This window comes from Dermochelys coriacea, chromosome 11 (assembly GCF_009764565.3).
Source record: "Dermochelys coriacea isolate rDerCor1 chromosome 11, rDerCor1.pri.v4, whole genome shotgun sequence".
In the NCBI taxonomy this organism is placed as follows: domain Eukaryota; kingdom Metazoa; phylum Chordata; order Testudines; family Dermochelyidae; genus Dermochelys; species Dermochelys coriacea.
The window spans coordinates 578,639-719,054 of NC_050078.2; the positions used below are offsets into that span (position 1 = coordinate 578,639).

General features: G+C 59.4%; 1 protein-coding gene and 1 long non-coding RNA gene across 2 annotated transcripts; one reads left to right on the forward strand and one right to left on the reverse strand.

Moving 5' to 3' along the window:
- The first annotated feature begins 2,116 nt into the window (after window positions 1-2,116).
- LOC122458042 lies at window positions 2,117-13,116 on the forward strand. The gene is made up of 3 exons (XR_006277857.1): window positions 2,117-2,364; window positions 9,022-9,025; window positions 13,107-13,116. It is a non-coding gene; the product is annotated as an uncharacterized LOC122458042 (long non-coding RNA).
- A 16,330-nt stretch (window positions 13,117-29,446) lies between these two features.
- On the reverse strand, window positions 29,447-116,588 carry ASIC4 (acid sensing ion channel subunit family member 4). The gene is made up of 10 exons (XM_038422840.2): window positions 115,097-116,588; window positions 50,020-50,164; window positions 49,739-49,866; window positions 48,785-48,944; window positions 38,000-38,056; window positions 37,410-37,563; window positions 35,614-35,705; window positions 34,204-34,283; window positions 33,579-33,683; window positions 29,447-31,783 (listed from the first exon to the last, which is right to left on the reverse strand). Exons 1-10 carry the CDS (start codon window positions 115,670-115,672, stop codon window positions 31,676-31,678), a joined length of 1,605 nt encoding a protein of 534 aa, XP_038278768.1. The 5' UTR covers window positions 115,673-116,588; the 3' UTR covers window positions 29,447-31,675.
- Between the last annotated feature and the right edge of the window lie 23,828 nt (window positions 116,589-140,416).

Sequence of the window (140,416 nt, forward strand, 5' to 3'; positions counted from 1 at the left end):
CATCCTTCTTGTAGTGTGGGGCCCAAAACTGGACACAGTACTCCAGATGAGGCCTCACCAGTGTCGAATAGAGGGGAACGATCACGTCCCTCGATCTGCTCGCTATGCCCCTACTTATACATCCCAAAATGCCATTGGCCTTCTTGGCAACAAGGGCACACTGCTGACTCATATCCAGCTTCTCATCCACTGTCACCCCTAGGTCCTTTTCCGCAGAACTGCTGCCGAGCCATTCGGTCCCTAGTCTGTAGCGGTGCATTGGATTCTTCCAAATGACCAAGAATTTTAAATGCAGGAAGCTGGAAGGTTCCGATTGAAGGTGACAGTGAACATCCAAATGGCCCAGCTGGCAGGGAGGAGGGCATTTTCACCCTGCCTAGTAACACACAGGAAGAGCGGCTAAGGTCAACATCCCTGCCTCTCTGTAACCAGACCTCTGGATCTCAGTGGGACATGGGGAGACAGGACTCACGTTGGCTGTGATGCTATGACCCAAGCTGTGAGTTCACTGTCTACCCTTGCTGGGGGGCAGAGCTGAGCATGGTTGTAGCTGAGGCCCCAGCCACATGTGGAGAGACACGGGCAGGGCAGGACAGCTGCCAAACATGTTTGTTCTTGCAGCACCCCTCCAGCTGCTTCCTCCTTCCCTGTGCCTTTTCCAGGGATGAGAGAGGTCAGAGACACCTGGTCAGAGTGTGGCCATGGTCATGGTGAGTTCTTTTAACCAAGAGAGCCCAAATCACAGCGTTCCAGAAAGGGGGTCAAGAGACGACCTAGTCCTGAGGGTGAGGGCAACAAGTTGACTCCAAGAGGAGAGCTGGGCTCCTGGCATATGCACAGCCCTGGGGTTGGGACACAACTCCAGAAAGGGTCTGCCAATGTGCAGGGGCACCTCATCTCATGCCAGCCTCACCAAACCCTGGGACACCAGAGCCCCTGAGGTACCAGTGTTCAAGGGCTCACTTCCTAGCCCAACCTAGGAGTCAGGACACCCTAGACTGTAGCCACAATGACTGACTCATGGAGGAATGTGGGCTCACTGCCCTACTCACTCCCTGGCAGATGCAGGGGAGGCAGTGGCAGGCCCACAGCCTGGTTTCAAACCCAAAGGTTTTGGGGTCACAAAAGGGCTGGGAGGCTACATGACAGCTCCTCATGTGTGCCCTGCAAGTGCCATCAAACTGACCAGACCTAAGAGAGGATGTGAAACTGTTCTGAACTGTGCATTGTAAACTGTAAGTGTGATAGACTAGCAAGGGCGCTAAAGGAATCTTGAAAGTGCCTGGTAGAACAACTGCCAAGGAAATGGGAAAGATGCTGTGGCATCTATGGGTAACATTGATGGGTTTGAACTTTCCCAGGTCACTGGCTCAGTTGGGCCTCAGAGGGAAGAGATGTGACGGACCAGGAATTTCATAATATTTTGACAGGTTTCAGAGTAGCAGCCGTGTTAGTCTGTATTCACAAAAAGAACGAGTACTTGTGGCACCTTAGAGACTAACAAATTTATTTGAGCATAAGCTTTCGTGAGCTACAGCTCACTTCATCGGATGCATTTGGTGGATTTCCAAATAAATAAATAAATGCTCAAATAAATTTGTTAGTCTCTAAGGTGCCACAAGTACTCCTTTTCTTTTTGCATAATATTTTGAATGACTATTTTGTGTGCCTCAGTTTCTCCATGTGGTGCATGCTTAATCAGGTGGGGGAAAGGTTGTTTACTCTTTGCAGAGACCCAGAGATAAAAGGCGTGACTGATGTCTGGCTGCTTGGGGCCCATGGAGAGTCCCAGAAGACAATGGCCCCTCCAATTGCCTGGACATTTGGCACCTAGTAACAAATGACCATGGATGGCTCACCCTCCTTAGGAGGCCAGCCGGGTGTGACCAGCTGGAAAACAAAGAACTGGGGTAAGATTGTTAAGTGTGAGCAAGAGAGAAGCTTCTGAACTTGGGACTAAAGAGGTCAGGGATCTGGGTCTGACCCAGATGGACTTTGCTGTAACTTTCTGTTCTCTGTTAACTAAGGACTTTCTACGATGTGTTCCGGACATCTAATAAATCCTTCTGCAGTCACAGTGCTGTCGGAGGGTCACTGCAGTGTCAGGAAACCAGGGGTGCAGTGCTCCCTCTAGGTGGGCAAGTCTCCTGCAGGTGTCCAACTCAGGTGGACTCACTGAGGGGAGCTCACACCATGACCCAGGGGTACTGAAGGCTCTGAGGTTTGGGCCCAGGAGGTGGTGAAGCCAGATGGCTTACCCCAGTGAGAGAGTGTGACCCTAAGGGGGCTGACACACTGAGGGGTCCTCCCAGGGACTCTTCCAGAGCGGTGCGAGAGCACTGGACCTGTGGATCTGTGACACCTGTACTCGTTTCTAGATATACGATCATGCATTTGGCTGTGTTAAGATGCATGTTGTTCAAATGAGTCCATTTTACCAAGTGATCCGGATCAGTCTGTTTAACTGACCTATATTTTCTTCCAGACCACTGGGAAAGAGACTGAATAGTACTGGGCCAAGAAGAGATCTCTGTGGAATGGGAATATTTGATGGTCTTCCAGCTGGGCAATGACTCCCCTTTGACAGGTCCACAAACACAGAAAACAAACGGGCATGTCCTAAAATGCCACTTGTGACATTCAAGGCATTAGGTTCACAAGGGAAGGGGCAGTGAGGGAACCTACATGCAAGAGAGCTCACTGGAAATAAAAGTTGCTTACCTTTCACTGAAAGAGTTACTGAAAAATTCAGCAGGTACAGCTCTCTCACAAACTGAATTCCTCGCTATTTCTCCACAACATGAATATTGTCCATTCTCATATTTTCCTTTGTGATTTAGGGTAAGTTCAAACTCGTATTCAATGTTAGCATTTAATACTACTCCTGAAAGTGGAACAAAGTTTGCACTATCCAGACTCATTGAATTAGTTGTTACCATCAGCCCTCTGCAGTCAACAGGGACATCCTCACAGGTAATATCATCTGTACCCAGGAAGTGAGATGCTTCATGGATTAGCATTCCCGGCTGGGAATCTTTTGCAAGATGTTTAAAAGCCTCCCAGAATTGTGGGCCCAAATAAATGGTTTTGTCTTCAGATTTTGCATAAACTCTTGCAAAAATATTCTCTCCAGAAAGGTCCTCCATAAACGTCACTGCCTCAAGCACTGAGATGAGGTCTCTAACCAACTTGGCTGTCAGCATCCAGAACTTGGGATCTCCATTGTCACGGAGAAGCCACTCCGTGGGCTTTTCCACAAGGACTTGATTCTTCTTGAGGGCATCTCTCAGGATCTCCAGTGCACTCTGCAGTTCTTCTCTTTTCCTTTGTTGGCTCTAAGAACAACAGTGGATATCTATATTTTGTATGACTGCAGCACGTTTTTTCATTTGCTGCATTGCTGCACACTATTTCCAGGAAACTCATCTTTGCACAGATGTAGGACGTACACTTCAGTCACAAGCGACTTCCCACATGAGATCCCTGTTAAAACACAGAACATTTGCTTTGATTACACTGCCACTCCCAGCCAGAGCCTCCAACGCATTTTGATTAAGCCTAATCTTGGCAAGTCTTTTGTAAGAAAGATACTGTAATGGACTTCCCCTCCCTGACTGGTTGGGCTGCAGGTGGGTGTAGTTTTGAGGGTCTGGGAGGGTAGAATGAAAACCAAGTATTATAAGCGTGACATGTATTTTTTGTTTCTAGATATATGATAGTGCATTTGGCTGTGTTTAAAACGCATGTTGTTCAAATAAGTCCATTTTACCAAGTGATCCAGTCAGACAGTATAACTGACCTGTCCCCATCATTGGTTACCATGCCACCAATTTTGTGTTAACTGCCTGCAGATTTTGCCAGGAATTATATTTCTTCCAGACCACTGGAAGCATTAGAAAGTTCCCAGTAGTTCTGTTCACTGGCTTCCAGAGTAGGTCCTGGCAGATCAAGGTGAAAGAGTCTGCCTGTGTAAAGACCATCTTTCCCTCAGGTCAGGGGTTGTGGCAGGTTGCTAATAATGCTGTCTGGATTGTGTAATGTACCAGCTATATTTCAGCGGCTAATGGAGCACGTCTTGGGGAATCTGCCATCTGTTGAATGTCAAGTGTACTTATGCGACATCCTGGTCCATGTGCTGGAGCTGCTTTAACGAGCAAACCTACAACTCTTCCCTGAAAAGTGCAAGCTCTTCCAAAGGGAAAATCTTCCCTCCCCCTCAAATAACTTGTTCCAGGGACAATCTCCACTGACTCCAAAAAAGTGGCTGCAATAGCAGAATGGCCAGGATCCCAGGATGCGCCCCAATGACAGATGTTCATGATGATTGCCTCTTGCCTACCAGAGGTATGTACAGGGGTTTGCTGATTGCTGGCCCGCTGCATGGAGGAACAGAGAAGGATCAGCATTCAGATGGACAGCCACATGCAACCAGGCATCCCAAGAGATGAAAGGAGCTGTCACCATTGCACCAGTGTTACCATACTGCCCACCAGGATTCCCACTTGTGCTGGATAAGGATGCTGCTGTGAACAGGGTCTGAGTGCACTCTCTCATGACAGCTAGTGATAAACTGGGGGAAAAGACCTCACGAGCAAACTATTTGCATAGACACACCTACTCTGAGTAGGGGATCAGCGGAGAGACCTGCGTTGCCAAAGTGATCAATTTGCACTAGGCAGGACTAAGTATTATCTACTCCCTAACAGGTGTTTGTCTAATCTGCTCTTAAAAACTCCAGAGACAGAGATTCCACAATCCTTCTAGGTAATTTGTTCCAGTGCTTAACTACCCTGACAGTTAGGAAGGTTTATTTCCTAATGTCTGGCCTAAATCTTCCTTGCTGCAATTTAAACCCATTACTTCTTGTCTTGTCCTGTCCTCAATGGATAAGGAGAACAATTTATCACCCCTCTCTTTATAACACTCTTTTACATATTTGAAGACTGTTAGCATGCCTCCCCCCAAGTCTTCTCTTCTCCAGACAAAACAAACCCAAATTTTTAAATCTTCCCTCACAGGTCATGTTTCTAGATATTTAATAATATTTGTTGCCCTTCTCTGGACTTTCTCCAGTTTGTCCACATCTTTCTTGAAATGTGGTGCCCAGAACTGGACACAATACTCCACTTGAGGCCTAATCAGCGCAGAGTAGAGCGGAAGAATTACGGCCCGAGTCTTGCTTACAACACTCCTGCTAATACATCCCAGAATGATGGTTTTTTTTTTTTTTTTTTTTTTTTTTTTTTGCAACAGAGTTACATTGTTGACTCGTATTTATTTTGTGATCCACTATAACTCCAGATCCTTTTCTGCCATACTCCTTCCTAAGCAGTCATTTCCCATTTTGTATGTGTGCAACTGATTGTTCTTTCCTATGTGGAGTACTTTGTATTTGTCCTCATTGAATTTCATCCTATTTACTTCAGAGCATTTCTCCAGTTTGTCCACATCATTTGGAATTCTAATCCTGTCCTCAAAGCGCTTGTACTCCTCCCAGCTTGGTATCATCTGCAAACTTTATAAGTGTACTCTCTATGCCATTATCTAAATCATTGATGAAGACGTTGAACAGACTCGGACCCAGAACAGATTCCTGATATGCCCTTCCAGCATGACTGTGAACCATTGATAACTACTCTCCGAGTATGCTTTTCCAACCAGTTGTGCACCCACCTTTATAATAGGTTTGTCTAGGCTCTGTTTCTAGTTTGCTTATGAGCAGGTCATGTGAGACAGTATCAAAAATCTTAGTAAAGTCCAGATATACCACATCTACTGCCTCCCCATTATCCACAAGGCTTGTTACCCTGTCAAAGAAGGATATTAGGTTGGTTTGACATGGTTTGTTCTTGACAAATCCATGCTGACTGTTACATATCATTTTATTATGGTGGTGCTTACAAATTGATGATTTGCTTGTTTGATTATTTTGGCTGTTTCAGATTAAATTTCACTTTAGCATTGAATGCAGAGGTAATGGAATGTTGTTATCCCGATTGTACGAGTAAAGGGCACGGGCTTATACTTAGCCTGCCCTGATTGAGGGGGTAACCCTAACTTTAACTTCACTCGCTAGGCAGGGATAGTTATGCCAAATCCAAAGAAGAGTCAGAGGGGGGTGGGGACAGGAAGCCATATTCCCTCCAGTATTTAAAGACAGAACTGACTAGACTCCTTTGCAGTCCTGGTTCTCTCAGTGATTATTAGAGTTGAACTAGCTGAGAAGCTGATCGAAGGGGGTACGGAGACAGGGCTGCAGTGAAATAGACAATGCAGAGGAGGCAACAGCAAGGATGTTGGCCAGTGAAATCACTAAAGAGCTGAAATCACTGAGGGCTGGGTTACGTGGGGGAACCTCGAAACACAGAATTGCAGTGAGAAGCAGCAGTGGCGGTGACTGCTGTGAGCAGGACAGTGATGGCTGCTGTGAGCAGCATGCTCTGGGGCACCTGGCATTGGCCACTGTCGGCAGACAGGATACCGGGCTGGATGGACTTTTGGTCTGACCCGGTCTGGCCGTTCTTATGTTTTTATGACAGTGGAAAGAGCAGAGGCAGAGACCACAACAGCCCACAGCAGTAAGAATGGCAGAGACGGCAAAGACACTGATGAGCAGAGGTGGAAGCATCATTCAACCACCTTCTCTGCTCAGGGGCACAACGGGAACCAACCCAACAGCATCCCTGAACTCTGTTGTCAGAGGTCAGCAACGTCTCCTAACTGAGTGGGATGCGGCGGAGCGAAAAGGGGCATGACACATCAGAGACATTGGTCCCTTGGACTTTCACACCTCAAGGTGGGAAACCAAGAGAAAGGGCACTGTCCAAGATATGTGGGCCGGGTGTTTTATTTATTGGTTGCGTCCTTTCCAAGTCCTAGTTGCAGTGTTTTTCCAAATTCCCTCAGGCAGTAGGGGAGTGAGGCAGGCTGGTTTGGAAGGAAGGCAGCGGCTGCCATGTAAGCAGCTTGGGCGAACGGAGGCAGCAGCACCAGGTGCCCTTAGGAGATAGGAGCTGAGACAAGCAGCAGCCCCGCCACCCCCCAGGGGAAGAGAGAATGGTTCAGGTGGGCTGTTTTGTCTGGCCTGTCCCAGCAGCTGCAAGAGCAGTCATGAGCCCTTTGTCAATGGGATCCTCTTCTGCAAGGGGTGGCTGATTAGTGTAACCAGATCGCAAGAGTAAAATATCAGGACACATTGGGAGGGGGGGGTCACAGGCGCACAACCCCGACTGCAACCATTGGGGAGTGGGCACGCACAACCCTAGAAAGCTGCAAGGGGGGCATACGGCCCCTGCTGCAGTTCCTGCCACTAGCTGAGGAGCAGCGGCTCATGGCCCTGGCTCCAGCCCCTGGCTGAAGTCACGGGGTAGGGGTACATGATCCCAGTTACAACTCCTGTCACAAGCCATGGGACGGGCATAGGAGCCTGGTTGCAGCCCCAGCTGCAGGGCAGGGGAGCAAAGGGTCCTGGCTCCAGCCCCAGCTGCAGTCGGGGCCCACAGTCCTGCCTTCAGCCCTGGGCTCAGCTGCTGACAGCAAACTAAGTCAGGGAGATCTGGAATCAGTGACGGCCATGCCCTCCCTGACTAAATCGTAGACTTAGTTGTAGTCCCTAGTGGCATGTAGGGAGCAGAGGGCTGGTTACCCGGAGCCTCTGGATTAAGTTGGAACAGAAGGTTGCATTTTTCATGCAGCTGCCTTAATTTCCTGCTCCCTATAAACTCTTGCTGGTTCCAGTACCACACAGAAATGCCCACTGCCTTGTAAGTCACTGCCCTGTAGTCTCATCCCATCAGCTGGTTTCAGGATTAGTTTTTTTTCCCCAGGGACAATGGTGACATCCTCGTGAAAACAAGATCTAGCCATATTTACACCTCCCAATGGTCTGAAACAACCCAAGATTTTGGGAGGTATCTGAACCGGAGATGGAAATTTGGGGCCTGGTTCTGACCTTGAATCAAGATCACAGGCCTAGTGTGGAGCTGGCTCGTCACTCTAGCTCACCCCCAAATATTTTGTTTGCGGATGAGGAGCAGGATCCCAGGTCTGCCCTAGCCCTAATTAATACATCCATACTTGCAAACTGGCCTGGCTGGTTGCACTGCTCCCAAGGGGCCAGAGTGATTCCCTGTCCCGGGACTGAGACCGGGACCAGCCCCAGCCATGCTGCTGGCTCAGCCTAGCAGACAGTCACCTCGCCCGTCAGCACAGCTGGTGAGTGCGGCCAGGGGAGGGCAGGGCTGGTCTTGCCGTGAGGCGAACTGAGGCAGTCACCGAGGGTGACAGATTGTGTCGGGGGGGGGGCACTAGGACCCAGAGCGTAGAAAATTGTCTGCTGCTGGCGCATCTGTATTCTCTCTGTGCTAGATGCCCAGAGAGGGTGCGATGCTGTGCTGCAGGAAGGAGGGCACAAGAGACAGAACAGACAGGCAGGAGAAAAGGGGAGAGGGAATAACAGAAAGCAGCAGGAGCTGCAGGGAGAGAGAGGAGGAGCAGCCTCTTATGTCCCTCGCTAGCAACCCCAGGGCCTGGACTGATTAACCCCAGCTTCTCGGGGAACTTCCTGTGTCCTGCTGCTTCCCTGAACCCACTTGAGGAGAGCAGGCAGACAGCTGAAGGAGTCAGTTGAGCCCTTAAGACGCTGATCTCTTCCCTCACTCAGGCCCTGCTACCAGCCTGCTTATTTGTCCCCTTCACCTGAGTGTTGAGAGCCACTATAGCTAGCAAAACAGCAGCCATGAGTGAAAGAACAAAACACCCCTCTGGGGCAGCATTAAGAAAAAGCAAGCAAGCAAAGGAAGCTTTTCTATCTAAGCAGGAAGGAGCTCTCCTGAGATACATAGACACAAATGTTCACGGTGAGCCTTTCGGCTCCAGTGAGGATGTGAGTGGTGAGGAGATGCCTGATCTTCCAGTTAGTCAGAGTGCAGGTGACCTGGTAGCTACTGCAGCTTCCGTATCTCCATCTCAAGTGGATGTAACCATGCACGTTCCTGAAGAAAAGTGTAGCTCAGAGAAGAGTGTGGTGGAGGTGCAAGAAACATACTGTTTGAAATAATCTGAGTTTAGTTGCTTAAGTCTAGATGATCCAGGACTGTGGACCCACTTGAACAGTGGCCTGAGGGACTTCCTTATACTGCATGGGCCACAGCAAGCGGAAAAACTTCATGTTCCCCAAAGACAATGAAAATAGAAGTTTCCATGCAACACATTACTGGCGTGAAATCCCCAATGGTGACAAAGTGGAGAGGCCATGGCTTATGTACTTAAAAACCCAGAATGCTGCATACTGTTTTTGTTGAAAAAGCTCTTCCAGTCTAATGTTCCAGCCACAATGGGTTCTACAGGAAGAAAGGACTGTAAAAATCGGGCTAGAAATCTGGCACGCCATGAGAAGGCAGCAAATCACCAGAGAGCATTCCACAGGTGGAAAGAGCTTGAGATGAGACGAAGGTTAAAGGCCACCATAGATGATCAGCATCAAGAGAAGATTGCATCAGAGAACCTAGTGAAAATGTCCCTGCAATGGTGACTGTCAAAGAGCATTTTCTAGAATTTATTGACATTGATGGTACTACAGGAACTGGTATGACAAATGTGCTTCTTAAAAAGCTGGAAGATATGGGAATTGCAATAGCTGACATGAGAGGTCAGGGCTACGATAATGGTGCCAACATGAGAGGAAAGAACAGAGGAGTGCAGACACGGATCCGAGAGTTAAATGCTCGAGCTTTTTTTGTCCCGTGCAGTTCTCATTCATTGAACTTGGTATTCAGTAATGCAGTATCAGCTTCTAGTGAGCCTGCTGACTTTTTTAATGTAATTCAAAGCATCTATGTATTTTTCTCTGCATCAACTCATTGACGGCAAATTTTGAAGCAACATCTGGGAACATCCTCTCTGACACTGAAACCCCTGAGTGCCACACAATGGGAAAGTCAAGTGGAGGTGATAAAGCCTATCAAATGCCAAATTGGGAAGATCGATGATGCTATAGTTGTCATTATGGAGGATAATGCTATGACAGGAATTGTTGATGGGAGAACAGTGGCAGAGGGAAATGGAATCACCAGAAACATACATAACTTCAAATTTCTGTGTGGCTTAGTGTTGTGGCATGACATACTGTTGTAAGCAAGAGACTCCAAGGTGTTGAGCTTGATATATCTGGAGCAATGGAACAACTGGACAAAGCAAAGTCATACCTACAGTCTTACCGGTCAGATGAGGGATTTCAAAACATTCTGAAGAGTGCACAAAAGTTGGCAGGGGATCTTCACACTGAAGCTATTTTCCCACCCATTCAAGAGTACAAGAGTCACCAAAGAAGAAGACATTTTGATTACAAAGCATTGGATAATCTCATAAGAGACCCCAAACAACAATTCAAAGTTGAATTCTTTAACCAGGTGCTAGATTGTGCAATACACAATCATGTTTCATGTAGCTCAAGGAACACAGCAGTACATTTGGGATGTTGTATGATATTCCCAAACTCCTCACTATACCTGAAGAAGACCTACAGTAGCAATGCAGGGCACTAGGGACGGTGTTGACACATGATGACGTGCGCGATATTGATGAGAGTGAGTTAGGTGATGAACTGAAAGCCCTTTCAAGATATGTTTCAGCAAGATCAACTCCAAAGGCTGTTCTGGAATATATATGCGCAAATAAGATGACCACCCTCTTTCCAAATGCTTTTGTTGTTCTCCGCATACTTCTCATAGAATCATAGAATATCAGGGTTGGAAGGGACCTCAGGAGGTCATCTAGTCCAACCCCCTGCTTATAGCAGGACCAATCCCCAACTAAATCATCCCAGACAAGGCTTTGTGAAGCCTGACCTTAAAAACTTCTAAGGAAGGAGATTCCACCACCTTCCTAGGTGACGCATTCCAGTATTTCACCACACTCCTAGTGAAAAAGTTTTTCCTAATATCCAAATTAAACCTCCGCCACTGCAACTTGAAACCATTACTCCGTGTTCTCTCATCTGCTACCACTGAGAACAGTCTCTAGATCCATCCTCTTTCGAACCCCTTTCAGGTAGTTGAAAGGAGCTATCAAATCCCCCCTCATTCTTCTCTTCTGCAGACTAAACAATCCCAGTTCCCTCAGCCTCTCCTCCTAAGTCATGTGTTCCAGTCCCCTAATCATTTTTGTTGCCCTCCGCTGGATGTTTTCCAATTTTTCCACAACTTTCTTGTAGTGTGGGGCCCAAAACTGGACACAGTACTCCAGATGAGGCCTCACCAATGTCGAATAGAGGGGAACAATCACGTCCCTCGATCTGCTGGCAATGCCCCTACTTATACAGCCCAAAATGCCATTGGCCTTCTTGGCAACAAGGACATACTGTTGACTCGTATCCAGCTTCTCATCCACTGTAACCCCTAGGTCCTCTTCTGCAGAACTGCTGCCGAGCCATTCGGTCCCTAGTCTGTAGCGGTGCATGGGATTCTTCCGTCCTAAGTGCAGGACTCTTGCCCTTGTTGAACCTCCTCAGATTTCTTTTGGCCCAATCCTCTAATTTGTCTAGGTCCCTCTGTATCCTATCCCTACCCTCCAGCGTATCTACCACTCCTCCCAGTTTAGTGTCATCTGCAAACTTGCTGAGGGTGCAATCCACACCATCCTCCAGATCATTAATGAAGATATTGAACAAATCCGGCCCAAGGACCGACCGTTGGGGCACTCCACTTGCTACCAGCTGCCAACTAGACAATGAGCCATTGATCACTACCCATTGAGCCTGACAATCTAGCCAACTTTCTATCCACCTTACAGTCCATTCATCCAGCCCATACTTCTTTAACTTGCTGGTAAGAATACTGTGGGAGACCGTGTCAAAAGCTTTGCTAAAATCAAGGAACAACACGTCCACTGCTTTCCCCTCATCCACAGAGCCAGTTATCTCATCATAGAAGGCAATTAGATTAGTCAGACATGACTTGCCCTTGGTGAATCCATGCCGACTGTTCCTAATCACTTTCCTCTCCTCTAAGTGCTTCAGAATTGATTCTAACACCTCCACTGGCAACTGTTACAGGAAAACGCAGCTTCTCCAAGCTGAAGTTGTTAAAAACACATCTATGCTCCACAATGAGACAGGAGAGGCTGGTTGGCCTTGCAACCATCTCAACAGAGCATGAGCTGGCCCAGATTGTGGACCTTCAGCAGGAAGCAGTTCAAATCTTTGCAACCAAGAAGGCATGGAAAGCACCACTTTGATTAAACTGCCACACAGATAAAACTGCCAGTGTTTACTATGCAGACAAGAAAAGTTAACTTTCAAACACCTGAACAGCAAATGTAAGTGTTACTTACAATTTGTGAACAAGGCATTTTAAGTTGTTAGTTCTCCTTTACTGGGGTAGGTAGCAGAGCAGGACCATGAGAGGAGTAGAACAGGAAGAAGGCAGAATTGAGACCTTTCAAAGTTTTGGTCCAAGCGAGGGGGCATGGGGGCGTCACTTGAGCTCCCCGCCTCAGGCTGGCCCTGGGGGAGGGGCAGGGTGTGGGGGAGTGGGTGTCTGGGAGGTCTGTGGGGGGTGTGACATAATAGACATGAACTATGACTATATAGATCATTGTTACAACCAAGGTCCTGCAGTTGCACCAAATCTTATATGAAGGAGGTCAAGTAAAGTGTCTATGAAAAGGTTATGATTTGCTGGTTAAGATTATGCTGTCTGTTTGGATGTATCATTTTTGTATTTAAAGTTATAAGTATTGGCTCTATACCTGCAAAAAGAAAAGGAGGACTTGTGGCACCTTAGAGACTAACAAATTTATTTGAGCATAAGCTTTTGTGAGCTACAGCTCACTTCATCGGATGCATCTTTTTTCAGATACAGACTAACACAGCTGCTACTCTGAAACTGGGCACTATACCTGGTTCAAATGTTGGCTTCTGGGGTAGTGCCCACGAAGTAATCAGCCAGATATGCCATGTAAGATATCTGCAAAAATGTCATAACTTGCCAGATATGATGATCTAGTTTATATGTTTGTGTGGCCTTTGTATTATGAGTTTTAGATATGTATTTATGTTTGTATGTATGTATTTCAAACTTGTACTATGCTTCTGGGTGACACTTCAGACAAGTTGGGCATCAGCACTGCCTAGCTTCTTGATGGCCCATTAAGGACCATCAGCTATACAACTGACCCATTGAGAGAAGGCAGATACACCTTATGACTCAGCAAGACATGCAGGAATATGCCTATGGAGAGAACTCTAAGGCTTTCAGTCCATGTGCTAGGCAGCTTGTTTTTGGAACAAAGGAAGCACAGGCTGCATGGCAAGAGACTATAAAAGGCAGCTGCAGCTCCTCCATCTTGTCTTCAATCCTGCTTCTGACCTCTGGAGGGATTTTGCTACCAACTGAAGCTCTGAATAAAGGACTGAATGATCCATCCAAGCTGTGGATGTTCTCCAGACACTTGACTTTAAACCAGCAGTTTATTCCATCACTGCTACAAGCCTGAACCAAGAACTTTGCCATTGCTGTATGTAATTAATTCCATTTAATCAATTTTAACTCTCCTTTATATTTCTTTCTTTTTATGAATAAACCTTTAGATTTTAGATTCTAAAGGATTGGCAACAGCATGATTTGTGGGTAAGATCTAACTGGTATATTGACCTGGGTCTGGGGCTTGGCCCTTTGGGATCAGGAGAACCTTTGTTCTTTTACTGGGAGTATTGGTTTTCATAACCATTCATCCCCATAACGAGTAGTGCTGGTGATGATACTGGGAAACTGGAGTGTCTGAGGGAATTGCTTGTGTGACTTTTGTGTGACTTCTGGTTAGCCAGTGGGTGAAACCAAAGTCCTCTCTGTCTGGCTGGTTTGGTGCCTTAGTAGTAAAGGGCCCTCAACCTTGGCCTGTGGCTGCCCTGCTCCAAGCAATTTGTCCTAAACTGATGCTCTCAGTAGTGTCCCGCCAAAGCCCGCTTTGTTACACCTCCTCATTCTTCTCTTCTGCAGACAAAATAGGCCCAGTTCCCTCAGCCTCTCCTCATAAGTCATATGCCCTGGCTCCCTAATCCTTTTTGTTGCCCTCCGCTGGACTTAGATTTGCAAGACTGGGGTTTTCTTCTCAGTTTCAAGGTCTTTCCATTAACTTCCGGGACCCCCGTTGCCTCTTCCTGGCTGGACAATGGATGGGACTTGATGCTAGTTTTGTCTAAACAACTAGCCTGGGGGAGCCCCTCCCTGCTGGAAGGTGCACTTGGAATGGTGGTACAGGCCAGGAGTGTAGCATTCTCTGTACAGGGTGTGACAGACCCAGATCAGTGGGGTGCAGGAGTCTGGTCGAAGGCAAATATACTGTTCCCTAGGTGACCAGAGCAGGGGCTGCCCAAGAGCAATCGGGAACCTGCCAGAACCAGTTAAGACGGGCAAGCTAATTAAGACACTTGGAGCCAATTAAGAACATACTAGAATCAATTATGGCAGGCAGACTAATCAGGACACCTGATTTAAAAAGGACCTCCCATCAGTTAGGGCAGGGCGTGCAAGGAACAGGAAGTGAGAAGGCGTGCTGCTGGAGGAGTGAGGAGTACAAGAGTGATCAGGCTTCAGGAGAAAGATCCTGGGGTGAGGATAAAGAAGGTATTGGGAGGAGGCCATGGGGAAGTAGCCCAGGGAGTTGCAGCTGTCATGCAGCTGGTCCAGGAGGCACTCTAGACAGCTGCATTTCACAGGGCCCTGGGCTGGAACCCGGAGAAGAGGGCAGGCCCGGGTTCCCCCATCCCCCTCAACTCCCTATTTGATACAACAGGAAGTGACCTGGACTGTGGGTCCCACCAGGGGAGAAGGTCCCTGGCCTACGCCCTGACCTACTAGGTGGGTCAGCAGAGACTGCGGGGATTGTTCTCCTCCCTTTCCCCAGGCTGGCCAGTGCTGAGGTTAGCTGAGTGAGCGGCAGGTTTGAGCCACTAGCAAAAGTGGCCAAGCTGAGGGCGGCTGTGAACCTCTGAGGCGAGCAAATCCGCCAATAGGTGCAGGACCCACCAAGGTAGAGGAGGAACTTTGTCACAAGGGACACACAGACTCAGCACCACTGTCTGTACAGAGCTCTTAATGACCACCCAGCTCAGAACATTACAAGCTTTCATAACAGACCTCACCTGAAATATTTTTATACCCGCTAACATTGCAGACATCAGTTGGGTCAATTGCTCCCTCCTGGGGGTTCAGACCCCGCCCTGTTCTCCTCTTGGGGTGGCTGGACCCTGTGTGTCACAGCGGGAGCACTGGAAATCTTGGGGCTCAGCCTTGGGTTTGGAAAAGTGTATTTCCTGTCATTCAGCCATGAACATATCAGCAGCCCCAGTGGGGCACAAGCCAGCTGTGGTGATGAGTGGCACTTGTGGTGGCTTCCTCATGGTGAGAACAAAATAACCCCCCCACTGTGACTTACAGGAACCCCAAGTGCAAGGGCTTTGCAAAGTGAGGTTACTTAGTTCAGGTCTGAAGTCTGCCTAGCAACAGGACTCAGTTTGTCCCGTGCTGGTCATGGTTACAAGTTGGTGCATGTGCTTAGGTTCTTCTTTTAGTTTACTTAGGGGTCTGACGCACACGTCCAGAAAGCATTAAGCAGCTTGCAGGCTAAATGACCCGGATTCATCCTGTAGAGACAAGTTAGAAAAGTATGTAAATGGTAATTAGGCTAGAAATTTGAAATGCAAACCTGTATTGTTAGAGAATTGGAGGTGATACTAATTGTGTGTGTTTACTTCTATCTTGTTAGCGGTTAGCCATGTAAACAGACAGTTCCTGTCTATCACGATAGCTATTGATTCAGAGATCAAAAGGGAATATTAACATTTAGATGAATCTTGGGTGAAGTAATGTCATTATCTATATGTCTCTTTAAAGTTTGTGGGTAAATTACCTTATGTTAATCCATGGAGTTAATTACCGGTGAGGTTTGGGAAACAGAAGGTTACATCAAAGGCTTATTGTTCATCAAAGGGAAGGGACTAAGCTGCAAGATGGAGATCTCCAGTCTCCTCTAGATCACTCTGGGTATGAAACATTGGTCTGAATCTTTGGACTAATTCTAAGAACTCCTGGAACTGCAAAGCTCACCATCTCTACTATGAAACTGATCTCAGAACTGTACTCATGTCTGTGTGTATACAGATCTTTTAACCAATATCCTCTCTTTTTTCTTTTCTTTTTCTTTGTTTAAAAATACATTTTAGTTTAGTTAATAAGGATTGGCTGTAAGTGTGTATTTGGGTAAGATCTGAAATATTCCTTAACCTGGGAGGTAATGTGTCTGATCCTTTGGGATTGGTAGAACGTTCTTATGATAAGATTTTCAGTATCCTCCTCATATTTCACTGGGTTGTCTGGGTGGAAGCCCAAAGGCTGGGTTGCTTTAAGGGAACTGTGTTTTGGCTTCTGTGTAACCAGTAAGGTATTGTGGAAGCTGTTCTGTTGTTAGCTGGGTGGATCTCAGTATTAGAATATCCACCAGCTTTCGGGAATGTCTGCCCCATTCTTTGCAGTTTGCCTTAATTGAGTAACCTCAGTGTGGTCCCCCTGGCACCCCAGTCACAGAGTCTAAAGGGAAAGGGCGCAAAGAAAGAGAGTTAATTCCAGTTAGTTCCATAGTTAGCTACATGCACCAACTGAGTCATAGAACCGTAGGACTGGAACAGACCTTCAGAGGTCGTCTAGTCCAGACCTCTGTACTCGTGGCTGGACTATGGATTATCTAGACCATCCCTGACAGGTGTTTGTCAGGAAAGGAAAGGAACGCCCTAGTTCTGCAGTTTAGAGGGCCCCAGAGTCGGGAATCAACTAGGCAGAAGGATAAACTGTTTATCTTGCTGTTAAGTAGAATCGCACGGCCAGTCTGTCAGTAAGACTCCTGGTGCTCTGAAGGAACGGGTTTCCTAGTCCCTCAGCTACATAACTTCCATCTCGGCCTTAAGCCATTTTTGGCAACAGTGGGATAGGAAAAGCAAAACCTTCCTGCCCAGAAGTCAGCTGGTTTATTCGAAAGGGTGGGTCTGCCTGGCAGGGATGGACTCAGGTCATGGTCCATGTTTCTCTGCTGTTCATGGCACCTGGAACCAAACACAGAAGGCTTATAATTAACAAACAAATCTTTACGTGCAGGTTGGCAAATCACATGACCACTGTGTATTAGTTCGTGCTGCGGTGGCATCCGTGGAGGCCCAGTGAGCCTCTTGCCGTGTGTTGCACAGACCCCGGGAGACCCTCTGGGAGAGGGATGCGATCATTCCCCTCTATTTGACATTGGTGAGGCCTCATCTGGAGTACTCTGTCCAGTTTTGGGCCCCACACTACAAGAAGGATGTTGAAAAATTGGAAAACATCCAGCGGAGGGCAACAAAAATGATTAGGGGACCTGAACACATGACTTGTGAGGAGAGGCTGAGGGATGTGGGATTGTTTAGTTTTCAGAAGAGAAGAATGAGGGGGGATTTGATAGCTGCTTTCAACTACCTGAAAGGGGGTTGCAAAGAGGATGGATCTAGACTGTTCTCAGTGGTACCAGATGACAGAACAAGGAGTAATGGTCTCAAGTTGCAGTGGGAGAGGTTTAGGTTGGATATTAGGAAACACTATTTCACTAGGAGGGTGGTGCAGCACTGGAATGGGTTACCTAGGGAGGTGGTGGAATCTCCTTCCTTAGAGGTTTTTAAGGTCAGGCTTGACAAAGCCCTGGCTAGGATGATTTAGTTGGGGTTGGTCCTGCTTTGAGCAGAGGTTTGGACTAGATGACCTCGTGAGGTCTCTTCCAACTCTAATCTTCTATGGGAGACCCCTCCATTTTGTCTTCAGCTGGCTCAAGAGATAGCCTCTCCACCCCCAAAGGATACCTGAAAGAAACTGGGACAAAGGACAGTAACCACAGGGGTGTGAGTGATTGCTGGACCCAGACTAGAAGGAGGCTAGTCTGTAAAAGAAGCTTACTGGAACATCTCTGAGGATGAGATTTCATCTGTACTCCTTTTCTTACTGTATTAAGCCTAGACTTACGTGTTTTATTTTATTTTTCCTGGTAATTCACTTTGTTCTGACTGTTATTACTTGGAACCACTTAAATTCTACTTTTTGTATTTAATAAAATCACTTTTTACTTATTAATTAACCCAGAGTATGTATTAATACCGGGGGTGGGGGGGAGGGGGCAAACAGCTGTGCATATCTCTCTATCAGTGTTTATAGAGGGCGGACAATTTATGAGTTTACCCTGCATAAGGTTTATACAGGGTTGTCATAAATATAAAGGGAAGGGTAAGCAAAAGCATCATACAGACAGACAGATGCTTTGTTTCCCCCCCCCCTCCAGATTTGAAAGTATCTTGTCTCCTCATTGGTCATTTTGGTCAGGTGCCAGCGAGGTTACCTTAGCTTCTTAACCCTATACAGGTGAAAGGGTTTTGCCTCTGGCCGGGCGGGTTTTGCCTCTGGGAGGGATTTTATAGTTCTGTATACAGAAAGGTGGTTACCCTTCCCTTTATATTTATAACAAGGGTAAAACAGATTTATTTGGGCTTTGGACCCCATTGGGAGTTGGGCATCTGAGTATCGGAGACAGGAACACTTCTTAAACTATTTTCAGTTAAGCCTGCGGCGTTTAGGAGACGTGGTACCGACCTGCTTCGGTGTTTGCAGCAGGCTGGTGTGTCTGGCTCAAACCAGACAGGGCACTGAAGTCCCAAGCTGCCAGGGGAAACAGGCTCAGGGGTAGTCTCAACACATCAGGTGGAAGTTCCCCAAGGGGGTTTCTGTGATCCAACCCGTCACACAGGCTTGTAGCAGTAATGGAATAAACTGCTGGCGTGTTAAGTCTCTGGTTGCTTCCAAATCACTGGAAGGACCTCAGTCCCTTGGTTAGATGCTCCCATTAGTAGAAGTTCATAGTCCAGAGGTTTGAGCAGGAAAGAGGCTGGAACAGGATAGAGGCACAGTGAAAATGTTTCCAAGCCTTTTATATCTTCTACCATGTGGAGGGAAACCAATTGTTTTAAACAAAGCCCTCAGCACAGCTAGTGGAAAATCACAGGTGAAAGATGGGAGTTTAAAGTCACATGGGCAAGTTGCATGTCCATGCCCGATTTCACTTAGTCATTGCAGGAAGCCATTACCTACACTCCAGACAGCATGTTTACAGGATAATCCACTCAGTGTAGATGGGCGTCTCCCATGGTCCATTGTGAGTTGTGTCCTTTCAATGGGCCACTCAGTTTGAACAGTCCCAGTCCCTCCAAGGTGTGGCTAATTACTTCACGGGCGTTACCCCAGGAGCAAACATTTGAAATCCAGGGATAGAGCCAACACTTATAACTTCAGAAACAAAAATGATACACACATACAGATAGCATAATCATAACCAGCAGATCATAACCTTGTCATAGAGATCTTACATGCGACATCTTAAGATTTGTTGCAAATATATAACAGTGGTTGCAACAATGATCTATATGGTCATATTTTAATCAGATAACATCAAATGGACGTCTTGTGCCAGCACACAGGCAAGCCCTGCCTGGGCCCCAGGTGGCAGCTGTTTCATGTAGCAAACCCTGGGTGCAGTGCACAGCTCACTCACAGATAGGGTGACCCTGGCAGATGAAGTGCCAGCTCTTGTCAAGGCTTTAGGCCTCTGCTGAGCACTGACAAAGTCATTGCCGGAAACCAGCCTGTGTGTTAGCACGGTTCTATGGGTATGGACTTTCTAACAATGTGTTTAGTGCTTATAAAATGCTTGTATGTGGGTGCCGGTGTCAATCTCCCGGAGAATAGCTGTATCACAGGTTGTCAGGGAAGAGTTAAGGTTTGTTTTATGACTGTCATTAATATCTGCTTTGAAACTGGGAACCCAGTCAGGAGGGATAGTCTCCGGCCCAAAGCTCAATGGGCTGTTGTGGGATAGCAGGAGGCAACGACTTTGTTAATTGTCCCTTTGCACCTGTAAGCCGCAAGGAGATTACCTAGATTCCTGGGGTCTGTCTGCTGGCAGCTCTAGGGGAGCCAAGGCAGACTCCGAGTCTGCCCGGCAATCACTAGGGAGTGAGAGGCCCTCCCAGGGAGCTCAGGAAAGGGGAGAAGCCATTTTTGAGTCAGTCTGGAGCCAGGCAGGGCAGCGGCAGCCTGGCTGTGTGGGGAGCCCCAGGCCTGCATGCAGGGTTCCCCCTGAGAACTGGCCTCTAGGGACCTGACAGCAGATCCCTCCTCTGGGCTTTTCCTTCCCCACTGATGACTCCCAGTTTGTAGAGTTTTGCTGGGAAATTTCCCCAGCCAGGCTGAGTTTGCCCCCAGCTCCCTAGGGGAGACCAGTCACCACATGGGCAGCTCTGCTCTGGCTACCAGTCCAGGGCTGGCCTGCGGGGAGTGTGTCTGGATGCTGGGCTAGGAGACGACAGTTTGGACGACAGTTCTGTAATCGGCACCTTGAGCCCTGCACCCCGTGTGGTGAGGGGAAATCCTGGGCCCGACACCGCCTGATTCCTGCCCAAAGAGGCTCCCTGCCAGCAGAGATCAGCCCCTCTGCCATGACCAAGGGGTCCAGAGTCATCTCTGAACCTGAGGATCATTCATGGAGTTTGTGAGTGCACCATCTTTTAGTCGATCAGTCCGGGAATTTGTTTTGGGGACCCCCTACTCCCTGAACTGTGTCCTCAAGCCAGGGAGGAAGGGTTTGGGGATTTTATAACCTGCTTCGTATTAAACCTGTGGAGGGATTTACCACCTTCTCCCTCTTGTGAGTCCTTTGGGCTGTACTGAGCACAGTCAGCCATCCTGCTAAACCACTGCAGAGAAGAATTTTGTGGTCATAGGTCATCAAGGGCCCCAGCAAAGTACGCGTACCAACAGGATACTAATCTTATATTTGCTACCTCAAGTCACATGCCTGGGGAAAGTCACAGGTATTAGCAGCATGGGCACTGGTGATCCTAAAAATCATGTTTTACCCTGTTATGTGTATTTGTCCCCTGTTTAATATAATTATTGTGTTGAATACATTGTGTGTGTTTGTGTTATTTCTTGGAAGTCTCCAACTATCTGGCAAGTAAGTGGGGATTACCCTGTGGTTAGAGTTTTCCTCCCAAACTGCCCTGGTGACCCTTCCAGGAAGGAGCAAGGGGGGTGGAGGCATTGCCAGATAAATTCATAGGGAAGAATAAAGAAGATACACCCTGCTGAGTGGGTGGCGGGATCCAGAAGAACCCAGACATCTCCATCAAAACCTGTCAGCAGATTAAAGAAGGTGGAGAGGGGGCGCTACACACCTTTGACGAGGCTGCATGAAAAGGCTCCTTCCACAGCTTGAATTCTGGAGGAAGGAAATAAAAACAGCTGACAAGAAAATGTTTCCTCTCTCTTCTGCCCTTTGGACTCTCACAGAGCGGAGCTACCAAACCGAAGCAGAGATCCCTGGGGTCAGCCTGGGTTAGCCCTAAAGGACAGTCAGCGCTGACTGAGTGTCACCTTTTCGACCCACAGACTGTCACTCATTTGTGTGTAGAGTCGCCCTGCTTTGACCTGTAACAAACTTTCTCATTTCTTTTTCCTAGTTAGTAAATCCTTGGTCAGTTTCTACAGGGCTTGCTACAGGCCCTGTCTCTGGTGTGTGATCTAAGGTACAAATCATCCTGGGGCAAGTGACTGATCTCTGAGACAGGGAGTGTGACGAAGCAGGACTGTTCTTAATGTTTCCTCTGAATATTTTGGGGGTGCCTCAGTTTCCCCTATGCAGTTCTTAAGTATCTAGGTGGGGGATAAGGGTGTATGGTCGTTGCAGAGCCCTAGAGGGCAGGTGTGGGCAGGGGTCTGGACACAGAGAATGGCCGACACTCTGTCTCCTGGCCACTGATGGCCTGGGCCTTCCCCCTGCAAGGTGAGAGCTAAAGGATTGGAGAACAAAGGAATCCGATGACCTCCTGGCCTGGGAAAGGGACAAAGCCCAGAGGAGGAGGGGTGGAGACAATTTCAGTTTGGGGGGCTGGCTGGGGACGAGGAGTGAAGTGCAGACGTGGTTGTCTGGCTCACTGCCCCCCAAAATGGACCCAGCTGAGGGGTCCTGTTCTCTGCATCTACTAGCTCTGTGTTAGACCATGTTCCTGTCATCTAATAAACCTTCTGTTTTACTGGCTGGCTGAGAGTCCCGTCTGACTGCGGAGTTGGGGGGCAGGACCCTCTGGCCCCCCCAGGACCCTGCCTGGGCGGACTGGCTGTGGGAAGCACACGGAGGGGCAGAGGATGCTGGATGCTCCGACGTCAGACCCAGGAAGGGGGGAGCCGGGTGAGCTGTGTCCTGCAAGACAGGCTGCGCCCAGAGAGGAGACTCCCCCAGAGTCCTGCCTGGCTTCGTAGGGAGCAGCTCCTGAGCATCGCCCGGGGACGCCGTGACAACGGAGTAACCGGAATCTTTTGTGATCTTCAGTGCATGACAACCAGCGATCCCGAAGTCAGCTTGCTGGGTGTCAGCTGGACGGAGAGCCCACGGGGACTGTCTGTGACGCTGGTCTGACTGTTGCAGGGCTTCGAGTGTTCACACCTGTTACTGGGCAGGTGAAATCTGTGATAACACACCCCAGTTCGGGGCGTCTGCCCTGCTTCTTGACGCTCTGCTCTGTGGCTGGCACTCACGGTCCTGCGCCCCTCCAGACAGGTGACAGTGGGCTCCCCCCGCAGCCCATCCAGTGCCTTGCAGGTGTGTGTGTGAGTGGGGATGGGGCAGAATTGTGATCAGGGATGTCGGGGCTTCCCCTAGTCAAGGCCGCGTGCGTGGGGGTGGGGTGTGTGACGGCAGCATGTTCACGTGGCGGGAGGGCAATGGGGCTCACTCCTCCCTGCACGCGCTCGGGGCCCACACTGAGCTCAGCACAAGGAGGGGCCCTGACACCTTCCCCCCCCCCATTCCTTTGTCCAGGTGAACCTGGCCTGGCAGCATGGGGTCCATCGAGGCACCACCCAGGAGCCTGACACCCACCCACACGCCCCAGGCTGGGCAGGGGCTGCTCTCCCAGTGTGTGTGTGTGTGGGGGGGCTCTCTCCCACACAGCTGGAGCCAGCTGCCCAGGGGTGGAGCGTGGGGCAGGGAATGGGCAGGGAGCTGCTGGCTCTGGGTGGGAGTGGTTGCAGCAGAAGGCGGCCGGCACATGGAGCAGGGCCCTGATGGGTGCTGGGACATTGGTCTCCCCCTCGCCCCATGCTCTGCGGGTGCCTGGATCACATCCCGGTGCCATCAAGGCATGGCCCTGGCGGCTGGCCCAGCTCTGTGGCAGGACACCATTCAGCATGCCAGGCTCAAGATCTATTTGTGCCTCTTTATTACAGAGCCATTTGTACATTTATAAAACAGGGACTCATGTCTCTCACATTCAGCAGAACAATGGGGTGACTGCACCCCTCCCCCAGGACATCACCCCTCGCAGGCTTCAGGGTTGTGTGCATCTGTCTGTCCATCTGCCTCAGTGACAGCATGGCCGTGTGCATCTGTCTGTCCATCCCCACGGACTGCGTGACTCTGTGTGTGTGTCTGTCCGTCCATCTGCCCCAGGGACCGCATGGCCGTGTGCATCTGTCTGTCCATCCCCCCCCAGGGACCGTCTGGTTGTGTACATATGTCTGTCCATCCCCAGGGACCACATGGCTGTGTGCTTCTGTCTGTCCATCCCCCTCCCCTGGGACCACCATCTTTCTGTCTGTTTGTCCCCCAGGGGCTGCATGCCTGTTGGCATCTGTCTGTCCATCCCCAAGGACTGCGTGGCTGTGTGAGTCTGTCTGTCCATCCCTAGGGACTGCATGGCTGTGGTGTTTAGATGTTGCTTGTAATTATTAGAATTGGGAGCACTGGCTGTTGGGAGACTGAAAGGACAGGAAACAGGAAGAATTGGGGAGGAGTTGAGAGGCTGAGAGAGAGCTACAGAGGTGCAGCAGCAGCTTGGTAAAGAGGTTTCCACTTTGAAAATAAAGTCCTGTTGAAGCTTGTTAGTACCTTGCCTGGTTGATACAACATTTTGGTGATGAGGATGGATCTACTGCCTCTGAACCCACCTGCACCCTTTCTGCAAAGCCCAGGTGAGCCTCCAATTGTTTTGACTACCTTGATCCATCTGTTTGAGACTTATCTGCTTGCAATCAGTGCTACAGAGATTTCTGAAGTAAGAAAGCGTGCTCTGCTAATCTACTGCCTTGGAGCAGAAGGGCAGTGTATATTTTACACTTTCTCCCTTGCAGATGATAAAAATGAGACTGCTCACTGCATTAAAGAATTTTTTGGTGCCAAAAGTGAATGTAGTAGCTAATCACTACAGATTTCACCAGCGTGAGCAGAAACCAGGGGAAACTATAATGCAGTATATTGCTTCCCTGAGGAGTCTGATTGTAACTTGTGACTTTGGGAATATGGCAGATGAGATGATTAGAGACCAGCTCATTGAGAAAACAACCATGCTTCATGTAAGAGAACGCTTACTTCTAGAACCACAACTTACACTAGAAAAAGCAATAACTATTGCTACCCAGACTGAGTCAGCTACAGCTGAAGCCAAAATAATGAGCTTGGATACCGGAGGCACAGTCCAGGCTGTGACTCCTTTGCAGAAAAGTTCACTATCGCTGCAGACACACGATTGCAAGAGGAAAACTAATGAAAAACTACCAAATCAGCAAATTCAAAAGACAGTAAAAGCATGTTTTCGCTGTGGATCCCCACATCACCTTGCAAGGTACACAGGATGTCCGGCAAAAGTAGCTCAGTGCAATCATTGCCAAAAGGTTGGGCATTTTGCTAAAGTATGTCACAGCAGCTAGTTCAATCAACAGGTGCATGCAGTTACAATACCAGATGTTACTGTGCTGAGCGTGGACAAAATCACTACTGCACATATTCCAGACCAAATAAAGTGCACGGTAAACAATTCCGCCATACCCTCAGGCAAACCACACTCTATTAAGCTAATGTTGGACACTAGCTCAGCAGTATCTATACTACCTGATTCCATCTATCTGCATTACTTTAAAGATGTGCCTCTTACTGAACCCAAACTTCACTTGGTGTGCTATTTGAAAAAAACATATTCCAGTATATGGCTGCCTGCTAGTAATAGTTACTTTTGGTGATTGCTGTATAACTGTAGAGTTCTACATTGTCCACAAAGGCACTGCTATCCTTGGCAGAGATTTATTGGCTGCTTTAAATCTCAGGGTAGTTAATGGATGAATTGATCTTCCTCAGCAAAGCACTCTTGCGGAACACACACCAGTTTCAGCTGGGACCCAACACCAGGTTGAGGAGAAACTTGGTTGTGCTTATGGGTTTCTGCATAAAGTTAAAATGCGGAGTAATATGAGACTGTATGACAGAAGTTACGGCACTTACCATTTTCAGTCAGGGAAGGTGTTTCAGAGGAACTGAGAAAATTTGTTCAAAAGGACATTATTGAGGAGATTGGCTCCACGGAATGGGTTTCACCTATAGTAGTGATGCAGAAGAAGGGTGGAGGCATTCGTCTTTGTGTGGATTTAAGGGAGCCAAATAAAGCTATTGTGATTGACAGCCATCCTCTTCCTCACATAGAAGAAATATTTGCAGAACTCCGTGGAGCAAAGATGTTTACTACTCTTGATTTGCAGAGCGCATACCACCAAGTCATGTTGCATGAAGATAGCAGAGACCTCACGGCATTTATTACACATGAAGGACTATTTCATTTTAAACGTGTTTCATATGGTCTCGCTCAAGTGCCTTCCAAAAAATGATGTCATTGATTCTGAAGAATCAACATTGAGTTCAGTGCTGTCTAGATGATATTATTGTGTTTGGAAATACTTCCGAGGAGCATGACGATAACCTGCAGTCTGTACTAAACTGCATCAGCAAAGCAGGCCTCCAGCTCAATAGGTCCAAATGCAAATTTAGACAAACTGAACTCTCCTTTCTGGGGCATACAACGTCACAGGCTGGACTAAAACCTGATCCAGATCATATCCTGGCAATTTCAAATGCTCCTCCTCCAACAGTTTTGCAAACCTTACTTTCCTTCTTGGGCCTTACCTCCTGGTATGTAAAATTCATTCCCAATTATGCTTCTGTCATTGAACCGTTACGGGAATTACTATGGAGAAGTTCAACCTGAGTGTGGACAACGGATGCACAAGCTAGTTTTGAAAAGGTGAAAGACTTGATTGTACATAGTCCAGTACTTGCCCTATTCAGTCCTGCATTGCCCACAATTGTAACTACTGATGCTTCTGGTTATGGACTTGGGGCTGTTCTCACAAAACTGCGTGAGGACAACACAGAGAGAACTGTTGCATTTGCTTCAAGGACACTAAGTAATGCTGAGAGAAAATATTCTACAGTCGAAAAAGAAGCACTTGCTTGTGTCTGGGCTACTGAAAAATGGAGAACTTACCCGTGGGGCCGCACGTTCAAGTTGCGCACAGACCACAGCCCTTTGACAACGTTGCTCACAACGAAAGGACTGGGAAGAGCAGGATACCGTATTGCTCGATGGTCGGCAAGAATACTCTCTTTCAATTATGAACTGGAATATAAGTCTGGAAACCAAAATGTGGTTACTGATTGCCTTTCTCGCCTGCCTTTGCATTCACCAGATGGTCCACTGGAGGATGAGGATGTAGTGGTTGCACTTATTACAAGCACTCTCACTGCAGTTACAAGAGAACAATTTCAAGCTGCTTGTTCAGCGTGTCTAATTCAACAAAAACTATGGGAATTTCTGACAGAGAGGGCCCAGTCACCCTAAAAACCTTGACCCAGTTTTGCTGCCTTATTTTAGAGTTCTGAATGAACTTTCTTTGTTTTGATGGCTGTGTGCTATGAGGTACACACCGGCTCCTTGTGCCAGAAGAATTACAGTCAAAACTCATACACTGGCACATGATACTCATCAAGGAATTGTCCGAACCAAACACCGACTACGGGATCTGTATTGGTGGCCAGGGATGGACTCTCAAACTGAAGCACTCATAAAATCCTGTGTCACTTGCCAAATGCATGATAAAACAGCAGTGACATGTACCCCTCCATTACAGCCTGTTCCTCTTCCTGAACCTGCATGGGAAAAAGTGGCGATTGATATTATAGGACCCTTTGATACTGCTCCAATTGACTGCCGTTATGCCATCACTTTAATAGACTGTTTCAGTAAATGGCCTGAGGTAGTGTTTACATCACAAATCTCTTCTGCTTCAGTAATTAAGTTCCTCTCTTCAGTTTTTAGCAGGGAAGGTAACCCCAAAGAACTGGTTTCAGATAATGGTAGTCAATTTACTTCTCTGGAGTTTGAAACTGTTCTAGCACAGAGGAACATTTTACACAGAAGGACATCCCTATATTACCCTCGAGCCAATGGGGAAATTGAACGGTTCAACAGAAGTTTGAAGGAGAGTTTGCAAATGGCTAAACTGGAAAGGCGATTGTGGATACCCTTCACTACTGATTTCTTGCAAGCATACTGGCTACATGACATGCCACAATGCAAAGATCGCCCGCAGAGTTACTGCATGGGAAACAGATGAATACTACACTGAACATTGCTGGATTGTTAAAGGCACGACCCGGTGCCCCAAACGAGGATGATGTGAGAAAAGCAGTTGAACAGAACCAAGCAAAGTCTAAGGCTTTCACAGACAAGCAGAGGGGTGCTAAGGAACCAAAGGTTGAGTGTGGTTTCTTCATTAGAATATGAAAACCTGGAATTTTACACAAAGGGAACCATAAATTCACAGCTCCTCTTAAAACCATAGAGAAGGGACCTAACACCTATCACTTTCTAATAGGGCAGGTACAGAATGCTTTTTATCTTGCACCTGCCTTTGCACCAAGAGGAGATTATGCCAACACCCAGTCTGCATTGGATGACTTCACCGTAGTATCATTAGAATAAGACATTGCACTGGAACCAGGGCTTGAGAGACGGCCTGTCAGACCCAGACGACCACCTGTCTGGACTATGTGATATCTACAGTGTTTTCAGTGTAATATTTCTGCCGACAGTATAGTGTCTTGTTTCATATTTGTTCCTGTGGTTAGAACAATAATGTTTATTGTAATTGGGAGAGTTTCTTAAGAGAGGAGGGAATGTGGTGTTTAGATGCTGTTTGTAATTATTAGAATTGGGCGCACTGGCTGTTGGGAGTCTGAAAGGACAGGAAACAGGAAGAATTGGGGAGGATTTGAGAGGCTGGGAGAGAGCTACAGAGGGTGCAGCAGCAGCTTGGTAAAGAGGTTTCCACTTTGAAAATAAAGTCCTGTTGAAGCTTGTTAATACCTTGCCTGGTTGATACAACAATGGCTGTGTGTATCTGTCTGTCCATCGCCAGGGACCGCGTGGCTATGTGTGTGGTGGGGGACATGTGGTTGTGCACACACCGGGGCGGTAGCATGGGGGTGTTCGGATGCTCCTGGGTGCTCAGACTCCTGCCCTGCTTGCAGACTTGTTGTTCCTATGCAGGGCGGTCTTTTCCCCTGTACCCAGACACCCCCTTGCCAGGCCCGTGCTGACAGCTCAGCTCTGACACAGCCAAATGTGTGAGCCCTGAGACTGTGCCATGCGCAGGTTCATGGCACCGTGGGCCCCCGAATCCAGGCCTCATGCAGGTCTGTCAGCGTGGCCCTGTGCACAGCCGGGTGCACTGCGCAACTCTCACAGATCTTGGGAGACAGGCCAGTCCTTGCTTACAGACAGCCCCCCAACCTGAAGCAAATACTTACCAGCAACCACACACCACACAACAGAACCACTAATCTAGGAACCTATCCTTGCAACAAAGCCCATTGCCAACTCTGTCTACTTATCTACTCAGGGGACACCATCATAGGGTCTAATCACATCATCCACGCTATCAGAGGCTCGTTCACCTGCGCATCTACCAATGTGATATATGCCATCACGTGCCAGCAATGCCCCTCTGCCATGTACATTGGCCAAACTGGACAGTCTCTACCTAAAAGAATGAATGGACACAAATCAGACGTCAAGAATTATAACATTCAAAAACCAGTTGGAAAACACTTCAATCTCTCTGGTCACTCGATTACAGATCTGAGGGTGGCTATCCTTCAACAAAAACACTTCAAAAACAGACTCCAACGAGAGACTGCTGAATTGGAATTAATTTGCAAACTGGATACAATTAACTTAGGCTTGAATAGAGACTGGGAATGGATGAGTCATTACACAAAGTAAAACTATTTCCCCATGTTATTTCTCCCCCCCACCCCACCCCCCACTGTTCCTCAGACGTTCTTGTTAACTGCTGGAAATAGCCTACCTTGCTTGTCGCCATGAAAGGTTTTCCTCCTTTCCCCCCCTGCTGCTGGGGATGGCTCATCTTAAGTGATCACTCTCCTTACAGTGTATGATAAAACCCATTGTTTCATGTTCTCTGTGTGTGTATATAAATCTCCCCTCTGTTTTTTCCACCAAATGCATCCGATGAAGTGAGCTGTAGCTCACGAAAGCTTATGCTCAAATAAATTTGTTAGTCTCTAAGGTGCCACAAGTCCTCCTTTTCTTTTTAGCGCTATGTGTGTGCGTCCCGGGGTGCCTGTCATCCCGTGTCTGTCTGTCCAGCCCCCCACATAGTACGTGGCCTTGTGTGTCTGTCTGTCCAGACCCCCAGGGATGCTCCCAGGAGCTCAGTCTGTGCCCAGCCTGTTGGCTGCTCTGAGCCACGGGGGCGTGGTGGGGGGGTGAAGGAGGAGTCTACTCAAGGGGGGGGCCTTCCCCCATCACGCCTCTCCCCTCCCCACTCTGTGCAGCTGGGGGTGGGGAAGGGAGCACAGGGCCCCAAGGCCAATGGCTGTGCCCGGGGCTGAAAGTGAAGGGGCCGGAGGACTAAGAGTCCCTGCAGGGGTAGGAAGGGAGCGTCCCTCCCTTGCCCAATGTTCACACAGTGACACCCCCGCCCCCTCTCCCCTGAAGCCACATCCTGGTGCCGGCCCATTACCCCGGGAGCAGAGGCTGTGACTACAGCGCAAGGTGCTGCCCGCCCCCGTCCCCGGCCAGGGCCCTGCTGCCACGGTGACCCCTCGGGGCTGGGTTCTGCCCCCCCCACACACCTGGTGCCCCCAAGGGGCTGTGCCCTGCCTCACCCCACCCACCCAGCAGCACCCCAGGGCCCCGCCCGGCTGGCCCAGGGCAGTGGGAGTTCCCTGGGGAGCAGGGCTGGCGGGAACCGGCGTGGGGTGGGGGGGGTTCTGGGATGACACAGGCAGCGGCTGGCAGTGCAGACCTGAGCGATGGGAGGGGTGTGCTGGGCAGGGTGCAGGGCTCGGGGCACAAACACCAGGGATGGGGTGGGGTGGGGGGGATGGGGTGGAAGGGGTGCAGGGCTTGGGGCAAGGCCCAGGTCTTGGGGCACAAACACCCAGGGATGGGGTGGGGGGGAATGGGCTGCGAGGGGCGCAGGGCTCAGGGCACAAACACACAGTGTGGGGGGGGGGACAGCGGGCGCTCAGCACCCAGGGATGGGGTGGGGTGGGAGATGGGCCGGGAGGGGCTGGGGGGAGCTCTGGGGGGGGGGGCTGTGCCCACAGGTGGTGGCAGTGTCCAGCGAAGGGAAAAGGGGAAGTAGGTCAGGCTGGGCTCTGACCACCCCCCACTATGGGCACTGGACAGGGCCTGAGACCCAGCTTGCCCCCCGCCCCCAGGGCTCAAGGTATTTTGGGCCCTCTTCCCAGACAGCATCAGAGCCTCTGATGGGGACCGGCCCGTGACTCCCCTGCATGCCGGTGGGCGCTGCAGGAGCCAGGTGGCCTGGGGTGGCCACAGGCCCAGGAGATGTGTGTTACGGGCAGCCCTGGTAGGGGCAGGTGCAGAGGGGCTGGGCAAGACACACCGATCCCCGGGGGGGGCTAAGGGGGGCGCAGCAAGGAATGGAGATGGGGGGCAGGTCTGCACTGGGGGGACAGAAGTGGGGTCTGTGCGTGGTTGGGGCTGCATTGGGGTGGGGGTGTGGGGAGCTCGGGAGGGTTCACTGGGGTGGGGGTGCAGGACAGGGCATGCGCGGGGGTAGTTGGCGCGGGGGGGTCATGCAGCTGGCTGGTGCAGCCACAGGGGGTGCTTGTTGGGCGGGAGGCTCTAGGGCAGCCCAAGACTGTTCTGAGCAAGGCCCCTTCCCCGTGGGGTGGGAGCCACTGGGCTGCAGCCCCTCCCGGGGGTGTGTGGGGGGAAGTGTTCACTCACACTGGGTGTGGGGGGTTCACCTCCACAGCCAAATGCAGCATTTACACGTGGTCCCTGCCCCGTCCCCCAGTCCCCGTGCTGGGCCCGATCCTCGGGCCGGGCTGTTTTCCGGCCAGTGCCACGTCTGTCCCGGCTGGCTGCTCCTGGGGCAGGGCTGCGTGGCTCTGTTCTGCGCCGGGTGCTTCGTGCTGGGCCAACCCCGGCGCTGGCTGGGCGTGGGGCTGCCGTGCTGGGCCCGTCCTGGGGCCAAGGGGGAGGGGATCGGGCAAGGGTGAGGGGTCCAAAGCATCTACTGCCTCTCCGGGAGGCGCCAGGCGTGCTGACGGGCTGGGGCGGGGGAGCAGCTGGGGAGGGGATGGGCCCGGTGCCCGCCGTGCCAGGCGCTGGTGCCGTTCTCCGTGCAGCCCGTGGGGCTGGGGGGCCCTTCGCACCCGCAGTGCTGAGCCCGGTCTAGCAGGCGAAGTCCTCGAAGACGCCCTGGTGGGCGTAGCGGTGGTTGGGCAGGATGCTGGTGCTGTAGGCGCCCTCGGCGTGTCGGCCCAGCGTCCCGCAGGGGCTCTGCAAGGGAAGGCACTGTCAGCACCACTGCCGGGCTCCCCCTGCTCCCCAGGGAGCTAGGCCTGGTGCCCCCACCCATGAGACCCCTCCCCGCCGCGAGGCCCATGGGGCAGCTCTGCTGGGCCTTATGTTTCCCCTCCCCCAGCCGACACCCCCCAGGTGTTTCTGCGACGCCTGCTGGCGAGGCCCTGCCCACCTCTGAGAGCTCAGGGCAGGGCGAGGAGCCCGGTGCCATCCAGCTGCGGTACGGGCCCCAGGTGGCTGTCTCCAGCCCTGCCTTCGCCACACTGGCCACGTGTGTGTGGGGACGTGGTTACAGCCCAAGGCAGGGTCTGGCCAGGCCCCATCAATGAGACAGGCCCCATCGATGCAGGGGACAAACACACCTCGCCGTTAGCCTGGGCCTGGCTCCCCCCTCACTCTGCCGGCTGGAGATTAAATGACCTCCCCAGGGTCCCTGGCTGCAGCCGGGCACCGGGGCACTGGACACATCAGCCCCATACAGAGCGACTCAGCTGGAGTTGTTTGTATTGGCCATTAGCACCCAGGGCGGGGACCCTCACCCTGGCACCAGCCCCCAGGGCCGGGAGCCCTCTCCCCAGCCCCCAACCCCCAGCCCCCTCCATCTCCCCTCGCTCGGGGGAACCAGTGACGCTGTAATGCCCGTCCCAGAGCAATCGCAGCGGGATCACGATGCGGGCACGACAAAGACACTTGCCCAACACCAGCCCTACTTGCCCAGCAGGGGGCAGCGTGGCCTGGCCAACGTGGTCCTGCGGTGATGGGGCAGCCACGGGCGTCCCCCAGAGACAGTCGGCACCGGGCCCGGCACGTGCCACTCACTAGGGGCCAGGTTCTGGTCTCCCCCACTCCCTGGGGACCTGGCGTCACTCCGCGGCCGTGCACAGAGCTACCCGACTGACCCCAGAGCGGCAGCACCGCCGGCCCCAGACCCGCCCGTCCTGTAGCTCGGGCTGGGGGGTGCCGGACGAGTCGATCGCCAGCTACGGCCTCCAGCCCCTGCAGCCAGCAGAGCCCCAGGCCCCTGGGCAGGTTTCCCTGGGGCCCGGGAGGGGTCCCTGTTCCCGGCTGCTGGTCGCACAGTGCAAGCAATGAGCCTTTCCAAGGAGTTTTAATGACTTCGATTTTTGCACTAGGAGGAAATTAAACTAAATCCAGCCTGTGCTGACAGCCACAGCGGCCGAGTTCGCGACACTGGGCAAGCGATTACCAGCGTCATTGCCACAGTGGTTCATGCCGCGCTCATGGCGCGGCCCCGGGTCCCGGGCTCCAGCCTAGCGCCGCTAACGCACCCGAAATACAGCGGTGGGGACCGACGCCGTGGACCAGTTTCGGGGCCACAGGGCCCCCTTGTAACAAGCAGAGACCTCGGCCAGCACTAGTGGGCACCTGCCCAGACAGCCGGGGCGACGGGCAGCAGCAAAGGGCAGCCGATGGAGCCCCGGACCCGGGAGGTTCTTAGGAACGGGTGGGCCAAGGCCCTGGCGGGGTCAGGCTGGGGTTACTTGGTCCCGGCCCAGCGCAGGGGCAGGACTAGCTGGGCCTTTCCAGCCCGAAATCTCTATGGTCTGAGACAGGATAAAACCCAGCGTGTCTGGGGAGCGGGACAAAATCCCCCCCTTTGTGCTTAGACTCCTTCCCCCACCCCGCCCCCGGGGCGTCTCACTGGCCAGGCCCCTTCTCCCCCTCCTCAGCACCCCCCCCGCCTCACCCACCCTCCTCCCGCCCAGGTATCACTGGCTGGGCCCATTCACCACCCCTGGGGGCCGCGTACCTGATCATTGTGCTCCTCCAGCCCCAGCGTGGCGATGCTGCCCGACGGCTTCCTCAGGGGCGGCTTGGAGCGGCCCAGAGCCCGGCTCACCTTGTCCCGGATCACCTGGGCGGGCAAGAACGTGGAGGGGGCTGCTCAGCGCACACGTGTACAGACATGCCCAGAGACACGTGTACTGACCGCTCATACAGACATGCCCAGACTCACGTGTACAGACCGCCCAGACACATACGCCCAGTCACATGTGTGTACACACCCAGACACGTGTGTACAGACATGCCTGTTCGCACATGCCCAGACACGTGTACAGACGTGCCCAGACACGCACATTCACACATACTCACTCAGGGTGGTGGGTTGGCCCCTCCTTTGCCCATCTCGGAGCGCCCCCCCGCCCTGGCCACCTGCTCCTTCGCCGGGCGTGACGGGGCAGGGGGGATGTGAGCCATGGGGAGATCAGTCCCCCCCATCCCGGCTCACAGAACTCCAGGGGCCTGCAGGGGCCGGTGTGGAGCTGACACCCCAGGCTGAGCCGTTCGGCCCCACTGGTGCCCAGGGCGGACACTCAGCCCCAAACTGCAATGGGAGGCGAGAGATGGGTGCCCAGGCCCGCGCTGGTGCTCACCTCATAGATGTAGTCCAGGATCTCCAGGATGGTCAGGATACTGGCGCCGATGAACAGCCCCATCTGCCCCCCGATGTCCCCTGGCAGCAGAGAGGGAGCTGATCACGGGGGATTGGGGGGCATGGGGTGAAGGGGCTGCCAGAGCCAGCCCGGCTCAGCCCTCTGCGCCCTTCAGCCGGGTCAGGACCTGGGGGCAGGGCACTGCCAGGGCGGGCACCTGACTGACTCCCCAGAGCCACTGGTGCCGGGGGAGGAGGGGAGAGCCATGGGGAGTGGGAGGCGTGGGGCGGTTAGTGAGAGTGGAGGATGGGGCAGGAGGAGTGGGCAGTGGGGGGACATGAGGAGGAGGGGGGAGCCATGGTGTTGGGGAGGAGTGTCGGGGAGGAGGGAGCTGTGGGGCGGGCTAGTGAGAGTGGGAGGGGCAGGAGGAGGGGGCAGTGGGAGGGTGTTGGCGAGCAGTGGGGAGGCGGGGGGAGCTGTGGGAGGGGGCTAGTGAGGGTGGGGGAGAGAGCAGGAGGGGAAGGAGGGGACAGTGGGGGCGTGGGAGAGGAGTGGGGTGGGGGGTTATTACAGCCAGTCAAATGCTGCCCCATGTCCCTGCCTGGCGTCTGCCCCACCCAGGGCACCCCAGGGACAAGCGCCCCCGTCCCTCCGTTACCGGCCATGGGGACCCGCATGGCTGGGTGTCTGCGGGTATGTGCGGGGAACGGGACCCGTCAGCGCCTGCCCAGCGGGGAGGTGAGAGGTTCCCTCGGGCTGTGTCCTGGGGTGGCCGGGGGTAGGGGTGAGGGGATGGCGTGTGGGCACCACAGACTGGGCGGGACGGCCCAGGGGGTGCCCAGGGACAGGGGCACGAGGGGTGGGGGGATGGGGTGGGGGGCACCCCAGAAAGGCAGGGTGGTGCAGGGGGAGCCCAGGGACGGGGGCACATGGGGTTGAGGCACCCCAGATGGGTGGGGTGGAACAGGGGGTGCCCAGGGATGGGGGCATGAGGGATGGGGCGGGGGCACCCCGGATGGGTGGGGTGGCACAGGGGGTGCCCAGGGACAGGGGCATGGGCGGTGGGGGGTTGGGTGAAGCGGCACAGGGTGTGCCCAGGGATGGGGGTGTGAGGGGTGGGGGGATGGGGCAGGGGCACTCTGGGTGGGCAGGGTGGCGCAGGGAGTGCCCAGGGACCAGGGCACGAGGGGAGGGGGGACGGGGCGGGGGCACCCCGGATGGGTGGGACGGTGCAGGGGGTGCCCAGGGACGGGGGCGCATGGGACGGGGGCACCCTGGATAGGCAGAGTGGCGCAGGGGGTGTCCCGGGACGGGGCGCAGGGGATGGGGGGATGGGGCAGGGGCACCCCGGGTGGGCCGGACGGCGCAGGGGGTGACCAGGGACGGGGCACGGGGGCTCCAGCGACTCACCCAGCAGCCCCGCCAGCTCGTAGGCTTTCTTCTGCTCGATGGCCTCGTAGTTCAGCGCCTCGAAGAAAATGTCCAACACCAGGAAGTTCTCTCTGGGGGCGGGACAAACGGGAACAGGGGCTCGGCGCGGGCACAGCCTGGGGGGGCTCAGCACGGGCACAGTGGGTGCTGGGGGGCAGGAGGGGCGCTGGGGGGCAGGGTCAAGGGGGCGCTGGGAGCAGTGGGCACTGGGGGGCTCTGGCAGGGGGGTGCTGTGGTGTAGCAGGTGCTGGGGCGGGGGTAGGGGCAAGGAGGGGCGCTGGGGACAGTGGGCTCTGGAGGGTAGGGGAAAGAGGGTGCTATAGGGCAGGGGAACAAGGGGCAGGTGGGCAGTGGGCGCTGGGGGCAGAGGTAGCGGGGGCTGGGGAGGGGGGCGCTGTGGGGCAGGAAGGCGCTCACCGGATGTAGGTCTCATTGCAGTGGTACTTGAGGGCGAGGTAGCGGGGGTCTGGGCAGGGGGGCACTGTGGGTCAGGGGGCGCTCACTGGATGTAGGTCTCGTTGCAGTGGTACTTGAGGGTGAGGTAACGGGGGGCTGGGCAGGGGGGCGCTGTGGGGAGGGGGGCGCTGTGGGGCAGGGGGCACTCACCGGATGTAGGTCTCACTGCGGTGGTACTTGTGGGCGAGGTAACGGGGGGCTGGGCAGGGGGGCGCTGTGGGGCAGGGGGGCGCTGTGCGGAGGGGGCGCTCACCGGATGTAGGTCTCATTGCGGAGGTACTTGCGGGCGAGGTAGCGGGGGGCTGGGCAGGGGGGCGCTGTGGGTAGGGGGTCGCTGTGGGGCAGGGGGCGCTCACCGGATGTAGGTCTCGTTGCGGAGGTACTTGCGGGCGAGGTAGCGGGGTCTGGGCAGGGGGATGCTGGGGGCAGGGGGGCGCTGTGGGTCAGGGGGCGCTCACCGGATGTAGGTCTCGTTGCAGTGGTACTTGAGGGCGAGGTAATGGGGGGCTGGGCAGGGGGGGCGCTGTGGGGAGGGGGGCGCTGTGGGGCAGGGGGCGCTCACTGGATGTAGGTCTCGTTGCGGAGGTACTTGAGGGCGAGGTAGCGGGGGTCTGGGCAGGGGGGCGCTGGGGGCAGGGGGGCGCTGTGGGGAGGGGGGTGCTGTGGGGCAGGGGGTGCTCACCGGATGTAGGTCTCGTTGCGGAGGTACTTGCGGGCGAGGTAGCGGGGGGCTGGGCAGGGGGGCGCTGTGGGTCAGGGGGCGCTCACTGGATGTAGGTCTCGTTGCAGTGGTACTTGAGGGTGAGGTAACGGGGGGCTGGGCAGGGGGGCGCTGTGGGGAGGGGGGTGCTGTGGGGCAGGGGGTGCTCACCGGATGTAGGTCTCATTGCGGTGGTACTTGTGGGCGAGGTAACGGGGGGCTGGGCAGGGGGGCGCTGTGGGGCAGGGGGGCGCTGTGCGGAGGGGGGCGCTGTGGGGCAGGGGGCGCTCACCGGATGTAGGTCTCGTTGCGGAGGTACTTGCGGGCGAGGTAGCGGGGTCTGGGCAGGGGGATGCTGGGGGCAGGGGGGCGCTGTGGGGCAGGGGGCGCTCACTGGATGTAGGTCTCGTTGCAGTGGTACTTGAGGGCGAGGTAATGGGGGGCTGGGCAGGGGGGGGCGCTGTGGGGAGGGGGGCGCTGTGGGGCAGGGGGCGCTCACTGGATGTAGGTCTCGTTGCGGAGGTACTTGAGGGCGAGGTAGCGGGGGTCTGGGCAGGGGGGCGCTGGGGGCAGGGGGGTGCTGTGGGGAGGGGGGTGCTGTGGGGCAGGGGGTGCTCACCGGATGTAGGTCTCGTTGCGGTGGTACTTGCGGGCGAGGTAGCGGGCTGAGCCCTTGTTGGGGATGCGCACCATGGAGATCTCCTTGCCGTAGCGGGTCAGGTTGCAGGGCGTGGGGCAGCTACAGCGCTCCTGGGGGTCCTCCAGTGCCGCGTCTGCCCGCACACAGCAGGGCATGGGCATCGGGCCGCACGCCCCGCCTGGCCCTGCTGCACCCCCAAAGCCCACAGCACGCTGGGCAGGGTGGGCCCCACGGCCCCACGCGGGGGATGTTCTCCCCACCCGCCCCTCCCTCCCTCTCCCTGGAGCCCTGGGTGCCAGCTGCCCCCCCTGCAGTGCCAGCTGCTCCTCCCCCACCCACGGTGCCTGCTACCTGTCTCCCCTCCCTGTGGTGCCAGCTGCCCCTCCCCCTGCCTGTGGTGCCAGCCACTCCCTCCTCCTCCCCTTGGTGCCAGCTGCCCTCCCCCTGCCTGTGGTGCCAGCCCCTCCCTCCTCCTCCCCTTGGTGCCAGCTGCCCCTCCCCACGGCGCCTGCCATTCCCTGCTGACCCTGGTGGTCCCTGGGGGAGGCGCGATGCTGGGCGGTACCTACCGAGCGTCTGGTCGGCGCATTCGATGTAGACGTTGGGCGAGCAGATGGACTCGTTCCCTGGGAGAAGGAACCTGGTTAGAGATGCCCGCGGATCCCTGCCCGCCCCGGCCTGTCCCAGAGCTGCTGCCAACCTTGGGTGCTTGGCTGCCCTCCCTACAGGGCACCCTCCTTGGCCCCCCGGGCATCTGTTGGCCCCACAGCATCCCCTCCCCCCAGGGTGCCTCCCTTGATCCCATGGTGTCCCCTCCCCTTGGGGTGCCCTGCTCAGCCTTGGGGTGCCCTGTCCCTGGGATGCCCCCCCTCAGCCCTGCAGCTCCTCCTCCTGCCAGGGCAAAAACCCCTCTTCTCCCCAGCACCCTCCACAGTCTCCCGTCCATGGGACATGGCTGTCACAGACCCAGAGGATGGGGGTCATGGCCCCAGCGCGGGGACAGGCTCTGGGAGGCCCTGTCAGTGGGTCAGGCCCCAGAGGGGTCTCACTCCTCGGGGGGAAGCCCCAAGAGAGAGGGGCCCCCCAAGGACTGCACAGATCTGAGAGAGAGCATGAGTCCCGGGAGTCCCTGACACTGATTCCACAGCTGGAGGAGGGTGACCAGACCTAGAAGCAAATTCCAGGCCCAAGTGAAGCTCCAAGATTGTCCGAGAGTTACAGGGGCAGCAGCAGGGCTGTGACGAAGTGGGAATGTTCTTCATGTCTTCTCTGAATACTGTGCATGCCTCAGTTTCCCCCATGTGCTACTCAAGTATTTAAGTGGTGGGATAAGGGGTGTGGTCGTTGCAGAGACCCTAGATGGCAGGTGTGGCTGCGACTGGCTGCCAGGGCACAAAGACCGGCCGACACGCTGTAGCCTGGCAACTGATGGCCGGAGCCCGTCCCCTGCAAGGAGCCAGCCAGAGGTGCTGGAGAACATGCCTCACAATCAACTAGAATCCTTGGGGGGGCAGGGGGGGTTAACAAGCATGTGGACAGGGGGGACCCAGTGGATATAGCGCACTTGGATTTTCAGAAAGCCTTTGACAAGGTCCCTCACCAAAGGACCTTAAGCAAAGTAAGCTGTCATGGGGTAAGAGGGAAAGTTCTCTCATGGGTCAGTAACTGGTTAAAAGATAGGAAACAAAGGGGAGGAATAAATGGTCCATTTTCAGCATGGAGAGAGGTAAATAGTGGTGTCCCCCAAGGGGTCTGTACTGGGCCCAGTCCTATTCAAGGTATTCATAACTGATCTGGAAAAAGCGGTGTGACGAAACGGGACTGTTCTTAATGTTTCCTCTGAATAGTGTGGGGGTGCCTCATTTTCCACTAGGCATTTCTTAAGTCTCTAGGGGGTGGGATAAGGGGCTGTAATTGTTGCAGAGCAAAGGGCCAGGTACATAAATGGCGACACTCTGTCTCCTGGCCACTGATGGCCTGGGCCGTGTCCCCCCTGCAAAGTGAGAGCTAAAGGGTTGGAGAACAAAGGAATCCAGTGCCCTCCTGGCCCTGGAAAGGGACAAAGCCCAGAGGAGGGGGGGCTGGTGTGGGAGGCAGTTTGGGGCTGGCTGGGGACGAGGAGTGAAGTGCAGATGTGGTTGTCTGGCTCACTGCCCCCCAAAATGGACCCAGCTGAGGGGTCCTGTTCTCTGCACCGACAAGCTCTGGTTTAGACCATGTTCCTGTCGTCTAATAAACCTTCTGTTTTACTGGCTGGCTGAGAGTCACGTCTGACTGCAGAGTTGGGGGGCAGGGCCCTCTGGCCCCCCCAGGACCCCGCCTGGGCGGACTCGCTGTGGGAAGAGCACAGAGGGCAGAGGATGCTGAATGCTCCAAGGTCAGACCCAGGAAGGGGGGAGCCGGGGGAGCTGTGTGTCCTGGGGACAGGCTGCTCCCCGAGAGGAGACTCTCCCAGAGTCCTGCCTGGCTTCGTAGGGAGCAGCTCCCGAGCATCGCCCGGGGACGCTGTGACAAGGGGTAAACAGTGAGGTGGCAAAATTTGCAGATGATACAAAACTACTCAAGATAGTTAAGTCCCAGGCAGACTGTGAAGAGCTACAAAGGGATCCCACAAAACTGGGTGACGGGGCAACACAATGGCAGAATGCAAAATGCAAAATGCATCCGATGAAGTGAGCTGTAGCTCACGAAAGCTTATGCTCTAATAAATTTGTTAGTCTCTAAGGTGCCACAAGTACTCCTTTTCTTTTTACAATGGCAGATGAAATTCAATGCTGACAAATGCAAAATGATGCCCATTGGAAAACAGAATCCCAACTAGACATATACAATGATGGGTCTAAATTAGCTGTTACCACTCAAGAAAAGAGATCTCAGAGTCACTGTGGACAGTTCTCTGAAAACATCCATTCAATGTGCAGCGGCCGTCAAAAAAGCGAACAGAATGTTGGAAATCATTAGGAAAGGGAGAGATAAGAAGACAGAAAATATCCTGTTGCCTCTATATAAATCCATGGTACGCCCACACCTTGAACACTGTGTGCAGATATGGTCGCCCCATCTCAAACAAGGTATGTCAGAATTGGAAAAGGTTCAGAGAAGGGCAAAAAAATGATGAGGGGTGTGGAACAGCTTCGGTAGGAGGAGAGATTAATAAAATTGGGACTTTTCAGACTGGGAAAGAGACAGCTCAGGGGAGGATATGAGGGAGGTCTATAAAATCTTGACTGGTGTGGAGAGAGTGAAGAGGGAAGTGTTATTTGCTCCTTCCCATAACACAAGAACTAGGGTCACCCAATGAAATGAACAGGCAGCAGGTTTAAAACAAATAAAAGGAAGTGCTTCTTCACACAACTCACAGTCAGATGTTGTGAAGGCCAAGACCATAACAGGGTTCAAAAAAGAACTAGAGAAGTTCCTGGAGGACAGGTCCATCAGTGGCTATTAGCCAGGATAGGCAGGGATGGTGTCCCTAGCCCCTGTTTGCCAGGAGCTGGGAATGGGTGACAGGGGATGGATGGCTTGACGATTCCCCGTTCTGTTCATTCCCTTTGGGGCACCTGGCCCTGGCCACTGTCAGAGGACAGGACACTGGGCTGGATGGACCTTTGGGCTGACCCAGTCTGGCCGCTCTGAAGTAAGGAAGTGGCCAGGTGCCCTGTTTGCCTGGGAAAGAGACAAAGGACGGAGGAGGGGCAACAGGGGTGACTGGGGGTTGGCTGCTGAAAGTTGGTGTCTCCTGGTTGGGGACTGGGGAGGGGGAAAACCCCGGGCTGTGGATCCCACCCAAGATGGACTTTGGGGGTTTGTGAGGCTCCCCAGGGGTCCCGTCCAGGGGGATTCGCTGCGGGGAGCTCCTGGGGGGGCAGGGGGCTGAGCGCTCCGAGATCAGACACAGGAGGGGCTGAAGCCGGGCAGGCTCCTGGCCATCGTGAGTGGCCATGAGGGGAGACGCTGCCCCAGAGCCCTGACTGGCATCACTCCGCGGGTGCCCGGCCCCCAGCCTGCGACTCCGGGACAGCTGGGCGCAGCCGTGGGATGAATGGTGATGGCGGAGCTGAGAGGCAGAGGGACCTGTCCAGGAGTGAGTGGGTATGGACCCCAGGGTGCCAGTTCCGCAGGGAACCTCAACACTAGATTGCTGCCCCAGGTTCAGGAGCGGGGAGATATAGAGGCCTGTCTTGTGGCCGTTGGGAAGGCTGGCGACTGGAACCAGGCTGGCCCTGCGGAAAGGCTCCCATCTCTAGCCCCCTTCCTGGGTCCCAAGGCCATAGAGCTGTTTAGCCAGATGGGTGTGGAGGGGGACAGGCTCCCACTCCTGACCCCAACCTGTATGTCTGTGCGCAGTTTCCCGGGGTCAGGCCCCTCGGACCCCCAGTGGGAGCGGAAGGTGGTGGTCAGTGGGGAGACATTCCTGGGGTGGCGAGACCCTGGGACAGAGAGACCTGTGGTCAGGCCCCGGGGGGTGCAGCCCCACCAGCTGCTGCAGGGCTGTGACCTGGGGGAAGGGCCCAGGGCAGTGGCACTGGAACAGCTTTTACAGTGGGGGTGCTGAAAGCCAATGGTCCCTCCCCACCCCAAACTTTTTACCCCACCACCCCTTACTCCTGTCCATGCTCCCCCACCTCAGAGGGCCCCAGAGCTGGGGCCGGGAGCGGGACCGTGGCTCTGGCGCGGGGGGACATGAACGCGGTAAGGGGGCAAGTCTGGGACCCCACGTGCGGGGCTGGCTCTCTCTGTAGGAATGTGCTACTTGCCTGTACTGAGCATGCTCAGTAACATCTGTTGAAGCCACTGCCCTGCACCCTGCCCTAACTTGGCCTCAGATTCTGGGGACGGCTTGTTACAGGGGTTACAAAAGGGCAGATCGGAGGGGAGGGTGGCCAGGGTCTGAACAGGGGGCAAAAATGACCGATCGGGGGGTCAAGCAGCACCGGCAGCAGCTGGGACCCCGCACGGGGCCGGGAACAGAGCCCCAGATATGGGTCCTGCAGCTGGGAGTTGGGACCCCAGGCACCGGGCCGACAGCGCCGGGACCCTGGGCACGGGGTGGCGGGCGGGACCTCGCACAAAAACTGAGGGTGCTACAGCACCCCCCGCACTGCCAGTTCCCGCACCTATGGCCCAGGCGTGAAGCCCCTTGCCCTGCCTATGGCCCAGATCCCTGTGCAGACCCAGGAGGGGTGGGGCTGGCTGGTCGTTGGGGTTCTCCAGGATACCAGCTGCGAGACCCTGTTGGGGGGTGACTGTGTCTCTTTGGGACAGGATCCAGGCCCTGATCCTGTAACGGCCGAGGGTTTGAATTTGAATCCAGGGAACCAATCGGGGGAGAGGGAAATGGTCTGTGAAAATGCAGATGACCTGGCTGGCAGCGGGGAGGAGCTGCTAGGCTCAGGATACCTGCCTGCCTGTAACCAGACCCCTGGGGCTGGGTGGGACAGAGAGATGCTCCCTGCCCCCTTGCACACCGGAGAGGGGGCTCACACTGGCTCTGATGCAGTGAGGAGAGCAGCGAGCTCGCTGCCTACCCCCACTGGGACAGCAGGGGTGAAGCTAAGCACGGATGGGGGGTGGGGGAAATCAGAGCCCCCAGATGAGCGTGGGCAGACACAGGCAGGGCAGGACGGCTGCCAACCAGGGCTACCTTGTCCAGAGGTGCAAGAGGCCCTAGGGATGGGGGAAGCAGCTGGAAGGGCACCGCTGGTGACAGAGACGCCTGGTCAGAAGGTGGCCATGGACATAGCAGGGCCCCTCAGCAAAGCAACCTGGGCAGGGAAGAAATACATCCTGGTGGGGGTAGATTTTGCCACCCATTACCCAGAGGCGGTGGCTCTGTCCTCCATCAAGGCAGACATGGTAGACGTGCTGCTGACCATTTTCAGCAGAGTGGGGTTCCCCAAGGAGGTCTTACAGACCAGGGCTCCAATTTCATGTCAGCCCTGCTCCGGTGCTTGTGGAGAAGTGTGGGGGCCTGGGGTACTTCTGGGCCTTGGTGTACCACCCTCAGTCCAACGGGCTGGGGGAGAGATTCAATGGGACCCTAAAGATGATGCTGAAGACTTTCATGGACCAGCATCTGCAGGACGGGGACAAGTATTTACCCCACCTGCTGCTCGCGTTCATGGAAGTGACCCAGAAGCCCATGTGGTTCTTCCCGTTCGAGTTGCTGTATGGGAGGAGAGTGAGGGGACCCCTGGACTTGATGAGGGCCGAGTGGGAGGGGAAGGCCTCTCCCGATGGAGAATCAGTGGTGGAGCATGTCCTGGGTTTCCAGGAAAAGCTCGGGGAGCTCATGGGCTGGGCCAGGGGAACCTAGCCAGGGCCCAAGGGAAGCAGAAGGTCTGGTACGACCGCTCAGCACGTGCCCGCTCCTATGCCACCGGGGACCAGGGAATGCTCCTCATCCCCGTGAGGAAGAACAAGCTGCAAGCTGCCTGGGACAGGCCCTTCAAGGTCATCACCCAGCTGAAATAGGCGAACTATGTAGTGGAACCGTCCAGCCAGGCTCACAGCTGCCGAGGGGACCAGGTCAACATGATGGAGCCATATTGAGACGGGAGAAGCTGGTCCTGGCCCTGGGTGGGCAGTGGGAGGAGAAGGGGGAAGTTCCCCTGGTGGATCTATTCCCCCCGAGACAGGGGCTGACCTGCTGGAATCAATCCCCCTCTCTGCCCAGCTAACCCCTGCGACAGCAGAGATCAGACAGATGCTGCGTTCCTATCAGCCTGTGTTTTCCAACCGGCCTGGGCTCACTAACTGAGCCGTCCACTGGGTGGAGATGGGAGCCGACCCCCCTATCAGGTGTTCCCCATTCAGAGTCACTGGAACACAGCCCAGGCACTGGAGAGAGAGCTCAGAGACCTGCTGGCTTTAGGGGTGATCCAGCTGCCCACCAACCTTTGGGACTCGCCCGTGGTGCTGGTCCCCCCGATCAGACCCAGTGTGGACTATCGGAAGCTCAATGCCATCACCATGTCCGATTCCTACCCCATGCCTAGGCCTGACGAGATCCTAGGTAAGTTGGGGGTGGGGGGGAGGCTCATTACATTACTACCATGGTGCCTTTGGGTCCAGAAGCCAGGTAAAAATCTGCCTTCACCACCCCTTTGGGGCTATATGAATTCCTGGTCCCATCGTTCGGCCTCAAGGAGGCACTGGTCACCTGCCAATGCCAGGAGGATCAGCTATGAGGGGAATGGAAAATTGTACCCCTGCGGACATTGATGGTATTTGTGTTGTAAGCCAGACCTGGGAGGACCACGTGTCCCATGTGAAGAGGGGGCTGGGTTGCCTCCAGGATGCAGGGCTGATTGTTAAAGCAGGCAAGTGCAAGGTGGGGATGGCAGAGGTGTCATACCTGGGCCACAAGGTGGGGAGAGGCTGCCTAAAGCCAGAGCCAGCCAAGGTGGGGGCGATCAGAGACTGGCCTGTTCCCCAGACTAAGAAACAGGCCCAGGCCTTTATTGGGATGGCAGGGCACTACCGGAGGTTTGTGCCCCACTTTAGCTCTGTGTCAGCTCCCATCACTGAGCTATGCAAGAAGGAGTACTTGTGGCACCTTAGAGAGGTTCAAGAATTATAACATTCAAAAACCAGTCGGAGAACACGTCAATCTCTCTGGTCACTCGATTACAGATCTAGAAGTGGCAATTCTTCAACAAAAAAACTTCAAAAACAGACTCCAATAAGAGACTGCTGAATTGGAATTAATTTGCAAACTGGATACAATTAACTTAGGCTTGAATAGAGACTGGGAGTGGATGTGTCATTACACAAAGTAAAACTAGTTCCCCATGTTTATTTCCCCCCACCCACCACTGTTCCTCACAAGTTCTTGTCAACTCCTGGAAATGGCCCACCTTGATTATCACTACAAAAGGTTTTGGTTTTGTTTTTTTCTCTCCTGCTGGTAAGAGCTCATTTTACCTGATCACTCTCCTTACAGTGTGTATGGTAACACCCATTGTTTCATGTTCTCTGTGTATATAGGTTTCAAAGTAGCAGCCCTGTTAGTCTGTATCTGCAATAAGAAAAGGAGGACTTGTGGCACCTTAGAGACTAACAAATTTATTTGAGCATAAGCTTTTGTGAGCTACAGCTCACTTCATCGGATGCATCCTTTTCTTTCTGTGTATATAAAATCTCCCCACTGTATTTTCCATCGAATGCATCCGATGAAGTGAGCTGTAGCTCACGGAAGCTTATGCTCAAATAAATTTGTTTGTCTCTAAGGTGCCACAAGTCCTCCTTTTCTTATTGCAGATACAGACTAACACGGCTGCTACTTTGAAACCTATGCAAGAAGGGTAAGCCAGACAAGCTGGTCTGGACCGGGCAGTGCCAGAGAGCTCTCTGCACACTGAAGGAGGATCTGGTCAAGGATCAAGTGCTGGGAAACCCAGACTTTGACAAGCCCTTTATGGTGTTCACCGATGCCTCAGACACAGGGCTGGGCGTGGTGCCAATGCACACTGATGCAAAGGGGGAGAAACACCCCATCATGTACCTGAGCAGGAAGCTGTTGCCCCGGAAGCAGGGCTATGCAGCCATTGAGAAGGAGTGTCTAGCCCTGGGGTGGGCCTTTAAAAGGCGGCAGCCAGATCTATTTGGATGGTGCTTTACTGTGTGCACTGACCACTCACCCTGACGTGGCTGCACCGGATGAGAGGGGCCAAGTCCAAGCCCTGAGGTGGAGTCTGTCCTGCAGGATTATGATATGGAGGTGGTCCAGGTTAAGGGGATGTTATAGTCAATGCTTTGTCACGCAGAGGGGGGTTTGAACTTCCCCAGGTCACAGGCTGAGTGACCCTGCTCAGTTCAGACTCAAAGGTGGGAGAGATGTGATGAAGTGGGGATGTTCTTAATGTTTTCTCTGAATAGTGTGTGTGCCTCAGTTTCCCCTGTGTGCTACTCAAGTATCTGGGTGTGTGATTGTTGTAGGGACCCCCAGAGGGCAGGTGTGACACGACTGGCTAATGGGGCACAGACAATAGCAGACACTCTGTAGCCCGGCAACTGACAGCCGGGCCCCTCCTCTGCCAGAGCCAGCCGGCCGTGCTGGAGAACAGAGACCAGGGGACCTGTTTGCCCAGGAAGGAGACAAAGGCCGCAGGGGGGCAGCTGGGGGTGACGGAGGCTGGGCTGCTGGAAGTGAGTCAGTCGCCTGGTTTGGGACTTGGGGGGAGGGGACACCCGGAGCTTTGGATCCCCCCAAGCTGGACTTTGCGGCAGGTCCCTGATTTCTGTGCTCACAAGCTCTGTCCTACGCTGGGGTCCCCACGACTAATAACCTGTCTGTGTCCTACACTGGCTGGCAGTCACGGCTGGCTGGGAGTGGGGGGCAGGGCCCTTTGGGAGGGAGGCTCCCCAGGGGTCCCATCCAGGGGCACTCGCTGTGGGGAGCTCCCGGGGGGAGCAGGGGGCTGAGCGCTCCGAGGTCAGACCCAGGAGGGGCTGAAGCTGGGCAGGCTCCTGGCCCTGGTGAGTGGCCCTGAGGGGAGACGCTCCAAGGATCCTGCCTGGGTTTGACTGAGCTGTTCAGAGCCCCGAGCCTGTGTACCTGTCGCACTGTGTGTGGATTTTACCTGCTGGGACCTCTCAGTAACACATTTCTAATAACCCTTTGGTTAGTTTAGTACAGAATTGGCTGCCAGCGTTGTCTTTGGTGTCGGATCTAGGGCATCAATTGATCTGGGGTAAGTGGCTGGTCCCTTGGGACTGGGAGCAGCCTGATGTGGTGTGATTTTGGGTGTAAGTGACCTGTTGTCACACAGTCCGGTTTGGCTGGGTGACAAGACAGACTGGGAGTCCGAGGGGTTGGTCTGTGTGTGACTCCAGGGTGAGACTGCTACAGTGACCCAGGACTTCCCATTTCTCACTGCCTGGGTGAGATCTAGAGACCACACCACTGCTGTGCTGCTGCCCTGTGTGTGATATTGCCCTGGGGACGGCACTCGGGCCTGAGCCCCTCCAGACAGCAGGATGGGGAGAGGCCTGTCGCTCTCTGGGCAGGCTAACACAGCTGAGAAGGGCTCCCAGCTGCCTGGGTGAGATCTAATTAGAGACCACACCACTGCTGTGCTGCTGCCCTGTGTGTGATATTGCCCTGGGGACGGCACTCGGGCCTGAGCCCCTCCAGACAGCAGGATGGGGAGAGGCCTGTCGCTCTCTGGGCAGGCTAACACAGCTGAGAAGGGCTCCCTGGGGCCTTAGGTCCCATATCAGTGGAGCTCTGAGAAGACAATGGCAAATCCAGCTGCCAGACCCGAATGCCCAGCAACCAAGGACCCAGAGAGATCTGCACGCCGCGCCACTGGGCAGGGGGCTGAGCCGCGTCCCCTGGCTCGGCTCGGGAACAAAGGGCTGGGGTGGGGCGGGGCGGGAGGAGGTTGAGGGCTGGCTGCTGAGGGCTCTGGGCGCACCTGGCCTGGGACAAAGGGAGGTCAGAGGGACGGGGCTCTGGGCTGACTAGGATGGTCTCGGCTGTAACTTTCTGTTCTCTGTGCTGGGTCCAGGTGACTAATAACCTGCCTGTCGGCTCACGCTGGCTGCGTGTCCCTGCAGATGCTGGCGGAGGGGGTGCTGCCCCCCAAGATGGTACACGTCTCCATCAGGGCCTGTCTCAGGGGGACTCGCTGCCTGGAGCTCACAGGGGCGAGTGGGGCAGGGGGGCTGCAGGCCCAGAGGTCCAGCCCCAGGAGCAGTGAAGCCGCTTGGCTTCCCCTGGAGGAGTGAGACCCCTCAGGGGCCTGGCCCTCTAATGGGGCCCCCAGAGCCTATCTCACGCTGGGGCCGTGGCCCCGATCCTGGGGGTCTGAGACAGGCTCACCCAGACTGCCAGGAAACAGGGCACTAGGCACAGAGGTGAGTGCGACAGGCAAATGCCCAGGGGTAGAGAGACTCTCCTGGCACAGGATGGGGGCTGGGAGGACAGGAGGTCACACCAGGCACAGGACAGAGATGGGGTTGGGGGGTCTCACCTGGCACAGGATGGGGGCAGGGTAGGGGGTCTTACCTGGTGCAGGGCAGGGGATGGGGTGGGGAGGGTCTCACCTGGCACAGGACAGGGATGGGGTGGGGGGTCTCACCTGGCACAGGACGGGGGGCAGGGTGTGTGGGGAGGTCTCACCTGGCACAAGATAGGGATGGGGTGGGGAGTCTCACCTGGCACAGGATGGGGGGCAGGGTAGAGGGGTCTCACCTGGCACAGGACGGGGGGCAGGGTGTGTGTGTGGGTCTCACGTGGCACAGGACAGAGATGGGGTGGGGGGTCTCACCTGGCACAGGACCGGGGGCAAGGTGTGTGTGGGGGTCTCACCTGGCACAGGACAGGGGGCAGGGTGGGGGGGTCTCACCTGGCATGTGCACCATGCGGCACTGGCAGCTGCTCACCACGGCCTCCTTCTCGCACTGCAGGCGGCAGGCGGCGATGCTGTAGCCCTCGTAGCCCGGCAGGATCTGCTCTCCGGGCACGCTGGCCCGGCAGTTCCCCCAGGGCTGGGGCAGGTAGGTGAGCTGCGGGCCGGAGAGGGGCGGTGAGGGCAGGGGGCAGCGCAGCAGGGCAGGCCCCCCCCCGGAGAGACCCACACGGGGCTGGGTGCAGGGACGCTCCTGGTGCCGCCTGCGCCCCGGGACGGGGCCGCGCTAGGCTGGAGGGACCAGGGCCCATCGCCGGGCTCATGCCAGGAGTGCCAGAGCCGCAGGGGGAGGGTACAGCCCGCCCCAGGGAGGGGAACTGCCCACCACCTTGGCCCACCACAGCCTCGTAGCCACCTGGGCCCCACCTCGGCCCCCCAGCCAGCTCTGCCCCCTCTCGGCCTCACCCAGCCAGCTCTGCCCAGTGCCCCATAGCCCCCACGGCCAGCTCTGCCCACTGCCCCTCAGTCCCCCCAGCCAGCTCTGCCCCCTCTCGGCTTTACCCAGCCAGCTCTGCCCAATGCCCCATAGCCCACCCGGCCAGCTCCCCCCTACAGCCCCCCCTGCCAGCTCCCCCTCTCAGCCCCCTAAGCCAGTTTTGCCCAGTGCCCCACATAACCCCACCTGCCAGCTCTGTCTTCCTCAGCCCCCCCGCCCCTCCAGCCAGCTTTATCCACTGTCCCACAGCCCCCACAACCCCTCTCGACCCCACCGGCCAGCTCCGCCCTCCCCTCCAGCCCATCTGATCAACTCTGTCCCCCTCAGCCCCACCTGGCCAGCTCTGCCCCGCAGAGCCTCACGTAGCTCTACCTTCCTCTGACCCCCCCAGCCTGCCCCACCCAGTGCCCCGATGCCCTCGCTAACAATGAGCTCAGGGACCGGCCCAGCCTCACCCTCTGCTCCTGGCAGGACACAAAGGTCTGGAAGCCGGGGGAGACCCCGAAGCCCAGCTGGTGGATGTAGGGCGGCTCCTCCTGGCTGTGGATCTGCACCCGGATCCCAGCCTCGAACGACGTCTCATCTGTGGGAGGCAGGGAAAGGCTGGAGGGTCGGTGCTGCAGATGGCAGCCCCGGCTCCTCGCCCCCAGCCCGGGACAGGCCCCCCTGGACCTCTGTCCAGCCCTCCCAGCTCCCACCCCCCAGGTGCTGCGGGAGCCCCGCCCCCCGGGCTCACTGGTCTCTCTCCAGATGGGCAGGTACTCTTCCTGCTGGATGTCCAGCATCAGCTCCAGCCCGTTGCCCATGCCGCCCTGGCGGGTCACGCGCGGGCTCCTCCTGTCGGCGTTGAAGGTGTAGCACTTGCCATAACGGGTGTAGACCTGGGTAGGAGGGAGACAGGGCGGGGTTAGAGCCACTTGGGGGAGCTCAGCCTGCGGCCCTGGGGCTGGGCTGTTACCACGTCCCCACACTCGGGATCGGGGAGACGTGGGGCTTTACAGACCACTTTGCGCTCCCCTGTCTGAGGCTGTGCCTGGCCCTGCCTGACCCAGTGTCTGCTAGAGCAGCCTCAGCACTGCACTGACCTACGCTCTGCCCCATGGGCCCTGATCTGTCCCCCTGTGGGCCCTGGGAGACAGAATAGCCACAGTGCAGAGCATCCTGGCCATGCCCCTGAACTGCTCCCATCAGCCCTGAGGGGCAGAGAATAGCTACTTCAGAACCCCTCAACTCCAACCTGCAGCCCCCCACTAGCTCAGCCCTGGGCTCCCCCCGACACACAGCTCTGCCGGGGCCCTTCGATCCTGACCTGGATACACCCTGTGACATTATTGACATAATCTGGAACCATATAGATCATTGTTGCAACCAAGGTCCTGTAGTGGCACCAAATCTTGTATAAAGGGGGTCAAATAAGGTGTCTAAGACAAGGTTATGGTTGGCTGGTTGTGATTATGCTGTCTGTTTGCATGTATCATTTTTGTATTTAAAGATACAAGTATTGGCTCTGTACTGTCTGTAGTTCAAACTTGTGCTGTGCTTCTAGGGGACACCCCAGACAAACTGGTGTCAGCTCTGCCTAGCCTGCTGGATGGCCCATTAAGGACCATCAGCTACACAACTGACCCCTTGGGAGAAGGCAGATACACCTGGGGACTCAGCCAGGTGTGCAGGGACCCGCCCATGCACAGAACTCTGAGGTGTTTCCAGGCCACGTGATGGGCAACTTGTCTTAGGGATAAAGAAAGGCCACATGGCAAGATTTCAGAGTAGCAGCCGTGTTAGTCTGTATTCACAAAAAGAAAAGGAGGACTTGTGGCACCTTAGAGACTAACACATTTATTTGAGCAGCTCACGAAAGCTGAAGTGAGCTGTAGCTCATGAAAGCTTATGCTCAAATAAATTTGTTAGTCTCTAAGGTGCCACAAGTCCTCCTTTTCTTTTTGCACATGGCAAGAGTCTTTCAAAAGCTGCTGCAGCTCCTCCATCTTCTCTTCAATCCTGCTTCTTACCTCTGGAGGGACTTGGCTACAAACTGAAGCTTTGAACCAAGGACTGAAGGACCCATCCCAGCTGGGGATGTTCTCCAGAGACTTGATTTGAACCTGCAGTTTATTCTGTCACTGCTGCAAGCCTGAACCAAGAACTTGGCCATTACTGTATGTCATTGATTCCATTGAACCAATTCTAGCTCTCCTCTGTATCTTTTGCCTTTTATGAATAAACCTTTACATTTTAGATTCTAAAGGATTGGCAACAGCGTGATTTGTGGGTAAGATCTGACTTGTACATTGACCTGGGTCTGGGGCTTGGTTCTTTGGGATCAAGAGAACCTTTGTTCTTTTCCTGGGGTATTGGTTTTCATAACCATTTGTTCCCATAATGAGTGGTGCTGGTGGAGATACTGGGAAACTGGAGTGTCTGAGGGAATTGCTTGTGTGATTTGTGGTTAGCCAGTGGGGTGAGATCGAAGTCCTCTCTGGCTGGCTGGTTGGGTTTGCCTTAGAGGTGGAAAAACGCCAGCCTTGGGCTGTAACTGCCCTGCTTGAAGCAGTTTGTCCTGAATTGGCACTCTCCGTTGGGTCCCGCCAGAACCAGCATCATTACACCCCCCAAGGCACCGGGCTGCAGCCAGGATCCTCCCTCCAGCTGCTGATGCGGGGAACGGGGAGTCCTGCACTTGGTGCCCAGCCAGCCAGCGGCACGTCAGCCCCACGCGCCTCGAGTGCAGAGCCGGAGCTCACGGACCCCCGCGTTGGAGCACGGGAGCCTTGGGGGGTCTTAGCCTGGTGCCCCCATGGAGTGCGCCCCCTGCTGACCCACAGCAGCACTGCTGCTCCTGCTGCCGGCTGGCCAGGGGCTCACACCCAGGTCCAGGGGGCCGTGCTGGGCCGTGTCCCCAGGCACCTGCTGGATCTGCGAGGGGGTGTGGGAGGGTCCCCGGGACACACTGGGGGGCGGCGCCGCCCTGAAGCTGTCGCTTTTGTCTGCCCTGCACCAGGCAGGTTGGTTAAGGTCCAGCCCCCCCCGCATCACAGCCCCGCCCTCCACGTGAGCCTGCGCCCAGCCACACGGCCTCTCCCCAACCCCCCAGCCTTCACCCCATGCCCCCCCAGTCCACCCTCCCACCTCCCTGCATCACAGCCCCCCCATGTGACCCTGCACCCAGTCACACGGCCCCTCCCCCACCCCCCAGCCTTCACCCCCCCCAGTTCACTCTCCCATCTCCCTGCATCACAGCTCCCCCATGTGAGCCTGCCCCCAGCCACATGTCCCCCCACATGATCCTGCCCCAGCCACTCGGCCCCTCCCTGGCCCACCTCACCCCCCCATCAAAGTAACACATGGCCTGATCCCCAACCCCCCAGCCACACGGCCCCCTCCCCAACCCCCCAGCCTTCAGTACACATCTCCACAGCCACATGGCCCCTCCCCAACCCCCCCAGCCTTCACCACACACGCCACCAGCCACACAGCCCCTTCTTGGCCCACCTCACTCCCCAATCACAGTAACACATGGACCCCTCCCCAACCCACCCAGCCACACGGCCCCTCCCTGGACCACCACACCCCCCACCCCACTGGCAAAGTAACACAAGGCCCCTCCCTGGCATTTGGGTGTGGCGGGCATCTCTGAGATGGCGGGGGGGGGTTGGGGAGAGACCCCAAGGCAGCAAGGTCCCACGGGTCCCACCTGACTGTGGGGAAGAGCAGGGCGGGGATCTGGGAGGGGGCCCCTGTCCCTCCTGTTCTCTACAGCCCCCATCACTGCCATCTGTGAGCCACTCAAACGCCCGCAGAGTGCCCCCCCACCCCCGCATCTCAACACGCAGAGCCAGCAACCTGCCTCGGGCCATGGCCAGTCCCACCCCGAGCCCCCCAGCCCCGCCTGTGCCCCTCCCGCCCCCACCCCAACACGCAGAGCCAGCGACCTGCATCGGGCCATGGCCAGCCACCCTCCGAGCCCCCCAGACCCGCCTGTGCTCATCCCACCCCCCCCCAACACGCAGAGCCAGCGACCTGCCTCGGGCCATGGCCAGCCACCGCCCGAGCCCCCCAGACCCGCCTGTGCTCATCCAACCCCCCCAACACGCAGAGCCAGCGACCTGCATCGGGCCATGGCCAGCCACCCCCCGAGCCCCCCAGCCCCGCCTGTGCTCATCCCGGCCCCCCCCAACACGCAGAGCCAGCGACTTGCCTCGGGCCATGGCCAGTCCCACCCCGAGCCCCCCAGACCCGCCTGTGCTCATCCCACCCCCCCCAACACGCAGAGCCAGCGACCTGCCTTGGGCCATGGCCAGCCACCCCCCGAGCCCCCCAGACCCGCCTGTGCTCATCCCACCCCCCCAACACGCAGAGCCAGTGACCTGCCTCGGGCCATGGCCAGCCACCCCCCGAGCCCCCCAGCCCCGCCTGCACTCATCCCGCCCCCCCCAACACGCAGAGCCAGCGACCTGCCTCGGGCCATGGCCAGTCCCACCCCGAGCCCCCCAGCCCCGCCTGTGCTCATCCCACCCCCCCCAACACGCAGAGCCAGCGACCTGCCTCGGGCCATGGCCAGTCCCACCCCGAGCCCCCCAGCCCCGCCTGCGCTCATCCCGCCCCCCCAACACGCAGAGCCAGCGACTTGCCTCGGGCCATGGCCAGTCCCACCCCGAGCCCCCCAGACCCGCCTGTGCTCATCCCACCCCCCCCAACACGCAGAGCCAGCGACCTGCCTCGGGCCATGGCCAGCCACCCCCCGAGCCCCCCAGACCCGCCTGTGCTCATCCCACCCCCCCAACACGCAGAGCCAGCGACCTGCCTCGGGCCATGGCCAGTCCCACCCCGAGTCCCCCAGCCCCGCCTGCGCTCATCCCGCCCCCCCCAACATGCAGAGCCAGCGACTTGCCTCAGGCCATGGCCAGTCCCACCCCGAGCCCCCCAGCCCCGCCTGTGCTCATCCCACCCTCCCCAACACGCAGAGCCAGCGACCTGCCTCGGGCCATGGCCAGCCGCCCCCTCGAGCCCCCCAGCCCCACCTGAGCCCCTCCCGCCCCCACTCCAACACGCAGAGCCAGCGACCGGCCTCGGGCAATGGCCAGCCACCCCCCGAGCCCCCCAGCCCCGCCTGCGCCCGCCCCGCCTGGGGCTCTCACGGGGGTGAAGTGCTGGGGGCCGCAGGGCTCCCCCCGGAAGCGGCAGACCAGCAGCATGTCCTCGATCTGGTGGCCCAGGCGGTGGAAGAGGCTGCGCATGGTGCCCTCGGAGCGGCGCGGCGGCAGGAAGCGCGAGTAGTTGGCCAGGCGGCTGAGCCAGCGGCGCTGGGCGTCGGGCAGCCCCTCCAGCAGCCCGGGCAGCAGGGAGTGGTTCTCCCCGGCCAGGCCCAGCCACTGCCCCGCCGAGTAGAGGTCAGGCTTGGTGAGCTGCTGGAAGCGCACGGGGTTGTGGTTGCAGAGGGTGACGGCCGGGAAGCGCAGACGCGCCGCCCACTCCATGCGCACCCGGCTCTGCACCGGGCAGGACAGCAGGTAGCGCACGCGGTTGCCGGACCAGGTGCCCAGGAGGCTGAGCGAGAGCAGGAAGGCCAGGCCCCAGAGCAGGCACCGCGGGCGCGACAGTCGGTGTGAGCCCATGTGGTGCAGACCGTGGATCTTGGTGACGCGCAGGAACCGGGCGGTGATCTGTGTGAAGGAGCCGCCTGGGGCTGGGGCCAGGGGCGCCCCCCTGGGGCAGCAGGAATGGGGCCGGGGCATCGCCACCGGCTGGGCCTGGGGTCCTCAGGCTTCAGCCAGGGGTCGGTTTGCCCTGGGAGGCGCCTGGCCCCACAGCCTGCCCCGGATCTGCCACAGAGGCACCCGGCCCTGCAGCCTGCCCTGGAACTGCCCCAGATCTGCCCTGGAGGCGCCCGGCCCTGCAGCCTGCCCTAGTTTCCCTCCAGGTAGGTTCCTCTCTCCTGAGCCTTTCGTGCAGCTCCCGGTATCCAGCGCCCTGTGCGAGCCGAGCATGGCAGGCGTCTCCGGAGCTGCTCCAGTGACGAGTGAGGCGAGGGGTGGGGGCTGGTGCAGACAGACGCCCTCCCCACAAGCTCTAGGCAGGAACAGAAAATTCCTGGAGCTCCCCTGGCACCGGGCTGGGTGGGTGGCGTCGTGCTGGCCCAGGTACCAGGGCGAGGGAGGCCTGGCAGGACCTGGGTGCCCAGCGGGGCAGCGACCCCAGGGGATGCGTGTCCCAGCCCTCACAAAGCCTGCAGCAGCTGGTGGCTCCGGTGCATGACCCAGCAGGGCTGTGTGGTCACATCGGCTGGGAGCTGTGCCCCAGGAGCCCCGGCTTCTGCCCGTCCTCGGCCCCGTCACCCCATTCCCCAGATGCAGGGTCTTGCCCGCTGCTCCTCTGAGGGGCCCTGAAACATCTGTGACCCTCAGACGGTGCCTGGGTCCTGCTTCCTGGGCCCTGCCTCCAGTCAGGGGGCTCCCTCGGGGGGAACCCAGCGTGGGGAGCGACAGGAGGGGCAGGGCTGGGGCAGGGGCTGCCAGGCTGGGGGAGGCTCCCCCACCCAGACTGAGCCATTCACAGGCAGCAGCCACCCATTGCTCTGAATGCTGCGGGAACCATCCTGGCATTGCCCCTCCAGTTCCTGCCCCCCAACCCCAGGCCCCAACCACACCCCAGCCCCGGCAGCGGGGTCCCACCACGCCAGGGGCTGGGCTGGGAGCGCCTGAGCCTGGCATGCTGAGGTGGGAGCTGGTCGGCTCTTTGAAGCGGCGGGTGAGACGGTGATCAGAGCCCGGGGCCCAGTGCCACGGGCGGGGGGGGGGGCTGTGCTCCCCCCGTCAGCTGTTCAAAGGGAGATGCTGTCAGCACGGCTCCGACACCCAGACAGCTCGTCAGGGCGGCTTCAAAGCCGCGTCTCTGTGTTCTCGGTGCCGCCTGGCAGCCTCTGATCAGCTCCGGAAGCCCCGGCCCCATGCGCGGTGAGACAGCTGGCAGCAGAGGGGCACCCTGGCGGGGGAAGTGCCCGGGCTGCAGACCCTGCGATGCCTACTTGAAACCGGCCCTGGCACGGTGCCTGGCCATGCAGCTCCCGCAGGGCAGCATCAGGATCTGGGGCCTGGTGTCTCCACGGGTTGCCCCTTCCTAAGAGCCAAGGGGCTGCCATGGCCACCATTTGAATGGGCGGTGCCCCTCCAGCCACGGCCAAGCACCCCCTGCCACCCGGGGGCAGGACATGTGCAGCCCTGGGCACGCCCCAGCCCTCAGAAGAAGCTGCCAGCAGCCAAATTTCCAGGAGCCTGGGATCCCAAGATGGCGTGACGAGGGGTGTCCACAGTGATGAGGGCCCTGCTGGTACCCAGCATCCACCTCTGTACCTGCCTCCGATGGGGCAGTGCAAAGCCTGACTGTCTCCTCTCCTTCGACCCCGCAGAATCCTCCCACTCTGTACACCCCCTGTTCCTGTACATACCCCATGCACTGCATCCCTGGCCCCCTGTGCACCACAATCCCCAGTGCCTGTGCACCCCTAACCCCAGGCACACCCACCCCTGTGTACACCCATGCACTGCATCCCCTGCCCCCTGTGCACCCTCTGCCGCCTATGCACCCCCAATCCCCTGTGCCCTCCCCCACTGTCTATACTTCCCCAAGTAGTCCTGTGCTCTGTTCTGCCCCACTCCCCCTAGGGACAGCACCGTGTTCCCCCCAACTCCCCCTGCAGAGATTGGGCAGCAGAAGGGTGCCAGCTCCTTAGTTGTCTCTGTGTGACGGCAGCAGGGAAGGGGGAGTGTTGACCGGGGAATGTGGCAGGGGGGTTTCACTGGGGATGGGAGACCTGAGAGCCTGTCACCGGAGCCAGGAGGGGGAAGGAGAGGTAGCACCTCTGCCCTGGGAAGGTGGACAAAGGCTGGAGGAGGGAGCCTGCTGGGGGGGTTTAGTTTCAGGCGGTGCTGGGTGGTGGAACGCAGCTCCCTGGGGTCTAAGCTCCCTGCCCCCCAGAAGGACTAGACTGAGGGGTCCTGGATGTACCCCAAGCTCTGGTTTAGACTGTGTTGCTATTGTTCAATAAACCTTCCCTTTTACTGGCTGGCTGAGAGTCCCGGTGAATCCCAGGAGAGGGCTGCAGGCCCTGACTCCCCCACACTCCGTGACACCCTGAGCCAGTGGGACAGACCAGGATGCTCGGGGGCAGGCCAGCCGGCTCCGAGCGCTTGGCATGGGGTGGGGAGAAGTGCCTTGCACAGCTGTGGCCCCCCAGACCCAGTGCAGCCCTTCCCCACCCCCACACCAGCACCGGGAGCCCAGTCCTGCCAGGGCAGGACTGCCCCAGGGTGCACACGTGTCCATTGGTGTCTGTGTGTCTCACGCACGGCTGGGCCAGTGTGTGCCCACGCCTGTCTGCATGGTGCGTGTGCATGCACTGTGTGTGTTTGTGTGTGTGTGTGTACCCCCATGCCAGTGTCTGCATGATGTGTGCACGCACTGGGTGTGTGTCTGTTTGTGTATCTGAGCACTGTGTATTGTGTGGCCGAGTCCATGTGTGTACATGGTGTGTGTACGGGCGAGGGCAGAGCTGTCCTTAGGCATAGGTAGGTCACCCGAAAATTTGGGGCACCTCTGGGTCCACTCTTCCATCTCTTCCTCTTCCTGTTCTGACCCTTCCCGCAGGCTCCCACCACAGCTGGGTGCTGCAGCCTGGTGAGGCTTCCTCCGGAGGGGATCTAGGACTTAACGCCTCCAGCCTGCCAGGCCTATTAGCACAACATTGAAACTGTTGAAGAGCCAGTCAAGGGGTAATGAAGCCCTTTAGCAGGCATTGCCAACGCCTGGGATATACTGTCAGTGTCTGAATTTACTGACAAAACCAGTTGTGCATTACTGGCATGTTTACTCAGTCTGCAGGACCTTAGTTTAAAATTTGCTTTAAAAATATTTCATTAGTGTGTTGCTGAAGATTATGAAATCACATCTCTAAAAAACCCTTGCGTCGATTTTTAGATGCACAGTCATCTTTAACCTTAAATGCTTGGATCTTCAAACATACCGTTTTTTAAATAAATCCTTCAAAAGTCCCCCCGATCTAAAATACATATGCAAGCTCGGGCTGCCGTGGGGCACAGGGGCACCAGTTTAATAATACTGTATAGGGCCCCATAAATTCCAAGGATGCTCTGTGGGAGTGTGTGCCTGTGTGCTCTGTGTGTGTGTGTGTGTGCGCAGTGTGCACGCCTGTGTCTGTGTGCTGTGTGTGTGCAGTGTGTGTGTCTGTGCCTGGGTCTGTGTGTGCGAGCAGTGTGTGTCTGTGTCTGCATGCTGTGTGTGTGTCTGTGTGCTGTGTGTACGCTGTGTGTGTGCAGTGTGTGTTCCGATCTGTGTGCTGTGTGTGCACCTGTGTGTGTGAGCTGTGTGTGTGCAGTGTGTGTGTCTGTGCCTGTGTTTGTGTGTGCGCTCTGTGTGTGCCTGTGTCTGTGGGCTGTCTGCATGCAGTGTGTGTGCTGTGTGTCTGTGTGTATGCCTGTGTCTGCATGCCTTGTGTGTGTGTGTGTGTGTGTGTGTACACGCACTGACAGTTGCGATTACCCTACGAGCTCTGGGGACTCTGGCCAAGCTGGGAGGAGCTGGTCTGAGGTCCCGGGCAGAGGCTGGTGTGTTTGGAGCTGGGGCTGCCCTGGGGGTGCTGGCTGGGGGCAGAGCATGGGGTTCAGGGGCAGGGTCACCAGGCAGCCGGAGCTCTGTGATCACATGGGAAGCTGAGGTTGACGTCAATTAGCGTTTTGCTCTCTGGTCGGGGGGAGTCCCCCCCACTCTGCTCTCTCATTTGTTCCCCAGGTTGCGCTGCACTCGGGGCTCCCCACTCATCTCAGGTCGTTACCTTCCTGCCCTGCCCCTGAGCTGGGCCCTGCCACTTGTCACGGCGTCCCTGGGTGATGCTCTGGAGCTGCTCCCTACGAAGCCAGGAAGGACTCTGGGGAGTCTCCTCTCTGGGAGCAGCCTGTCTGCAGGACACACAGCTCACCCGGCTCCCCCCTTCCTGGGTCTGACCTCGGAGCATCCAGCATCCTCTGCCCCTCCGTGCGCTTCCCACAGCGAGTCCGCCGAGGTGGGGTCCTGGGGAAGCCAGAGGGTCCTGTGTGACGAAGCGAGACTGTTCTTAATGTTTCCTCTGAATATTGTGGGGGTGCCTCAGTTTCCCCTAGACAGTTCTTAAGTATCTAGGGGGTGGGATAAGGGTGTATGATCGTTGCAGATCCCTAGAGGCAGGTGTGGGCAGGGGTCTGGACACAGAGAATGGCCAACACCCTGTTTCCTGGCAGCTGATGGCCTGGGCCCTTCCCCCCTGCAAGGTGAGAGCTAAAGGGCTGGAGAACAAAGAAATCCGGTGCCCTCCTGGACCGGGAAAGGGACAAAGCCCAGAGGAGGGGGGCTGGAGAGAGTTTCAGTTTGGGGCTGGCTGGGGACATGGAGTGAAGTGCAGACGTGGTTGTCTGGCTCACTGCCCCCCAAGATGGACCCAACTGAGGGGTCCTGTTATCTGCACCTACAAGCTCTGTGTTAGACCATGTTCCTGTCGTCTAATAAACCTTCTGTTTTACTGGTTGGCTGAGAGTCCTGTCTGACTGCAGAGTTGGGGGGCAGGACCCTCTGGCCCCCCAGGACCCCGCCTGGGCGGACTGGCTGTGGGAAGCGCACGGTGGGGCAGAGGATGTTGGATGCTCCGAGGTCAGACCCAGGAAGGGGGGAGCCGGGTGAGCTGTGTCCCCTGCAGACAGGCTGCTCCCAGAGAGGAGACTCCCCCAGAGTCCTGCCTGGCTTCGTAGGGAGCAGCTCCCGAGCATCGCCCAGGGACTCCATGATATCCTGCCCCCCAACTCCACAGTCAGACGTGACTCATTTTGGGGGACAGTGAGCCAGACAACGACGTCTGCACTTCACTCCATGTCCCCAGCCAGCCCCAAACTGAAACTCTCTCCAGCCCCCCTCCCCCCTCTGGGCTTTGTCCCTTTCCCAGGCCAGGAGGGCACCTGATTCCTTTGTTCTCCAACCCTTTAGCTCTCACCTTGCAGGGGGAAGGGCCCAGGCCATCAGGTGCCAGGAGACAGGGTGTCACCATTTATGTACCTGGCCCTTTGCTCTGCAACAATTACACCCCCTTATCTCACCCCCTAGAGACTTAAGAAATGCCTAGGGGAAACTGAGGCACCCCTACAGTATTCAGAGGAAACATTAAGAACAGTCCCACTTTGTCACATGGTGAGGTGCATTAGTCCCTGAAGAATGGACAAGTCTCCCTCAGGGTCTGTCGCCGTGGGTCTCACTGCCCAGAGCTCACGGGGTCCAGTCTAAGGGAGCCTGGCCCATTGAAGGGGCCTCCCCAGAGACCGTTCCAAATGTGGGGTCATGGCCCTGATCCTGTGGCTCTGTGTCACCCCCATTTCATCCAGTTCCTTAACAACACTATTAATCCTACCCAGACAGGGCAGCGAGCCACTCACCTTTCTCCTGAGCAAATGTACCCCTTTCCCCACACTTGGCAGCCGTGCAACGTCTCGGGGCCCTGGGGTGCACACAGGGTTCCTAAGCATCCTATAGAAAGTTCCCACATCATCCCAATTGGTCTCTGCATTTCCCGTCCGCACGAGAGAGCTGGCACAACCCCTGTTCTTACAGCTGCAGCTTCACAGCCCGCTGAGCTCACGCTGTGCCCACAGAGCCACTGGAGTGCCCCTGACATGGGGGCAACTGCTCCTTCCCTCCCCCCGACCTTCCCAGCATTGTCCGGAACGGCCATGTCACCGGCCACCCGTGTCACAGCTGCCCCGCTGGCTCTCTCCTCCGGACAAGGGCAATCGAACAGCCTGGAACTTTGTTTTATCCCAGTTAACAACCAGACCAACATGCCCACTTCCCTACGACCTGTCGGCGACGTGCCTGCTTCCCGCCGACCCGCCCACGACATGCCTGCTTCCCACCGACCTGTCCGCGACGTGCCCACTTCCCCACAAACTGCCGGTGACATGCCAGCTTCCTCCGCGACCCACTGGCGATGCACCCGCTTCCTGCCGACATGCCCACAACATGCCTGCTTCCTTCCCGACCCACTGGCGACACTCCTGCTTCCTGCTGACCAGTCGGTGATGTGCCCATTTCCCCACAACCCGCCGGCGACGTGCCCGCTTCCTCCCCGACCCGCCCGCGACGTGCCCACTTCCCGCTGACCTGCCCGCAACATGCCTGCTTCCTTCCCGACCCACTGGCGACACTCCTGCTTCCCGCTGACCTGCCTGTAACATGCCCGCTTCCTGCCAACCTGCCCGCAATATGCCTGCTTCCCCACAACCTGCCAGTGAGGTGCCCGCTTCCCACCGACCTGCTGGTGACGTGCCCGCTTCCTCCCCAAGTCGCCAGCAATGGGCCCGCTTCCTCCCCGAACTACTGGCGATGTGCCCGCTTCCCGCCAACCTGCCTGCAACATGCCCGCTTCCCCACAACCCGCCGGCGAACTGCCCGCTTCCCCACAACCCGCCAGCGACGCGCCCGCTTCCTGCCAATCTGCCCGCAATATGCCTGCTTCCTTCCCGACCCTCCGGCAACGTGCCTGCTTCCTGCCAACCTGCCCGCAACATGCCCACTTCCACCTCAACCCATTGGTGACATGCCCGCTTCCTCCCCGACCCGCTGGCAACGGCCCACTTCCTGCCAACCTACCCGTGACATGCCTGCTTCCCCACAACCCGCCGGCGACGCACCCGCTTCATGCCGACCTCCCCACAACATGTCTGCTTCCTTCCCGACCCTCCGGCAACGCGCCCGCTTCCTGCCAACCTGCCCGCAACATGCCCATTTCCACCCTGACCCACTGGCGACACGCCCGCTTCCTCCCCGACCCGCTGGCAACGTGCCCGCTTCCTGCTGACCCACCCACGACGTGCCCGCTTCCTCCCTGACCCGCCGGTGACGTGCCTGCTTCCTGCCAACCTGCCTGCAACATGCCCGCTTTCTCCCTGACCCACTGGCGACATGCCCGCTTCCTGCCGACCTGCCGGTGACACATCTGCTTCCTGCCTGACCCGCCGGTGACATGCCCACTTTATGCCAACCTGCCCGCAACATGCCCGCTTTCTCCCCGACCCTCTGGCGACACGCCTGCTTCCCACCATCCCGCCAGTGACATGCCCACTTCCTCCCCGACCTGCTGGCGACGCGCCCCCTTCCCACCGACCTGCCTGTGACGTGCCTGCTTCCCACCATCCCACAGGTGACTTGCCCGCTTCCTCCCAGACCCGCCTGCGACGTGCCCGCTTCCTCCCCAACTCACTGTGATGCGCCCGCTTCCCCACAACCCGCCGGCGACGCGCCCGCTTCCTCCCCGACCCCGCTGGCGACGTGCCCGCTTCCTCCCTGACCTTCCAGCGACACACCCGCTTCCTCCCTGACCCGCTGGCTACGTGCCTGCTTCCCGCCAACCTGCCCGCAACATGCCCGCTTACCCACATCCCGCCGGCGACACGCCTGCTTCCTCCCCGACCCTTCGGTGATGTGCCCGCTTCCCCATAACTCGCCGGCGACGTGCCTGCTTCCTCCCCGACCCACTGGCGACGCGTCCGCTTCCTCCCTGACCCACTGGTGACGTGGCCACTTCCCCACAGCCCGCCGGCGATGCACCCGTTTCCCACTGATCTGCCCACAACATGCCCACTTCCTCCCTGACCCACTGGCGATGCGCCCTCTTTCTGCTGAGTCACCGGCGACGTGCTCGCTTCCCACCGACCCGCCCGTGATGTGCCTGCTTCCCCACAACCCGCCGGCAACGTGCCCACTTCAGACCGACCCGCCGTGATGTGCCTGCTTCCCCACAACCCACCGGCGACATGCCCACTTCCTCCCCGACCCACTGGTGACGCGTCCGCTTCCTCCCCGACCCGCCGGCGATGTGCCTGCTTCCCGCCAACCCACTGGCGATGTGCCTGCTTCCCGCCAACCTGCCCGCAACATGCCCGCTTCTCCCCGACCCGCCCGCGATGCTCCAGCCTCAGCCAAGAAGCCAGCGTCATCCGGAAGCAGAACGGCGTTCCACGCTACGCTGCCCACAGCCACTTAGCCCCAGCCAGTGAGTGCCACAGGGCCCGGGCCCAGCTCTGCCACCCTCCTGTGCAGGCAGGAGACCGGCAGTGGCGCTGGGACTCGTTACGTGGTGGCTGAAAGCCTGCTAACGAAACGCCCTGTGAAAAGGGGCAATTCCCGCGCACACCACATGGCCCTGCACAGCTCCAGGGTTCACCAGAATCATGAAATATGCAGCTTCATTCTAACAGTACCAGCCAACTTCTCACAGTGAAACCTGGGGGTGCTGCACCCCTCGTTCCCGCGCTGATGGAAATGGGGCCATGTATCGTAAGAGCGTCTGGGCCATTACTGAGCTCATCTGTGCATGACGCCATCATCCAGGGATACCGAGACACCTCATCAGAGCCCCAAACTCGCGTGCTGCAACTCACAGGCCTGAGGCCATGTAGGGAAAGTGCCGCGCACGGCTCATTGCGTTCAGCCATCGTCTCCTAAAACATCTCAAGCTAAAGCCCCAGGCGACAGTGGACTGACCCGCTCGAAGCTGCCCTGAGTGTCCTGCTTGAACACAGACGTGAAGCCTTTTCTTGGGACCAACAGCAGAGTTGTGCCTCTTGGGTTGCTACGTTCAGCTGGATCACTCTTTCCGAACAGCAACCGAATAATCCCTTCGTTTGGTCAGCTCAGGGAATAAAGTGCACCGGGATGGCCTGGATGAGTCCGTGCAGCCTGGATACATGTGACGGAGTGGGAATTTTTCATAATATTTTAGATGAATATTGTGCGTACCTCAGTTTCCCCATAGGTGGTGCATGGGTAACTAGATGGGGGGTATTTTATTTATGCAGAGACTCAGAGATACAAGATACTTTCCTACCCAGAAGACAGTGGCCAGTCCAATAGCCCGGACATTTGGCACCTAGCAACAAACGCCCATGGTTGCCCCCCGTTCTGTAGGAAGCCAACGGGGTGTGACCAGCGTGGGAACAAAGGGCTGGGGAGGGGCCAGGTGGGTTGTGAAGTGGGAGAGATGCTGCTGGACGGGGACTACAGAGGGTCAGAGGGCTCTGGACAGATCCAGCTGGATTTTGCTGTAACTTTCCCTTCTCTGTGGTCACTAAAGACTCTCGATGCTGCGTCCAGACTCTGAGTAACCCCCGGCTGTTACACGGTGGGCTGAGTCACTCCAGTTTAAGGAAGGTGGGTGTGCAGTGCTCCCTCTGGGTGCACACGTCTCCCTCAGGTGCCCAACCCACGTGGAGTCACAGAGGGGAGCTCACGGCATGACCCAGAGGTGCTGTGGGCTTGGCAGGTCGGTCCCAGGAGGTGGGGAAGCCAGGTGGCTCACCCCAGTGAGAGTGTGACCCTGAGGGCGGCTGACCCACTGAGGGGTCCTCCCAGCGACTCTCCCAGAGCTGTGTGAGAGCACCAGGCTGGTGGATCTGTGACAGCACAATAGTTTTGCCTGTCGTCAGCAGATGAGGGACAAAGCTCCGGTGCCGTCCCAGAGGTCGGTGCAGGGACTGGGCTCCAGTCTCTGCCGGGCTGGAGGAAGGGGACTTCCCCAGAACGTCCTGCCCTCTCCAGGGGCTGCTGGCGATGAACACTGAATGGCTTGAAATGATCCCAGCAATGGAGCTGGTCCTGCCAGCGCTGCCCCGACCCCACAATGGGGGGCACAGAGACTGGGCTAAACCGGCTGCTGGCGGCGCCCCCGGGATTCCCGCTCGTTCTCCCATGGAGCCTTCGCTGCTGCTCTCGACGGACGCACCTTCCCGCCTTCACCTTCCTCGTTGTCCTCCCCAGCTGCAGCGAGCGGCTCCACTGGCCCTGGCCAAGGCCCGAAGCGACGCCGGTCCCCCGGACTGACACCAGTCTCTGGCGCATTGCGGGCCGCACGCTTTCGGCACTGAAAGCTGTAGTACAGCCAGGCCGGGGAGGAGCTTGTGGTTGAATTGGGCTGATTTGGGCCCATTATTCAGCCGACGCTGACAGACAGTGCCAAGTTCAGCACCTCGGCAAACCCTGCCCCCATCACTGCCAACTACCCCGTCCGGGAACCGGGACATGCCCAGTAACAGCCTTGGTGGAACCGTCCAAGCCATGACAAAGCCGGGGGGGGGGTTCTTAATATTTTCCATGAACTGTACTGGTTTGCATGAACACCATGTGTGCGCCTCAATTTCCCGTGTGTTACACATATGCCCCGGTGGTGGACAAGGGGGTGTGATTTTTGCTGAGACCCTAGTGTGACGAAGTGGAACTGTTAATGTTTTCTCTGAATATTGTGGGGGTGCCTCAGTTTCCCCTATGCAGTTCTTAAGTATTGTGACAAAGTTCCTGCTCTATCTTGGTGGGTCTTGCGCTTCTTGGTGGATTTTCTCACCTTGGAGCTTCAGGGTGGCCCTCAACTTGGCTGTTTTTCTGAATTCCCAGTCCAGTTCAACTCCTCCTCTGTCTGACCAGGAGTCGGGAGGTTTTGGGGAACCTGGGCCCGCCCTCTACTCCAGGTTCCAGCCCAGGGCCCTGTGGACTGCAGCTGTCTAGAGAGCCTCCTGGACCAGCTGTGCAACAGCTACAACTCCCTGGGCTACTTCCCCATGGCCTCCTCCCAACCCCTTCTTTATCCTCACCCCAGGACCTTCCTCCTGGTGTCTGATAATGCTTGTACTCCTCAGTCCTCCAACAGTCCATGTTCTCACTGCCAGCTCCGCACACGCACACCACAAACTGAAGTGAGCTCCTTTTTAAAACCCAGGTACCCTGATTAGCCTGCCTTAATTGATTCTAGCAGCTTCTTGATTGGCTGAGGTGTTCTAATCAGCCTGTCTTAATTGTCTCCAGAAGGTTCCTGATTGTTCTGGAACCTTCCCTGTTACCATACCCACGGAAAAGGGACCTACTTAGTCTGGGGCTAATATGTCTGCGTTCTATTACTCTCCTGTAGCCATCTGGCCTGACCCTGTCACAGTATCTAGGGGGTGGGATGAGGGTGTATGATCCTTGCAGAGCCCTAGAGGGCAGGTGTGTGCAGGGGTCTGGACATAGAGAATGGCCGACACCCTATTTCCTGGCACCTGATGGCCTGGGCCTTCCCCCCTGCAAGGTGAGAGCTAAAGGGTTGGAGAACAAAGGAATCAGGTGCCCTCCTGGCCTGGGAAAGGGACAAAGCCCAGAGGAGGGGGGCTGGGGAGAGTTTCAGTTTGGGGCTGGCTGGGGACATGGAGTGAAGGGCAGACGTGGTTGTCTGGTTCACTGCCCCCCAAAATGGACCCAGCTGAGGGGTCCTGTTCTCTGCATCTACAAGTTCTGTGTTAGACCATGTTCCTGTCGTCTAATAAAACTTCTGTTTTACTGGTTGGCTGAGAGTCATGTCTGACTGCAGAGTTGGGGGGCAGGACCCTCTGGCCCCCCAGGACCCTGCTTGGGCGGACTCGCTGTGGGAAGCACACGGAGGGGCAGATGATGCTGAATGCTCCGAGGTCAGACCCAGGAAGAGGGGAGCCGGGTGAGCTGTGTCCCCTGCAGACAGGCTGCTCCCAGAGAGGAGACTTCCACAGAGTCCTGCCTGGCTTCGTAGGGAGCAGCTCCAGAGCATCGCCCAGGGACTCCGTGACAACTGGTGGCAGAGGTGGGATGTACTGCACCCCGCAGATGGTACTTCCTGCAGTAAGTGACTGGGGAGCAGTAAAACAAAGGGGGGCTAACGAGGAACATGCACACTGAAGGCTCAGAGAGGAGCGGTTTCAGGGGGTGGTTAACCCTGGGAATGTGTGACCAGCAAGAAGGACTGGGCAGTAATGGGGTCCCCCTGGGGACTGCAGTGAGCAGTCTCAGGGGCGGAGGAGCCTGCGGCTTGGCCCTGGGAGAGAGAAGGACTTTTGCAGTAACAGGGTTCCCCTGGGGATTGCAGCGAGTGGTCCAAGGGGCGGAGAAGTCTGCAGCTCGACTCTGGCAAAGAGGTGGTGACCTCGAGAAGGGCTGGCACACTAGGGGTTCTTCCTGGAAACTGTGGGGAGCTGAGAGCCCACAGGCCTGTGGTCCACAGCAACTTGGGAAGAGCAGAGTGAGGGACTGTCACCATCTCCTTAAGAAGGACATTGTAGCCCTGTGCAGAAAGAGAGGGTTGCGCATTGGAAAGTTCACGAACGCCCAGTTAATTGTGCAGCTGGAGGAGAATGACCGCTCTAAGGAACAGATTCCTGACCCCAAATAGAAAAGGAGTACTTTTGCAACCGATGAAGTGAGCTGTAGCTCACGAAAGCTTATGCTCAAATAAATTTGTTAGTCTCTAAGGTGCCACAAGTCCTCCTTTTCTTTTTGCGAATACAGACTAACACGGCTGCTACTCTGAAACCTGACCCCAAATGGGGCTATAGCAGGATCTGGGAGCAGCTGGAGTGGTAGCCAGGCATCCCCAAGACTCCTGTCCCCGACCAGACAGGGATCTTCACGATCGGGTTCCCCATCGGGGGATTGGAGACGGGGGGGATTGGAGCTGAGTCCCAGAGACCAAGAGGACTGTGAGAGACAGCGAGAGCCCGAGAAAGAGCTGCAGATACATGAACTGGTGATGGTGGAGCGGAGAGGCAGAGGGGACCTCCCAAGGGTGAGTGGGGATAGACCCTGGGGTGCCAGTTCCACAGGGAACCTCGAGACTAAATTGCTGCCCCTGGTTAAGGAGAGGAGATGCGGATGCCACCTCACTGCCTTTGAGCAGGCTGGAGATTTGAACCAGGGGGACCCTGCGGAAAAGCCCCCATGTCTAGCTCCCTTGCTGGGTCTAAGGCCATAGACTCCGTCAGCCAGATGGGTGGGGAGGGGGACAGGCTCCCACTCCTGACCCCAACCTATATGTCTGTGTGGAGTTTCCTGGGCTCAGGCCCCTCGGACCCCCAGTGGGAGCAGAAGTTGATGGTCAATGGGGAAACGTTCCTGGGGTGGCGAGATCCTGGGACAGAGAGAACTGTTGTCAGGCCCCTGCTGGTGCAGCCTCAGATGCTGAGGGGCTGTGTGAGCTGGGTGAGGATCCCAGGGATGAAGCCCCTCGCCCTGCCTATGGCCCAGATCCCTGTGCAGACCCAGGAGGGGTGGGGCTGGCTGGTCGTTGGGGTTCTCCAGGATACCAGCTGCGAGACCCTGTTGGGGGGTGACTGTGTCTCTTTGGGACAGGATCCAGGTCCTGCTCCTGTAACGGCCGAGGGTTTGAACTTGAATCCAGGGAACCAATCGGCGGAGAGGGAAATGGTCAGTGAAAATGCAGCTGACCTGGCTGGCAGCGGGGAGGAGCTGCTAGGCTCAGGATACCTGCCTGCCTGTAACCAGACCCCTGGGGCTGGGTGGGACAGAGAGATGCTCCCTGCCCCCTTGCACACTGGAGAGGGGGCTCACGCTGGCTCTGATGCAGTGAGGAAAGCAGAGAGCTCATTGCCTACCCCCACTGGGACAGCAAGGGCAGCGCTGAGCAAGGGGGGAGCTGAGACCCCAGCTGAGTTGGGGGACCCACAGCTTTGTCTTGTCCAGAGGTGCTGCTGGGAAGTGATCCCACGGCAGGGAGGGAGCGACTAGGGACAGGGCTCAGTGGGGCTGTGACCCCAGGCCCAGCCAGCGAGAGGGGAGACTGGGTAGCTGAGTCTGCAGAGCAGAACAGCTGGGTAGTTAATCTCTGGAGAATGCAGGGGATGGCAGGTCTACTCTCATCTCTAGACACTTTGGATAGGACTTGTCGTCTCTCAGTGAATTTAACATCTAGTTCCTTGTGGAAGCAGAGGTGGGTAAGGGAAGGAAAACAGAGCTTGGAGAGCACAGCTTGTAAAAGGGAACCTGAGAAGGGTAACTGTGATTTGCTGGAAGTAGCTTAGGTTAGTGAGAAGAGCAGCAGGTTATCTGTGGGGAGTGGCAAGGTGCTTGGTAAGAAAAGTCTGGATGAGCCTAGGCAGCCTTATGAGCTGATGGCTTTGTCTAGTCAGCAGGGTGGGAAGGCGAGGAGAGCGGCAGATGAGTGTCCCTGCACCTTACCTGTTAGCTGGATGGAGAATTGGGACAGGTAAGGAAACGTGCTTGTGTCTGTCAGGGGTATTGACTTGCCTATGGAGGGAGCTACCCCGGTCTCCAAGCCGTTGTCTGTGAACAGCCCTGTGTGCTGGGACCAGGGGAATGAGATCCCGAGCTGGGTGTCAGGGAAAGGAGAGAGTGGAGCAGACAGAAGGGGCCTTTCAGCCTGTGATGGTTGAGAATAGTGCAGTTGTCTCAGAGTTGGTTCTGGAGTCAGCTAAAGCCCAGGAAGGGAATGGTCCTAAGTTTGTGTCTGCTCGGGAGACTGGCCCTGTAACTAGCTCGCATCCAGTTAGTGTCTGTGCAAAATCCCAGAGCCCAGACAATTCTGGTGCTTGTATTTTGCCTGTTGCTAGTGTGTGGCTGGGAAAGGCTGTAGCAACTCTGTCTAATCAGGGTGAGATCCTAGCCAGGGCACAAGGAGAGCAGAAAGGTGATTTGATTGTGTTACCTACTGAGGGTGTGGAAACCTGTAGCAAGAAGAAAAGGAGTACTTGTGGCACCTTAGAGACTAACAAATTTATTAGAGCATAAGCTTTCGTGAGCTACAGCTCACTTCATCGGATGAAGTGAGCTGTAGCTCACGAAAGCTTATGCTCTAATAAATTTGTTAGTCTCTAAGGTGCCACAAGTACTCCTTTTCTTTTTGCGAATACATACTAACACGGCTGCTACTCTGAAACCTGTAGCAAGAAGGAAAAGATTCCTGAACTTGTGTGTGGCAAAGGGAAGGAGAAGGCTTCCAACGTTTTATCTAGGAAGTCTGTGAGTTTGCCTGAAAGGGGATTGAGTAGGAATCCGCCTGATGGGCCAGAGGTGATTCTGGATGTAAGTGAAACCCAGAAAGAGTCTGTTGTTGCTCAGGAAAGTGTTCCTCTAGAGCAAGCCCTATGTGAAGACGGTAAGGGCAGAATTTCTGTGAAGGGTGAATTGTTGCATAGAAAAGCCCCTAGGGAAAGGAATCCTCACAGAATCATCATAGAGTCATAGAATATCAGGGTTGGAAGGGACCTCAGGAGGTATCTAGTCCAACCCCCTGCTCAAAGCAGGGCCAATCCCCAACTAAATCATCCCAGCCAGGGCTTTGTCGAGCCTGACCTTAAAAACTTCTAAGGAAGGAAATGCCACCACCTCCCTAGGTAACACTTTTCAGTGTTTCACCACCTGCCTAGTGAAAAAGTTTTTCCTAATATCCAACCTAAACCTCCCCACTGCAACTTGAGACCATTACTCCTCGTTCTGTCATCTGCTACCACTGAGAACAGTCTAGACCCATCCTCTTTGGAACCCACTTTCAGGTAGTTGAAAGTAGCTATCAAATCCCCCCTCATTCTTCTCTTCCGCAGACTAAACACTCCCAGTTCCCTCAGCCTCTCCTCCTAAGTCATGTGTTCCAGTCCCCTCATCATTTTTGTTCCCCTCTGCTGGACTCTTTCCAATTTTTCCACATCTTTCTTGTAGTGTGGGGCCCAAAACTGGACACAGGACTCCAGATGAGGCCTCACCAATGTCGAATAGAGGGGAACGATCACGTCCCTCGATCTGCTGGCAATGCCCCTACTTATACATCCCAAAATGCCATTGGCCTTCTTGGCAACAACGGCACACTGTTGACTCATATCCAGCTTCTCTTCCACTGTCACCCCTAGGTCCTTTTCTGGAGAACTGCTGCCGAGTCAGATTTCTTTTGGCCCAATCCTCTAATTTGTCTAGGTCCCTCTGTATCCTATCCTTACCCTCCAGTGTATCTACCACTCCTCCCAGTTTAGTGTCATCTGCAAACTTGCTGAGGGTGCAATCCACGCCATCCTCCAGATTATTTATGAAGATATTGAACAAAACCGGCCCGAGAACCGACCCCTGGGGCACGCCACTTCATACCGGCTGCCAGCTAGACATGGAGCCATTGATCACTACCCACTGAGCCCGACAATCTTTCTATCCACCTTATGGTCCATTCATCCAGCCCATACTTCTTTAATTGCTGGCAAGAATACTGTGGGAGACCGTGTCAAAAGCTTTGCTAAAGTCAAGAAACAACATGTCCATGGCTTTCCCCTCATCCACAGAGCCAGTTATCTCATCAGAGAAGGCAATTAGATTAGTCAGGCATGACTTGCCCTTGGTGAATCCATGCTGACTGTTCCTGATCACTTTCCTCTCCTCTAAGTGCTTCAGAATTGATTCCTTGAGGACCTGCTCCATGATTTTTCCAGGGACTGAGATGAGGCTGACTGGCCTGTAGTTCCCCGGATCCTCCTTCTTCCCTTTTTTAAAGATGAGAACTATGTTAGCCTTTTCCAGTCCTCATGGAGTCTTTGCAAGCAGTTTATTGCAACTGAAGGGTGTGAAAGTGATTTAATCAAGAAATTTTCAGTTCCTAACAGCCAGAAATTTTCTGTTGTGAATGGATCCACTGACTTTCCTGTTGAAGGATCCAGTGTGGATAGCTCTGAGAAGGTCTCAGATGGAGTGAAAGCTGTTAAGAAAGTTAAACAGTCCTATAACCAAGTGGCTGTGTTTGGCCAGCTTGTTGGGGAGACAAGATTGTTGAGAAAGGGATGTCTCCATGCTGGTTCTGTAAGTGAACAGTCTGTGGCCCAGGTGAAGAGGGTGCTGGGCTGCCTCAAGGAGGTAGGACTGATGGTAAAAGCTGAAAAGTGTAAGATGGAGATAATCAGAGTGTGGCCTGTTCCCTAGACCAAGAAACAGGTCCAGGCCTCTATTGGGATGGCGGGGTACTACTGGAGGTTTGTACCCCACTGGAGCTCCCTAGCTGCCCCCATCACTGAGCTATGTAAGAAGGGGAAGCCAGTCGAGCTGGTCTGGACCAAGCAGTGCCAGAGGGCTCTCTGTGTGTTGAAGGAGGCTCTAATCCAGGGCCTGGTAAATCTGGTAAACCCAGACTTTGCCAAGGCCTTTATAGTGTTCATCGACGCCTCAGACCCAGAGCTGGGTGCGGGGCTGATGCAAGCCAATGCTAAGGAAAGGGAGAGATGAATCCATGGAAACATTGGTGGGGTCGAACTTCCCCAGGTCACCGGCTAAAGTGACCTCACTCAGTTCGGTCTCGAAGGGGGGAGAGATGTGACGAAGCGGGACTGTTCTTAAAGATTCCTCTGGATAGTGTGGAGGTGCCTCGGTTTCCCGTAGGCAGTTCTTAAGCATCTAGGTGGTGGGATAAGGGTGTATGATCGTTGCAGAGCCCTAGAGGGCAGGTGTGTGCAGGGGTCTGGACACAGAGAATGGCCGACACCTGATGGCCTGGGCCCTTCCCCCCTGCAAGGTGAGAGCTAAAGGGTTGGAGAACAAAGGAATCAGGTGCCCTCCTGGCCCGGGAAAGGGAAAAAGCCCAGAGGAGGGGGGCTGGAGAGAGTTTCAGTTTGGGGCTGGCTGGGGACAGGGAGTGAAGGGCAGACGTGGTTGTCTGGTTCACTGTCCCCCAAAATGGACCCAGCTAAGGGGTCCTGTTCTCTGCACCTACAAGCTCTGTGTTAGACCATGTTCCTGTCATCTAATAAACCTTCTGTTTTACTGGCTGGCTGAGAGTCACGTCTGACTGCGGAGTTGGGGGGCAGGACCCTCTGGCCCCCCCAGGACCCTGCCTGGGTGGACTCGCTGTGGGAAGCGCAGGGAGGGGCAGAGGATGCTGGATGCTCCGAGGTCAGACCCAGGAAGGGGGGAGCCGGGTGAGCTGTGTCCTGCAGACAGGCTGCTCTCAGAGAGGAGACTCCCCAGAGTCCTGCCTGGCTTCGTAGGGAGCAGCTCCCGAGCATCGCCCGGGGACCCCGGGACACCTAGTATGCAGGGGGGGCGTGAGGGGCTGCCTCTAGCTGCCAGCCGCAGATAATGGCCGAAGGCTCGGTAACCTGGCTACCAGGAGAGAGGTGGAGACCAGGTGATCCTTGCCCAAGAAACAAAAGGACGGAGGAGGGGCACAGGGCAGGGTCAGCAGATGGGTGGGGAGGGAGACAGGCTCCCACTCCCGACCCCAACCTATACGTCTGTGTGGAGTTTCCTGGGGCCAGGCCCCTCGGACCCCCGGTGGGAGCAGAAGGTGATGGTCAATGGGGAGACATTCCTGGGGTGGCGAGATCCTGGAGGGAGGTCTCTGGGCCCTGGATCCCCCCAAGCTGGACTTTGCGGCAGGTCCCTGATTTCTGTGCTCACAAGCTCTGTCCTACGCTGGGGTCCCCACGACTAATAACCCATCTGTGTCCCACGCTGGCTGGGAGTCACAGCTGGCTGGGAGTGGGGGGCAGGGCCCTTGGGGGGGGAGGCTCCCCATAGGTCCCATCCAGGGGGACTCGCTGTGGGGAGCTCCCGGGGGGAGCAGGGGCTGAGTGCTCCGAGGTGAGAGTGTGCCCTGGGCGGGAGCAAGCCGGGCGGTCACGTCCATGTAAACGTTCTAGTTATGCTGGGCAGGTCCAGGTCTCGGCTGTCACATCTGTGTAAATGCTCCGACCACACTAGGTGTGCACAGGCCAGGGTGTCACGTCCTTGTAAACGCTGTCATGGCACTGGTCATGCAGCAATGAGGCTGGGCTGGCTGAAGTGCAGGGACCCCAAACAGCACCACTGTCTCCGGCTAGGGGGCACCTGCAGCGGCCCCCGGGCTAGCTCAGGGCAACAGCAGCCCCTAGTGGGCTGCCCCCCATAATCCCGGCCCTGCCCCGGCTTGCTGCGAGGTGCAGGGATCTCTGCCGGGGCTCCCAGCCGATCCCCCCACACAGGGGGTCCAGCCCAGGCTAGCCAGACACCCAGTGCCAGTGAAGTGAGCTGTAACTTGTGCTCTAATAAATTTGTTAGTCTCTAAGGTGCCACAAGTCCTCCTTTTCTTAGTGCCAGGAGCATCTCACCCAGCAATGCTCGGTCTGCCCGGCAGGTGGCAGCCCACGCACACAGATCGGCTCCGGCTTCGTCACCCACGGCGGGCGCTGAGCCTGGACCCCAACCGTGTCCAATCCATCGCCCAGCTTGGTGCAGTCTGGGGTCACCCCACAGCCGTCTTAGGATCACCGGACACAGGCCCTGGGGTCGCCTCCCCCCGTACACCTGCTGTTACCAGACACACGCACCTCCTAGGGTTTTGCCCCCCACATCTGTCCTAGGGTTACCCCCCCACACACACGCACACACTGGCCCTAGGGGTTACCGGACGGACATGTGGGTATTTGACCAGCCTGGCTGGGTTTCATGGATTTCCCAGTTACCAGAAAAATAATGCAACCTGCCGGGTTGTTTTACGGGGCTCAAACGATTTGCATCAAATGTTTCTGTGCCCAGCTCCAGATGCTGCCGTGTCCCCCACCGCAGGGCCAGACAGACGCTGAGGTTCTCAGTCTTAGGGCTCTGTGCTCTGACACTGTGCGTGGTTGGGGGAGGGGAGGTTGTGGAGTTGCCTTGGGGTGGGGGCGGGGGAGGTGTCCGTTTTTTGCATTTCAGAGGTGGTGACACTAGTGCAGCTAGACCCAGAGCCCCACACATCAGCTGCAGCCACCCCATGCAGGGCCCAGCCTCTCAAACCCATAGCCCCCTGCACAGCCCCATTGCATGGCCTGGTCGCAGCATCCCCCCCCCGCCCCCCCCCAGGGCAGTAACTGGAGCGGGGCGGGGGGGGGAACAGGGCCCATCCAGCAGGCAGGGCCCCAGGGCAGTTTCAGGGCTGTACACTCAGGGCGCAGCAGTCCCTGGGCGCTCAGTGGCCTGGTTTCCACAGGTGCAAGCCCCCCAGGGGAGGTGATGGGGGTGGGAAGCATGGTGCCCCCCAGGGGAGGTGGATGGGGGAGGGGTGCAGCGCCCCCCAGGGGAGGTGGATGGGGGAGGGACGCACGGTGCCCCCCAGGGGAGGTGGATGGGGGTGGGACGCAGAGTGCCCCCCGGGGAGGTGAATGGGGGGAGGGACGCACGGTTCCCCCCAGGGGAGGTGAATGGGGGGAGGGACGCACGGTGCCCCCCAGGGGAGGTGGATGGGGGAGGGGTGCAGAGTGCCCCCCAGGAGAGGTGGATGGGGGAGGGGTGCAGCGCCCCCCAGGGGAGATGGATGGGGGGAGGGGTGCACGGTGCCCCCCAGGGGAGGTGGATGGGGGGAGGGGTGCAGCGCCCCCCAGGGGAGGTGGATGGGGGAGGGGTGCAGCAGCCCCCAGGAGAGGTGGATGGGGGAGGGACGCACGGTGCCCCCCGGGGAGGTGGATGGGGGAGGGGCGCACGGTGCCCCCCCAGGGGAGATGGATGGGGGAGGGGCGCACGGTGCCCCCCCAGGGGAGATGGATGGGGGGAGGGGTGCACGGTGCCCCCCCAGGGGAGATGGATGGGGGGAGGGGTGCACGGTGCCCCCCGGGGAGGTGAATGGGGGGAGGGATGCACGGTGCCCCCCAGGGGAGATGGATGGGGGGAGGGATGCAGCGCCCCCCAGGGGAGATGGATGGGGGAGGGGCGCACGGTGCCCCCCCAGGGGAGGTGGATGGGGGAGGGACGCACGGTGCCCCCCGGGGAGGTGAATGGGGGGAGGGGTGCAGCGCCCCCCAGGGGAGGTGAATGGGGGGAGGGGTGCAGCACCTCCCAGGGGAGGTGAATGGGGGGAGGGGTGCAGCACCTCCCAGGGGAGATGGATGGGGGGAGGGACGCACGGTTCCCCCCAGGGGAGATGGATGGGGGGAGGGACGCACGGTGCCCCCCAGGGGAGATGGATGGGGGAGGGGTGCAGCACCCCCCCGGGGAGGTGGATGGGGGAGGGACGCACGGTGCCCCCCAGGGGAGATGGATGGGGGAGGGGCGCACGGTGCCCCCCCAGGGGAGATGGATGGGGGAGGGGCGCACGGTGCCCCCCAGGGGAGATGGATGGGGGGAGGGGTGCAGCAGCCCCCAGGAGAGGTGGATGGGGGAGGGACGCACGGTGCCCCCCGGGGAGGTGAATGGGGGGAGGGGTGCAGCGCCCCCCAGGGGAGGTGAATGGGGGGAGGGGTGCATGGTGCCCCCCAGGGGAGATGGATGGGGGGAGGGGTGCAGCACCTCCCAGGGGAGATGGATGGGGGGAGGGGTGCAGCGCCCCCCAGGGGAGATGGATGGGGGGAGGGGTGCATGGTGCCCCCCAGGGGAGATGGATGGGGGGAGGGGTGCAGCGCCCCCCAGGGGAGATGGATGGGGGGAGGGACGCACGGTTCCCCCCAGGGGAGATGGATGGGGGAGGGGTGCAGCACCCCCCGGGGAGGTGGATGGGGGGAGGGACGCACGGTGCCCCCCGGGGAGGTGGATGGGGGGATGCCCCATGCCCCATGGTACTGGCTGGGAGCTGCCCGCGCTCTCAGTCCATCACTGGTCACTGGTGCCGATTCGCCCGCTCAATGGGCCCGTTGTCAGCTGCAGGGGAGTTTGGTGTCCCACTTCGCAGCCTGTGACGGGTCACCTAAGTCACATGGGCTTGCTCCTGCTCTCTGATTGGACGGCACAAGGGTATTTAAAAGGACAGTGTCTAGGGCGCCCCCAGCTGGCGCTGGCTGGGGATGTGGCACAGGGCAGAGAGCCTCGGCGGCGTGGGCGAGCCCTGGGGAGACCCCTTCCTGCCATGGCCCCCAGCTCTGGGGCTGCCCCCATGGCCTTGGCAGTCCCCCCCGCCCCCGGGCCGAGCAGAGCCCCAGGTGACCCCGTGGGGCTGGCTCCCTTCCCCGCTGGCACAGGGCAGAGGGGTCGTGTGCTGGCGACGCAGCTGGGCAAGGCCTGCAGCCGTGCAGAGGCAGGCGCTAGGGTGGCCAACTTTCTGATTGCGGAAAACCAAACACCCCTGCCCCACCCCTTCCACAAGGCCCCGCCCCGGCCCCCCCTTCTCCGAGGCCCCTCACTCACTCCATCCCCCTTCCCTCAGTCGCTTGCTCTCCCCCACCCTCGCTCATTCGCTCATTTTCACCGGGCAGGGGATTGGGGTGTGGGGGTGTGGTGAGGGCTCCAGCTGGGGCTGCATGCTCTGGGATGGGGCTGGAGATGAAGGGTTTGGGGTGTAGAAGGGGGCTCAGGGCTGGGGCAGGGGGTTGGGGGCCTTGTGGAAGGGGAGAAGGTTTGGGATGTGGGCTCTAGGCGGGAGTTTAGGTGCGGGAAGGGGCTCAGGGCTGGAACAGGAGGTTGGGGTGTGGGATGCAGGCTCCAGGCAGCACTTACCTCGGGTGGCTCCTGGATGCGGCCAGCATGTCCAGCCCCCAGCTCCTAGGCTCAGGGGCGGCCAGGGGGCTCCGTGCGCTGCCCCTGCCTGCGGGCACCACCCCCAGAGCTCCCACTGGCCGCGGTTCCCAGCCAATGGGAGCAGCCGAGCCGGCGCTCGGGGGGGGCAGCGTGTTGGGGCCCCTGGCTGCTGAGGGACATGCTGGCTGCTTCCGGGATGGGTGCATGGGATTGGGCGCGCGGAGCCAGGGCAGGCAGGCAACCTGCCTTAGTCCGTCTGTGCCGCCAACCAGACTTTTAACAACCCGGTTCGCGGTGCTGACTGGAGCTGCCCGGGTTCCTTTTCGACTGGGCGTTCTGTCAAAAACCGGATGCCTGGCATCCCTAGCAGCTGCTGGCTTTATAGTTCCTGCAATGGGCTAGTGGGTCAGGGCTGCCTGTTGCCCCTACACACCCCATGGCCTCCACCCGTACTTGTGCCAGTGTGAACCAGACATAGGTGGGATAGCGGGGGCTGGGCCAGGAGGGATGAGGGTGACTCCCCCAGGTTTGGCCCAGCAGCATCCAGAAGACCCCACTGAATGGCACAGCCCCCGCAGGGCTCTGGTGCCCCCGCTGGGCCCTAATGCCCCCCTTGACCACGTGTGCCCTGCAGCAGCAATGGTTGCCGGTTCAGTGGTGCGCACCCTCTAGCAGTGGCCTGTCCCTCTCAGACCGGGTCACCCTGCGAGCGCCAGGCCCGCGTGACAGCCGGCAGTCGTGGGCGCTGCAGGCCCTCACTGGCGCGGGGGCGGGGAGGGCTCTGAGCCACTGCTTGCGAGGTCCGTTGCGGTGCTAAGCGCCGGCAGCCTGATAGCATCAGCCCCTTTCACACAAGGGCAGCTTTCGATTAGTTTCCTTTCAGCAGCGGCTGAGCTTCCCAGGGTGCTGGGCGAACGGAAATGGCATTTCAGAAATAGCAGGGCAGCACTGACTGCAATCAACTGGGGTGGGGGGCCAGGCCCCCCACCAGCCATTCGCCCCTCCTCCCAAGGCCAGCCACAATGGGGAGTGAGGGGGAGACCACACAGACCTGGGTCACATGTGTGACGAAGCAGGACTGTTCTTAATGTTTCCTCTGAATAGTGTGGGGGTGCCTCAGTTTCCCCTAGGCAGTTCTTAAGTATCTAGGGTGGTGGGATAAGAGCGTATGATCCTTGCAGAGCCCTAGAGGGCAGGTGTGGGCAGGGGTCTGGACACAGAGAATGGCCGACACCCTGTTTCCTGGCACCTGATGGCCTGGGCCCTTCCCCCCTGCAAGGTGAGAGCTAAAGGGTTGGAGAACAAAGGAATCAGGTGCCCTCCTGGCCCGGGAAAGGGACAAAGCCCAGAGGAGGGGGGGAGCTGGAGAGAGTTTCAGTTTGGGGCTGGCTGGGGACATGGAGTGAAGTGCAGACGGGGTTGTCTGGCTCACTGCCCCCCAAAATGGACCCGGCTGAGGGGTCCTGGTCTCTGCACCTACAAGCTCTGTGTTAGACCATGTTCCTGTCGTCTAATAAACCTTCTGTTTTACTGGCTGGCTGAGAGTCACGTCTGACTGCGGAGTTGGGGGGCAGGACCCTCTGGCTTCCCCAGGACCCCACCTGGGTGGACTCGCTGTGGGAAGCGCAGGGAGGGGCAGAGGATGCTGGATGCTCCGAGGTCAGACCCAGGAAGGGGGGAGCCGGGTGAGCTGTGTGTCCTGGGGACAGGCTGTGCCCAGAGAGGAGACTCCCCCAGAGTCCTGCCTGGCTTCGTAGGGAGCAGCTCCTGAGCATCACGGGGACACCGTGACACTCCCCACCTGCAGCCAAAAGAGGCAGGGGGGTCCCTACTCAATCAGCCAAAGAGAGCAAGCAGGGATCCCTCCACCCCGACCCAGCCAGAGAGAGCAAGTGGGGACCCCGCTTCCCCCTGGAGCCAGAGAGAGTGAGCAGGGGACCCCTCCCCTCCCAGCCTAGCCAAAGAGAGCGAGTGGGGGCTGCGCCAGGCGGAAGTGGCTCAGCAATTGCCAGCTGCATCCTAAGTGAGAGCCTGGCCCGGGAGTCACACACGCCTGTTGCCAGGGGAGAGGGCCCCGCAGCCGGCCCGGACGCAGCGCAGACGAGCAAAGTGACGCGGGCAGAGCCAGAGCACGGCCTGGCCGGTGAGGGCAGAGCTGGGGGGGAGAGGCCCCATCATCCCTCCCCCCCGGTCACTCCCCATCCCCCACGGCTCATCACCCCCTGCCCAACACCCACATCAGCCCTGTCCCCCGTCACCCCCCAGGGCTCATCACCCTCTGCCCAACCCCCACATCAGCCCTGTCCCCCCGTCACCCCCCATCCCCCAGGGCTCATCACCCCCTGCCCAACCCCCAGATCTACACTGGCCCCATCAGCCCCCCAGCCCCTGAGGCTCATCATCCCTGGCCCCTGTGACAGAGTGGGAATTTTTCATAATATTTTGGATGACTGCTGTGTGCCTCAGTTTCCCCTATGAGGTGCAGGGGTAACGAGGGCGGGGGGAAGAGGTTGTTTGCTCTTTGCAGAGACCCAGTGATCCATGCCAGGCTGTCTGGGGCGGGGGCCCCATGCCCAGGGAGAGTCCCACAAGACACTGGCTACTGAGCAGCTAATGCCCAACCTGGGGATGAACCACCCAGGGCAGGAAGCCAGAGGGCTGGGGAGGGGCCAGGTGGGGCTGTTTGGGGGAGGCTGCTGGAAGCAAGAGGAGCTTCGGGCCTGGGACCACAAGGGGTCAGGGGGCTCTGGCCTGACCCAGCTGGACTTTGCTGTAACTTTGTGGTCTCTGTGCTAAGGACTCTACGCTGGGTCCACACGCCAGTAACCCGCTTGCTGTTACCCCACTGGCTGAGTCCCTGCAGAGATGGGGGGCTTTGCTCCCTCTGGAGGTACAACTCTCCCTCTGGAGTCCCATCCTGGTGGACTCACTGGGGGGCTCACGGTGTGGCCCGGGGTGCTGGCAGCTCCCAGGGTCGGGCCCAGAGGCAGAAAGCTGAGGGGCTGACCCCCCAAGAGTGTAACCCTAAGGAGGCGGGTGCACTGCAGGGCTCCCCGCAGGGCCCGACCCAGAGCCAGGCGAGAGCACCAGGCCGGTGTATCCGGGAACACCAAGCATGGCGCAGGACAGCCCCCCACGGGCGTCTGGCTTGCCTGGGCGTGCTGCAGGGAACCACACAGAGCAGGGGGGCCATCGGTCTGCCTCATGGGGGGGCCGTGGGGTCTGGCGCATTGATGGGGTGATTCCATCGAGACTGGGGACAGCAGGGCATTGCCCAGACCCAGTGGATCTGACACCCCATCACCGCCCAGCCCCCGCTACTCCCCTGGGGCTCATCCCCTCCCCCACCTGCCTGTCCCCCTCAGCTCCTGAACTAGCCCAACCCCCATCAGTCCTACCCCAGTAGCTCTGGGCTCGGGCACCCGCGGAGTGACGCCAGCCAGGGCTCTGGGGCAGCGTCTCCCCTCAGGGCCACTCACCAGGGCCAGGAGCCTGCCCGGCTTCAGCCCCTCCTGGGTCTGACCTCAGATCGCTCAGCCCCCTGCTCCACCCGGGAGCTCCCCACAGCGAGTGCCCCTGGACGGGACCCCTGGGGAGCCTCCCCTCAAAGGGCCCTGCCCCCCACTCCCAGCCAGCCGTGACTGCCAGTCGGCGTGGGACACAGACGGGTTATTAGTCGTGGGGACCCCAGCGTAGGACAGAGCTTGTGAGCACAGAAATCAGGGACATGCAGCAAAGTCCAGCTTGGGGGGACCCAGAGCTCCGGGTGTCCCCTCCCCCCAAGTCCCAAACCAGGCAACTGACTCACTTCCAGCAGCCCAGCCTCCGTCACCCCCAGCTGCCCCCCTGCGGCCTTTGTCTCCTTCCTGGGCAAACAGGTCCCCTGGTCTCTGTTCTCCAGCACGGCCGGCTGGCTCTGGCAGAGGAGGGGCCCGGCTGTCAGCTGCCGGGATTCAGGGTGTCCGGCTGTTCTCTGTGCCCCGTTAGCCAGTCGGCGTCACACCTGCCCTCTGGGGGTCTCTACAATGATCACACACCCAGATACTTGAGTAGCTGTGGAAACTGAGGCACACCCACTATTCAGAGAAAACATTAAGAACATCCCCACTTCATCACAGGAGGTCAGGGTTGCCCTGAGCTGCTGGGGTCTCTGTGCTCCCCCTCCCAGGAGAACAGACTATCTGCTGAGGGTGTGGGGGGGAGGCTGGGCAGGGCACAGCAGCCAATCAGAGGGGTTTCCCCCCCCAGACTGCACCCCACAGGGACACTTCTCTAGCCTGGAGACCCCAGCTGACAGCCAGGGCTGCTGCTGTGGGAAAGACCCTCCAGCCCACCTGAGCCACCTCTACTCCCCAGTACCTCTACTCTGCCGGTGCCCCTCACTCCCGACCCGCAGCCCCCGTTATCCCGAAGCGCAGTCACTGACATTCACTGCCTGGGATATTAGATCCGTTTGGATTCAGCAATTTCGACTCATTTCAAGCCTGATTCCGCAGTAATTTTCTGACCCAGTGGAATGTTTTTGCTTCTGACATTATGCCCCCGCCTTCCCCTCCGGCTCTGGAGTCACACCCCAGGCAGGAGCCGTGGCCACTCGGGCACCTCGGCTTGGCCTGGGAGCTTAGCTCCTGCTTTGACACCAGCTCCCACCTGCACCTGCAAACCAGCATGCAGCCCCCATCCACACCAGCCCTCACACGAAAGCCCCACCGTCCGCACGAGTCCTGGCCAAGGAGAGCAAGCAGCTACCGCCCACAGGGGCGAGCAGGGGCCACGAGGCCGTTCCCCGTGGTGGGGGCTGCAGAGGAGAAGGCTCGTGCCAAGCAGGGCTGCCCCCTCAGTACAGACGGATACGCCCCAGGGCACGTCTGCTTTACTGGGAATAGCCGAGCTCTGCCGCGAGGCCAATGACCAAACCTGACGGGTAGGTGAAGTGAGAGCCGGCCCTGCCAGCCCCCTGCGCTGGGCCCTGGCGCCAGGGATGGGCAGAGCAGCTGGGCCCTGCACGGCTTGAGTGCTGCACCCAGGCCAGCTCACGCCGCTCTGCAGTCCCGGCCAGAGGCCCTGGGAGACGGGTCCCTCTGTCCATCCTGCCTGCACCACCTGCTCACTCAGGTCCCATACGGGAGCTGGGGGCAGGATTTCCTGGGGCAGGATTCAATAGGGCTCCCGCTCCTCGGGTCAGTGGAACTCTCTGCCACAAAAGCAGCTCATCTGGGTGGGAAACGCAGCCTCCTTGAAAGGACAAACTCCCCCCGGGACTATCCCAGGCCCCCTCCCCATGCCAGGCACCCGGCTCCACCCAGCCCCTCGGACACAACCAAAGCCTTGCACATGCGTCTCCTCTGGGGAGAGGCCGACCCACGGGTGCAGGGATTAGCCATGGCACTTACTGGCCGACTGGGCAATGCCCAGGGCTGCAGTGAGGAGCGCGGGAAAGAAACCTCGACAGAACAGAGGAGAATGGAGGGGTCCCGCCAGATGCCCCCAGGGGGGACAGAGCCATGGGGACCACTTCAGGGAGTGACACTAGTACCTAGGAAAGACTCCTGGCCTCCCCGGTCCCAGCTGGGCCATGGGGACAGAGGGCTCCCCCATCCCAGCTGTGTCAGGCTCCCCCATCCTGCCGGCCCCAGTGGCTGCTCTTGGTGGGACCAGTCCACTGTGTTTCCAATGGGTCCGGTGGGTCTGCTCGTCACAACAGGGAGGGGAGGGGCTGGGGATGGGGGGAGCATGAGCCAAGGACACCCCAGATGTGGTCATGTCCCAGAGGTACGTCACCCAGCAGGCGCTGGGCACATCCGTGGGCTTGGCAGCATCAAGGCTGCAGTACGGCTCCCCTGCCGGATACAGTAACGGCAAATCACAGCTCGCCGTCCGCCAGGTTCACCCTTAGGAGACACGGAGCCAGCGCTGCCTGGCCGGGAACAAGCGCGGGGATGTGCTGACATGGAAAGTCGGGCGAATTCCCGTCAGGGCTAACGCACCTTGCAAGGCGAGCGCGGCTGCACAGCTGCCGGCTCTGGCTGCCTGGCTCTGGGTGAGTCACCAAGTTAGGGGCTGCATGCGGGAGAGGCCAGGACAGTCCCAAGCGCGCCCGCGAGGGAATCGCTGCAGCGTGAGAGGAACCAAGAGCCACAAGCCAGCAGCTCCCAGCAGCCGGCCGGCCGGAGTTACTGGGCAGGCCAAGGACCCGGGCTGGGCTATTGCGGTGAGGGGCAGCCATTGATCGTCACCCAGCATCCCCTGCGAACGGCTGGAGAGGTGGCCGTGACGCTCGGGAGGAAGCAGAAGCCCGGCCCCCCCGGCGATGCGGGACACGCACCCCGGTGAGCCAAGGCAGAGACAACGCCCCCTGCAGCCGGACGCGCCCCGCGAGGGCTGAGCCCCGTGGGGCTGAGCGGGGGTGGCTGGCGGAGAGTCACGGCACAGATCTCTCTGGGGTTGCTGGGGCTGGCACCGAACACAGAGCAAAAACCTGCTATCAGAACCTAGCGACCCCGACGGCCACTCCCGGTCCAGCCCAGCGGGCACCAAGACGTCTTCCCCCAGCAGGGATGGGAACGCAGAGCGGCCTGGGGTGACAAGAATGTGGGGAAATTCACTTCCGCTCATCTGTGACCAGCACACCCCTCCGGGGAGCGGCTCGGAACAGCGCTGCGGGGCCCGGGGGAGAAACCGACAGGCCACAGAGCCGCGAAGACACCGCACGCCTCGTGAAACCTTCCAGCCACGCCAAGCCGGCTGCCTCAGCCGCAGGAGCATCGCGGGAGGGCCAGGCCCCAGGCAGGACATGCAGGCTGCAACCACGGCATGGAGGGTCCCAAACAGGGCGGAAATGAACTGCCCAGCCTGGAAAGCAGCCACTGGCCACCGAGCCCGGCCACCTTCTGTCCCACCAGAACCTGAGCAGTGCACGGCGCCGGCATCCCCACCACTACGTCCAAAGAAAACCACCTTGGTTGCACAGTCAAACATTCAAGAATCGGGAAATGCCAGGTGGGGAAACTGAGTCACAGATTTGCCTGAGGTTATACAGAGACTCAGAGGTCAAGACAGAGTGAAAACTCTGGACTCCTGACTCCCAGCCCCCTGCTCGTTCATGCTGCACGGGAGAGGCTGGGGCCGGTGCCCTGGGAAGGGCTCGGCAGAGCCCAACTCCCGGCAGGCCCATTAACATGTGGCTGCTGCTTGCTGGGGGCACGTTGGGGACTGAGCAACTGATTTTGGGGTTTGGGGGCCTGAGGCAAAATCTGAACCCAAGTCCCCCCCCGCCAAACAATGACCCTGGAGATGAAAGAGTTCGGGGGGCCCTTACCTGTGCGGTGCCTCTTCGTGGGGGGCTTTGCCTCCCACCCTTCTGGTGGCCACTTCAGCTGCGATGGCCAGTCCCAGCCAGTCCCTTCTCCAGTCGGCCCCCCCCAGGCCCCGCGGCTTGGCCTCCGCACAGCCAGGCCTCTCCTGGGGCCAGCGCCCAGCAAAACGGGCCTTCACCCCCCTGGGCTTCTTCCCCAGCCGGGCCCCCAGACCCTGGCTCAGGGCTCCCCCACTCTAGAGGCCCCCCCAGTGTCAAGCCTGCTCCTGCAGCTCTGCACCCTGGCCACACACAGCCCCCAAGCCCTGCCCCTGGGCCTGCCCCCTGGCCACAGGTCCCCAGACCTCCCCTCAGCCCTGGCAGTCGGCAGTCCCCAGGCCCCAGTCCCCTGGCCCTGGCCCTGGCCCTGGCCCTGCGCGGCCCTGGCCCCTAGCCAGAGCCCCCCAGGTCCCCAGGCCTTCCTGAAGCCCTGCCCAGCTGGACCCAGTTCTGCTTTCGCTGGCCCAAGGCAATAAATCAATCACCTCCCAGGTGCGGCTCTAATTAGCTGCTTTCCCTCAGCTCACAGGGGCCATGGGCTTGTGGGCTCCCTGCCCTCCCAGTGCGGGGCTTTGCCGTGTGTACAGCTGCGGGAGCCGCTCTGGATCCCCCTCTCCCTGAGCTGTGGCCCCATGGCCAGTGGGAGTGGCACCCTGACCCCACTGAGCTGGCAGGTCGCCTCGGGCCCAGTGACCGGCTTCCCGCGCTGTCAATGCTGGGGTCAGCCCTGAGCAGAACTGCAGCCCCATGTGCCAGGGCACAACCCCCCTCCCCAAAACCGGCCTGGCTGCCCCTCCATCATCCGGGGGGCCCTGGACAAACTGCCCCACCACGGCCCTGTACAGAGCCCCTGCAGCCATCGACCTCTGCAGCCGTGGGTGCACCCGACAGTCCTGCCTGGTCCCTCACGTGGGGCTTGCAGACGGTGGCAGCACCACGCCCAGCGTCACATGGGAACTGAGCTCTCCTGGGCAGTAATTATCTGCCTCCCCCCGGACCAGCTTCCCCCACATCCCTGCAGCCCCTGCCTCATTCACCGCAGCCTGCCAATGTCTAGCACACGGGAGGCAGGAGTCCTACAGAGCCTCCACCCCAGAGCCTGAGGCACCCCTGAGCCCTGTGCCCCCCGAGGCAGCCTGTCCTGTAGTAGTGCAGACACCCGTGGGGCTGAGGCAGGGCTGCATATTCAGGGCTTGGCTTTGCCCCCGGAACGTTCTTAGGGTGTTGTCTGGCCTCTCCCCCCAGCACCCCATTCCTGACCCCAGAGCCGTCCCCTGCCGAGCAGCGGGGGAGGCCAGCGCTTGGCCCATCGGCTCCCCCGGGAGCAGAGATTAGGGAGGTGGAGTGTGGGGCCGTTCAGCGCCTGACACACGCGTCCAGTCCCGGAACAGAGGTGATCGCAAACGGCGCAGCTGCCCCAGCCCCGCCCTGCGGGGAAAGGAGGGTGACGGTGTCGGTGGCTCCTGGCCGCTGACCTGAGCCCTGTTTGACGCACGATTCCACGTCTGGGTGCCAATGGTCACAGCGTAGCCGTCTGCACGGTGCTCAGCTTGGGACTGCAGCAGACACGCTAACAGCAGCAGATGCACTTAGCACATGGCACGGGCTGGGCCAGCTGCCCCAGACCTGTGCCCCACACGCCCCTGCCCAGGTCCCCGGCCTGCCCTCAGGGTGCCGCAGGGACGTGCTGGGAGACAGCTGGGCTGTGCCAAGGGCTCGAGATCCCACTACGCAGATTCCCCTTGTCTCTCGTTCCTCTGGCCCTGGGAGCCGCCTGCCAGGCCCCTGCGTCTGTCGTGCGCGTTACGTGATCGTGACATGCCTGAGCCAGCCGCACGCCCCAGCCCGGCGCTGCTCTGCCCCATCGATTCAGCATCTCAGCACGCGAGCCGGGAACGGGCCGTTGCAGCCAGTGCGGGCCTGGGCTCTCCAGGCCACCCGCCTGCCCGCCGAGGGTCAGAAGTCCCCAGGGCCAAGTTCTCCCTGGATCCAGCACCAGCCCAGAGACGGCAGCAGACGGCAGGGCCAATGGGGCAGGTTTCCTCCCAGTCCAGGGTGCTGCAGGGCCCCCAGGCTCTGGGCAGGGCAGGCGGGTGTCAATATATATTAAAGGAGGGGGGTGGAGGGCCCAAGCAGGTGGGGAGGGCAGGGACTCCAGCCAGGCATGTGAGGTCTAAGAAACTGAGAGTTGCATCCTCACGTTCCCTCTAAATGACACCGAACAGTGTAATGCCGGCTGTTACGGAGGCTCCTGTCCTGATAGCCCCCCGCTGCCCGCACTGCCACTGCCACCCCCAGAGAGAGAAACGGAGCTGAAGAGGGTTACAGAAAACGCTGATGATTGCGTCTGGCTAGGAACCACTTAGCACCAGTGTGATGCGAAATCTCCAGTGGGATTGTTCTGCCTTTACCCTCCCCACTTCTCTGTGGGTCTCGGGGGCCCTGGCTGGTTCTTTGATTGTTTCTGTCTGTTGCATAATTAATTTTACAAGATTTAAATCAATGACGGTGCTGGCCTGTGATTGGGTGAAGACTTGTTTCACCCGCAGTTCCGATTGGTCGAAGAATTGTTCGGTAAGACTCTGGGGAAATGCCTGGCTCCGGTGCAGCGAAGCAGGTCCCACGTTTCACTGGATAAACTGGGGTCCGCAAGGAAGTTCTTGGGAACCAGCTCCAGGACACAGCCCGAGATCAGCACTGCCAGACCTCAAGCCCTGCCAACGACACCGGGCAGAAACTGGAGCCCCGGACGACCTGATCCTGACGGGCCGGCAGGGGAAGTTTGTCTGCCGTATTGGGAGTGGTGGGCACTGTATGCTCAGCATGTGTTAATAACTAGAGATTAAGGATTTATTGTGTAAGGCCCTTCACTGGGAAAAGACCCATAAACCCGCCGAAGGTTACACCCGGAGCCGTAGGAACTGGGTAAGGGGGAGGTTCCCAGATTAACCAGGTTACACCTTGAGCCCATGGAAGGGTGAAGGTGGGTGCCCTGGCATGTGCAGGAGGGGGCAGAGTGGCTACGCTTGCCTAGAGGAGGCAAATGAGGGGCCCTGCTCACACGCTGGAAGGCGAATGGAGCGCTCTTGGCTAGCTCCCGCAGCACACAGCCTGTGGAACTCACTGCTACAAGATTTCATTATCCCAAGGGCTTGATGGGACTCACAGGGGGGTAAGGTGTTCCCATGGCCAACGAGGCTGTCCCCGATTGTGTCACAGGCTGTCTCGGCTCGGGGGTGGGTACAAAGCCTGTCACCTCAAGGGCACTGTCTGGCAGTGATGGGACATCATTCCCATCTGATGCTGCTGGTCAAAGGGGCTGGTGGCTCTGGGGCCAGGTCCCTCGTGCCAGCCCCGCCCTCCTGGGCCCTGCCGTGGGGAATGGGGCCCACTGCAGGCAGGTTTGCAAGGGCGGGGGGCGGCACGGCCAGGGCACTGCTGCCAGGCAGTTTGCAGCGTTGCAATCCCTGGGACGGCCCTGGCTGGCTGGCGCGGGGGCGGCTGTCAGGGCAGAGCTGCCCCTGCACACAGAGGGCCTGAGTCACCGTTACTGGCAGGCAGCGGCATGGGGAGGGCTCTGGCACCCGGCCCGGAGGAGCCTGCGCTCGCCCCCAAAGGGTTAACAAGCAATTTCCTCTGCTGACAGCTCTGAGAAGGTCCCTGCCGGGGATGGAGGCAGAAGCAGCGAGATAAAAAGGCAGCAGAGTTGGCACCGCCTGCTTAATCCCAGCCTTTAATCTGCCAGGCGCGGGCGCCTTATCTCCCCGTCCTTCTGCTGCATCCAGCTCATTCCCGCTCCCAGCACCGCGCGGCCCACTGAGCCCGCCAGTGCTGGGCCGGCTCCCCCTCGCCGCCTGGCACACGCAGGGCAGGGCTCGGCCCCTCCCGCAGGGGGCAATGCACGCGCACACACGCATGCACACACACACACATGCAGGGCTTGGCCCCTCCCACAGGGGGCAATGCACACGCACACACACATGCGCGCACACACACACACACACACATGCAGGGCTCGGCCCCTCCCGCAAGGGGCAATGCACCTGCACGCGCACACACACACACAAAGTGGGTGGGTAGCAGGCAGGGGCAGGGTGGGCACGGCGGATGGGGCAGTGCGGGGAGGGCAGCATGGGAGCCGTGAGGGCAGCAGCCAGGAACTGCTGCCCTGGCACCGGGAGCAGCCGCGCCTGTGGCCCTGGCAGCCCCTCTGGGCCATTGGCGCAGTGGCTGGTGGCAGCTCCCATCTGCACGGGGAGAGATTCGCTGACAGCGCGTTGGCAGCTCGGCTCCCGTCACAGCCTGGCGGGTTTATGGGGCGCCCTGTGGGGAGGGGACCTGTGCTGAGAGCGGCTCCACGCCAGGACGGGGGGAGCATCCCAGTGCCCCAGGGCTCGTTAATAACTGGGCCGTAGCGAGCCGCGCCGTGGATCTCTGATTGCCAGGGTGCATGTCGAAGGGCTGGACCGGGGGCTCTCTGACGGCGAATGGGTTTGTGCCGAGTGCTGGGCGTGCGGCACCGGAACCAGGGAAAGACACGAGGGCTGGAGTCCCCAGGCCTCTGCCCCCATGGGCTGCTCGGGGCACCGGCCTCAGGGGTGGGCGAGGGGCAGAGGCAGCCCGAGGGCAGCACGCTCCCCCCTCGCTTGTCCTACCCCCCTTGGGAGGGAGCCTCTTGCTGCACAGCCATGGGCGGGAGCTGGGAATCCAGGACTCCTGGGTTCTCTGCACCAGCTGCCCCATGTGACCTGGCTGTTGTCACCTTCCGAGGAGGATCCTGACCTGTTCCCGAGGCACGGGGCTGACCCCAGGGAGTCTGCTGGCTACAGATGGGGGGAGAGGGGGAAGCTGTCTGGAACCCGCAGTGACCTCCCACCCTGCCCCCCCCGGAGTCTGGGGCTGGCATGTGGTGGGATCCTTAGTTCCCCACACCGTGACACACAGACCAGCCAGCGTGCTGCCTGCATCACTTGGAGTGCCCTGCGGGAGTGCCCTGGTGTGCACACGCAGGACACGCACACACAGGCGTGCATACACCATGCACACTGTGCACACACACACGCATGGCACGCACACACAGGCGTGCACACACCACCCACACTGTGCACACACATGCACGGTATGTACACTCAGGCATGCACACACCACGCACACTGTGCACACACACACGCACGGCACGCACACACAGGCATGCACACACCACACACACTGTGCACACACATGTACAGCATGCACACATATACACACTCACACTGCGCACCGCCCCCCCCCCATGCCTGTGCACCGGGTCCCTGCTCCTCCTCAGACCAGATCCGTCTCCAACCCGACTGTAGCGCATGGGGCGGGGGGGGTTCCCTGCCCGGGGATGCTGGCTGAGGGGCCCTGGCATTTCCCAGGCCCCCTGATATTCTCAGGGGCTGCCAGTGGGGCTCTGCCAGATCAGACCAGCAGCTCCTTGGGACCCAGCCCCACCACAGCTCTCTGTGGGGAGGGGGCTAGGCAGCCACAGCCAGCCCCATGGGGAGGAGGAGGGGGAGGGGAAGGGGGAGCGGGAGGCAGGCACAGCCAGCCCCACGGGCCCGTGGATCATCTCTCCACGGCCAATATATGCCAGGCATGGGAGCTGGGGAGGCTGCGAAAGTGGCTGGTGGGGGGAGGGGTGGCTGGCTTTTCCCCTGCCCTGGCTGCGGGGCTTGGGGGGTGGGAGGCTCCCTGCATGGGCGAAGGCAGGGCCCGTGCTTGACCGAGAGGTGGAACCGGGCCGGGGAGCCCGTCTCACTCAGCCCAGCCCCCCGCACCCAGGGCGTCTCTGACCAGACTCTGCCCCACGGCCCCAGCGCTGCCTGCGCTGGAGACGTGCCTGGGTCCCTGCTCGTGAACGTGCCCCACAGCAAGACCTCCCCCGAGGGGAAAGCAAATCCCCCAGGCCCCGCCCCAGGGCTGCGAGATCTCCCCCACCGGGCAGAGAGCCCCCGAGCGGGGGGCATGGCCAGGGCCGTGTGGTGAGCGCTGGCACGGGCCAGCGGAGACCGGCGCTGCCGGTGGGCAGCCAGACGCAGGCCTTGTGAGACGGGATCCCCCATGGACTGACCAGCACATGTGTGTCTGCTCACACCCACACAGACACGCCCAGCAAGCACACGTGTGGCTGCCTGTCACCTACACACAAGCAGAGACAATCGCACACCAATATTCCCGCCTCCCCCAGCGACAACACCCCCCCATGCCACATGGCCAGCGACCCCCTTTCCCCCCCGCATCCAGCCCCACCTGCCCTGTGCACGTCCCCCCCAGCTGGGTTGGGGTAGGTGAGGTCCTTCCCTTATTGCGCTCTTCCATCTAGCCCCCCCCACGCTGGCCCCTGCTGTGGGTACCGCTCCTGGAGAAACACCCCCGGCTGTCGGTACCGCCCCAATCTCCCCAGCTGTACGTACTGCCCCAAACCACCCCCCCACAGCTGTCGGTACCACCCCGAACCTCCCCAGCTGTTGGTACCACCCCAAACCACCCACCCCCCAACTGTCGGTACCGCCCCAATCTCCCCCCGGCTGTCAGTACCACCCTGATCCCCCCTGGCTGTTGGTACCACCCCAAACCACCCACCCCCCTGGCTGTCGGTACTGTCCCAAATCATCCACCCCCCCCCGGCTGTCGGTACCGTCCCGATCCCAGTCTCTGTGGCAGGTTTCTCCCTGAGCCAGGGCTCTGGCAGGAGCCGGCGCGTTATCAGGCTGGGGAGTTAATTAAGGCCGTGTCAGGCGATAAGGAACCGATGTCGGGGGAGCGGCGCGGCGGGCGGAGGGGGGAGGCGCGGGGGCCTGAAAACACCCTGTGAAGAGCATCGCACCGCGGTGCACCCAGCTAGGTGGGCAGGGCTGGAGCAGCTGCTGGGGTGCGGCTGGGTCAGGGCATTTCTGCGCAGCCCCCCAAGGCTGGGCCAAGCCGCCCCTTCCACACGGGCATGGGGGGCGCCGAGCTGGGGCTCCCCACCTTGCGTTCAGGCCCCGACAGGAGGGTCACAGCCAAGCCCTGCTCCGACCTGCCGCGTGGCCAAGGAGCGCTGCCCCGGGAGCGTGGACGGAGTGTTAGCCCTTGCCCGACGGCCCTGCTCCACCCAGCCCAGCCATGGGTGCAGGGGGCTGTGAGCGAAGGGCCGAAGGGGTGAAGCAGAGGATGCCCCACGCCCCAGAGCCCGTTGTGCCGCCAGCCCGGGCACTGCCACGTCTCCGACGCGCCTTCCCTGAGGCGCCTCCCCGCGCTGGTGCCCAGCCCCGGCACCGACAGGCGGCAATGGGCCCAGATGGGCCTGGCCAGAACAGCCAATAACTCTCCCTGTCCCCTGTGGCACGGCACGGCATGGCGGGGGGTGGTGTCGCTCTGAGAACAATCAGGCTTGCGAGACAAAGTAATTAGCTCGTAATTAGCGCGTATCATTGTGGCCAATCTCTGATTAACGGAGAGGGACCCGAGCGCCACCACAAACAGCCACTCACTGGTCTAGCCAGAGATCCGGCGTCTCCTTCCCCGCCAGCTCCTGCAGCACCCTGGCCACTCGCCGGCCCAGCACCGGGGCCCAGAAGGAACGAGCAGCGTGGCTGGGGGCAGGGTGTCTGGGGGGCAGTAGAGCAGCGTGGCTGGGGGCAGGGTGTCGGGGGTGTGTGTGATGAAGCAGGGATGGAGGAGTGTTAATCTGGGAATGTGGCAGGGGGGTTTCACTGGGGATGGGAGACCTGAGAGCCTGTCACCGGAGCCAGGAGGGGGAGGGGGAGGTAGCACCTCTGCCCTGGGAAGGTGGACAAAGGCTGCAGGAGGGAGCCTGCTGGGGGGGTTTGGTTTCTGGGTGGTGGAACGCAGGGAACCCCAGGGCTGGGGTCTAAGCTCCCTGCCCCCCAGAAGGACTTGACTGAGGGGTCCTGGTTGTACCCACAAGCTCAGTTTTAGACTGTGTTCCTCTTGTCCAATAAACCTTCCACTTTACTGGCTGGCTGAGAGTCACGGTAAATACCAGGAAGAGGGGTGCAGGGCCCGGACTCCCCCACACTCTATGACAACTGGTGGTAGCAGTGGGATGTACTGCACCCTGTGAATGGCGCTTCCTGCAGTAAGTGACTGGGGAGCAGTAAAACGAAGGGGGATTGACGAGGACCAGGCGCGCTGAAGGCTCAGAGAGGAGCAGTTTTGGGGGGCGGTTAACCCCTGGGAGTGTGTGACCAGAGAGAAGGACTGTGCAGTAATGGGGTCCCCCGGGGACTGCGGTGAGCAGTCTCAGGGGCAGAAGAGCCTGCAGCTTGGCCCTGGGAGAGAGAAGGACTTTTGCAGTAACAGGGTCCCTCGGGGGATTGCAGCGAGCGGTCCCGGGGCGGAGGAGTCTGCAGCTCGACCCTGGCAAAGAGGTGGTGACTTCAAGAAGGGCTGGCACCCTCGGGGTTTTCCCTGGAAACCGTGGAAAGCTGCCCAGGCCTGCGAGTGGCCAGCAGGGAGATGTTTGCTAAACACCTTAAGAGCGACCTGGTGGAGCTGTGCAGGCCAAGGGGGCTGCGCACTGGGAGGTCCACCAAGGAACAGCTGATTGCCAGTTGGAGGAGAGGGATCGCTTGGATGACCCGATCCCTGTCCCTGACGGAAGCCGCCCGGTAGACGTAGCGTGGGCCCTGGGGCCTAACCGGGCTTGGAGGGTCAGACTGCTGCCGAGGACATCCCAAGACCCTTCCTACCTATGCCTAGGAGAGGGGTTGGGGGAAGCCCAGTGAATACCGAGGGCATCCTGACCCCAGCAGCCAGCAGGGGATCCTCCCGGCGGAACTCCCCATCCCTGGAGCGGAGGCGGCTGGAATGGGAGAGGGAAATAAAAATGAGGGAGCTGGAGGATCATGAAAAGCAGCATCAGCATGAGGAGAAGCAACGTCAGCATGAGCAGGAGGAGAAGGAGAAACTGAGGCAGCATGAAGAGAAGCAGTGACAGGATGAACTGGAGCTGGCCAGGCTGAGGAGCAGTGGGGCCCCAGCTGCAGTGAGTGAGGGGGGACCCAAGACTTTGATAAGTGCTTCCTGGCCCATCGTAAGGAGGGGGAGGACATAGATAGCTTCCTGACAGCCTTTGAGAATGCCGGGAAGATGCACCAGGTTGACCCTGCAGACAGGCTCCAGTTTCTCACCCCTTTACTGGACCCCAAAGCTGTGGAGGTGTACAGCTGAATGAAAGGGGCGGAGGCAGAAGACTACGAACTGTTCAAAAAGGCCCTGCTCCGTGAGTTTGGGCTGACCCCCGAGATGTACCGGAAAAGGTTTCGGAGTCAGCGTAAAACCCCTGAGGTCACATACCTACAACTGGTCAACCGAATGCAGGGATATGCCCGCAAGTGGACAGCTGGGGCCCAAGCTAAAGAGGACCTGCTTGACCTAATTGTACTGGAGCAACTGTATGAACAGTGCCCTTCCGACCGGAGGCTATGGTTGGTGGACAAAAAGCTAGAGAACCCACAGCAGGCAGGGCAGCTGGCCGACGGGTTTGTGAACAGTCGGTCGGGGGGTAGCAGGGAGGAGTCCCAAAAGAACAGGCCCCCCACGATGCAGGGAGAGAGTCACCATGGGACCTCCTAGCGGGGAAATATGGAGAACCCCCTCCCAAGGGGAACACCTGGCATCAGGACCCTCTGACCATTCGAGGGGACCAACGTGACCTGAGCTGCTATCACTGTGGCCAGAGAGGCCACGTACGGACCCAGTGCCTCAGCACAGACTGAGCAGACCCAACCTACCCAGGGTTAACTGGGTAGGGACCCAGCTGGACGAGGGGCAGACGGCCCAGGCAAGGGGTGCTGCCAACTTACCACCTGCTCAGGAGGGAAGAGTACCCCAGGCCAGCTCCGCCAGAGGGCTGGAGGCTCTGGACTCAGGGTGCTCGGTTTACAGGGTGGGCGCGGGGCTGTCTCTCCGGAGAGAGGGCCTTTTTCCCCTGGAGGTGGATGGGAGAAAGGTCGATGGATACTGGGATATGGGCGCGGAGGTGATGCTGGCCCGGCCCGAGGTGGTGGCCCCAGATCGGGTGGTGCCCAACACCTACCTTACCCTGACGGGGGTGGGCGGGACCCCATTCAAGGTGCCAGTGGCAAGTGTACAACTGAAATGGGGGTCCAAGGAGGGCCCAGGGAAGTGGGGGTGCACCACCATTTGCCCACTGAGGTTTTGATGGGGGGGACCTAGAGTACTGGCCAAGCAACCCCCAGACTGCCCTGGTTGTGACCCGTAGCCAGAGCCGGCGAGGGGCACTGCGCCCCGACCTTGGGGAGGGCACCACACCGGAGGTACAGGACCCTACCCTGATGGGGAGGGAGCGCCGAGGGGCACGGCTCAGAGAGGCTGTGGCCTCAGACCCGGCCAATGAGAGGGAACCGGGCCCCATCCCCTCCCCAGCCACTGAGCTCCAGGCCGAGTTGCAGAAAAATCCCTCCTTGCGGAAGCTCAGGGACCTGGCCGACCTCAGTGTGGTACGGACCATGAGGAGAGGTTTCCAGGAGAGGTGCCTGTGGGAGGAGGGGTTCCTGTACCCAGAATGGGCTCCCCCAGGGGAAGTGGAGTCCTGTGGGGTCAGGAGGTAGCTGGTGGTACCCCAGAAGTATCGCCGCAAGCTCCTGTACCTGGCCCATGACATCCCCCTCTCAGGGCACCAGGGAATCCGGTGCACCCGGCAGAGGCTGCTACAGAACTTTTACTGGCCTGGGGTCTTTACCACTGTCCGGCAGTATTGCCGATCCTGCGACCCCTGTCAGAGGGTGGGGAAGGCCCGGGACAAGGGGAAAGCGGCTTTGAGACCTTTGCCCATCGTAGAGGAACCTTTCCAGAAGGTGGCCATGGACATAGTGGGACCTCTCAGCAAGACGACCCGGTCGGGGAAGAAATACATTCTGGTGGTGGTAGATTTTGCCACCCACTACCCCGAGGCAGTGCCCTGAGCTTCCACTGAAGCAGACACCGTGGCAGATGCGCTGCTGACCATTTTCAGCCGCATGAGGTTCCCCAAGGAAGTCTTGACAGACCAAGGGTCCAATTTCATGTCGGCCCTGTTCCGGTGCTTGTGGGAGAAATGTGGGGTCCGGCACAACTGGGCCTCAGCGTATCACCCCCAGTCCAATGGGCTGGTGGAGAGGTTCAATGGGACACTAAAGATGATGCTGAAAACCTTTATGAACCAGCACCTGCAGGACTGGGACAAGTACTTACCTCACCTGCTGTTCGCGTACAGGGAGGTACCCCAGGAGTCTACCGGGTTCTCGCCTTTCGAACTGTTATATGGCAGGAGGGTGAGGGGCCCCCTGGACCTGATGAGAGATGAATGGGAGGGGAAGGCCACTCCCGATGGAGAGTCAGTGGTGGAGTATGTCCTGATCTTCCGAGAGAGACTTGCTGAACTCATGGGCCTGACCAGGGAGAATCTGGCCAGAGCCCAGAAGAAGCAGAAGGTCTGGTATGACCGCACAGCGCGGGCCCACACCTACACCACCGGGGATCTGGTGATGGTTCTCATCCCCGTGAGAAAGAACAAACTACAGGCCGCCTGGGAGGGCCCTTTCAAGGTTGTCAAGCAGCTAAATGAGGTAAACTATGTGGTGGAGCTGTCGAACCGGGCCCACCACCGCCGGGTGTACCATGTGAATATGATGAAGCCATATTATGCCAGGGGGAATGTGGTGTTGGCTGTGTGTGGACATTGGGAGGAGCAGGGAGATGACCCTTTAGTAGATCTATTCCCTGGGTCCAGAGCTGGTTCCCCCCTGGAAACAATTCCCCTCTCGGATCAGCTCACCCCTGCCCAGCAAGCTGAGATCGGGGGGATGCTGCATCCGTACCGACAGCTGTTTTCCAACCAGCCTGGACGCACTAATCTGACTGTCCACCGGGGGTGCAGACAGGGTCGCACCCGCCGATAAGATGCTCCCCCTTCCGAGTCACAGGGAAAACGGGTCAGGACCTGGAAAGAGAGGTCAGGGACATGCTGGCTTTGGGGGTGATCCAGCCATCTGCCAGCCCTTGGGCCTCGCCGGTGGTGCTGGTCCCCAAAAAGGACGGGTCGATCCGGTTCTTGTGGACTATCGGAAGCTCAAGGCCATCACTGTATCTGATGCCAACCCCATGCCCAGGCCTGACGAGCTCCTAGACAAACTGGGAGGAGCTCAGTACCTTACCACCATGGACCTTACAAAGGGCTACTGGCAAGTGCCGCTGGATGCAGATGCCCGGCTGAAATCGGCCTTTATCACCCCTCTGGGGCTCTATGAGTTCCTGACCCTGCCATTTGGTCTTAAGGGAGAGCCAGCCACCTTCCAGCGCCTGGTGGATCAGCTACTGAGGGGGATGGAGAGTTTTGCCGTGGCGTATATTGATGACATCTGTGTCTTTAGCCAGACCTGGGAGGACCACGTGTCCCAGGTTAGACAAGTGCTGGACCGACTCCAGGAGGCTGGGCTGACCGTAAAAGTGGAGAAGTGCAAGGTGGGGATGGCTGAAGGATCTTACCTGCGCCATCGGGTGGGGAGCAGCCGCCTAAAGCCGGAACCAGCCAAAATGGAGCGAACCAGCTAAGCAGCAAACAGCAGAGAGGCTAAAGGAGGGAGTTCGCCTTGGGAGAGCCCACTGAGGCTTACATCTTGCCGGCTTCTCTGAGTAGTTACTACAACTCCTGAGAGGTTTCAGAGTAGCAGCCGTGTTAGTCTGTATTCGCAAAAAGAAAAGGAGTACTTGTGGCACCTTAGAGACTAACAAATTTATTAGAGCATAAGCTTTCATGAGCTACAGCTCACTTCATCGGATGAAGTGAGCTGTAGCTCATGAAAGCTTATGCTCTAATAAATTTGTTAGTCTCTAAGGTGCCACAAGTACTCCTTTTCTTTTTACAACTCCTGAGGAAGCTCGTAGAAGGAAGGCAATATGGATGGGGAGTGTTCAGCTGTTGTGACCTGCACTGGATGTGCCATGTTTGTCTTTCTTCCACAGGATAGAAGCGACTTTGTCTGTACAAAGTGCAAGCTGGTCTCCATATTGGAAGAGAAGGTTCAAGGTCTGTAGCAACAGGTATCGACCCTGCGTTGCATAAGAGAAACTGAAGATTTCCTGGACAGACGTCAGGATATGCTTCTACGGACACAATGTTCTGAAGATTCAGAGCAGGCTGCACTGCGGGGACAGGAGGACGGTGAAGAAATTTGGCAGCATGTGACCTCCAGAAGAAGAAAGAGGAGCATCCATGTACTAGCAATGCAGATACAGGTAAGTAACCGTTTTTATGTTCTCTCCAAAGGTACTAATGTGGAGAGTGGACTAGATGATACATCTAGGGAAGGGAACAGAAGGAGACTCCGCCGATTGGGAGGCATGAGATGCACTGTGCTAGGGATGGGGGTTCCATGACCACCGCTCCCAAGAGAAGGAGGTGGGTGGTGGTGGTTGGGGACTCTCTCCTCAGGGGGACTGAGTCATCTATTTGCCGCCCCAACCGGGAAAACCGAGAAGTCTGCTGCTTGCCAGGAGCTAGGATTCACGATGTGACGGAGAGACTGCCCTCGGATCGCTACCCCTTCCTGCTTCTCCACATGGGCACCAATGATACTGCCAAGAATGACCTTGAGCGGATCACTGCAGACTACATGGCTCTGGGAAGAAGGATAAAGGAGTTTGAGGCTCAAGTGGTGTTCTCGCCCATCCTCCCTATGGAAGGAAAAGGCCCAGGTAGAGACCGTCGAATCGTAGAAGTCAACGAATGGGTACGCAGGTGGTGTCGGAGAGAAGGCTTTGGATTCTTTGACCATGGGATGGTGTTCCAAGAAGGAGGCGTGCTAGGCAGAGACGGGCTCCACCTAATGAAGAGAGGGAAGAGCATCTTCGCAAGCAGGCTGGCTAACCTAGTGAAGAGGGCTTTAAACTAGGTTCATTGGGGGAAGGAGACCAAAGCCCTGAGTGGGGAAGTGGGATACCGGGAGGAAGCACGAGCAGGAGCGCGCGAGAGGGGAGGGCTCCTGCCTCATACTGAGAAAGGGGGACGACCAGCGAGTTATCTCAAATGCCTATACAGAAATGCAAGAAGCCTGGGAAACAAGCAGGGAGAACTGGAAGTCCTGGCACAGTCAAGGAATTATGATGTGATTGGAATAACAGAGACTTGGTGGGATAACTCACATGACTGGAGTACTGTCGTGGATGGATATAAACTGTTCAGAAAGGACAGGCAGGGCAGAAAAGGTGGCGGAGTTGCATTGTATAAGGGAGCAGTATGACTGCTCAGAGCTCAAGTATGAAACTGCAGAAAAACCTGAGAGTCTCTGGATTAAGTTTATAAGTGTGAGCAACAAGGGTGATGTTGTGGTGGGAGTCTGCTATAGACCACTGGACCAGGGGGATGAGGTGGAAGAGGCTTTCTTCTAGCAATTCACGGAAGTTACTAGATCGCAGGCCCTGGTTCTCATGGGAGACTTCGATCACCCTGATATCTGCTGGGAGAGCAATACAGCGGGGCACTGACAATCCAGGAAGCATAGGGGACAATTTCCTGGTGCCAAGTGCTGGAGGAACCAATTAGGGACAGAGCTCTTCTCGACCTGCTGCTCACAAACTGGGAAGAATTAGTAGGGGAAGCAAAAGTGGATGGGAACCTGGGAGGCAGTGACCATGAGATGGTCGAGTTCAGGATCCTGACACAGGGAAGAAAGGAGAGCAGCAGAATACGGACCCTGGACTTCAGAAAAGCAGACTTTGACTCCCTCAGGGAACTGATGGGCAGGATCCCCTGGGAGAATAACATGAGGGGGGAAAGGAGTCCAGGACAGCTGGTTGTATTTTAAAGAATCCTTATTGAGGTTACAGGGACAAACCATCCCGATGTGTAGAAAGAATAGTAAATATTGCAGGCGACCAGCTTCGCTTAACAGTGAAATCCTTACTGATCTTAAAACACAAAAAAGAAGCTTACAAGAAGTGGAAGATTGGACAAATAACCAGAGAAGAGTATAAAAATATTGCTCAGGCAGGAGCAAAATCAGGAAGTCCAAATCACACCTGGAGTTGCAGCTAGCAAGAGATGTTAAGAGTAACAAAAAGGGTTTCTTCAGGTCTGTTAGCAACAAGAAGAAAGTCAAGGAAAGTGTGGGCCCCTTACTGAATGAGGGAGGCAACCTAGTGACAGAGGATGTGGAAAAAGCTGAAGTACTTAATGCTTTTTTTGCCCCAGTCTTCACAGACAAGGTCAGCTCCCAGACTACTGCACTGGGCAGCACAGCATGGGGAGGAGGTGACCAGCCCTCTGTGGAGAAAGAAGTGGTTTGGGACTATTTAGAAAAGCTGAACAAGTACAAGTCCATGGGGCCAGATGCGCTGCATCCGAGAGTGCTAAAGGAGTTGGCGGATGTGATTGCAGAGCCATTGGCCATTATCTTTGAAAACTCGTGGCAATCGGGGAGGTCCCGGACGACTGGAAAAAGGCTAATGTAGTGCCCATCTTTAAAAAAGGGAAGAAGGAGGATCCGGGGAACTACAGGCCAGTCAGCCTCATCTCAGTCCCTGGAAAAATCATGGAGCAGGTCCTCAAGGAATCAATTCTGAAGAACTTAGAGGATAGGAAAGTGATCAGGAGCAGTCAGCATGGATCCACCAAGGGCAAGTCATGCTTGACTAATCTAATTGCCTTCTATGACAAGATAACTGACTCTGTGGATGAGGGGAAAGCAGTGGACATGTTGTTCCTTGACTTTAGCAAAGCTTTTGACATGGTCTCCCACAGTATTCTTGCCAGCAAGTTAAAGAAGTATGGGCTGGATGAATGGACTATAAGGTGGATAGAAAGTTGGCTAGATTGTAGGGCTCAACGGGTAGTGATCAATGGCTCCATGTCTAGTTGGCAGCCGGTATCAAGCGGAGTGCCCCAAGGGTCGGTCCTCTGGCCGGTTTTGTTCAATATCTTCATTAATGATCTGGAGGATGGCGTGGACTGTCCCCTCAGCAAGTTTGCAGATGACACTAAACTGGGAGGAGAGGTAGATACGCTGGAGGGTAGGGATAGGATACAGAAGGACCTAGACAAATTAGAGGATTGGGCCAAAAGAAATCTGAGGAGGTTCAACAAGGACAAGTGCAGAGTCCTGCACATAAGATGGAAGAATCCCATGCACTGCTGCAGACTAGGGACTGAATGATTTGGCAGCAGTTCTGCAGAAAAGGACCTAGGGGTTACAATGGAAGAGAAGCTGAATATGAGTCAACAGTGTGTCCTTGTTGCCAAGAAGGCCAATGGCATTTTGGGAGGTATGAGTAGGGGCATTGCCAGCAGATCGAGGGACGTGATCGTTCCCCTCTATTCGACATTGGTGAGGCCTCATCTGGAGTACTGTGTCCAGTTTTGGGCCCCACACTACAAGAAGGATGTGGAAAAATTGGAAAGAGTCCAGCGGAGGGCAACAGTAATGATTAGGGGACTAGAACACATGATTTATGAGGAGAGACTGAAGAAACTGGGAGTGTTTAGTCTGCAGAAGAGAAGAGTGAGGGGGGATTTGATAGCTGCTTTCAACTACCTGAAAGGGGGTTCCAAAGAGGATGGAGCTCGGCTGTTCTCAGTGGTGGCAGAGGGCAGAACAAGGAGTCATGGTCTCAAGTTGCAGTGGGGGCGGTTTAGGTTGTATATAAAGAAAAACTTTTTCACTAGGAGGGTGGTGACGCACTAGAATGGGTTACCTAGGGAGGTGGTTGAATCTCCATCCTTAGAAGTTTTTAAGGTCTGGCTTGACAAAGCCCTGGCTGGGATGATTTAGTTGGGGATTGGTCCTGCTTTGAGCAGGGGGTTGGACTAGATACCTCCTGACGTCCCTTGTGAGCTGTAGCTCACGAAAGCTTATGCTCTAATAAATTTGTTAGTCTCTAAGGTGCCACAAGTACTCCTTTTCTTTTTGCGAATACAGACTAACACGGCTGCTACTCTGAAACCTTCCAACCCTGATGTTCTATGATTCTATGATCAGACACTGGCCTGCTCCCCAAACCAAAAAATCCCCCTCCCCCAGTCTCACTCCTCCTCCCCGCAGCTCCTCCTGGAGCCTTTGTCCAGTTTCCAAGGCCAAGGTCTCACCTGGTGTCATGGAGTCCCCGGGCAATGCTCTAAAACTGCTCCCTACGAAGCCAGGCAGGACTCTGGGGGAGTCTCCTCTCTGGGCGCAGCCTGTCCCCAGGACACACAGCTCACCCGGCTCCCCCCTTCCTGGGTCTGACCTCAGAGCATCCAGCATCCTCTGCCCTCCCTGCGCTTCCCACAGTCAGTCCGCCCAGGTGGGGTCCTAGGGGGGCCAGAGGGTCCTGCCCCCCAACTCCGCAGTCAGACGGGACTCTCAGCCAGCCAGTAAAACAGAAGGTTTATTAGACGACAGGAACATGGTCTAACACAGAGCTTGTAGGTGCAGAGAACAGGACCCCTCAGCTGGGTCCATTTTGGGGGGCAGTGAGCCAGACAACCACGTCTGCACTTCACTCCATGTCCCCAGCCAGCCCCAAACTGAAACTCTCTCCAGCCCCCCTCCCCCCTCTGGGCTTTGTCCCTTTCCCGGGCCAGGAGGGCACCCGATTCCTTTGTTCTCCAACCCTTTAGCTCTCACCTTGCAGGGGGGAAGGCCCAGGCCATCAGGTGCCAGGAAACAGGGTGTCGGCCATTCTCTGTGTCCAGACCCCTGCCCACACCTGCCTCTAGGGCTCTGCAACGATCATACACCCTTATCCCACCACCTAGATACTTAAGAACTGCCTAGGGGAAACTGAGGCACCCCCACAATATTCAGAGAAAACATTAAGAACAGTCCCACTTTGTCACACCTGGGTCCAACCCCCCCCCAGCTCTGGTGACAGGCTCAGGTCTCCTCACTCCAGTGGAGTCACCCCCTGCCCTCTCATCCCCCGTGCAGACAGTCCCAGCAGAACTAGAGCCATTCCCCAGTCAGTCCACCCCGCTCCCTGCTGCGTCACTTCTCTCCCCACTTCGAGACTGAACTGAGCGGGGTCACTGTGACGCACAGCATGGCCGGGGGCAGGGTGTCGGGGGGGGCAGTGAGGCAGGGGGAGGTGTGGGACCAGCTGCAGGAATAGAGGCACTTTGCCCCAGGGACCCGTCCCATCTCCCCGGGGAGCAGCAGCTGCAAGCGGGGGGGCGGGGCGGAGGAGGTGGCAGCGAGCCCCCCCCCCGTGCCCACAGAGCTCCCCCACCACTAGCTGCCAGCTGTATCCTGGAGGGGGATTGTGCTGAGTTAGCACAGGCAGCCTGCACCCCGGACCCCCCCCGCCCCAGCTGCTGACGCAGCAAAGAAAGAGTTGCAGCCCCTCCCCCGCCCCAGCTGGGGCTCTTATCCCACAAATCCCCCCCCACCTTTGGAGCCTGGGGGCTGCATTGAAGCAGGTGCAGCTTGGCCTTCTCTGTGCCCCCAGCACCTTCACCCCACCTGGTCCATGCCCAGCCAAGGGCAGCAAGGCGTCTGCAAGTTGGGGTGCACCCTGGACGTGCAGGGGGAAGTGATGTGTGGGCTGATGGCGGGGGGGCTGCAGGTTGGGAGTGAGGGGCACTGGCAGAGCCCAGGGCTGACAGCGGGGGCCTGTGGGTCGGGGCTGGGAGTTGGTTGGGGTGAGTCCCGGGCTGGACCAGTGGGGCCACCTGGCTATGGCTTGGAGCTCCTCACTGGAAGAAGAAGTCATGTCCCCATTGCCCTGGCAGGCCTGATGGAGGAGCCGATGGTGCTGCGGGGCGGGGGGGGGGAGGCTGTCACCAGATACCCACAACCCCGGGGGGGGAGCCGTGCCAGGCCGCTGGCCGGGGAGATGCCCGCTAGCCACACCTGTGCCGTGGGGCGCAGCCCTGTCACTGTGCTGACAGCAGCGCTCGCTCCATGACACCGCACCTGCAGCGGGGGGAGCAGCCAGTTACGGGAACAGGGACTGGAAACCGCCCCCGCTCGGCAGGGCTCCCGGCCCCTGTTCCAAGGCATGGGCTGGCCCCAAGACCCCAGGGGGGCAGCTGCTGTCAGTGCACAGGGCATCCTGCCCCTTCTGCCGCAGCTGGTTGTGCCTGATCCAGGCTGGCCACCTCCCCCACTGCCCCCGCAGGCCCCCCATCTCCCCACTGCCCCTGCAGCCCCTCATCTCCCTGCTGCCCCCATCTCCCCACTGCCCCCACAGGCTCCCCCAGCTCCCCGCTGCCCCCCAGCTCCTCGCTGCCCCCGCAGTCCCCCCATCTCCCCGCAGCCCCTCATCTCCCTGCTGCCCCACATCTCCCCTGCTGCCCCCCATCTCCCTTCAGCACCCCCATCTCCTCGCTGCCCCTGCATCATCCTCACCCCACATGCATACCCGGCTCAGCGTGAGGAGATGGGGCAGTGCCAGAGCCTGGCAGCCCAGCGTTATCCCCACGCAGTGAGATGCAGGGAACGCAGCACATCTGTCCTAGGCTCGACCCTGCCCCAGCCCGTTCACACCGGGCTTTCCAGACGCGGGGCACAGAGAGGGAGGGAGGCATGTGGCAGTGGGCCAGGAGCTTGCCCCACACAGAGACAGACATTGAAGGGACTGGCCCAGGGCTGAGCTGGATCCAGCCCCCCCAGCTCCCTGAGACGAGCCCACCCCAGCTCTGAGCGCCCTGCCCATGGGGGGGGGCCCGGTGGTTCCAGACCGTCTCCGGGCAGGCCCTGGTGGAGCCGGCAGGCAGAGGTGCAGCCCTGGGAGAGGCCCGCTCTGTGCTCTGGAGCCGGTCAGACTGGCCACCTCCCCGTCGCCGCGCCTGTGGGGAAGGCCACGCGGCCCCAGGCCACCCCGGCCCCTGGACAGGGCACACACAGGACAGGGCGCAGGCCCCTGGCAGCCTGGCACAGCCCTGGCAGCTGGGCTGTGCTTAGAACAGCCCTGCTTGCGCAGAGCCGGCTGCCAGGCATGCCAGCGAGCAGGAAGGCGCGTACACGGCCCCCGAGCCACGTCCCTGCCGTCCGGTGAGACAGCACCTGTGGCCTCTGGCTGGAGCTGCTGCGGTTTGGGCACAGGGCCCCCGTCCCACCCTGCGGGCTGGCCCCAAACATCCTGACATTTCACACACGAGCCCTGTCGGGGCCACATGCCCCCTGTCCCCCCAGCACCATCCCCAGGGCGATCCCCCCCATGTTCCCCCCCGAGTTGTCCCTGGCTGCGGCTGGTGTCTGGGGGCACAGCGGCCGCAGTGCTGATTACTGCTCCCCAGATGAGACGCACTGAGCTCAATCAGCTGCCCTCAACAAACCGCATTGGGAATTAAAGTGCTAATGAGCCGCGGGCTGGAGGGCCAGGGAGGCTGGTGATTAATCAGGGGCCTGGCTCTGACAGGCCTCGCGCCAGGTGTGTCCCTTCCCAAGGAGCCAGGGGAACCCCCCAGGGCCCTGGCCTGCAGCCTGCTCAGGAGCAGGGACCACACGGCGCCCAAGTCACCTCTCCCCCCAGCTCGGCTGCCCCCAAGTCTCACCGCCCTGGTCCAGCCCCTCTTGGCGGTGCCACAAGCTGGCTGGAGGGGCAGCTCCTCCTGCCCCAGAGCCGCTTCCAGCTCACCCAGATCAGGAGCTGAACCGAGATGTGTCCCCCCCCCCGTCCCGCCCTGACGCCCGAGTAACGAGGGAGGTGAGCCTGAATGAGGGCCCCGGGGTTGACCTCAGGCAGCTGGGGGGGAGGGGTAGAGGCAGCCTGGGGGGTACAGGCAGCCTGGGGAAGAGTACAGGCAGCTGGGGGGTATAGACAGCTGGGAGGGGGGTACAGGCAGCTGGGGGGGTACAGGCAGCCAGGGGGGTACAGACAGCTGGGAGGGGGTACAGGCAGCTGGGGGGGTACAGGTAGCCAGGGGAGGAGGTGTACAGACAGCTGGGTGGGGGGTACAGGCAGCCGGGGGGGGACAGGCAGCTGGGAGGGTACAGACAGCTGTGGGGGGGTACAGGCAGCTGGGGGGGTACAGGCAGCTGGGGTGGGGGAGGCTGGGGCAAGCCCCTGCCCACGGCGCGTTGTTAGCAGGGAATAACGAGCGCAGGTTTGGTCGAACAGGGGGAACTTTGAGCCCCGTGCGCGTCCCAGCCCCACGCAGCCCAGCCAGCTCCCCAGGTCCCTGGGCCCTGCCGGGAACACGGGCTCTCGGGCTCCAGTCCCACTGACTGCGCTGCAAGCAGCTGGAGATGGAAATCTCCGTCCCCCCAGGCACGCTCTGGCTTGGCGTCTCCCAGCGGGGGGCAGGGGCTGGGCTGCGCGGGGTGGAGCCCAGTGTCACGGAGTGTGGGGGAGTCCGGGGCCTGCACCCCTCTTCCTGGGATTCACCAGGACTCTCAGCCAGCCAGTAAAACGGAAGGTTTATTGGACAATAGCAACACAGTCTAAACCAGAGCTTGGGGTACAACCAGGACCCCTCAGTCTAGTCCTTCTGGGGGGCAGGGAGCTTAGACCCCACCCCTGGGTTTCCCTGCGTTCCACCACCCAGCACCAGCCTGAAACTAAACCCCCCCAGCAGGCTCCCTCCTGCCGCCTTTGTCCACATTCCCAGGGCAGAGGTATTACCTCCCCCTCCCGCTCCTGGCTCCAGTTACAGGCTCTCAGGTCTCCCGTCCCCAGTGAAACCCCCCTGCCACATTCCCCGGTCAACACTCCCCCTCCCTGCTGCGTCCCACCCAGTGACCTCCGAGGCAAAGCAGGGGCCAAGAACCGTCTGGGAGCCCGAGGGCGGAGCCCAAGGAGAGCCCTGTGTGTGCTGGGCAGCGAGCGAGTGCAGGGCGCTGCCCCCCAGAGCTGGGCACAGCTGGACTGGGAGTCTGCACACGCCACCTGGCGTTAGGCATTGGCACAAGGGAAGCAGCCCAGGGCAGGCAGTGGCACAGCCCGGCCAGTGGCTGAGCACCACGGAACCGAGAGAGGGAGCCACACTCAGGACCCTGAATGAGCCCGACCAGAGGGGAGGGAGACCATACGCCATGGGGCTCCAGCGGAGTGGGGAGGCACCATGGGGGACCCAACATTCACTTTCTGCCCAGAATGTTCCCCAGGGGTCCAAGGCCTATTGAAAACCCATATTAATGGTCCAGCCAGCTCCTTGGCCAGCTCCTTTGGAACTCTTGGGTGCCTATTCTCCAGCCCTGCTTGTCAAGCTGTCTGAAGGGGCTCATAAAGGGAAGCCCCAATCTCAGGGCTGACTGCAAAGAAAAAGGACATACCCCCACACTGGCTGTGAGTTCAGGATTCAGATTCCACCCACTGAGTACCCAGCGTGAACTCTCCAGCACTACACCAGCTTTACCACGGAGTCCCCATGGTGCCCTGGTCTGTCTCACCACCCAGGGGAGCAGCCTCTATGACAGATGGGCCCAGGCACCAACAATCCAACGTTCAGATTTCTCCCCGTCCCACCTCCCCCCCAGCAGCTGCATCTCAGCTCTGCTCAGACAGCCCTGGGAGCCGCGCCCGGGGATTACTGACTGAGACAGGAACAGAGCGAGCTATTTACCAGATGGAAGCAGGTAAACGGCCCCAGCTAAGCTCCAGGCCAGGTTCCAGAGGTGACAGATGCTGCTGGGATTCTCCAGCTAACCCAGGCCATGCTGCTGGGGGTCCCTGCCCCATGCTGCAGAAAGCAGCAGTCCCTTCTCGGGGCCCCGCCGGAGTCCTGGTGTCACAGACAGGACCCAGCCTTGGCTGAGCAGTAACGCGCCAGCTCTTAGCTAGGCCCCGGTCAGCACGTGCCTGGCTGGCGCGGGTGCACAGAGCCCAGCCCTGCGGGCCAGCACAGCCGACCCCGGGAGATACGGAGGGGTGACAGGATAATGGATGAGGAAGCTTCGTTCAAACTAGCAGGCAAGAGACATGAGGCTGTAACTAACGCCAGGAATGTGACACACAACTTGTTTGTGTCAATGTCCAATTGGAGAAGTCGTGGGGGGGCGTCTTGGCCGGGGCTGAGCCGGCCCCTTGTCACGAGCACTCGCGTCCAGACCAGCCGCACCCAGGCACCATGTCCTGCCAGGGACTCGTGTTCCCTCCTGCGAGTTCACGCTGCTGGGCCCAGCCCACTGCACGGCACCTGCTCCCGCCACAGTTACTGAGGATCGAGAGAAACGTGTCACAGACCCTCCGAGCCTGGGGCGCAGCCGTTCTCAGCGAGATCGATACCCGGCACCTCCGCCAGGCCAAACACCGAACACATTCTTGTGAACCTAGCCTCTCTGCTAACGGCGCTACCTGGGCGAGCGGCCTGGCTTCCCACTCCGCCGGGGGTGCGGCGAGGCCAGCGTCGCCCCCGATTTCAAAGGGCTAACCCTAGCAGCATCTGCTTGCCCCCCTGCAGCGGTGCCAATGCGGCACCCTCACCGGAACATGTGAGGCAGCCGTGTGCGGCAGGGCATGGTGCCAGAGAGCGGCGCTCGCCCGCTGTCCTATGCTCTGTGGCTGGGGCCATGTGTGGGGCAGAGGGGCTCCCGGATCTGCCAGTATCTCAGACTGGCTCCATGCTAGGAAGATCCCTTCCTTCCTCCCGGCCGGGCCGGGCACTGCTGCCCCAGGGGAGGGGCCGTGCGGGTAAGTCCCGGCCCTGCAGCGGGGCGGCCCCTCCCGCAAGGGAGTGATGGGTGACGCGGCTGGGTCACGTGTTCACCGGGAGACGTGCCCGGCACCCGTCCTGTCGCCCCCTAGTGGCCTCTGCTCTTAACACCCCGGTGCCCAACGGCTGGGCGGGCGGCCCTCGGGCACTGCTGCTGCCAGCACCAACCAAGCCCCAGGCTGCGGCAAACGAGCAATTGCCACACAAGGTGCAGGCGTGCAGAGGGCACAACCATGCAGCCAGGGAGACTGGCGCAGCCCTGCCAATGCCCCTCAATCCCGACCCGCAGCCTCCAGCTATCCCAGCTCTGCACTCCCCGCTCTGCGCTGCTCATGCCCCTTCCCTCAACTCACCCCCAGCCCCATTCTGGCTCCTCCAGCCTGGCCCAAGCTAGCTTGACCCAAGGCCGTTCCTGCGCCCGGCGGTTCTCGGCAGCACCGCGGGCGATTCCTCAGTGGGAAAGGGGGAAATCCGGCTTCAAACAATTATTGGTTTTTCCACACGACTGGCTGCAAACTTGTTAATGTTTTTTAATGGGTGAGAAGTGTAGACGGCAGCTGCCTGGGAAATGAGTCGCCGAGCAAACCGCGGGACCCTGGCTGGCTTTCAGCTCTCCCGCGGCTCCCTTGCGCACGCTGCCGTCTATAAATAACGCCCCGTCTCCGCAATGGCAGAACGGCAGCGCTGGCTACAGGCGTCGGACATAAAACCGTCCCTCTTTATGGCTCCAAACCATTTGCATCATTTAGTGCAGCTCCGTAAACCTTCTGTTCTCTGCACACCGCCGTGGTGCTAACAACTCCCGACAGCACGTGCCGAGCTCCCAGCACCGTGCCCAGGGATCCCGGCACCGAGCGATGGCTTCCCTGCCCCCCTGCCGAGCAACGGACACCCCCCTCGCTCCCTCTGAGCACCATCGTCTGGCACGCAGCTCCCCTGCTCCCACCCCTCCCCAATGCAGCACCCAGGATCCTGGCATGAGCCCTGCCGCATCCCCCCTGCGGTACCACAGCAGCCAAGACCATCAAGCACCGAGATACACCCCCCCAGCCCCCACGTGTCACCTCAGGGCTGCCTGGCCCCCCTTGGCACGATGGATCCCCCCAGGATCCCCTGTACCAACCCCGCTACCGGCCAGCACAGCTGCAGGCGCTGCCCGGCACAACCCTGGCACAGGGCCACACCACCACGCCGGGGGCCTGGTGCAGCATTCGGGGGGGGGCGGGGTGTCTGGCCCCAGGCTCTGCAGGACCCAACCAGGAGAGGCTGAAGGGAACCAGGAAGGAGACTGTGGGCAAGCAACAGCTGCTCTTGTCCTGGCCTCTCCCAGCAGGGGGCGCTGTGGGGAGCGGGGCAGGAACGCTGGCTGTGGGGGGAACTGGTGGCTACTCCAGTCCCAGCCTCTCCCAGCAGGGGGCGCTGTGGGGCCAGTGGGGTGCTGGGGGGTTCTGGGCTAGGGAGACCCTGGCTGGAAGGTGGCTGCCCCGTGGTCCTGGCTGGAGGGCACTCAGTGCCCCGGGGATTGGAGGATGCTGGGTGCGGCACTGTCCCCGTGGCCTCAGGCTTCCGGACCCCAGCCCGGTGCCAGACACGCCTGCCCTGCTGAGCCCGGGTGGTGCCGGCACCAGGGTCCGAACCTGACGGGCTGCCCAGCACTGTTGCAAAGCACGGGCCAAGGGGAGCTGCAGGGGGGCAGGGGGACTGTGGTCAGGGCTGGGGGCCGGGGCTGGGGGTGCACAGCTCCTGACCATGGCCCCAGGCTCTCTGTCTCATGAATAGCAAAGTCACTCATTTGCTTTTGAAAGCCTGCCCCAGCTCACCAGGCCCGGTGCTCGGGGACAGGCCCGGGGAGGACCCCTCAGCGCGCCAGCCCCACTCGGTCTCACTCAGGCACCGGGGAAGCCACGTGGCTTCACCGCCTCTTTGGCCTGAACCTCGGCGCCTTCCGCCCCCCGCTCCACGCTACAAGCTTCCGGCAGCGAGTCTGGCTGAGCGGGGCGCCCAAGGGAGCTGTGCAGCCCCCCGGGCAGGGTTGTCCTTGGTTAGCAGAGAACAGTCACAGTCTGGTTTCCCAGAGCCCCAGCCCGGCAGGGCAACCCCCTGGTTCCCGCCCTGTCCCTCTCGCCTCTGTTCAACCCCCGGCCACTGGCCAGCCCCACCTGCCCCTCCTCAGCCCTCTGTTCCGAGCTGGTCAGGCCTGGCTGGCTCCCTGCGGGGTGGGACGCCCAGGGGTGTTAGTTGCTAGGTACCAAACGTCCCAGCTGGCCCCTGTGCGGGGAGGGGCAGCCAGGGGTCTGCAGCCCAGCCACATCCCCAGAGTAAAAATAGCCTGGAAATGTGACATTTGTGGCACGTGGCTCTGGCGGAAAGGTCAGCGAGAGGCCCCGGGGTGGGGGCGCCGCGGATTAGCCGGGGGAGTTCAACGGCGCCTTTGTCAGAGCCAGGAACGAACACACAGGAAATACGGGGAGGGGGGAGGCCCCAGCCCACAGCTGAACCGGGCCCCTGGCAACACGGATCCCCCGCCCTGCCCCTGCCCCCAACAGCCCAGCCCCGGTGGGCACCGGTGCGAGCGGCATGGCAAAGCTGCCCATCGCCGTGGTGTCTAGGCTCAGCCTGGGCTCCAGCAAGCAGCCGGGGGTCTCCACGCGGCTCGCCGGGCTGCTTAGAGCGTCGGCCTCGGGGACGGCAGCCGCTGAGCAGGGGTTTCCCGCGTGACCCATGGAGGGCGAGCTCGGGGCTCTGGCAGGTCCCACCACACCAGGGCGCTGCCCCGCCTGCCCCTCGGCAGCCCCCACAGGGCCGGCGCAGGGTCGCCCTGAGTCAGCAGAGCAGGGACCCTACGTCCCCACAGCCCCTTCCGGTCGTGCCCAGGGACCCCGAGTCCTGCCAGCTCCCCGCGGCCTCCCCACTGCACAGAGGGGGAGGGATTCACCCAGCGTCACACAGCGACGACCCTCGATCTCCCGGATTAGTGCCCGATGCCTCCGTCCACCAGCATCCTCATACAGCGCTGCCGGTGCCCCTCTCTCCCGACCCACAGCCCCCTGCTAGCCCCCCAGCGCTGCCGGTGCCCCTCTCTCCCGACCCACAGCCCCCTGCTAGCCCCCCAGCGCTGCCGGTGCCCCTCTCTCCCGACCCACAGCCCTCCTGCTAGCCCCCCAGTGCTGCCGGTGCCCCTCACTCCTGACCCACAGCCCCCCTGCTAGCCCCCCAGCTCTGCCAGTGCCCCTCTCTCCCGATCCACAGCCCCCCTGCTAGCCCCCCAGCGCTGCCAGTGCCCCCCTCTCCCAATCCACAGCCCCTCTGCTAGCCCCCCAGCGCTGCCAGTGCCCCCCTCTCCCAATCCACAGCCCCCTGCTAGCCCCCCAGCTCTGCCAGTGCCCCTCACTCCCGACCCACAGCCCCCTGCTAGCCCCCCAGCGCTGCCAGTGCCCCTCACTCCCGACCCACAGCCGCCCTGCTAGCCCCCCAGGGCTGCCGGTGCCCCTCTCTCCCAATCCACAGCCCCCCTGCTAGCCCCCCAGCTCTGCCAGTACCCCTCACTCCTGACCCACAGCACCCCTGCTAGCCCCCCAGCTCTGCCAGTGCCCCTCACTCCTGACCCATAACCCCCCTGCTAGCCCCCCAGCTCTGCCGGTGCCCCTCACTCCCGACCTGCAGCCCCACAGCTCTGCCGGTGCCCCTCACTCCCGACCCACAGTCCCTGCTGTCCCCTGCATTTCCATAGGCCTGGACCCGGTGCCTGGCTCTGTCTGCTCAGTTTCTTCTCTTGCTGCCTGATCCTGGAGGCTTCGCCCCCCACCCCGGCCGGCTAGAGCTGCGCAGACTTGCCGGGTCCCGGGGACTCCCCCGGCACTGACCCGGTGGCTTAGGGCCGAGCCCAGTACCTCGAAGGCCCCTGCCCGGAGCGGCTGGTCTGTGCCAGGCTCCGGGGATCCTGCCAGCTGCGGTGGTAGCGCTGCCAGCTCTCGGCAGCCTCCCCGGGGCCGGGGCCGCGGGGCCGGAGCCGAGACAAAAGGCTTTTGACAGGGATTTCGCTCTTCAGATCAGCCGCCACCCTGAGCGGGCGAGGGAGCCAGCGATCGCCCCCGGCAGGTGCACGGGTTGACAGCAGCCGGGCTGGGGGCTCCTCCATCCTCCCCCACCTGTCCCTGCCCAGGCTGTTCCTGCAGGCTCCAGGCACTGCGGGGCCATGAGCGGTGCCAGCCCCCGGGCAGGGGCCCGGCGCAGTGGGGGTGGGGAGCTGCCAAGGACAGGGAGCAGAGATCGATAGACCGGACCCTCCCCCGCCTGCCCAGTGCCCGCTCACGGCCTGGCTACCAGCCGGGGCTAAACCGGCCCCTGCCAGCCTCAGGGAGCGACCCCTCCCCACCGTGTCCCCACCCTCGCTGCATGCTGCTAGGGCCCCTGCGCTGGGCTGGGGCAGGACTGGGCCCCGGGCCCCGGATCAGGCCGCCGGGGCAGCCGGCATCCCACCAGCTGCTGCCAAGGACTAGCCCAGGAAACCTCCCGCTGGAGCGTGACGACGATTTCCAGCCTCACGGGCTCCCTGCTCCCGCCACCCCAGGCCCCACCAGAGACACGGGCCCCCCAGCTGCCCCCGCCAAGGCCGGGAAGAGCTGCCAGGCAGGGCGGGGGGCAGCGAAGCCAAGGGTGGGGGCCCGGGGCCTGGCCTGCTGCCCGGGCCCCTGTGTCTCTCCCACACCGGAGCGCAGGGGGACCCGCAGTCCAGCAGCTCCGCGCCCCCCTGCAGGAGATTTACAGCCCGTCCCGGCTTTATGACTTGGAAGCTGCTTACGCCGGGGATTTTCCCCTGTGCCGGCCCGTAAAGAACCAGGCTGGTGATGGGCCAGAGGCTGATTTCCAACTCGCTGCCTGCAGTACAGGGTCCTGCCGGGTATTTTGCACAGCCCTGCCCCCCCAAGAGAGCACACAGGGCCAGACCCGCCAGCCCCACTGCTGCCCCACAGCTCCTGGCCGGAGCGCTGCTCCAATCCACCTTCCCCAGGCGCCCTCCCCCTGGGACGTGCGCACACCAGGTCCCGCGGCTGAGTGGGGTGAGAACCCAGGAGTTCTGTGCCTACCCCAGCACAAGCCGGGGGAGGGGAGTAGCGTCTGGCTCTTCCCCCCCAGTATGTCCCTCCCCCCGGCACCAGCCCCACACCTCCAGTGGGCCCCCAACTCCCGCCCCATGGCACTGCCCATCCCTCCCCACGGCACCCTGCTTAGAAACGGCCCCATACGGCAACCCCGCCACCCCACACCGCCATCAGCAGGGCCCAGCACTTTGTCCCCAGGGAGTCTGGGGTCTGCCTCAAAGGGCTCAGTGCCCCAGCAGGACCCAAGTAACCCAGCGCTTAGCCAAGCCCTCCAGCGACGGGCACTGCCACCTCACACAGGCAGCCCCATGGCCAGCCCCCAGGCCCACCCCTCCCCCCTCCGGCTCCCCGGCCCCCCAGCTATTCTACGCCAGACCTTCGGCCTTCGATCCCACCTCAGCAGGCTCAGCCCAGGGACCCCCTAGCCACGCACCCTGGAGGGGGCAGTGAGGAGCCAGGCGTCCGCGCCCCCCACCCCCTCCAGGGGCCAGTGCACAGAGAGGGGATCAAAGTGCAGGGCTCCTGGCTCCCAGCCCTGTGCTCGTGCCCAACAGTGAGACCGGCCATGCCCCCTGTGCCCCCCGCGGGCACCCAGCAGGGAGAGGGGCAGCATCCTGCACTCCCCCTGCCCTCCACAGGCCGCCTCCCCCGAGCCCGCCTCTCCTCTCCATCTCTCCCCCACCTTCCTCGGGGTGCCCCCTCACTCTACAGAGATGGCATCTCCACTGGGCCAGCTCTGACCTCATGCTGCTGGCTGAGACCCGCTGCCCTGCCCCCGGTGCCTGCAGCTCCCATCCCCGAGCCGGGCGCGGGCTGCTGCTGGCAGCGCTGCTCCGGGAGCGCAGAATCAGGCCGCGTGGCAGCCGCAGGAGGGAAGCGGCTCATTTCCAGAGTCATTACGGACGCCAAAGGTCCCATCAGGTTTTCCGCCTGCTCAGCACATTGATTTCCCCAAAGCACAGCGGGGATTTGGGGCTTCAGGCTCCAGAGTGGAGCTGGCGCCCGCGCTAGCGCTGCCCGGCTGGGAGCCTCGCTGCCTGGACCAGCACCTGGAGGGCGGCCTGGGCCCCGGGCCCCGGCGTGGAAGGGGCCAGCCCAGAGCTGTGCAGGCTGCCAGGGGAGACGGAGGCACATTGGGAGCAGCAGCTGCTTGGGCGCTCCAAGCACACATGACCCTGGCACCCCGGGGGTGTCTCTCCTCACGAACCCCCTGCCAGCCCTGGTGCAGGGGGCTCTCTCCCAGCACAGCAAGAAACGGCAACTTCCCAAAGCATCCAGCGACCCCTCGGCTCTCCCCGGGTTCCAGCTCTGCAAGTCCCTCCATCGGGGGGCCCCAGAGCCCTGCCCCCAGCGTGGGTCAGCCCCCTGGACAGAGCTCTGGCGCTCGGGGAACTTGGAGGGAAACTCCACCAGACACAGCTGGAGCAGCAGGAGGCTGGGAGCCAGCGGGGGCGGGCGCCCAGGGCCAGGCACCTGCAGCCGGGCGGGGACTCACCACGGTGAAGTTCCGGGAGGAGCACTTCTCGCCGCTGAAGTTGCAGCTCTGGAGCATGTCGTCGAGCTGGTGGCCGGTGCGGTTCAGGATGTCGGCCATGTCCGGGTCGGGGTAGAGTAGGTCAGCCGCCCTGTGCCCCTCGCGGTCCTTGGGGGGCAGCCCGGTCATGTTGGCCAGGTGGAAGATGTCGGCGTCGGAGAGCGCGGAGTGGCGGAACCGGTTGATGTTGCAGATGGTCACGGCCGGGAAGAGCATCTCGCGGGCAGCCTCCTCGTCCAGCGCCGTGAGGTGCGGGCGCTCCAGGTACAGCAGCGCCGAGCGGGCTGCCTGGGACAGGAAGAAGGCCAGTGAGAGCAGGAAGGCGAACGCCCACAGGGTCTGCCGCACACCCAGGCGTCCTGACCCGCAGATGTGGCCAAGGCCGTGCAGGGTGCTGGTGCCAGCGAAGGTGGCCAGGTCATGGGTGCACCGGCGGCTGGGCTCCTCGATCAGGCTCTCCTTGTCCCCTTCTTCTTCCTCCTTCTGCTTCTCATCCTCCTCGGCAAATTTAATTTTACACACGATCTCAATTGGCATCTGCCCAGAGCGGCTGGCGCGCCCACCGTGCCCAGCCAGCGAGCTAGCCCCCGGCGTGGGGACCCGGCCAGACCCGGGGACGGGCACGGGGGAGCCTCCTCTGTGGCAGGACACCTCACCCGCCGAGCGAGAGCGGGGCGATGCCAAGGGAAGCGCAGCCCTTCTCCGGCGCTCCCAGCCGCTGCTTCCCTCTTGTCTCACTAGTCGATCGTCTCCTTGTGCCTTCGCTTATCAGCACAAATACAGCTGTCAAATAACCCGGCCTCTGCCTCCCCTGCGCTGGCTAAGACCCGGCAGACACAGGCAGCGGGTAGGCAGCATGTGCTAATACAATCCAGGGAATACTTAATCATTCAAGACATGTCACCGTCATTTCCCCGTGCAGCCCGGCGCGTGAGCAGAGGCAGTGGGCAGGGACCGGAGCCCCCCGGGCAGGGGCGCTGCGCCGAACCGAGCCCCGCCAGCCCCGGCCAGCTCCAAAGTGCTGCTCTAGCCACTTGTTAGAACAGCTCGGACGCGGTAAAGTGATGCCAAGGAGAGCAGAGAGCACTGCCGCTCGCTGGCAGCTCCGCTCACCCGCCGGGGCCTGGCACCCCCTGCCACGAGTTCCTGCCCCAGGAGAGGAGCAGCCACCGCGGCTGGAGCGGGGACTAGGAGCCGGAGGCAGCCTGCAGCCAGCCAGCCCCTCCTAATCCCCCGGCTGTGGATCCTCCTGGACGTTAACCGCCTCCCTGCCGCACGGCTCCTGCTCCCAAAGTTGGGAGGTGCAAACCCTCCGGCTCCTGGCACCCGCGAGGCCGTGCCGCCCGTGCCCTCACCGCGGGCCACCCGCCTCCTCCCTCGCTGGCTGCGCGATCCGGGCGAGGAGGGGAGAGGAAGCTGGCAGGAGGAGCTGCCCCGATCGATGGCGCTCCCCGCGGAACAAGCAGCGGGAAAAGTGAAAAGGGTTATTGATCCGTGCGAAGCAGCAGCTGTCAGGGATTAGGGCTCCCTCCCCTTCCTGGGAATTAATGCCGCGCGGAGCGGAGCCCGAGCCGGCTGCAGCTCTGCATGGGCCAGCGGTTCCCTCAGCTCCGGGCTGGCCAGGCTCCTGAAATCGCTGCTCGCCAGGTTCCTGCCCCCCCATGCCCGAAAGGGGGGACCAGGGAACCTCAGGCAAACACCGTTGGGCCTGGAGACGGGCCCCGGAGCAATGCACCACCCAGCTCGGGCTGGCTCACCCAGCGTGCCTGGGGGTCTCACCAGGCCCCAGAACCATGGGGCAGGATCAGCCCCACTGGGCAGCTCCAGCCTTCGGCCCACACGCAGGGGGCGCGGCAGGGCCCAGCACCCACCGATGGCCCCAGCCCGTTCCAAGGCCGGGGCTGCCCAAGTGGAGGCAGGAAGTCACCATCTGGGCCAGAGTGGAGCAGGGGCCCCCCGAATCTGGGCATGGGGGCAGGGGCTGCGCACACCCCACCCAGGCTGCCCCCAGACACCCACAGGCCGGGCCAAACCCAGCCCAGCAAACGCCACAGAAACCTGCACCCATCCTGAGGGCCTGCACAGGCACCACGAGCCAGCCCCACACTGCTCACTGTCCTCCTCTGCAGAGACCCCCCCACCCCCCACTCCCCCCGGCCAGCCCCACACCGCTCACCATTCTCCACTGCAGAGACCCCCCACACACACACCCCACGGCCAGCCCCACACCGCTCATTCTCCTGCTCTGTACAGACCCACCCCGCCGCCACTGCCCGCTGCACAGAGACCTCCCAGGTCAGCCCCCCCCACACACTCTGCACAGACCTCCCTGCCAGAGGTCACTCCCCCCGCACATAGCTCTGCTTCCACCCCTACAGGTGGTCTTTGCAGAGCCCCGCACTCCACCAGCCCCAACCCTGCACTGCAGGACACCCCCATGGCCCAGCTCTGCAGCCCACATTTCCAAGCTGGACCCCTCAGGAGCTGGCCAGGGGCCTAGCCTGGCAGGAGCGAGGACTGGCCCTGCCCTCTGTGAGGAAGTGGGACTGTTCTTAATGTTTCCTCTGAATAGTGAGGGGGTGCCTCAGTTTCCCCTTGGCATTTCTTAAGTCTCTAGGGGGTAGGATAAGGGGGTGTAATTGTTGCAGAGCAAAGGGCCAGGGTACATAAATGGCGACACTCTGTCTCCTGGCAGCTGATGGCCTGGGCCCTTCCTCCTGCAAGGTGAGAGCTAAAGGGTTGGAGAACAAAGGAATCAGGTGCCCTCCTGGCCCTGGAAAGGGACAAAGCCCAGAGGAGGAGGGGCTGGAGGCTGGAGTTTGGGGCTGGCTGGGGACATGGAGTGAAGTGCAGACGGGGTTGTCTGGCTCACTGCCCCCCCAAGATGGACCCAGCTGAGGGGTCCTGTTCTCTGCACCTACAAGCTCTGTGTTAGACCATGTTCCTGTCGTCTAATAAACCTTCTGTTTCCCTGACTGGCTGAGAGTCCCGTCTGACTGTGGAGTTGGGGGGCAGGACCCTCTGGCCCCCCCAGGACCCCACCTGGGCGGACTCACAGTGGGAAGCGCACGGAGGGCAGAGGATGCTGGATGCTCCGAGGTCAGACCCAGGAAGGGGGGAGCCGGGGGAGCTGTGTGTCCTGGGGACAGGCTGTGCCCAGAGAGGAGACTCCCCCAGAGTCCTGCCTGGCTTCATAGGGAGCAGCTCCAGGGCATCGCCCGGGGACTCCGTGACACCCCTCAGAACGTCCACCATGGGCCCACCTCCAAGGGACGCAGTGTGGGGCAGCCCCAGGCAGGCGGGGCCAGGCCAACAGCAGTGCCCAGATTCCCTACACTGGGCCCAGGCGGTGCCCCGAGCTATGCCGGGCCCTCGCCCTCTGTCCCTCACCCACAGCCTGGGGTGGGGAGCCAGGGTCTGTTTCTGCCCCAGGCTGCAGCCTCCCCCTGTCCCAGGGCACGATGCACCCGCCCCAGAGCTGGGCGATTGGCAGGGCGCCGACCAAGTGCTGAATCTTCCAGGGGTAGCCCCCTCACCCTGCACCCCCACAGCTCTGACACAGCCCCGGGAACACCCCTCCTTGCTAGGGCACCCCCCTGGCAGCCACAGAGTCAGAGCCACTCGCACGCCACGGCCAATAGCACCAGGCTGGCGCAGAGGCAGCCACATGTCACTTTGGCACAGTGGGCCTCCCCCACCGCTCCTGCGGTGCTCACCCCCCAGGGAGCCTGGCTGCACCAAGCCACTAGCAAACCCCAACTCCCCAGGACAGCCCCCAGCACAGCACTGAACCCACAGCAAGAACAAAGTGAGCTAAAGCTTATCCTCAAATAAACGTGTCAGTCTCTAAGGTGCCACAAGTCCCCCTGTTCTTTCTGCAAATACAGACTAACAGGGGTGCTACTCTGAAACCTGAAAAAGGGAGGGGCTGTCATGGCTGCCCCCTCCCCCCACCTGCTCAGCAAGTGCTGTTCAGGTGAGGGTGACCCCTTTGGTCAGGTCAGGCCAAGCCCAGCTCTGTGCCCATTACTCCCCGAGCCAGGCTATCAGCCTCCACCACCCTGCCTCAGAGCAAAGCGACTTGTGATCCAACCCCAGGCACATTGACCATTTGGGCCAAGTGGCCCATCATGCTGTGTGCCTCAGTGGAGGGGGCGGGTCTATGCAAATAACATCAGTTTATTCAGCCCTTGTGACAGCTGAGCCTTTGCTAATTAGGGCCCTGCAGTTGTTGGGGCCCAAGCAACAGCTGGGTGCTTGTGCCTAGAGCAGGGAGAGGGACTGGAATGGCAGCTGCCCCCCCCCTTGACTTCTGGGGTCAGGCACCACACCCCCAAGACCCTCACGCTCAACGCGGTAAGGGCTGGCCCTGCCTCACTCCCCTGACCACAGTCAGCCTCCTGGAGCCCAGGCTAAGGGCGGGCGGGCGGGCGGGCAAAGTTTGCTGCATGTATGTGACTCTCAGCCAGCCAGTAAAACAGAAGGTTTATTAGACGACAGGAACATGGTCTGACACAGAGCTTGTAGGTGCAGAGAACAGGACCCCTCAGCTGGGTCCATTCTGGGGGGCAGCGAGCCAGACAACCACGTCTGCACTTCACTCCTCGTCCCTAGCCAGCCCCCCCTCCTCTGGGCTTTGTCCCTTTCCCAGGCCAGGAGGTCACCGGATTCCTTTGTTCTCCAACCCTTTAGCTCTCACCTTGCAGGGGGAAGGGCCCAGGCCATCAGCTGCCAGGAGACAGAGTGTCGCCATTTATGTACCCTGGCCCTTTGCTCTGCAACAATCACACCCCCTTATCCCACCCCCTAGAGACTTAAGAAATGCCTAGGGGAAACTGAGGCACCCCTACCATATTCACAGGAAACATTAATAACAGTCCCACTTCGTCACAACTAGAGACTGGCCTGGCACAGTGCAGCGCCCCGTGGAGGGCCAGGTGCTGGCCTGAGGCCCTGACCCAGGGCAGACAACGGGCTGGCCTGGCCATCGGACCCGGCTGTCTCTGACTGGTCAGGATAGCTGCTGCCATCTCAGATGGGCAGAGTTTGTTGCCCTGCAATCCCAGACCCCAGCAGCCTGCCCAGTGCCCATCCCTGTTCACTTTCCTGCCCCGGGCATCAGCCCGTGTCCACTCCAGGTTCCCTTCTGAGCACCCCCGGGGCCACGGCTTCCCCCAGCCAGCTTCAGCCACCCCCAAGCCACAGAGACTGAGCGGCTCTGGGAGCCCTTCGGCCAAGGGCTGCCCGGGACAGAGCCAGCTAGTGGGTGAGAGCGTCGGATCGACTCAGCCCCCTGCAGAGGTGGGTGCTTCCCAATGCGAGGCCCTGCCCTTCCCCCCTGAGGACACGTATGGGCCGGGCAGTCAGCCAGGTGCATCCCCAGGAGCCGGGACACCCTGATGGTCCCAGGGCAGCTGCTTGGGATGCACTGTGACGTGGGAGCTGCAGGGGGGACACCCTGGGGTTCGTGGCTGCACTGGGGAGAGATGCTGCCTCCAGCTGCCGCTCTGCCCGTCGGGACCTCTCCCGTCCCTCGCTGGGCCTTTCCCTCCTGCTGCCCAGGCTGTGTGGAGTCCTGGCCCCATGAGGGCTGTGCCCTGGGAGCAGGGACTGGCTGGCTAGAGCCGGCCAGGCTGGCAGGCTGCCCGGCTGGGAGGACTCAGGGCTCAGGGCAGGATGCAGGGAGCCTGGCTGAGCCAGCAGGTGCGGGTAGCACGTCCCTGCAGTGACATGTCCCTGGGCAGACTCAGTCCTGGGCCCTGCCAGGTGAACGCATGGACCTCGACGGGGCAGCGCCAGCCCCAGCGTCGAGTGGCAGCTCCGCGTGCTCCACGGAGGGGCCGGCCGCGCCGCGAGCCCACGGGCCAGGAGCCGGGCTCTCATTAATTCTGATCGATTTGAAGGGACATGGCTGCAGCGCTCACTCCGCATCATGCCCAGCAGACGCCCAGCCCCGGACACAAGCGTGTGTGGCAGGCCTGGCCCTGGGCGCTGGCTGGCCTGGCTGGCGCCTCCTCATTAGAGCAGGCAGGTCAGGCACTGGGGCAAGGGCTGTGGATGGCCCGGCCCTGGGCAGTGGGGCTGACAAGCTGTCCAGTCCAATTACCTGGGTGCTGCGCTGGGGCTGGTGCAGGCGGCACGCTCAGACCTCGGCAGGGAGCTGAGCTTGCTGGCCAGGCGGGCCCTGGCGTGGGGGCTCTGGAAGGAAGGGGCTGCCTGGCTAAACGTTATGTGCTTGCTTCCCCGCCCCGTCCGATGCTACGCAGCGTGAAACACGGGCACGACCGCTGGGGGCAGGCCCGGAGCCAGCCTGGAAGCGGTGCTGAGATACCCAGGACAGCGTGGCGGCACCGAGCAGCGAGGGGGTGGGACACTGCAGGGGAAAGCGCTCCGAGGGGGGACCCCAGAGCTGGTTGGGGGGCAGGGAGCCGGAAACAGGCAGACAGGATTGGAACCACCTGCACCACGCACAACCAGGCGGTGCAGCACGGGCAGGGGCAGCCCCAGCCTGGCTCGCCAGCCTCTGACTGTCTCAGGGCCTCCCGCCGTCGCGAGGCGGCACAAGACCCTGCCAAGGCCGCCCGCGGCGCGGAGCTGCAGGGAGGAATTCCCCAGCCGCCTCTGAGCTCCCCGGCGCAGTAGCAGAGCAGTGGGGCCAGGCCGTGCAGCTACGGTGCAGGCATTGCAGACGAGTGGCCCAGCGCGGTGGCAGCTTGTTCCTCCCCCAGCCCACTCAGCTCTGGACGGGCTCAGCTGCAGAGCGCTCGCTGGCGCACGGCGCTGGGCACTCGCTGGCAAAGCTGCCAGAGAGTCTGCCATGCTGGCAGGGGCAGGGCTGGTCCATCAGCCTGGTGCCGTCTCTGCAGAACACCTCTCGCCTGCAGCGCGAACCCCCCCGACTCCTCCACGTGCCACCTGCCTGCTGGCTTATAAAACTTTAAAGCTAATGGGGCAATTAACTCCAGGAACGCTACGGCTGCTGCCCTGGCGCATCCTGGGACGGCTCCGGTGCAGGCGCCGCTGTGAGCGCCGGGGCAGGGCAGCAGCTCGGAGTGGGGCTGGCGGAGCAGGGCTCTGCTCGCTGGGTCCTGACCTGCGTCTCCGGGTCTCTGTGCGTAGGTGGGGGACGCAAGTGTGATTAATGCTCCTGCTAGCTCGCTCCCGGGCCCTGCTACCACAGCCCTGCAAAGGTCACCCGCCCGCAGCCGGCCCAGCCCGGGCTGCCATCCTGTCAGCTCTCATAAGCCAGGGAGGCTGGGCCTGGCCAGCATGGGGCAGGGAGCCCTCCAAGGGGCAGGGAGGTGGGGAGCAGGAGTCTATGCAGCCAAGCTGCAGCAGCTGATTTGCTGGGGGAGGCTGATCCTGCCAGTACAGCCTGGTCCTGAGCCACCGCATGGGGCCTGCTCCCACCTCCAGCAGGGGCCAGGGCTCCCCGTGCAGCCCCCGCCCCAGAGAGCAGCCTGGGGAGTGGGGAGCTGAGCCGGGGGGAGCAGCCGGGCTGCTGAGAACAATGCCCACTGTGTGCACACAGACAGACACACACACACACACACACAGACAGGCACACGCGCACACAGACTCACATACACAGAGACAGGCACACGTGCACACAGACAGACACTCACACACACACACAAACAGGCACACGTGCACACAGACTGGCGCACACACACACACATGTGAACTGACAGGCCCAGATGCGTACACACACACACACAGGCGCACACAAACACACACATATGCACTGACAGGCCCAGACGTGCGCGCACACACACACTCACACACACACACGCCCATTCAGGGAAGCAGTGCTCCTGTTCCTCCCTCCCCCCCTTGACCTGGCAGTGCCCGCTGCCCCAGGGTGCGACCCCCAGCTCAGGGAGGCCCCACGCTATCTCTGCTCGAGCGCCGCGCTAGACCTGGAGTCTCCGCAGCAGCGCGGGGGCGGGGGGTGCCAGGGGCCTCAGCTGGTCTGTACCGGGCAGCGCCCACCTGGCCTGCACTGCTCCTAGGGCGGGGCCGGTGCCTCGAGCAGACGCCCCCACAGAGACAGCTGGCGGGAAGCTGGGGGCCCTTTGCTGGGCCCTGTCACGGGCTCCCAGGTCGCCCCCACTCCTGCCCCCGTGTGGCCCCTGGGGGGTGCCCCCTTCAGAGCGACAGCCCTTCTCAGGGGTCCAGCCCCTCCACCTCCTGGAGCCGCAACTCTCTGAGCCTTAACGCCTGTCTCTGCCGTGGGCCCCTCAGGGAGTCCCCTCGCTCTGGCCCCCAGGGCCTCCACCCCCAGAGGGAGCAAAGCCCCCCGCACCCCCCACCCCCACCCTGATCTCTAGCCCCGAAGGTTTATTGAGCCTCTGAACCCAGCACAGGAAACTCTCAGGCCTCAGGCCTGGCCCCCCTCAGCCCAGCACATCCCAGTCTCCCCTGCACCTGGGGGGGCTCTACCTGCCCCTTCCCTCCAGCCCAGAGCCCCCCTGCTTCACAGCTGAGATCACCGGCCCCAAGACCCCCCCCTCCATTGTCTTCCCTCCAGGTAAACAGGGTCGTAAACAGGGTCACCTGGGCCCCCTCTCCCAGCTTCTGTCCTCTGGCCCCTCTGGCTGGACCCGGCTGCTCGGGTCACCGGGGTCCCCTCTCCTCAGCCCATTGTCCTCCCGCTGGCCAGACCCGGCTGGGCCTCCCAGTCCCCAGTCGCTGGGTCTCCATTCTCCAGGACATTGGCTGGGTCCCAAGTTTCCTCACCGGTCCTGTGTCCCCACAAACTCCCTCTCTCATCACCTCGTTAAACCCGTAACACCCAGGGAAACTGAGTCCCACCCCCTCTGCATACAAACCATTAAAAAACAAGGAAAAACCAAGAAAATCCCCCTCTTTGTCACAGGTCCCCCTCTGCACAGTGCAATATTCTGGGTGCAGCTCCCCCTCCCCCCACCAGGCTGCTGGGGACTCCCATGGACCTGAACAGGTGCCGGGTGTGCAGAAGGTGGGAATTTGTGCAATATTTGTAGGAAAACCGTCTGTGACTCAGTTTCCCCACTCGGTATGGCTCCCCGTTGCAGGGAAGAGGGTAATGTTGGCCTGTTTGGCCAGGGCCCGGTTACCGTACCAAGAGGGGACTTGAACGAACACACAACTGGAGGGCAGCCCCAGTGACTGGCAGCCAAGGGGTGGGCACTGCGGGGCTGGGCGCTACGTTCTGCTGCTGCCCCAGGCAGAAAGACGCAGGGCAGAGGAAGTGGGCGGCCGCAGTCCAGTGGGGCAGTTGCTCTGCCGTTAGTCTGGCGTTGCCCGGCTGAGCCAGGCTCCCCGCTGCAGGAGGGACCTGCCAGTGCGTTAGCAGGTTCCGCCCCGCGGCGCCCAGACACCAGCCGGCTGCCTGAGGCTGCCTGAAATCCTCTGGCCTGGCTGGCTAGAGCTCGCGGGGGCTGCAGCCCTGAGGGCCGGTCTGAGAGTGGGGGGCTGCAGAGCTTCCCCATGTGAAAAGCTAGGTCCAGGGGCTGAAGACTAATGGGCTCCCATGGGGACAGTGCCAAGGCTGGGGCAGCAAACCCTGGAGATCCAGGCCTGCAGTACGGGCCTGGCACCACCACCCTCCCTGGCCCCCAGCACCTGGGAGAAGGGAGAAGCCAGGCCCGGGCCAGGGTCTCCCTGAGATGGGGGGAGCCGGGAATGGAATCCAGGACTTCTAGCTCCCAGGCCTGTGCTCCAGCCTCAGGAGCCCCCTTCCCCTGCCATGCCCCCCCCCACTGAGTGTGGGGACCCCCCAGCCAGACCCCCGGCTTCCCCAGAGCCCAGGTGGAGCAGCCTCCTACAGCCCTCCCACTCCCCCGCGGCCCTGCGCTGATCACCCTGGCGCACGGGCATCCGTCAGCTCAGAGCCTGCCCTGCCGCAGACACCAGGCACTGAACCCGCCACGGGCGCTGGGCATGGCACAGGCAGGCCCCCAGTGTGCCACAGACGCCCCTAGACACAAAGGAACCAGGCAGCTGCTAAACCTGCTGCACTGGGAGAGCCAGGGGCCCCACGCCCCTCACTTCTCTCTGGGCAGGGCGGAGCGCGGGCAGCATGCCAAGGAGCCAGGGCAGAGCCCGGTGCTGCCCCGTGGCACTCAGAAGCAGCCGTCCTGGCAGAGCGCTGGCTGGCACGCGGGGCCCCTTCGTTCATTTGCACTTGTCCCAGCCCATTAGCGCGGCTGCCTGCAACCGGAAAAGGGAAAATTGATGCTAAACGGGACATCAATTTATCATGGAGCACGTCACGTGCTGCGCGGCTCTGCCAGGGAGCAGCCGGACGTGCGGCGCCAGCCAAGCAACACCCTGTAATTAACAGTCCTCAGCCAACACCCCCGCGCCGCAGGTACTGGCCCTTCTGAGCCCGAGCCGTTGCCCCGGTCCTGCCCCAGTCCTTGCCAGCTGCCCCATCGACCCCCAGCCCCCTGTTCTGCTCTTAGCCCCTCCCAGCCCCCCAGATTCTGTCCCCAGTTGCTCCCAGGTGTGGGTCGCAGCAGGGAGGGGGAGTGTTGACCTGGGAATGTGGCAGGGGGGTTTCACTGGGGATGGGAGACCTGAGAGCCTGTAACTGGAGCCAGGAGGGGGAGGGGGAGGTGACACCTCTGCCCTGGGAAACTGGACAAAGGCTGCAGGAGGGAGCCTACTGGGGGGGTTTTGGTCTCAGTTTGGGGCTGGGTGGTGGGACGCAGGGAACCCCAGGGCTGGGGTCTAAGCTCCCTGCTCCCCCAGAAGGACTTGACTGAGGGGTCCTGGTTGTACCCCCAAGATCAGGTTTAGACTGTGTTCCTATTGTCCAATAAATCTTCCATTTTACTGGCAGGCTGAGAATCCCAGGAAAAGGGGTGCACGGCCCAGACTCCCCCACACTTTGTTATACCAGGTTCTGCTCCCAGCCCCCCAGGGTTCTGCCCCCAGCTCCTCCCAGCCGCCCCATCTACCCTCAGGCCCCTGTTCTGCCCAGCAGGGCTTGTCACGGGATCTGCCCCCTCTGTTGCTCCTTGCCCCGGGCCTGGGCCCATGCTCCAGCCATGCCAGGCTGCACCTGTTTCCAGCACCACTTCCCAGGGCTCCTGCCTCCTTCCCAGCCAGCCGGAGCCCCTCAGGCCACAGGCTGTGCCTAGAGCTGGGCACTGGGCTCCGTGCCCGCAGCCCCCTCCTCGGCTCACAGCCGGGCAGTGCAGAGAGCTGGTCCCAGCCCCGTGGGGCCGAGTGCCCCAGGCTTCACCCAGCTCCCGCGCCCCGGAGCGGCAGGCGGCTCTCGCACCACACTGCACAGACGGGAACTGAGGCCAGAGGCCGAGGGCATCGCTCAGCGTCGCCAGAGCCAGACTCGAGCCCGGAGCCTCACGTTCCCTCCTGCGCCCGAGCCAGGGACGCACTGACGCAGCTACTGGGCATGGCCTGCTGGGAGTAGCCCTGCGCAGCATGGCCCTTGCCACAGGCAGGCTGGGCCGGGGCAGAGCTGGGCATCCACGCAGGCAGGACCACGCTGGCAGCCTGGGCACGGCGGCTGCTCCCGGAGGGGCCCACGTGCTTTGGCATCCGATGCCTGTGGCCATGGAGTGCTGGGAGGCCAACCCCTCCCTAATGCCCACGAGAGGCACCCGCTCCCGAGCGTGTGCCAGGGTCAGTGCAGAGCGACACGGGCCATGGGGGTCCCATGGCCAGGTCTCACGCAGGCCGTACAATGGTGGGATTGGCCCTTGTATCCCAGTGGGCCATGAGGCAAGTCCCAGCCAGTCCCCTGGCGGTCAGGCGCTGCCCGGGCTGGGCCGGCTGGGAGCAGGGGCCGGCCCAGCTGGCTGCCTACCAAGGCTGTTTGGCGCTGGGAAGTGAAATCCAGCGAGCTGGAAGTACGGCCGGCCGGGGAGCGAGAGGCGCCGGTAATTGGATGCATGTTTCTCCCAATGAGTTTGTATCATTTTATGTAAATCTGACATTTCCCGGCGCTCTGCAGTGTGCACCAAGCGCTGCTCCTGCCCGCGGCACCGGCCAGTCCTGCCCAGCCACAGTGCGGCTGCTTTAAGAGCTTTGCTGCTGTGCCCCCCCTCCCCAGCCGTCTTTGTCAGGGGTTTGTCCAGCCCCGGCTGTTCTCCCCAGACACTAACCTGCACCTCCCTGGCTGCCGATCCAGCCCCTGGCTCCTGTCCTGCCCTCAGGGTCTCTTGGGCTGTGTATTGCTGTGTGGATGGCTCGCTGGAGCCTGGCTCTGGGACCCTGCAAGCGGGGAAGGGCCAGCCTGAGCCTCACCATCAGCCACCCGGCAGGTTTTAGCCCCGGGAGCCTGAGTCTGCTGCTCCAGGCCAGTGGCCATAGCTTCAGTGGGCATGGAGAGCAATCACCACCCTTGTACCTGTCAAGGCTGATTTCCCACTCTGGCACTTTGAGTGCACACGGTGGGGGCCCGCAAGCATTTTAAAACTTAATACTGGCCACTCCAGGTTGGTATTAAACTCCCAAGGTTACAGCTTCTCTCTGACCTTGGATGGGTAGATGCTGCCACCCGCCAAATGCAGAACCCTTCTGAGAGCCCAGGAAGCCGCCCTTGGGAATGGTGATGAAGTGGGGAGTATTAACCTGGTAACATTGCGTGGGAGTTTTACTAGTTTACTGTCTTCTGCTAACACGGGGCGTGCCTCGGTTTCTCTGGGGTGCTGCACCAATACTAGATGGGGTGGAAAATAAGGGGGTGACTTCACTGAGGGATGACACTGGACCGCCGCAGGTAAAGGCTGGTGTCTGCCCTTCGTAACCTGAGCCCAGGATGGGGGTTGGGGCCAAGTGACACCTTCTGCCTGGGAAACTGGCAAAGGCTGGAGGAGGGGCCAGGGAGGAGGTGGCTGGGGGAGGCAGCAGGAAGAGGGTTTAGTTTGGGGCTGGCTGGAGAGATGGGGGAGGCCCAGAACCTGGGTCTGGGCTCCCCACCCCCAAGAGGGATCTGACGGAGGGGTCCTGTTCTCTGTACCTACCAGCTCTGGTTTAGACCCTGTTCCTGTCGTCCAATAAACCTTCTGTTTTACTGGCTGGCTGAGAGTCACGGTGAATCACAGAAAGTGGGGGGTACAGGGCCCTGACTCCCCCACGCTGTGTGACAGGAATTGCTTCCTGTGGGGTACCCTCAAGCCCTTTCACCGCCCCTCTGGGGAAGAGCTGAGAAAGAAAAACAGGAAATCAGCTGTTGCCACCAGCTGATTAAACTACATGTGCACAAACCTCTTAGGACACAAAAATCCAATCCTGGTCTTAAAAACAGTAAATTTTATTTAAAAAAAGAAAGAAAATACATCTGGAAATTCAGACTATTGCTAGATTTAAAAAAAACAACAACTACAAGGATTAAGCCCCAAGAATCGCTCTCTTGAGGTCCCACTTAAAGGTTACAAGCAAAACAAAAACCCCCGGGGTTACCACAGGGGAGTCCACAAGCCACAAAGAAATAAGAGACAAACCTAATCGCGTCTCCCTGGACATTTCCTGATCTACTTACATATCGGGGGTTCAAATGAGGAGTTTCTAGGGATGATACTGATGACTTTTCATACCTGGCCCAAGCTTCTCACAGCACAGCTCTGCCCTGGCCCCTCGGAAGGGTCTTTTCTCCATTTTTAAAGGTTCTCACCTTCCCATTGGCTCTTTGGGCCAGGTGCCCACTCCCTTCCCATGGCATGGCAGAGAGACTTTTTAACGCTTTAGAGGTAGAACAAATAGAGAACAGCTACTGGCTGGCTGGGTGTCTAGAAAAGGGAGGCCCCCCCATTTATCACAGCACTAAACAGCCCCTCGCAGCTGGGAGCCAGTTCTCAGTCGGGCTCCAGAGCGAAAGCGCGGGTGCCCTCACAGCTCGGGGTTTAAACCTTGGAGCAGGTTTGTTGCTCTGACTCCTCTGGACTCTCCAGTTTGTTCCCATCCTTCTGGAAGTGCCTCACCCACACCCGGGCCCAGCCCTGCCAGGGGGGCGCCCCGGTGCCCAGTCAGCGACCTGCCATGAACACCCCCCAGCATGAGCTCAGCTTGTCACACCTGTCGGCGCCTCATCAGTCCGCGACTCAGACCCCAGGCCCTGCCCCGTGGTGCCGCCCGCAGCCAGTGACTCCCCAGTTCCTAGGTGTGCTGGGGGGGACGCGCTTGGCTTGGCTCGGTTCCAATTTGGCCAGGTCCCCCAGCCGTGCAGGCTGGCTTGGGTTCTGAGCCAGCCAGGCTCTCGGCACCGAATGCAAGGCCTAGAATGGCCCAAAGAGCCAGGCTGCGGCTTGACACAAACCTGCTCCCAGTCCGTGTGCAAGGGGCATCTCTGCCCGGCCCCTCCCAGTGCTCAGCACTCACTGCCCCCAGCCCGGCCCAGGAGCAGGGCCAGGTGCGGGCACATGGGTTCATCATCCTGCTTCTCCTCCACAGCAACCGCCCCTGCCAGCCGCCTGCCCAGCTCTCCCCAGACCCCGCCAGGGGGCAGTGCCAGAGGACACGGCCCTGCCACGAGCTGCACGGGGTGGGTGGCGATGCCCGACCCCACCGGGGGGCAGTGCCAGAGGACACGGCCCTGCCAGAGGCTGGGTGAGGTGAGTGGCGATGTCCGACCCCACCGGGGGGCAGTGCCAGAGGACATGGCCATGCTAAGGGCTGTGTGGGTGCCCAGCGCTGCCCATTCCCCAGCCATGTTGCCATCTGGCTGCCTTCCCATCGTGGCTCTGGTGCTGTTCCTTCCTCCCTGGCGCTCGTCAGGCTCCGGCTCCTGGTGCTGGCTGGTGGCTCTCGGGAGCTGGATGCTGCTATTTAAATCCCCATTGTTGGCGCCCGGCCCCCGGCTGGCACATCCCGCTCTCGCTCGCTGCACGCGCGGCCTGGCAGGAAGGCGGCTAATGCCGAGTGAGCACAAAGCTGCTTCCTCTTTGTCCTGCTCACAAAGCGACTGCCCCCCCCGCCCCCGCGTGCCCAGCCGGCTATTTATAGCTCTGCTGCCCCTACGGCATGCTGGGAACCACCTCCAAACACCAGGGGATCCCAGCCCCCAGACACAGAGCCCGGGGCTGACAGGCGGGGGCACCGGGATGCTCAGCAAGGGCAGCGCGTGTGGTTGGAGCTCGGCACGCCACCCACCTTCCCCTGCCGGGCTCTGAAACCTGGGGCAGGGCAGGGGCAGTGAGGGGCCGGGGCAGCCCAGCTCCACCCCAGAGGAGGCTGCACTGCAGGGCGGAGAGAAACGTGAGCGATTCCACCCCACCCCCACCTACCCCCCACATGCTGTCTGGGCCCATGGGATGCCCAGCTCTGGGCAGTGCATCTCGCCCCATTTCCCTGCCCCAGGGCAGCTCCGCTGGTGGGTGCAAACCCAGCCCAGCCCAGCCCCCTCAGCCCCAGGGCGGCACAGTGTGGCAGACAGCCCGGATCCCAGCTGGAGGGACAGCCCAACCACACCGGGCTCCCGCCCCCACCCGGCAGCAGGAGCTCGGTGAGTCCAAGGGCAGATGGGTGCACCCTGATCGTCGTCCGACCCCCCGTCATGCCGGCCCAGGGACCCCCGCTGAACCAGGCAGGTCCCGGAGACCCCAGGCTGGCTTGAGAGGCTGGCAGCGCCAGAGCATCCGCCTGGCCCAGGGCAGCTGCTCCAGGGGGTAACAACGACCCAGGGGCCGTGTGGTGGCGCACTGGGGGATTCCGGCCCCGGCGAGCCGACGCCTGGTGGAGCTGGGCAAATCCCTCGCCAGGGAGCAGTGAGCCCAAGGCGGGAATATTTCATGGCTGGTGCAGGGAGGAATCCGGCTCCATTTGTCTCTGACTCGCCACACGAGCTGCCTCCAGCCACAGCTGCCACATCACACAACCCAGCTTGGGGCTCCCCTAGCCGGGGAGGGGCCCCGCGGCCCAGCCCAGCGCTCGGAGCCGACAGGGGCAGCCCTGGCCCATCGCCCCAGGCAGAGCTTGCCCCGCCCTGGCCTGGCTCACAGCCAGTGAGCGGCCGCAGGATGGAGCAGGGCACGGGGAGGAGAGTTTCCAGGCCTCCCCGTCTTCATTTCCCCAGCCCCAGCCCTGCCTCGGCGCCCGATGGCATCGAAAGCAGGGCTCACCTGGGCGCCGGATGGGGACAGAGATGGCTGGGCCAGGACGGCAACACGGGTTCACACAAACCCCCTGAACGCACACACACCTCTGCACAAACACACGCACAAACCCCCTGAACGCACACACACCTCTGCACAAACACACACACAAACCCCCTGAACGCACACACACCTCTGCAAAAATACACACGCACAAACCCCCTGAACGCACATACACCTCTGCACAAACACACACACACAAACCCCCTGAACGCACATACACCTCTGCACAAACACACGCACAAACCCCCTGAACGTACACACACCTCTGCGCACGCGCACACGCACAAACCCCCTGAATGCACACACACCTCTGCGCACACACACACTTACAAACCCCCTGAACGCACACACGCCTCTGCACAAACACACATGCACAAACCCCCTCAATGCACACACACCTCTGCGCACGTGCACACACACAAACCCTCTGAATGCACACACACCTCTGCGCACACACTCACACTTACAAACCTCCTGAACGCACACACGCCTCTGCACAAACACACGCACAAACCCCCTGAACGCACACACACCTCTGCGCACACACACAAACTTACAAACCCCCTTAATGCACACACACCTCTGCGCAAATACACACACACGCACACACAAGCCCCCTGAAAGCACACATGCCTCTACACAAACACACACACATGCATAAACCCCCTGAATGCACACACACCTCTGCACAGACACACATGCATAAACCCCCTGAATGCACACACACCTCTGCACAGACACACATGCATAAACCCCCTGAATGCACACACACCTCTGCACAGACACACATGCACAAACCCCCTGAATGCACACACACCTCTACACACACACACAAACACACACACACAACCCCCTGAACACACACACACATGTACAAACCCCCTAAACACACACACGCCTCTGCACACACACACACACACACAAACATGCACAACCCCCCTGAATGCACACACCTCTGCACGCACACACACACACACAGACAAACACAACCCCCCTGAACGCACACATGCCTCTGCGCACACAAACACACACATGCACAAAGCTCCTGAACACACACATGCCTCTGCACACACACACAAACACAACCCCCCTGAATGCACACATGCCTCTGTGCATACACACGCACGCACAAACCCCTGGTATGCACACATGCCTCTGCGTACATACACACATACATGCACAAACCCCCTGAACACACACACACCTCTGTGCACACACAGACAAATATGCACAAACCCCCTGAACGCACACACGCCCCGCACACACACATGCACAAACCCCCTGAACACACACATGCCTCTGCCTCCACACCCCCTGTGAACACACACACAAACCTCTGCACACACACAAACACACACACATGCACAAACCCCCTGAATGCATACACCTCTGCACGCACACGCACAAACCCCCTGAACGCACACATGCCTCTGCACAAACACACTCACACAAACCCCTGGAACGCACACACAGCTCTACAAACACAATCCCCTGAACACACACACACACACACACAAACCCCCGAATGCACACACCTCTGCACACATGCGCTCACACGCACATGCATGCACAAACCCCCTGAATGCACACACACCTCAGCACACACATGCACATGCACAAACTGTTCCTTGGTGGAAGTTACACCAGGCCCTTCCAGTTTCACGCCCTCCCTTAGGTCGGGGTGCGATAGCACTCGCATGCCGCATGTGGGAAGGTTTAGGCGGTCCATGCCCTTTTGCCACCCCAAAACCCCCAGGGGTCAAACTGGGATCGGGTCTTCCCCCAGCTCTCCAGTCTGGAGGGCTGCAATTCGGGCTCTATGGGTTAAGAGCCCCCATCTTGACCTGGGCCACAGACTTTCACTTACAGAACTAGCATGGAGACATCCCTTTCTCAACAACCTTGTCCCCCCAACAAGCTGGCCAAACACAGCCACTTGGTTATAGGACTGTTCAACTTTCTTAACAGCTTTCACTCCATCTGAGACCTTCTCAGCGCTATCCACACTGGATCCTTCAACAGGAAAGTCAGTGGATCCATTCACAACAGAAAATTTCTGGCTGTTAGGAACTGAAACTTTCTTGATTAAATCACTTTCACACCCTTCAGCTGCAGTAAACTGCTTGCAAAGACTCCATGAGGATTCCTTTCCCTAGGGGCTTTTCTATGCAACAATTCACCCTTCACAGAAATTCTGCCCTTACCCTCTTCACCGAGGGCTTGCTCTAGAGAAACACTTGCCTGAGCAACAACAGACTCTTTCTGGGTCTCGCTTACATCCAGTAAGTCTGCTCCACAGACAAAGAAGAGCCGGACACACTTTCTCCTTTCCCTGACACCCAGCTCGGGATCATTCCCCTGGTCCCAGCACACAGGGCTGTTCACAGACAACAGCTTGGAGATCAGGGTAGCTCCCTCCACAGGCAAGTCAATACCCCTGACAGACACAGGCACGTTCCTTCCCTGTCCCAATTCTCCACCCAGCTAACAGGTAAGGTGCAGGGACACTCATCTGCCGCTTTCCTCGTCTTCTCACCCTGCTGACTAGACAAAGCCATCAGCTCACAAGGCTGCCTAGGCTCCTCCAGACTTTCCTTACCAAGCACCTTGCCACTCCCAACAGATCCCCTGCCCTGCCTGTGTCCCCCTGACCCCCCTCAGCTGGGGTCTCAGCTCCCACTGTGCTCAGCGCTGCCCTTGCTGTCCCAGTGGGGGTAGGCAGCGAGCTCGCTGCTTTCCTCACTGCATCAGAGCCAGTGTGAGCCCCCTCTCCGGTGTGCAACGGGGTGGGGAGCATCTCTCTGTCCCACCCAGCCCCAGGGGGCTGGTTACAGGCAGGCAGGTATCCTGAGCCTAGCAGCTCCTCCCCGCTGCCAGCCAGGTCAGCTGCATTTTCACTGACCATTTCCCTCTCCGCCGATTGGTTCCCTGAATTCAAATTCAAACCCTCGGCCGTTACAGGAGCAGGGCCTGGATCCTGTCCCAAAGAGACACAGTCACCCCACAACAGGGTCTCGCAGCTGGTATCCTGGAGAACCCCAACGACCAGCCTGCCCCACCCCTCCTGGGTCTGCACAGGGATCTGGGGGCCATAGGCAGGGCGAGGGGCTTCATCCCTGGGACCCTCACCCAGCTCACACAGCCCCTCAGCATCTGAGGCTGCGTCACCCAGGGCCTGACAACAGTTCTCTCTGTCCCAGGATCTCGCCACCCCGGGAATGTCTCCCCATTGACCATCAACTTCCCACCGCTGCCACCAGTTGTCACGGCGTCCCCGGGCGATGCTTGGGAGCTGCTCCCTACGAAGCCAGGCAGGACTCTGGGGGAGTCTCCTCTCTGGGAGCAGCCTGTCCCCAGGACACACAGCTCCCCCGGCTCCCCCCTTCCTGGGTCTGACCTCGGAGCATCCAGCATCCTCTGCCCTCTGTGCTCTTCCCACAGCGAGTCCACCCAGGCGGGGTCCTGAGGGGGCCAGAGGGTCCTGCCCCCCAACTCCGCAGTCAGACGTGACTCTCAGCCAGCCAGTAAAACAGAAGTTTATTAGACGGCAGGACATGATCTAAAACAGAGCTTGCAGAGAACAGGACCCCTCAGCTGGGTCCATTTTGGGGGGCAGTGAGCCAGACAACCCCGTCTGCACTTCATTCCATGTCCCCAACCAGCCCCAAACTGAAACTCTCTCCAGCCCCTCCCCCCCCCCGGGCTTTGTCCCTTTCCCGGGCCAGGAGGGCACCGGATTCCTTTGTTCTCCAGCCCTTTAGCTCTCACCTTGCAGGGGGGAAGGGCCAGGCCATCAGTGGCCAGGAAACAGGGTGTCGGCCATTCTCTGTGTCCAGACCCCTGCACACACCTGCCCTCTAGGGCTCTGCAACAATCACACACCCTTATCCCACCACCTAGATACTTAAGAACTGCATAGGGGAAACTGAGGCACCTCCACACTATCCAGAGGAAACATTAAGAACAGTCCCACTTCCTCACTCACACATGCACAAAGCCTGTGAACGCATACACACCTCTGCACACATGTACACACTCATACACACATACACAAACCCCCTGAACGCACACACACCTGTGCGCACACACACACACACCCTGAATGCACACATGCCTCTGCACACCCCCCCCCCCCCACTGAACACACACATGCCTCTGTCTGCACACACAGAGTGCCTGCACCCCATCTCTGCCTAGGCACCTCCCCTCCCATGCAATACCCCCCCCCGTCCCCATGTATTCAGGCTTAACACCTCCCCCACCGGCAGCACCTCCCTGCAGTGCGCTCGCAACACACACAAGCCAGACACCCCCTCAGCACATCCTTTTACACAAGTAGCTGTTAGTGACCGAGACACTGGACACACCCCTCTGCTTGCTCGTGTGTGTATGTGCATGTGCAACTGTTGGTGTGTGCATGTGTGTGTGTGCACTTGTCTGTGTGTGTTGCCGCTATGCACCTGTTGTGTTTGGGGACCTGTGTGTGTGTCCAGGCGGGGGGGCAGATCTATGCAGTGACTGATCAGTATTTTGGCGACCATTCAATCATAGAATAACAGGGTTGGAAGGGACCTCAGGAGGTTCTAGTCCAACCCCCTGCTCAAAGCAGGACCAATCCCCAGTTTTTGCCCCCGATCCCTAAATGGCCCCCTCAAGGATTGAACTCACAACCCTGGGTTTAGCAGGCCAATGCTCAACCCACTGAGCTACTCCTCCCCCATCGTGGGGGCACCCAAGGGCGGCCAGGCAGGAGCAAGTGCATACTTGGGGAAAGGTGTGTTTAGTTGTGTCTGTGTGTGCATGCATATGTGTTTGTCTGTGTCTCTGTGTGTGTGTGTGTCTGTGTGTGTGTGTGTCTCTGTGTCTGTGTGTGTGTTGGTGTCTATGTCTCTGTGTGTGTGTGTCTCTGTGTGAGTGTGTGTCAGTGTCTGTGTCTCTGTGTGTGTGTGTCTGTATGTGTGTGTGTGTGTCGCTGTCTGTGTGTCTGTGTGTGTGGGTCGGTGTCTGTGTCTCTGTGTGTGTGTGTCTCTGTGTCTGTGTATGTGTGTGTGTCTGTGTCCGTGTCTGTGTGTGTGTCGGTGTCTGTGTCTCTGTGTGTGTCTCTGTGTCTCTCTGTGTGTGTGTCAGTGTCTGTGTCTCAGTGTGTGTGTTTGTCTGTGTGTGTGTGTGTGTGTGTGTTCCGGTGTCTGTCTGTGTCTCTGTGTGTGTTGGTGTCTGTGTGTGTGTGTGTGTCGGTGTCTTTGTGTGTGTGTCTCTGTGTCTCTGTGTGTGTGACGGTGTCTATGTCTGTGTCTCTGTGTGTGTGTTGGTGTCTGTGTCTTTGTCTCTGTGTGTGTGTGTGTGTGCCGGTGTCTGTCTGTGTCTCTGTGTGTGTTGGTGTCTGTGTGTGTGTGTGTCGGTGTCTTTGTGTGTGTGTCTCTGTGTCTCTGTGTGTGTGACGGTGTCTATGTCTGTGTCTCTGTGTGTGTGTTGGTGTCTGTGTCTTTGTCTCTGTGTGTGTGTGTGTGTGTGTGTGCCGGTGTCTGTCTGTGTCTCTGTGTGTGTTGGTGTCTGTGTGTGTGTGTGTGTCGGTGTCTTTGTGTGTGTGTCTCTGTGTCTCTGTGTGTGTGCCGGTGTCTATGTCTGTGTCTCTCTGTGTGTGTGTGTGTTGGTGTCTGTGTCTCTGTGTGTGTCTCTGTGTGTGTGTGTTGGTGTCTCTGTGTGTGTGTGTGTTGGTGTGTGTGTGTCTCTGTGTGTGTGCAGGTGTCTATGTCTGTGTGTGTGTGTGTGTGCGTTGGTGTCTGTGTGTGTGTGTGTGTCGGTGTCTGTGTGTGTGTGTGTGTGTGTGTGTCTCTGAGTCTGTGTGTGTGTGTGTGAGTGTGTCGGTGTCTGTGTGTGTGTGTGTGCCAGTGTCTATGTCTGTGTCTCTGTGTGTGTGTGTCGGTGTCTGTGTGTGTGTGTCTCTGTGTGTGTGTGTGTCAGTGTCTGTGTCTCTGTGTGTGTGTGTTGGTGTGTGTGTGTGTGTCTCTGTGTGCAGGTGTCTATGTCTGTGTCTCTGTGTGTGTGTGTGCGTTGGTGTCTCTGTGTGTGTGTGTCGGTGTCTGTGTGTGTGTGTCTCTGTATCTGTGTGTGTGTGTGTGTGTGCCGGTGTCTATGTCTGTGTCTCTGTGTGTGTGTGTCGGTGTCTGTGTGTGTGTGTCTGTGTGTGTGTGTGTGTCGGGGTGTGTGTGTGTGTGTGTGTGTGTGTGCCAGTGTCTATGTCTGTGTCTCTGTGTGTGTGTGTCGGTGTCTGTGTGTGTGTGTCTCTGTGTCTCTGTGTGTGTGTGTGTGGGTGTTGGTGTCTCTGTGTGTGTGGGTGGGTGGGTGTCTGTGTGTGTCTCTGTGTCTCTGTGTGTGTGTGTGTTCCGGTGTCTATGTCTGTGTCTCTGTGTGTGTGTGCGTTGGTGTCTCTGTGTGTGTGTGTGTGTTGGTGTCTGTGTGTGTGTCTCTGTGTGTGTGTGTGTGTGTGTGCGTCGGTGTCTGTGTGTGTGTCTCTGTGTCTGTGTGTGTGTGTGTTTCAGTGTCTGTGTGTGTGTGTCTCTGTGTCTCTCTGTGTGTGTGTGTGGGTGTTGGTGTCTCTGTGTGTGTGTGTGGGTGTCTGTGTGTGTCTCTGTGTGTGTGTGTGTGTGGGTGTCTGTGTGTGTGTGTGTGTGTGTGTGTGTGTGTGTTCAGGTATCTATGTCTGTGTCTCTGTGTGTGTGTGTGTGTGCGTTGGTGTCTCTGTGTGTGTGTGTGTGTCGGTGTCTGTGTGTCTCTGTGTCTGTGTGTGTTTTGGTGTCTGTGTGTGTGTGTGTGTGTCTCTGTGTCTGTGTGTGTGTGCCGGTGTCTGTGTGTGTGTGTGTGTGTCTCTGTGTCTCTGTGTGTGTGTGTTGGTCTGTGTGTGTGTCTCTGTGTGTGTGTGTGTGTGTGCCGGTATCTATGTCTGTGTCTCTGTGTGTGTGTGTGTGTGCGTTGGTGTCTCTGTGTGTGTGTGTCGGTGTCTATGTCTGTGTCTGTGTGTGTGTGTGTGTGTGGGTGTCTGTGTGTGTGTGTCTCTGTGTGTGTGTGTGTGTGTCGGTGTCTGTGTGTGTGTGTGTGTGTGTGGTGTTGCTGGAGCCGGGGTTGGGCCCAGGATATCAGGCACATGGTGGGGGAGGAAATAGTTTATTGGACCCTGTAGCGAAGCGAGGACTCACCCACGCGGCGCCTCCTGCTGGTCGTCTGGGAATTAGCTCTTTTCCAGCCCGGAGTGCCTGCCGCTGGCCCTGTGCCCCTCCCGGACCCCGGTGCCCCTTTACCTGGGGGTTCTCCAGGCTGGAGCTCCCCAGCTCCCTTGCCCCATTCCCCAGCCCTGCTCCACGTCAGGTACCTCCCTCCCAGACAGCTCAGCCCGTCTCCCTCCAGGGCTACAGCGAGACTCCTCCAGCTCCTGGCCCGGGCCTCGTCTCAGGGCCAGCTGGGCCCGGACTGAGCTGGCCACACCTGTGGTCAACTTAACCCAGCCGCAGCCCGAACCCCCGTTCTGTGGGAGTGGGGCAGCTGCCCCACTACAGACCCACTTCTGCTGGGGGGAGAGAACGTGTGTTAACTACGGACACTAAACCGTCCCTTCCACCTTCTCTGCAGCTGCGGGCGGCAGCGCCTTGCCCAGCCCGGGGGCAGAGCTCGGGGGCTCCAGAGCTGGGCTGTGTCCCCAGCAGCTGGGCCAAGGAAAGATATTTCCTCCCCCACCATCTCTGTGTGCCCGTGTGCCCGTGTGTGCCTGTGTGCCCTTGTGTGCCTGTGCGTGCCCGTGTGTGCCTGTGTGTGTCTATGGGTCCATGTCCCGGTGTGTGCCTGTGTGTGCCCCGTGCGCCCCTGTGTCCCCATGTGTGCCAGTGTGTGTCTGTGTGCCAGTGTGTGCCCGTGTGTCCCCATGTGTGTCTGTGTACCCGTGTGCTGGGGTGTGCCCATGTGTGCCCGAGTGTGTCTATGTGTCCATGTGTGTCTGTCTGCCCGTGTATGTCTGTGTGCCAGTGTGTGTCTGTGTGCCCGTGTGTGCCTGTGTGTGCTGGTGTGTCTGTGTGCTGGTGTGTGCCCATGTGTGTCTGTGTGCCCATGTGTGTCTGTGTGTCTGTGTGCCCATGTGTGCATGTGTGTGTTTGTGTGTGCCCGTGTGTGTCTGTGTGCCCGTGTGCTGAGCAGAGGCCGTGGTGCCGCTCTGCCTGTGAGGGTTGCCCACAGTCAGGTCTCCGGCAGCTGGGCATGGCCCTGTGGGCTGCTTGGTGCCATCCGGGGAAGCCTGCAATGGGCCGTGGGTTTTGAAATACGGCCCCTGTCAATCCTGCGGGGTGGGTCCGTGGTTCTCAACCACGTCCTGGGAAGCTGGCTGGGGCATGACAGTGCCAAGCAGGGGTGGGCGGGCGGCACTAATGGAAATTGTGACGGGATTATGCACGAGGTCATTGAGGACACAGTGGGGAGCCTGGTGTGCAGGGGCCGGATCACACACGCCCCTTCCCCACACGCTGGCCAGGCTGGCAGAGAATTCGTCAGCAGGCGAGGAGCCAGAGGAGACTTCAATGGCGCCCGGAGCACAACGGGGCTCCTCTCACTGCCCTGCCCATACCCAGCCCTATAGGGGGTCCCCAGGGCCAGCACAGGGAGTGGGGAGGCTGCCAGGGGCTGAGAGCATCAGGCACAGAGAACAAGATTCCAGCCCATGAGGGATCCCAGAGCCCCCTGCCCGGGCAGAGCCCCCGTCCCAGAGCCCCCTGATCAGACTAGGCAGATCCCTCTGCAAGCTGGCTAGTGCGTTGGGGCCCTTGGCTCAGCCCCACCCAGGATGCTGGCCCCTCTTCCCACACCAAAGGCAGCTGGCTGCAGCCCCCTGGGAATGGAGCCCCAGGTGCCGTCTGGAACGGAGATGCAAGCACAACCCGGGGTCCTGGCAGAGCGGAGCGGGGCGGGTTCTTGGCTGTGCCAGGCTGCGTTAGCCCGGGAGCCATCTCCTCCTGCAGGACGGGCTCTGTAATCAGCGGGGACAGGCCCATTTCTGTGCACGGCCCATGAATATTTATGCAATTTGTGCAGAACTGCCAGAGCCGTGGCACCAAGCGGATGTTCGAGGTCAGCCAAGCCCCCCCGGCTCCCCACAGAGCCCCGCACATGCACTGGGGACTGGATCCCAGGCCAGCCC

What these genes read in the sequence shown, in the direction of transcription:
- ASIC4 (XM_038422840.2), bottom strand. Translation starts at nt 115,672, where the DNA reads ATGCCAATTGAGATCGTGTGTAAAATTAAATTTGCCGAGGAGGATGAG. An exon ending in TGTCCTGCCAGGAGCAGAGG is followed by an intron (nt 48,945 to 49,738) that starts GTGAGGCTGGGC and finishes TCCGGCCCGCAG; the next exon opens with CTCACCTACCTGCCCCAGCC. An exon ending in TCCTGGACTACATCTATGAG is followed by an intron (nt 33,684 to 34,203) that starts GTGAGCACCAGC and finishes TTGCCCGCCCAG; the next exon opens with GTGATCCGGGACAAGGTGAG.